Below are 144,179 nucleotides of genomic sequence, written 5' to 3'. Positions count from 1 at the left end.
ATAATTCAGCAAACAGACTCCCAGACCAAAGCTTATGGTTTCTGTCTTTAACCTATGGGGTATCATTATAGCAGAACATGTGCAATTCTTACTAGGTTAAAAAATATATATTTGAAGGAATGTAGATAGCACCTACATAGTTGCCTGTGGATCTCAAGTTGGGAATTATTACATGGATTGGTAGACAGGCTAAGCTGGGATTCATTTACCTCTCACCCTTCTTCCCCACAGACTTAAATATCTCAAATGGCTTTCAACTCACCCAGGAAAGGCTGTAATTACTGCTTTCCGATTTATCTACAGTTGATCTTTCTGTTTATTTTTTCAATCAGTCTTATGAAAACTGCTTTTTCCTTTGATTCAGAAATTATAAAATCTTGCTGTCAATCTGTCCTGACTGATGATTCAAGAGAAGTAAGTGATAATTCTTCAAGTGAGGAGCTTTAGGACAGCTGACATAAGTAGTCCAGTGGAGAGTAAATGAGGCAGAGTTCTCTTCTGGAATGCAAGTATCCTGACCTCGCAGGGAGAGTGGTTTAGAGGCCACTGAGAAAGATTTTGTTCAAATAAAATTTCAAACAGAATGCAGAGAACTGCTCAGGAGTCCTGGTTACAACAATGAGGACCTCTCACCCTGGGACCTATGAGCTCTAGATTTCTGGGGGAATTTTTAAGACTGGCAGCCACATTTGCTTGGAAAAATATACGAAAATTATGTTGGTTTTTACAGCATTCCCCACACTTAAGCAGTATCTTCTAGGCACCAGTCTAACTCAGACTGAAAACATTCTTAAAGGTTTTATAATTTTTCAAATTAAAACAATTTTTAAGTTATTTGTAGCTAATATAATCCCCTTCTTAAAACCATAGCATATTAACAGATATAGTTGGGAAGAGGAATGAAGAGCCAAGGGATGATGAAGCAGAGCTATGGATCATTATGGTAACGTTGCCCTTTTCCTAAGAGGCTTTATCTCACCCTTTTAAATTCAAACTAGGGTATAACCAGAATTCTTGGCAGCTTGTGCTAACCATCAAAAATCCAAAATTACATTTTTGTTTTCCAAATTGGAAAGAGAGGTTCCTCACCTTTCTACCTCTAATTTTGTTTGTAGAATGTTGTGGTGAGGACCAAAGCGTAGAAGCATATTTGTTTAACAGCTGTAATCTAACTCGATTAGCTATGAAGGAGAGGAGCCAAGGACAGTCACTGCTCAACAATGTGATCATTTAGTGATGTTCTGCGTAAAGATGAAAATTTCCATTCTCTTCTCAGTTCACTAATAACGCTATCATTAGGCTTCAATATGCTTGATTATAACTCAACATTATTCTATTCCAAAGTAGTAGCAGCCATTACAAAAAAAAAGAGTACAGAGGTGGATGGCTCAGAGAGGGTATTAATTAGGCTTTAATTTAGAAATAATAATCGTGTTAACAATGGCCTTATTCTGTTTTTTCCTGTTTGATCTCTCTTCCTCCACAACATTGCTTGCACGCATGCTAAGTCACTTTAGTCATGTCCAACTCTTTTTGACCCTATGGATCATAGCCCACAGGATCCTCTGTCCGTGGGATTCTCCAGGTAAGAATACTGCAGTGGGTTGCCAAACCTCCTCCAGGGGATCTTCCCATCCCAGGGATCAAACCTGTGTCTCTTACATCTCCTGCATTGGGAGGCAGTTTTTACTGCTAATGCCACCTGAGTGAGTGAGGCAAACAAGCCTCAACCAGCCCGTACAGTAGGATGAATGCATACATGGGAAAGTAGTTCATCTTTTCTAAAGATAAGAGACATTGCCTTTAGAACTCTAGAAGAAAAGAGAATATTTCTGGAAAACCAAATCTTTCATTTTATCCTATATTGTCTAAGTGAGGAAAAATCATAAAAGATTTGATTTTTTGACAAATGCTAATCAGATCAGATCAGTCGCTCAGTCATGTCCAACTCTTTGAGACCCCATGAATCGCAGCACACCAGGCCTCCCTGTCCCTCACCAACTCTCAGAGTTCACTCAGACTCACGTCCATTGAGTCAGTTATGCCATCCAGCCATCTCATCCTCTGGCGTCCCCTTCTCCTCCTGCTCCCAGTCCCTTCCAGCATCAGAGTATTTTCCAATGAGTCAACTCTTCGCATGAGGCGGCCAAAGTACTGGAGTTTCAGCTTTAGCATCATTCCTTCCAAAGAAATCCCAGGGCTGGTCTCCTTCAGAATGGACTGGTTGGATCTCCTTGCAGTCCAAGGGACTCAAGAGTCTTCTCCAACACCACAGTTCAAAAGCATCAATTCTTCGGCGCTCAGCCTTCTTCACAGTCCAACTCTCACATCCATACATGACAATAGGAAAAGCCATAGCCTTGACTAGACGGACCTTTGTTGGTAAAGTAATGTCTCTGCTTTTGAATATGCTATCTAGGTTGGTCATAACTTTCCTTCCAAGGAGTAAGCGCCTTTTAATTTCATGGCTGCAGTCACCATCTGCAGTGATTTTGGAGCCCAGAAAAATAAAGTCTGACACTGTTTCCACTGTTTCCCCATCTATTTCCCATGAAGTGGTGGGACCGGATGCCATGATCTTCGTTTTCTGAATGTTGAGCTTTAAGCCAACTTTTTCACTCTCCACTTTCACTTTCATCAAGAGGCTTTTGAGTTCCTCTTCACTTTCTGCCATAAGGGTGGTGTCATCTGCATATCTGAGGTTATTATATTTCTCCCGGCAATCTTGATTCCAGCTTGTGTTTCTTCCAGTCCAGCATTTCTCATAATGTAAGTCAACATGAGGAAAAAGTGAAAATATACGGGAGAAACCATCCCTGAAGTTGGCTCTATTATTATCTCATTTCTCTCTACAAACCTATAACAGAGGATCCTGAGCCAGTGTTTCATAGCACTCTGCCATGCCTCCAGTGGACTGAGGGTCTGCCCACATAACCCATCCCCACAAGCCTTCTTCAAGGCCAGGTGTGGCCTGGGGAAGCCAGAACTGTTTATCTTTTATACAACCAGATCTATTCAATATCCCCGATGTGCCTTCAAGTACTATCATTTTTTACATATGCCATAATAGGATAATATTTAAAAAGTATTTGCTGGTAACAATTCTGCATAAGACTTCTCCATGGGATAGATCATACTAAGTTAGCCACTTCTGTGTGTCTGTGTGTGTGTGTGTGTATGCACACACATTCTTTCAGAACTAGCCTCAACATCCCTAATACTCTGAGGACAGCAAATCAATAGTACAAAATTTTGCAGCACCTCAGAACACAATGCTCTATACATAGCTAGATTTTTTTTTATAATAAAATGCTGCTGCTGCTGCTACTAAGTTGCTTCAGTTGTGTCCGACTCTGTGTGACCCCATTGATGGAAGCCCACCAGGCTCCCCAGTCCCTGGGATTCTCCAGGCAAGAACACTGGAGTGGGTTGCCATTTCCTTCTCCAATGCATGAAAGTGAAAAGGGAAAGGGAAGTCACTCAGTCGTGTCCAACTCTTAGCGACCCCATGGACTACAGCCTACCAGGCTCCTCCATCCATGGGATTTTCCAGGCAAGAGTACTGGAGTGGGGAGCCATTGCCTTCTCCGAATAAAATGCTAGTTGATATCAATCCGTTAGTGTCAAAATGAATAAGACTAGAGACACATCACCCACTCTCTCAACTGAGGAAGCACTTAGACAAATTCAGATTTGTTGCAACTCTTTGCAACCCCATGAACTGTAGCATGCCAGGCTTCCCTGTCCTTCACCATCTCCCGGAGTTTGCTCAAACTCATGTCCATTGAGTCGGTGATGCCATCCAACCATCTCATCCTCTGTCGTCCCCTTCTCCTCCTACTTTTAATCTTTCCCAGCATCAGGGTCTTTTCCAGTGAGTTGGCTTTTTGCATTAGGTGCCAAAGTATTGGAGCTTCAGCATCAGTCCAGATGAAGAAATGATTATTACTTTCGGCATTTAAGCCACATTTCATGTGTTGACCAAAGTTCAGAAAAGATTTTGCTTCAATGTTTCCAATTATGTAAATGATGATTTACATAATAACATTTAAACAACGGGTGGTATATAAGATAAAACTCAAACTGGAGGCCAGAAAGCTGGAGGATGGTCCCCAAAATTGCTTTAAAAGTTGTTCTATTGTATCAGTTCAGTTCAGTCGCTCAGTCATGTCTGACTCTTTGCAACCCCATGAATCTCAGCACACCAGGCCTCCCTGTCCATCACCAATTTTTAAAAATCTCTTCCTTTCGTTTTTTAAGTCATACAGTCTGTGGGTTCCCCCTGCTGGCTCTTTTAACTGTTAGAATTAGAAGCTAAAACACTTCTGATCCCTGCACACTGAAAACCAACTCCAGAGAGAGGAAAGGCACCTGAATGGTGCCTGCTCCTGGAGGAGTCTAGTTTGAAAGGGAAGCCAGATTCGAAGATAGAACTAAGCCTAAGCCAAGAACCAGTGAGATTCAGTCCATTATCACTGACATGCTCATCCACTTAATGTCTTCGTGAGACGGTTTCCAGTACTTAAAATCTAGATTTAGTTTCAGTTGAAAGACAGCCAACTGTGAGTCAATATTCCCCAGATGAAGTGTACCCATCGGTACACTTCATCCGGTACCAACCGGAGTTTTCCACAGTTATCAGGACTCCACACTGACCTGCTGTCTGTTGTTTATTATCATCAGGCACAAGCATCTAGTTTTTAGATATTTGGCCAGTGTCATTCATTATTGCTTTGTGTTCCAATTCTACCAGGTATGTGAGTCTTGGACCTCTGCTTTGACACGTAATTTAAAAATCACTTTCTCTAAAAACTGCCACTGACTGTTTCACATCCTCAAACCCCAAACCCTTTCCAAGCTATGTATCTTGTTATTTTGACATAAAAAGAGATAACATGCTTGGGGAAAGTATGCTTAAGAAAAGTGTAATTCACAACTTAATTGCTTATAATGAGACAGCTCCTATCACTTGAGGCTTTAAACATGAGGATAGTACACGCAGAGAGTTTTCTTAATGAAGAAAAATCATCAAAAGAATACAGTTTAGAGTTACTCTGTCATTTCTGAATCCACTGCCACAGCTGCACAAGAGAGCAAGCAGTATCCAGAAAACCGAATCAGTGAAATGGAAGAAGAAAAATGACTATGAGTGACTAAGAAAGGGATGAAAGGAATATTTGAGGTCTTTCAAGAGAAGACCATATAATCTTATCAAGACCTGCCGAAAGCAGGCTAGAATTTAGGAAATTTAAACCTCCTTTTAAACTGCATTTGGATTTTTTTTTTATATAGTAAAGCTTTATTTGGTCTGTTATGATGTGCCCCCAAGAAATTTGAACTTGCTGTCTGGGCTCACAGCTCTTTGATAACAGTGGCCTTGGGCACTGACGGTTCACCAAAGCTGTTGTTAAGTTTACTTTGCTATATATTTGGCGTAAAATATGTCCTTTGGCTTGTTGGGTTTAGTTTATTTTTCTCTCTCTCTCTTCTTTTTTTTTTTAAGCACTTGAACAATTAAAAAGGGCTTTCTGAGAACTTTCCCTCCAATTCAAGCTCAATTTCTTTCCTCCATCCACCTCTTACTGTCCATTGCAATTACTTCTCTTCCCCCATCTCAGTAGCTCTTTTATTTAGAGATAACAAAATAGAGCAGCATAAAGATTATGGCTGGGAGTGAGGACTCCAGGCTCCAATCATATCTCTGCCACTGATCACTGTCTGAGCTGGTTTCTTCCATCAGTGAGATACAGAGTTTGAAATACAGAAAAATGCATTTTTTTTTCCTTTGACTAATACAAAATTAGATGTCTACGCACATGTGCTTACCTAGTTTAATATTTTTAATTAAAAACATAGGTGAGTTAAAGGGTCCACAGTTGGTATATGAGACTTTATCTATGGCCCAAACACAAGTAAAGTGCATAGGGAGGTTGTATCACATCTGTTTTCCTTTTGGCAGCAAATATTCCATCCCTCTCATTTTGCAATGAAATGTTAGTGGAATGAGACCTGAACAGCTCAAATTGCGTAATAGCTTCTATCAGCATCAAATAAAATAAAAGCTAGCTAGCCTGACACCTGGGGAGTTGGTCTCACAGACAAACAGATGGTTAGGTCCCAAAGGCTCAAAATATCATGATTGGTAATTACATTCAAAACAAAAATTTTAGGGAACTCCTTGGTGGTCCAGTGGTTAGGACTTGGAGCTTTCACTGAGGTGGCCACGGTTCAATTCCTGGTGGGGGAACTAAGATCCCACAAGCTGTGTGGCAAACTGGTCATATTTAGTTCATATTTAGGGGTGAATAGCAGCTGCCAGGTATTAGATGATAGCACTCTCATGGCAGAAAGTGAAGAGGAACTAAATAACCTCTTGATGAGGGTAAAAGAGGAGAGTGAAAAACCTGGTTCAAAACTCAACGTTATAAAAACTTAGATCATGGCATCTGTTCCCATCACTTCATAGCAAATAGATGGGGAAAAAGTGGAAGCAGATTTTCTTTTCCTGGGTTCCAAAATTACTGTGGACGGTGACTGCAGCCATGAAATTAAAAGATGCGTGCTCCTTGGAAGAAAAGCTATGACAAACCTAAACAGCATATTAAAAAGCAGATATCACTTTACTGACCAAAGTTGATATAGCCAAAGCTATGGTTTTTCTAGTAGTCATGTATGGATATGAAAGTTGGACCATGAAGAAAGCTGAGCGCTTTTGAATTGTGGTGCTGGAGAGGACTCTTGAGAGTCTCTTGGACTGCAAGGAGATCCAACAGGTCAATACAAAAGGAAATCAACCCTGAATATTCATTGAAAGGACTGATGCTGAAGCTGAAGCTTTAATACTTTGGCCACCTCATGCGAAGAGCCGACTCATTGGAAAAGACCCTGATGCTGGGAAAGGCTGAAGGTAAAAGGCGAAGGCAGTGCAGAAGATGAGATAGTGAGAGAGCATCTAGCATCGCTGACTCAATGGACATGAATTTGAGCAAACTCAGGGAGAAAGTGAAGGACAGGGGAGCCTTCAGTCCATGGGGTCACAGAGAGTCAGACACAATTTAGGAACTGAACAACAACAACAGATATTAGCTGATCATTAATATCTCTTCACTTGTAATATTCCTGTCCTGGTCCTTCTTGCTAAAGCAGTATTTTTCAAAAGGCATTTCATGGAATTTCACTTCGTGTTCTAAAAAAAGAAAACACAAAGGGTGGGGGTGGGGAGTAAAAGAGAAAAGAGGGGAAACTATATTTGGGATACGCTGAATTAAATGAAAACTATTTTTAAAAGGAATTCTTCCCAGAATCTTTAATATACCAAAAAAAAAAAAAAAAAGCTCTGTGAATTTGCATAAGGTGAGAGCTACGTTTGTTCTACGTGATATTTGGTACCCTCCATCAAGGGTCAGTTTTTTCATTTAATTTCATAGCTGCAGTCACCATCTGTAGTGATTTTGGAGCACAGAAAAATAAAGTCTGACACTGTTTCCACTGTTTCCCCATCTATTTCCCATTATGACCAACCTAGATAGCATATTCAAAAGCAGAGACATTACTTTGCCAACAAAGGTCCGGCTAGTCAAGGCTATGGTTTTTCCTGTGGTCATGTATGGATGTGAGAGTTGGACTGTGAAGAAGGCTGAGCGCCGAAGAATTGATGCTTTTGAACTGTGGTGTTGGAGAAGACTCTTGAGAGTCCCTTGGACTGCAAGGAGATCCAACCAGTTCATTCTGAAGGATATCAGCCCTGGGATTTCTTTGGAAGGAATAATGCTAAAGCTGAAACTCCAGTACTTTGGCCACCTCATGCGAAGAGTTGACTCATTGGAAAAGACCCTGATGCTGGGAGGGATTGGGGGCAGGAGGAGAAGGGGATGACAGAGGATGAGATGGCTGGATGGCATCACTGACTCGATGGATGTGAGTCTGAGTGAACTCTGGGAGTTGGTGATGGACAGGGAGGCCTGGCGTGCTGCAATTCATGGGGTCTCAAAGAGTCGGACACGACCGAGTGACTGATCTGATCTGATCTGATCAAGGGTCATTTAGAAATGTTTTAGGGCAAATTTTGATCATCATGACAGCTGAGGATGCTCCTTGCACTTGAAGGCCAGATAGTGTGGATGCTGAATGCCCTGCAGCACTTGGGACAATACCACACAACAAAGAATTGTTTGCCCCCAAATGCTAGTAACCTCTCATTGACGCTGGCAGAAAATGTAACATCCCCAAAGGAATCTGACCACAGAGCCTTTAATTTGGAGAGCAACTTGTGAAACTAGTACTTCCTGGGATTTATTTTGGGAATGTTCACTTAAGGTTTATATTTCAAGGCTTAGATTCTAGCACTAACCAACATTTTGCCTGCCTCCCACTTCTAAATTTCTCTCCTTTTAAAAACTGAGTTATAATTGACACATAACATTCTATTAGTTTCAGGTGTACAACATAATGATTTGATATTTGTAGATATCACAAAATGATCACCAAAAAAGTCTGGTTAACAAGCATCACACACATAGTTACGGTATTTTTTTTTCTTGTAATGAGAACTTTTAAGATATATACTTTTAGCAACTTGCAAATATGCAATACTGAATTTCTCTTTTTAACTAGGACTTAGTGAAGAGTAAAATTATTTCCAGCCCTTTAATCAATGTGAAGTGAAGGCAGTGGAAGGGAGATTGGTATTTGTGAGAAAAAATTCTGCTTTGAGTCCACAGAGTCAGAAAGCCAACTTTGTCTCTTTAGAATATTGTCTCACTCCTCTTTCCTCAAGTGTTGCTGCTACTGCTAAGCCGCTTCAGTCGTGTCCTACTCTGTGGGACCCCATAGACGGCAGCCCACCAGGCTCCCCCGTCCCTGGGATTCTCCAGGCAAGAACAGTGGAGTGGGTTGCCATTTCCTTCTCCAATGCATGAAAGTGAAAAGTGAAAGTGAAGTCGCTCAGTTGTGTCCGACTCTTAGCGACCCCATGGACTGCAGGCTACCAGGCCCCTCTGTCCATAGGATTTTCCAGGCAAGAGTACTGGAGTGGGGTGCCACTGCCTTCTCCCCTCAAGTGTTAGGATGACTTTATAATCAAAACCTTTCCACACTGTAGGAAAAATTGCTCAAGTGGAAGAGAACCATTGTCTGGCCACTGGGATTGATGTCAGGATTTTGACCAAAGATGAAAAGATACAGATTTAGAAATGTATGGGGGAAAAAGTCTAAGTCTTACATGTGCCTACATAATCGGCTGTGGCATTTCGCCACCCCTACATCAAGAAGTCTGCTCCTTTCCACTTTCACAGAAACCTTCTCAAATCGTTACCCTTTTGGGACTTTCCCCACCTCAGGTGTTGCTTGCATACAGTTCATCATGTGATTTCATTTCCAAATGCAATCATAAAAAGAGAGTAGAAGTGGGGATAGACGAGGGATATGAGGGCCATTTTATTTATATTTCCACCCAAAATGATAGATTCTTTATTTATTGCAAAAACCCCTGGATCAACTTGGGAAAATAATTTATATTTTTGGTATCTCAGCTTCCCTGTCACTAAACCATTTGAGTGACAAAAAAATACATACTTTACAGAACTTAAAGTCCTAATGAAATGAGCTCAGGTAGCAAAAGTCCTTGATCCTAGCATATAGTTAAATACTGATTACATAGTAAAACTGTTTTTTTTTTTTTTTTTTTTTAATAATAATGAAGCAAATCTTTTGACTCTTCTCATCTAGTATGACTATATACCATACTCAAAAGGAGCCCTCCTGCTTCCAGGTGTAGCTAAGACGATATCTTTTACATAACAAGCTCAGACAATCCTGGTGCAAGCAGGCAGCAGCTGTACCCCATTGGCCTGACTTCTCCTACCTCCCTGGCTTGCTTTGCTCATTCCTTTTTCCATCACTCAAAACCTCAATCAAGAAGGCACAGCAGCTGGGAGAATGCTGCTGCTGCTAAGTCGCTTCAGTCGTGTCCGACTCTGTGCGACCCCATAGACAGCAGCCCACCAGGCTCCCCCGTCCCTGGGATTCTCCAGGCAAGAACACGAGTGGGTTTCCATTTCCTTCTCCAATGCATGAAAGTGAAAGTGAAGTCACTCAGTCGTGTCCGACTCTTAGCGACCCCATGGACTGCAGCCTATCAGGCTCCTCCGTCCATGGGATTTTCCAGGCAAGAGTACTGGAGTGGGGTGCCATTGCCTTCTCCAGCAGGGAGAATGGATACATGTATATATATGACTGAGTGAGTCCCTTTGCTGTTCCCCTGAAACCACTGCCACATCGTTAATTGGCTATACTCCAATATAAAATTAAAAGTTAAAAAAAAAAAAAGAGCACAGCAGCAGAGGCCAGCAAATTAACAACTTCTCTAATATTCAGTTCTATTAGATTTACTACTCTCTTGTTGATCTGAACTGATCCCCAGGGTAATTATAAATGCCATTATATTCTGTTCGTCTTTATTAGCTGGCCCATTTGGCAGCTTGCGGGTAATAGTTGCATAACTGACTCTGTATGGAAGAATCAAAGGATCCAAATTGACTGCAGCTGTATCCAGCAACCAGCCCATGCTCCACGTTTTTACTAAGAGAGAATCTGAGGCCTAGAGGGGGCTGCCATTTGTCTTGGCCTCACTGTGGGTAAACTGCAGAACTCGAATCGGGTTCCCTTGTTTCCTTCAGGACACAGAGTATACTATTTTAGTATACTTAGTGCTTCTTGCAGTCATAAGCCAAAAAAGCAGGAAAATTCAGTTATAAGGATATTAATATACTAGCAATATATTTTGCTTAAATTCAAAATGTAGTTATGTTACATTAGGAATCCTTACGAGTATTGGACTAAATAATACTGAAACGGAGCAAGATCTATGGTCCTTGCCAGTGTTCTCTGCCTGCCATTTATCTGTGCAAAAACTTTAGCCAAAGAATAAGTTTAATCAGAGAAGTGAGAAAATGCAGAAACAAAGGAAAACAGTGAAAGGAGACCAAATAATGTAGTCATTAGGCATAGCCAAGAACCTTTAGTTCTTCTCAAGGGCTGTAAATATTTTGAGCCATATCCTATGAGTTGTCTTATCGATACTGAAACCCCCACCAGGTAGAAAAGTTAACTACATGACAACCAGATTGTAGCCATGACACAAACTGCCACAATTCCAATAAGTGGCCTCAACGAAATGGAAATAAATTGACCCTGGAACTGAAGACCAACTGCAGCTAAAACAGTCAAGATGACACTGATGATCAGACCACTGATAACCAATTTCAAGATGACTGTCAGAACTGATTGTGCTTTTTCTGCCTGTAGCCCCTTCCCTCTGTCTATAAAAGCTATTGTCCCCTGATTTTCGGGGGAGTGAGAGTCTACCTTTGGACAGGCGTTGCCCTCCCCAACTCAGCATCCTAAATAAAGCAAACTTTCCTTTCCACCAATTGGGCCTCTTTATTGGATTTTGAGAGGCGAGCAGCAGAACCTCACTTTCAGTTACAGTAGCACCTCAAAAAAATAGAACAGAGGGAGAGGGTGGGAAGATTTGGGAGAATGGCATTGAAACATGTAAAATATCATGTATGAAACGAGATGCCAGTCCAGGTTCGATGCCTGATACCGGATGCTTGTGGCTAGTGCACTGGGACGACCCAGAGGGATGGTATGGGGAGGGAGGCAGGAGGAGGGTTCAGGATGGGGAACACATGTATACCTGTGGTAGATTCATTTTGATATTTGGCAAAACTAATACAATTATGTAAAGTTTAAAAATAAAATAAAATTAGATTTTAAAAAAAAAAAAAAAATAGAACAGAGACCCACCCATTCAGGTCATGAGATAAAAACATCCAGAAAGGGAACATGGTCAGGCAGTCCAGAGGCTGACCTTCCCTGGGGTGGGATGGGACAGCGAGATCCTCTTAATCCAATTCTCACAGGCACCTTGCCATTATTAATAGCTCTGCCCCTTATATTACCTCCATGAACACTTTGGCTCAAGGAAGACAAAAGCTACCACTTGCTAGACTTAACATAATGAAGATAAAGGGAAGAATCTTCACCATCTTCACCTACTTAGCCAAGGGAAGCAAAGGGGCAGTGAACCTGCCCTCTCTGGACTCTTCCCACAGCCCTTCTCCTCAGAACTTCTGTAGTGTCTCCAGGGCAGTACCAGGAGTCCGGGGCTGGATCTCCACAGCCTAGGCTCCAACCCCTCCCTCACTTTCTAAGCAATTATCTGAGGGAAGCCTTTCTCTGCCTTCTGTTTCTCCCATTCTTTCAGCCTTTTTCAAGAAACTCTACGCTTCCTTTTCACTTTTTTCAGTTGACTTGCAGTACAATTCAGTTGCTCAGTTATCTCTAACTCTTTGCAACCCCATGGACTGCAGCACGTCAGGCTTCCCTGTCCATCACCAACTTCCAGAGCTTGCTCAAACACATATCCATCCAATGGGTGATGCCATCCAACCATCTCATCCCCTGTCGTCCCCTTTTCCTCCCACTTTCAATCTTTCCCAGCATCAGGGTCTTTTCCAATAAGTCAGTTCTTTGTATCAGGTGGCCAAAGTATTGGAGCTTCAGCATCAGTCCTTCCAATAAATATTCAGGACTGATTTCATTTAGGATGGACTGGTTGGATCTCCTTGCTGTCCAAGGGACTCTCATAAGAGTCTTCTCCAAAACCACAGTTCAAAAGCATCAAGTCTTCAGCACTCACCCTTCTTTATAGTCCAACTCTCACATCCACAGATGACTCTGGAAAAACCATAGCTTTGACTAGACAGACCTTGGTTGGTAAAGGAATGTCTCTACTTCTTAATATGCTGTCTAGGTTGTTCATAGCTTTTCTTCCAAGGGGCAAGCAACTTTTAATTTCATGGCTACAGTCACCATCTGCAGTGATTTTGGAGCCTCCAAAAATAAAATCTCATTGTTTTCATTTTTCCCCATCTGTTTGCCATGAAGTGATGGGTCCAGATGCCATGATCTTAGTTTTCTGAATGTTAAGTTTTAAGCCAACTTTTTCACTCTCCTCTTTCACTTTCATCACAAGGCTCTTCAGTTCTTCTTCACCTTCTGCCATAAGGGTGGTGTTACCTGCATATCTGAGGTTATTGATATTTCTCCCAGCAATCTTGATTCCAGCTTGTGCTTCCTCCAGCCCAGTGCTTCTCATCATGTACTCTGCATATAAGTTAAATAAGCAGAGAGACAATATACAGCCTTGATGTACTCCTTTTCCTATTTGGAACCAGTCTGTTGTTCCATGTCCAGTTCTAACTGTTGCTTCCTGACCTGCATACAGATTTCTCAGGAGGTGGGTAAGGTGGTCTGGTATTCCCATCTCCTGAAGAATTTTCCACCATTTTTTGTAATCTACACAGTCAAAGGCTTTGGCATAGTCAATAAAGCAGAAATAGATGTTTTTCTGGAACTCTCTTGCTTTTTTGATGATCCAATGGATGTTGGCAATTTGACCTCTGGTTCCTCTGCATTTTCTAAAACCAGCTTGAACATCTAGAATTTCATGTTTCACCTACTGTTGAAGCCTGGCTTGGAGGATTTTGAGCATTGCTTTGCTAGTATGTGAGATGAGTGCAATTGTTCAGTAGTTTGAGCATTCTTTGGCACTGCCTTTCTTTGGGATTGGAATGAAAACTGACCTTTTCCAATCCTGCTGCCACTGCTGAGTTTTCCAAATTCGCTGGCATATTGAGTGCAACACTTTCACAGCATCATCTTTTAGGATTTGAAATAGCTCAACTGGAATTTCATCACCCCCACTAGCTTTGTTTGAAGTTATGCTTCCTAAAGGCCACCTGGCTTTGCATTCCAGGATGTCTGGCTCTAGGTGAGTGATCACACCATCGTGATTATCTGAGTCATGAACATCTTTTTTGTATCATTCTTCTGTGTACACTTGACACCTCTTCTTAATACCTTCTGCTTCTGTTAGGTCCATACCATTTCTGTCCTTTATTGTGCCCATCTTTGTATGAAATGTTCCCTTGGTATTTCTAATTTTCTTGAAGCGATCTCTAGCCTTTCCCATTCTATTGTTTTTCTCTATTTCTTTGCATTGATCACTGAGGAAGGCTTAACTCTCCTTGCTATTCTTTGGAACTCTGCATTCAGATGCTTATATCTTTTGTTTTCTTGTCTTTAACTTCTCTTCTTTTCTCAGCTATTTGTAAGGCCTCTTCAGACAACCATTTTGCCTTTTTGCATCTCTTTTTCTTCGGCATGGTATTGATCCCTGCCTCCTATATAAAGTCATGAACCTTCGACCATAGTTCTTCAGGCACTCCATCTATCAAATCTAATCCCTTGAATCTATTTTTCACTTTTGCTATATAATCATATGGGATTTGATTTAGGTCATACCTGAATGGTCTACTGGTTTTCCCTACTTTCTTCAATTTAAGTCTGAATTTTGTAATAAGGAGTTCATGATCTGAGCCACAGTCAACTCCCAGTCTTGTTTTTGCTGACTCCATCTTTGACTACAAAGAATATACTCAATCTGATTTTGGTATTCACCATCTGGTGATGTCCTTGTGTAGAGCCATTTCTTGTGTTGTTGGAAGAGGGTGTTTGCTATGACCAGTGCATTCTCTTGGCAAAACTCTGTTAGTAGCCTTTGACCTGCTTCTTTTTGTACTCCAAGGCCAAATTTGCCTGTTATTCTATGTGTTTCTTGACTTCCTACTTTTGCATTCCAGTCCTCCTTAACAAAAAGGACATCTTTTGGGGGTGTTCAAAAACGTCTTGTAGGTCTTCATAGAAACATTCAGCTTCAGATTCTTCAGCATTACAGGTTGGGGCACAGACTTGAATTACTGTAATATTGAATGGTTTGCCTTGTAAACAAACAGAGATCATTCTGTCATTTTTGAGCCTGCATCCAAGTACTGCATTTCGGATTCTTTGTTGACTGTGATGGCTACTCCATTTCTTCTAAGGGATTCTTGCCCATAATAGTAGATATAATGGTCATCTGAGTTAAATTCACCCATTCCAGTCCATTTTAGTTCACTGATTCCTAACAGGTCACACTTGCCATCTCCTGTTTGACCAGTTCCTAGTTGCCTTGATTCATGGATCTAACATTCCAGGTCCCTATGCAATATTGCTCTTTACAGCATTGGACTTTACTTCTGTTGACCTTAGTGGCTCATTAAACTCAGACTCTAATTTATCCCTCTTTCTTTGAGGGAAAAGAAGACATAATATTCAAGCCATCCAGGGGATGAGGAGAAACACATTCAATTCTTGCACGTTAACAAAGAAAGGCAAGAAAAGCCAACCATTTAAGTTTCCATCCTAACCTCACCTGAAAATTTATCCTCTCTCCTAATTGTAAATGTGAGGCACATGGCGGGAGGCACATAATTCTAATCCAAGTTCCTCACTCTCAGTAAAGTAGCTCTCTGCTCTGTTTCTGATCTCTTCAACAGCGTTTCTGCCTGGTGAAACCTCTCACCTAGTTTAATCTTTAGTCACTTCCTTCTTGTGTTTCCTTTAGACTTACCAACTCCAACTCTTGAGAGCTGACAGTAAGGGGAAATGGGGCAGTGGGATGGCCCATGACCATCACATAGGACAAGACAATAACCAGAGTATCTATCGCCAGCAAAGCCCCTTAATAGTTCCTGAGAAATAAAAATAGAAACTGAATAATAAAATACAGTCTAACCTTTTTTTCCCTCTGCTTCATCCAGTTTCACTTGCTCCTAGGGAACTGCAATGTGGAGGCGTTGCACTGGACACTTCAGGCCAGGGTTCCAAGTGGAAACGTCTGCACCCAACTCGGACAGCTCAGTTCAAGATGGTGGCGGACCTGGGCAGAGGCACTAGCCCAGGACTTGGCAGGATCTGAGCAGCACTCCCATGGAGCCCTGCGAGAACTCCGCCCCTCTGCCCCGTCCCTCCGCCCTGCCCCAAACCCTATAAAGCAGTCCCTCCCACGGCCTCTCAAAAATCCTGTGCTCAAGAGCAGCAGTTCCCAACTTTTTGGCACCAGGGACTGGTTTCCTGGAAGACAAATTTTCCATGGACCAGGGGGCTGATTTGAGGATGATTCAATCGTGTTACATTTATTGTGCACTTTATTTCCGTTATTATTATATCAGCTCCACCTCAGATGAGCAGGCATTGGATCCTGGAGATTGGGGGCTCCTGCTCCAGAGCACGAACTCATCCTCTTCATTTGCTGATCAGCGTGCAAAGCTTTTCTTTGCTTCTGAATCTAATGATCTTGGTCTCGTTGTATTGGCTCCAATGACACCAGGCAGGAGGACCCTTGTTGGGGTCCAACTCAAAAGGGTGGGTAATGCATGTTACCCTCTGTGCCATGGCAGTTCTGAGGTCAATCATAAAAGGCTAAAAAGTGGGGGGTAGCCAAGTTCCTAGAAATCCCCACCCACTTCTTAACCTGTGAAATTACCCAGCCCATAAAAACTAACGACCTCATGTTTGAAGGCCTCTAGCCTTGTGAAGTGGCCCACACTCCTTGTGCAGTGCGTTTCTCCCAGAGCCACTCTTGCCTTTTGAAACTGATTTCATTCTGTCTAGTAGAATGTGTGTCTATCTAAACAAATCCACTTGTTAATCCATTATCACTTTGTCTCTTGCTGAATTCCTTCTGTGCTGAGACCTAAAGAATCTGAACTTCATTAAGTCCCGGGACCAGGTGTACAAGATTTCAATTAAAAGACAGTGGGTTGGAGTCGCAGCCCGTGAGTTCAAGATCCAATCTGGATTGTGTCTGGGTTCAAGTCCCATCTGAGTTGTGCAGTTTCAGAAAGAGCAAAAACACAGAAAGTAGAGACTGTGTTTGGAATCTCAAAAAAAAAAAAAAAGTTTTAAATGATTAGTGCTTACATCTAAAAACTCAGTTTCTCCCATCTTCTGACTTTTGATGTTCATTCAGTAAATGATTACCTGCTGCCTAGTATGTCCAGACACTCTTCTGTATCTTTTACTTTCTCATGGTGCTTACATTTCTTGGGAGGATACAGACAAAAAAAAAAAGTATGTAAATATATATCAGATGGGTATAAATGCTAAAAATAAATAACATAATATAGTTTAAGGGAGAAGGACAAAGGTAGGAGTGATGGGGAGAGGGCAAATCTCCCCGAGGCTCCTTCTCCAGCTCTCCCAAGTTGGACATTTCATGCTGCTTTCATCACAAAGAGCTCATCTTATATTCTGTTTGTTCTCTCTGACAAATTTTTCTGTGATAATAGAAGGTGCACTAAGCATAACAGATCATTGATAACATAATTTAAAAGAGACCCATAGTCTGCAATTACTAAAACAGATGAAATTTTAGTACATTTCAAAACAGAGCAGAGACTTTTCACTACTGCAATGCTGATTCCTATCAATTTACAACATAAACTTTGTTATAAATTTGCTTTAAATGCTGGCTGTTTTTGTTACCAAAAGGAGTGTGGGGTCCGGCTTCCTGCCACTCATTAAACAGGCTGGTTTGGTGGAAAGGAAAGTTTGCTTCATTTCAGATGCCACAACTGGAGGGGAGGAAAGACGTCTGTCCAAAGGCTGACACCCCCACTGGCAAGCAGTGGGGCAAGAACTTTTATAGACAGAAAAAGGGGGGGTACATGCAGAAATAGGACAGTCAGTTGTAACAGTCACCTTCTAATTGGTCATCTTGATTGTTTTAGGTACAGTTAATCTTCAGTTCCAGGGTTGATTTGTTACCATTTCTTTACGGTCAGTTCTCGGAATTGTGGCAGCTCATTTCCTGGGTACAGTCTGGTCATCAGGTAGGTAACTTCTCTACTTGGGGTTTCAGTCACAGGATGTGACTCAGAATATTATCTATAGCCCTTGAGAAAGAACTAAAGGTCCTTGCTATGCTTAATGAGTACATTATTGTTATTTGGTCTCTGACTTTTTTCCTTTGCTTTTGCATATTTTCACTTCACTACTCTGATTAAACTTATTCTTTAACTAAAGCTTCCACAGACTAAAGGCAGGCAGAGGACATGGGGTCAGGGTTTGGGGAGCTCGGGTAAGGACCATAAGGGTCCTGCTCTGCTTCATTTTCTTTGAAGTCAGCTCTTCTAAAAATTGAGCTTCCTTCCTTGAAAGTAAGAGCTCTACATAGTGATTAAATTTATCTGGGTGTTTTTCTTTGAATAATGAAAAACAACAATATGTATATTACTTTTATATATTAGTATATTGTGTACTCATATTTACTTATATGAATAGATAGTATTTCACATTTTAAAAACTACTTTTCTAACTATTCATTTATTTCATCCTCACAAAAATCCTATAAAGAATTATCATCCCAATTTTACAAAAGAAATTAGTGAAGCTCACTGATGGTGGGGCCTTAAGTCCTGCACCTGGCAAGCGTCAACGCTACTAACAGACAAACAGAAACAATCATGGTTTTGCTGAAAAGGGCCTCCATCTCAACAGTGCTCTCTTTCCCAATTTAGAAATGAGAAATTGAGACAAGGTGTGGTTTAGGTCCCTTTTAGCTCTAAGTTTGTGGATTTGATTTGGTGTTTTTTGTAATTACAACTTCAGCTCTAGATCTACATGGTACATCTTGCATTATTGAAGGGACTGCAAGGAGATCCAACCAGTCAATCCTAAAGGAAATCAGTCCTGAAAATTCACTGGAAAGACTGATGCTGAAGCTGAAACTCCAATACTTTGGCCACCTGATGTGAAGAACCAACTCATTGGAAAACACCCTGATGCTGTGGGAAAGTTTGAAGGCGGGAGGAGAAGGGGATGACAGAGGATGAGATGGTTGGATGGCATCACCGACATGATGGACATGAGTTTGAGTAGGCTCTGGGAGTTGGTGATGGACAGGGAAGACTGGCGTGCTGCCGTCCACGGGGTCACAAAGAGTCAGACACGACTGACCGACTGAACTGAACTGAACTGAAGGTCATGTACACACTGCTACATTCAAAATGAATAAGCAACAAGCATCTATTGTATAGCACGTGAAACTCTTGCTCAGTGTTATATGCCAGCCTGGACGGAAGAGGGCTTTAGGGGAGAATTGGTGCATGAATACGTGTGGCTGAGTCCCTCTGCTGTTCACCTGAAACTACCCCAGCATTGCTTATCAGCTGTGTGTGTATGCTGTCACTTCAGTCGTGTCTGATTCTTTGCGACCCTATGGACTGTAACCCCCCAGAGCCCCTCTGACCACAGGGATTCTCAGGCAAGAACCCTGGAGTTGGTCACTGTGTCCTCTTCCAAGGGATCTTTCTGACCCAGGGATCAAACCCATGTCTCTTACTTCTCCTGCAATGGCAAGTAGGTTCTTTACCACTAGCATGACCTGGAAAGCCCATTAATCAACTGTACGTCAACACAAAATAAAAAGTTTAAAGTTTGGAAAAAAATCTTTTTAAAAAAAGACCCTCTGAAGGCATAATTATCTATTGAAAGAAAAGGTCAACTTCTATGACATTAAGAGGCTGGATGAGAATATATCTAAGATATTTCCCAGTTCTATTAGTCTTCAAAATGCTTTGTAGAACTCTAATTTCTATAGAATTCTGTATTTTTTATTGTATGAAACAGTTTTTCTCTTTCTATTGTAAATATGGTTACCAATATTTATGCATTTTTTTTTCTGTAAATTCGCAAGAAAATCTCTCTGCATTCCCTGAGCAAACACGCACAAAGAAATTCAGAGGCTCAGAAGCAGCCAATCTGAGTCTGCCAATCAGTACTGAACTGGAGATCTGCCTTTACTGGACTGATTGATTTAAACATAGCTGATTCAAGAATATTTAAGGGTTCCTTTCCCAACCTCAAGTGATATTTCATTCATCACACTAAAAATTTATTCTCTATCCAAGGACTCAAAAGAAACCACATTTGAGTGGTTATGCTCTATGAAAAAGGTTATATCTACATTGCATGTATTCAGAACAACTTGGGAAAATTTCCAGGTCCTTCTGCACTAAAAGATGTGATTAGTGGTGGCATTATAAAACCACAGTCGTTGCTCAAGATCCATACCCTTCTCTTCATTTAAATGATGTAGCTACCCACTTCCAAATATAAAAATATAATTTATAGTATACAGCTAAAAGAGCAAGCCAAAAAAGCAGAGAAGAAACTCTACAATTCAGCAAAATTTGTATCCTATTCATTAGCATCTGTGTTTGTGAGGCCCGAAATAGAGGAGGAGAATGCCAAGTTTCCCTCCCTCCCTCCACTGTGTGCGGTAAATCTTGTCTGCTCTCGGGCTTTCAGCTTCTCATCTGTAAAATGAGGGGCTGGGCTAACTTGGTGGCTCCTGAACCCCAGAAGGTAGAAGCAGGAGAAAGGAATACTGACACCCACGTGTACACACACACATTCTATCAACTTAGCACAAGATCAGCACAGGGGAAGGGAGTAAGCAGAAAGCTGTATTTTTAACCAGCTGTGAAAGAAGCATTGATGATCTGTAAAGACTTCCTGCCCCCTGCAGTCCTAGCCCAATATCCCAGCTGCCCATTGCCTTCTAGTTTCTTCCCAGCTTTCAGAAAAACATTATTTCCTCCACTGATACCTGTCAACAACCCCTCCACCTCAGACTGTGCTTGTGCTAAGTCGCTTCAATTGTGTCAGACTGTTTGCAACTCTCTGGACTGTAGCCCATCAGGCTCCTCTGTCCATGGGACTTCCTAGGGAAGAATACAGGAGTGGGTTGCCATTTCCTTCTCCAAGGGATCTTCCAGACCCAGGAATCAAACCAGCCTCTCCTGCAATTCCTGCATTGGCAGGCAGGTTCTTTACCACTAAAACCTGGGAAGCCACACCTCAGATTCCCAACCCTGAATATGCAAGTAGGCACTCCAAATATGCTGGTGTACTTTTCACTTTATAGATGGCTCTTCCTTCCGGTAATTGCTCTATAATTATCTCCTCTCCCCTAATCCTAGGAGCAATCCCATTCCACTTAAGTTAGAATTTCTTGACTGTAATGAAGAAAACATTTGACTCAACTAGCATAAAGGTTAGAAGTCAGGCTTGGGACTCAGAAAACAACCCTGGCACTTAGCGTCTTACATTAAGCAAATCACGTGACCTCCCTAAGCCTACATTTTTTCATCTGTTAAAATAAGGATAATTTGACCTTTTCACCAGGTTCTGTTGAGTACATAGTTTCTGCCCAGTGCATACAGCCATTATTTTTGTTATTATCACTTTAAAGAGAGAAAAATCCTTTCAGAAGAACATAATTTGAAGGGGAAAAACAGCTTTAAATTGGATGAACTCATGGTGTAATATATATATATTTTACACTGGACTGGGCTTTGGAAGACCTGAGAGGACCTGGTCCCATTTCCTCATTGTGTAAACTTAGGTAAGTCCCTTAACCTCCCAGATAGTAAAATAAACCATCATATAGCTTTATGCTGTTTTTCCGGGTAACAATATATTTATTTTCAGGGCCAAATTCATAATGCATTTCTTGCTATATGAAAATGGAGCTGATCTCTTTAAACATTTTTTTTTCCCTTTGTCAGAGGACACAGTATTAAATTTTATCAGTAGAGGGCGCTGGCGAGACGTTGCAGAAGGAACGTCGTAAAATGCACTCTCGTCCTCGTCCCGGTTACGCTGTGCTGTCTCAGCAGGCTTTTGCTGCCCTCAACTCCGGTAGGGAGTGAGTGTGGCTTTCCCAGAGCCTGGCTTCGGCAGTGATCGGTGAACAGAAGCTTCCCCCAGAATTCCCATGCTGAGGCAGTTTTTCTACTTTAGATAAAGACAGCTTTGTAAATAACTTTCCCCAGCCCCTAGAAAGTGGGTTTCCTCCAAGTTTACATTTGTTCATATTCAATTACATCAGGAGTGGCTCCAGGGAATTTCAAAATGTTATTATATACAGTGAATGGGCAGAAATGATGCAGACTGTGAATAGACACAAAATGTTATTTCCTTCGTTGACTTCTTATTACATTTCAGCTAAACACTTTGATAAAACGCAAAACAAAATAAAGGTGTGTCAGTCAAGGAAAGCAGATTGGATACCCAAAAATTCATGGTAACCAACCGTGATACATGCTCAACAATGTCAAAACACGCTTCTGCATTTGTCTGGTCAGTTCAGTCTTCTTCCTTTAGTTTGACCTGCTAATCTAACCTCAAATCTTAACATGCCCTTCTTAAAATTTAGCAGTGTGTATAGTTGCCATTCTGTTCTCCAGAGGATCTTCCCCACCTGGGATCGAACCTGGGTCTCCTGCATTGCAGGCAGATTCTTTACTGAGCAGACATTATCACCATTTAAGAGAAAGCACAAGAATTATGTATATTTATATATAAATATATGTATATATATACATACGCGTGCACAAGTGCTCCTGTCACTTCCCACCAAATAATCACATTTGCCGTATATACTGAACTAAACTAATAGTGCCTCTCCTTGGTTGAAGTAGACGTGCAGCCGCTTGCCTGAGGTCAGTACCTCTGTCTATGCTTTCAATCTCATCATCATCACTCTTCTCTGGAAAATGGCATGACTGAATTATCCCCCTGAATCTTTTTCTTTTTTATATATTGCAACATCTCTCTGATTCTTCTATTAGTGTTTAAATATCCTCAAGTCTCTCTGAAATTCCCTGGTTAGGATTCTGTGCTTTCACTGCTGAGGGTGCAGATTTGAACACTGGTCAGGGAATTAATCATTAACCTATGAGCCAGGTGACACAGCCAAAAAATAAAAATAGAAATTCTCTTCATTCTACATCCTGTACCAGTTAACAGTGTATCTTTTGTCTCATCTTTAAGGTCAAACTTCTATAATGAAATGTTTCAACTCACCTCCAACTCACTCCTCTAACTACAGCAGTCTAGATTTTTGCCTCTATCATTCTGCTGAAACAGGTCTCCTAAAATGCACTCAGGACCTCCTATTGCTAAATCCTATGGGTATTTACAGGCCTATCTTCTTTAACTTCTCGGCATTGTTTGATTCTTCTGTGCACTCCTTGAGATACTTTCTTCCTCAGGATCCCAGGACTCGATATTATCTTGATTTGGTTGTAGCTACAGCTGTTACCTTTGAACTCTTTTTGTCTCTTTTCCTTAGCTGTATAATGTTTAAGCTCTCGGAAGTTCTATTAGAGACACTATTATATTGTCATTTTTCATGCTGTCTCTTGGAAGCATCATCCATGCCCATATGTCTATTCCTCCCTAACCATAGATGACTCCCATATCTTATCTCCAGCTCAGATTGGTTCCTTGTATTTCAAGTATGAATTTTCAATAGTCAACTTGGCAAACTGTCTCAAAATCTCTTCAAACACAATACATCCAAATCACAATCACGAGTCGCCTACCTTCTCCAAAAGCCTTATCCTTCTTTCAATGATACATGTCTCATCCATTCAATTGAGTAAGACGGAAATCTGGGATTATCCTTGATTCTTTCCTCTCCCGTCCATCACCTAGTTGAGTCAATTTTTGCCTTAAGAATTTCTTAAATATATCTAGTTTTGCTATCTCCATAGACACATTCCAGTCCAAGGCAACAGAATAATATATTCATTATGCTATAGCCAGAGAGATCCAATGATGTCTTGTCTGGATAAACACTTGACTAGCTTTCTTTTTCTCTTAAGATGTAGATCAAAATCCTTGAGCAGTTTACATGATTCTGTCCGAGCCCCTACTCATACCATCCCTCCTCTGGCCTTGTTCTCTCTGTTTTGGCCACACTAACCATCTTTAGTCAATCAGTGTGTCACACTCCTTCACACCCTGTGTATCTGCATGAGATACTCCAATTTCTTTGTTTTACTCAGATAACTCCCAGCTTGTCTTTAGCTCCCACTACACTCATCTCCCCTAGAAAGCCTGCCTGATAGTTCTGTCCAGATCAAATCTTCCAATCATATGTTCTCCTGGTAACATTGACCTTTCCTTCATTAAATGTATCACCTTCATAATGTTATATTTTTTATATTGAAATTGAAAGTCACTCACTTGTTTCCAACTCTTTGCAACCCCATGGACTATACAGTCCGTGAAATTCTCTAGGCCAGATTACAGGAGTAGGTAGCCTTTCCCTTCTCCAGGAGATCTTCCCAACCCAGGGACCGAAAATGGGTCTTCCGCATTGCAGGTGATTCTTTACCAGCTGAGCCACAAGGGAAGCCCAAGAATATTGGAGTGAGTAGCCTATCCCTCCTCCAGCAGATCTTCCAGCCCAGGAATCGAACCAGGTCTCCTACATTGCCAGGTGGATTCTTTACCAACCAAGCTATCAGGGAAGCCCCTGATATAAATGATTTTTTATATTATCATTTCATTAATCTTTATCTTCCCTACAGGACTATGTACTTGCAAGGACAAGGAACATACAAATTTATTCTGTCCCCAGAACCTACCATAAGGTCTAAGTTCAGTCACTCAGTCATGTCCAATTCTTTGTGACCCCATGGACCACAGCACCCCAGGCCTCCCTGTCCATCACCAACTCCTGAAACTTGCTCAAACTCATGTCCATTGAGTTAGTGATGTCATCCAACCATCTCATCCTCTGTCATCCCCTTCTCCTCCTCCTTCAATCTTTCCCAGCATCAGGATCTTTTCCAGTGAGTCAGTTCTTCGCATCAGGTAGCCAAAATATGGGAGCTTCAGCTTCAGAATCAGTCCTTGCAATCAATATTCAGGACTGATTTCCTTTAGGATCGACTGGTTTGATCTCCTTGCAAGCCAAAGGGTTCTTAAGAGTCTTCCCCAACACCACAGTTCAAAAGCATCAATTCAAAAGCACCATAAGGTAAGGTTATCATTAACTATTTGTTAAGTACATAAATAAATGAAAGAAATATCACTAGTTTCTGAAACACAAAATCAGTACAGAGAACAGACTTACTGCATTTGAGGGAAACGTTTAACCACATATGAAGAGGAGGCATTTTGTGAATTTTCCTTTTGCTGCCCTTACTGGTCAAAATGTGTTCCTCATGAACTTGGAAAGCCTTAGAGGTGATCCAGAGGTCAACTAGGAGGTGAATTAGAAGTCAACTGGCAGGGAACCAAACACTTCCTAAGTTCTGTGTTCCATTTGAACTAGATTAACTTTGACTTTCCCTGTGTTTTACACTAGACTTCCATGTGTTTTATAAGTGCCTAGTCTTCATCTTCCCTCTCAAAATGTTTCAAAATTACTGAACTGGGTAAATTTCAGTGTGAAGATAAAAACTGAAGCCCACATTAAATTAATGAAATAACCCAAAGCTGCAAAGGTGATGAGTGCAGACTCCCTACATTAGATGGAAAAACGAGGCAAATCCCCTAGGAATGGTATGGTAGCGGCTTCCCTGGTAGCACTAGAAGTAAAGAACCTGCCTGCCAATGTTGGAGACACAGATGACACGGGTTCGATCCCTGGGTTGGGAAGCTCACCTAGAAGAAGAAATGGCAACCCATTCCAGTAGTCTTGCCTGGAAAATTCAGTGGAAAGAGGAGCCTGGTGGGCTACAATCTGTGCAGTCACAGAGAGTCGGACATGACTCAAGCAACTTAGCTTAGCTCTGACAACAAATAGAAATTGTTATTTTCCTTCTCCTTCTTTCTTCTCCCTGGTAGTTCCCTTTCCCTCTTGATGCTTTCATTCTTACATTATTGCCACATTATTAAGAAAAAGACTTTTAGAGACTGAATGTGAATATTTCAACTGATGACTTTGTAAAGGAGAGCCATTCCGGTAACTAAGTTTCCCAGGCAATTTTCATTCTGTCATTTGCCAGATGAAAATGCCAGATGCTTTTTAATGCCAGAACGCTCCCAAAATAACTGGCTATCACTCATTTTTATTTCTGAAGTTAATATGAAAATATTCAAACATTAGCTCAATCTGTATTGACACAATTCATCTGTACCAAGAAATTCCTAATAAGCAGGAAACAAATTGGAGGTAAAATATATTGTTATTCCTTCTTTTCAAACACCAGAGGGCACTAAATACTGAAAAAGAAGCCAGAAATTTTTACAAAGCATACATAAATAGATTTTCTCACTAGAGGGAGCAAGAAAAAGTTAAATTAAAATAATATAGTATATGTACTCTTAAAAAATTCTTTCTCTATAGAACACATATGCTACTTTAAGAGAACAAGTATTTACGTTAACCTAGAGAATCATATTATTATCAGAAGAATTATAATAAAAGTCAAACAGAAAAGATGGTCTCTTTCTCAGGAATCTTAAAATGAAGGGAAATTTATATTTACATCATATATTTCATTGCTATCCTCTCTGTGTCTCTCTCCTTCCCTTCCTCTTTCCCTCCCTCTAAACTTGTGCCTCTATTTCTATTTACATCTCCATTTACAGGTCCAGCTTTATACCTTTAGTATGATATATTGATGTGTATCTCTAACTCTCTCACTTTGTCTGCTCTTTTTTATATATATATATATATATAAAATATGTATATAACAGAACCAAAACTGAAGTATTAATGCTAGTAAGTGCATAGTAAAACAGACGCTGTCATACACCACTGGCAAGGGTATTATAATGGTCAAACAAAACAGACAAATACCAAAAAACAAATTCCGTAAAACAATATGAAGATGCATGTGTTTAGACAGAGAGATTTTTTAAGCTGAAAATTCATTTTAATTATACTTTAAGAAAATGAGAGATATGTAAAATATGAATGTACAGACATTTGCTAGAGAAACACAATAGTAGCAAAGTAGAAACAAGCCTTATACCTTATAGTAAAGAAAATGGTATAATAAACTGCTATTTCAGCCATAGACTGAATATTACGCTGTCATTAAAATTTATTCAGAAATTATTAAGTGACATGTGACATTATGACATAATGTTAAATTTTTTAAATAGGAAATAAAACTATATAAAAATATGTTCTCAATATAATTTTAAAATGTTCTTTTATTAATGGTTGTTAGATTTCTATAGTAGGGTTACAGATAGATGGTAATTTCTTTTTAAATTTTTCATCTTTTCTAAATTTTCTTGAGTGGGCACAAACCAATCTTCTTCTTTTTTTTTCTTTAAAAAAATTAATTTATTTTTTATTGAAGGATAATTGCTTTTCAGAATTTTGTTGTTTTCTGTCAAACCTCAACGTGAATCAGCCATAGGTATACATATATCCCCTCCCCCTTGACCCTCCTCCCATCTCACTCCCCACCCCAACCCTCTAGGTTGATACAGAGCCCCTGTTTGAGTTTCCTGTGGTCTCAGGCAATCTTCTTGATGAGCTTCTCTGGTTCTTTTAGTCTGGCCTCGGGGGGTCTTCTCTGGTATGAAGAATGCTGACATCTTCCATTTGTTGAGCTTTCGTTACACAAAGAGCTTAAAGACATTGTTCTGTGTTTCCCTTGAGAAGGAGTCAGGACCCTGCTCCACGGCTGCACTACTGTTTCTTCGCTGCTTCTCCCTTGACTCTGCACGCCTTTCATTCCTGGATTAGCAACTGTTCAAATCTGCCCTTAGAGAAAAGAAATTCAAAACTGCCCTTAGAGAAAAGGAATAGTTGTACATTTTATCTTAGAAAAAAAAATCAAAGTTTCTAAAAAGATACAAGAAAAGTAAAAACAGCTCTTATTAGGATACATTTAAGAAATGAAAGTATTCAGGTTAGATGATATTTTGCTGTTTACCTGTCTTTCAATTCATCCATCCAGCCAATCATCCATCAAGACATACACATCATTGGTGTATCAGAGTACTTATTTTCTTAAGTACTTAACCAGCATTGAATAATATAATGTGTTTATGTTTTATGTGACAGCTGCTCCATCGTGTCCGACTCTTTGCAACCTCATGGACTGTAGCCTGCCAGGCTCCTTTATCAGTGGAATTCTCCAGGCAAGAATTCTGGAGGGGGTAGCCACTTCCTTCTTCAGGGGATCTTCCAAACCCAGGGATTGAACCCAGGTCTCCCACATTGCAGGCAGATCCTTTACCGTCTGAACCACCAGGGAAGCCCTTAGTCTCCTTTAATCTAGAACAGTTTATTAGGCTTTCTTTGTCTCTGGCAACACTGATTTCTTGAAAGACCATAAGTTAATTACTTAAGTATAATGTCTCGCAACAATTTGTATTCTTTTTTTTCTTCTTATAATTCAATTCAAGGTACAATTTTGTCTGGGATACTAATGAAGTAATGTTTTCTCCTCAGTGAATCACATCAGATGCCCCATTTTTGGTGACTAGTAAGTAATTTCTGGTAAAATACTTTGAGATATGTACATATCCTATTTCCCTTTAAACTTTATGTTATGGTTCTATCATTCTTTGATGGATGGTTCATGTCTAAATCAATTATTGCTATCATAATCACAAAACAGTGACTTTCTAATATCATCATCCCTTCTACTTTTAGTAGTTGGCATTCTTCTACTATTAAAAGATTTCCTTTCTCTCTCATTTACTTATCAATGGGTTACAATTCATTACTATAATTTTTTATTTTGAAATTTCAATTGTGCCAGCTTTGGCCGCTGAAAGCCCCTTCAGGCTTGCCCTTTGTCCTTTGGACACAATCCCACCTTTTTTTTTTTTTTTTTTTTTGAGCACTGTCTTACTTTAAGTCAGTTCAGTCGCTCAGTTGTGTCCGACTCTTTGCGACCCCATGAATCGCAGCACGCCAGGCCTCCCTGTCCATCACCAACTCCCAGAGTTCACTCAGACTCACGTCCATCGAGTCAGTGATGCCATCCAGACATCTCATCCTCTGTCATCCCCTTCTTCTCTCGCCCCCAATCCCTCCCAGCATCAGAGTCTTTTCCGATGAGTCAACTCTTCACATGAGGTGGCCAAAGTACTGGAGTTTCAGCTTTAGGGCACCATAAGATGGTCCAAGTTCATTTGTACTTTTCCTGTTTCAACCCTGGAAAATTCTAATCTGATACTATGAAGTTCTTTGTAGCCTTTCTCTATTCCATACTGGTATCTCCCTTCTTCAAGATCTACAACTCTGGTCATCAGTGTCTTTACTCATTAGCTTAACACTGCAATACACAAAAAAGTAGTTTCTAAATTGCGACCCTCTTGCTACTATGAAATGTAAACTTACCAAGTAGAGCTCAAAATTAGTTTATAGTTCTTTTTGTCTTTAGAATAAGGGTATGGTTCAAAAGTTACTAAAATATTATTTAAAGTTATTTGATTAGTTCTTTTTGTCCCTCTAAGTTGTACTATTTGAAAAAATATGTTTACAAAGCTAATTATACTTGGTTGGTTTTAGAAAAGGCAGAGGAACCAGAGATCAAATTGCCAACATCCGCTGGATCATAGAAAAAGCAAGAGAGTTCCAGAAAAACATCTATTTCTGCTTTATTGACTATGCCAAAGCCTTTGACTGTGTGGATCACAATAAACTGTGGACAATTCTTCAAGAGATGGGAATACCAGACCACCTGATCTGCCTCTTGAGAAATTTGTATGCAGGCAGGAAGCAACACTTAGAACTGGACATGGAACAACAGACTGGTTCCAAATAGGAAAAGGAGTTCGTCAAGGCCGCATATTGTCACCCTGTTTATTTAACTTCTATGCAGAGTACATCATGAGAAACGCTGGACTGGAAGAAACACAAGCTGGAATCAATATTTCCGGGAGAAATCTCAATAACCTCAGATATGCAGATGACACCACCCTTATGGCAGAAAGTGAAGAGGAACTCAAAAGCCTCTTGATGAAAGTGAAAGTGGAGAGTGAAAAAGTTGGCTTAAAGCTCAACATTCAGAAAACGAAGAACATGGCATCCGGTCCCACCACTTCATGGGAAATAGATGGGGAAACAGTGGAAACAGTGTCAGACTTCATTTTTCTGGGCTCCGAAATCACTACAGATGGTGACTGCAGCCATGAAATTAAAAGACGCTTACTCCTTGGAAGGAAAGTTATGACCAACCTAGATAGCATATTCAAAAGCAGAGACATTACTTTGCCAACAAAGGTTCGTCTAGTCAAGGCTATGGTTTTTCCTATGGTCATGTATGGATGTGACAGTTGGACTGTGAAGAAGGCTGAGCACCGAAGAATTGATGCTTTTGAACTGTGGTGTTGAAGACTCTTGAGATTCCCTTGGACTGCAAGGACATCCAACCAGTCCATTCTGAAGGAGATCAGCCCTGGGATTTCTTTGGAAGGAATGATGTTAAAGCTGAAACTCCAGTACTTTGGCCAACTCATGTGAAGAGTTGACTCATTGGAAAAGACTCTGATGCTGGGAGGGATTGGGGGCAGGAGGAAAAGGGGATGACAGACGATGAGATGACTGGATGGCATCACTGACTCAATGGACATGAGTCTGAGTGAACTCTGGGAGTTGGTGATGGACAGGGAGGCCTGGCATGTTGTGATTCATGGGGTCGCAAAGAGTCGGACATGACTGAGCGACTGAACTGAACTGAACTGAACTGAAGGAGCCAATAACATTTGCTAGCAACTAAGATCATAAAGCCATCCAGCCTAGCCAGGATGCCTCTGCCTATTATGGGCTGAATATTTGTGTTCCCCAAAGTTCCTATGCTGAAACACAAGCCCCTAGTGTGGCTATATTTTGAGGCAGGACCTTGGGGATATAATTAGATTTAGACTAGGTCAGCAGGATGGAAACTTCATGATGGGATTAGTGCCCCTATAAGAAGAGGAGGAGAGATCTCTCTCTGTCCTCCCACATACTTTGAAGAAAGGCCGTACGGGAACAAAGTGAGAAGGTGGTTGTCTACAAGCCACGAAGAAAGCGCTCACCGAGAACTGAACTGGCCAGCGCCCTAATCTGGGACTCCCTGTCTCCAGAATTGTGAGAAATAGATAGATGTTCAAGATACCCAGTCTGTGGTGTTTGTAACAGTAGCACAAGTTGACTAAAACAGGGTCTTTTCTCACTTCTACTAGTTTTCTTCTCCTCAGCTTTGCCCCCGGAAACCAGAAACATCAGTTGGCAAGTGAATTAGGGGAAGGGCAGAGGGATGAAGAGGTCAATCATACAAGCTCTTTCCTAAGGGCAGGCAACTGCCATCTACAGACTTTAGCATGGAGGGAGGTAAGAAGTCTTATCTTTTAAAAAAATGTTTATTTATATTTTTGGCTGCACCGGGTCTTCGTTGCTATCTGCAGGTTTTCTCTAGCTGCAATCCACTGGCTTCTCCCTGCAATGGCTTCTCTTGTTGCAGAGCATGGGCTGTAGAGCGCACAGGCTTCTGTGGTTGCAGCCTACAGGCTTAGCTGCCCTGCAGTACATGGAATCTTCCCCAGCCAGGGACTGAACCCATGTCCCCTGCCTTGGCATTCATCTTAACCCCTGGACAACCAGACAAGTCCAAGAAGTCTTGTCTTTCAATAACAATTGAATCACTTGATGGATATCTGAAAATGCGAAATTCTAACTACTGAACTAATATTTTGTAAACATGAATGTAATAAGGTTTTAAAAGCTGAAAAGTATTGACTCATTCCAAACACCATCCAGGGCTAGGCACTATTTACTTCTACCAAACAAGTATTTAAGAGACAGTGATAGATTAACATGAATTAGTGCTTCAACGGTACATGAAATCATGCTTGCTCATTATCCTGAATATACATCTGTCATGACCTGAATTGTGTTTGCTCCAGATTTTATATGTTGGAGCTCTAAAGCCCCAGTACTTCAGGATGTGACTGTATTTGGAGATAAGGCCTTTAAAAAGTTAAAATGTTAAGATAAGGCTGAAAGGGTGGAATTTAATCCAATATGACCGGTATCCTTGTAAGAAGAGGGAACCTGGATACACAGAGAGACACCAGGGGCATGTGTGCGCTGAGCGACAGCCATGTGGGAACACAGAGAAAAGATGGCCATCTGCAAGGCAGAGAGAAGGGCCTCAAGAGAAACTGAACCAAACCGAACCTACTAGCACCTTATCTTAGACTTCTAACCTCTAGAACTGTAAGAAGTAAATTTCTGTTAAGCTACCCCATGAAATAAATATGTATGTAAATATATATATTTGAATATATTTGTGTATATATTTGACATGTCACAGTTATTTCCCCAACACCTTCTAGTTCTCTGTTTCTAACCCTAAACACATTCCTCAAACTAATTCATCCTCCTTTTCCTCTGTTATTGTCCTTGGCTTTCTTCCTAAGCTGCAGTTGGAATCCATTCTCCTGTACTAAGCCTTCTTTTAGCCTCTATAGGGACAAAATGAGCAGATACAAATGGAGGCTGGCATTTTTCCTGAAGCCTCTTTTACAGGGCTCCTGCAATCACCAGATGCTAGTTGTTTTTTTTTTTTTCCATCCTCAACCCAAATCCTGTGGTTGAACCAAGCCAAAGTCTGCCAGCTATACCTTATAAATATCTCATCAACTAATACCCCACCAAGACTAGGAGACATGAACTTCCCCTAGGCACTGGAAATATGTTAGCAAGTCACATATAAGCTGAACTACCAGTTCAAAATCTTTGATGGCTCGTTAGCACAATAGGATCAACCTCAGGAGAGGAGGTGTGATATCTGACAGCTGCAAATATGCTCTACACCAATCATCCTCTTTTTTCCCTTCTACTTTTCTCCTTATGAGATCTGTGTATTGCCTGGAGTAGAGGTGTGTGTGGCTAGATGACAGTCCTCTCTCACAGAAAAGTTCTCTGTGGCTGGAAGAATAGTATTTTTTTCTTTTTCTTTTTTTCAAGAATGAGGTGTCAAGTCAATAAAAACGATGGAAAGAATAGAGGCACCGGGACCATGCTTGCTGCCCATCACACCTCTTGGGTCATATGAGAGCTCCTGGGCAAGAGAGGAGTTAGGACCAGAGTATGAAGGAGGCCCTACCATGAGGGACCTAGTGAGAGTTGAGGAATTGGCACTGCCCCTATGGGACTCAGTTGCTAGAAAATTGAGCAGAGGATCATTCCCCTCCCTTGCTTAAAATACCCAGTGTTGGCAACTACCTTGGAGAAGGAATACCATTCTGGTATTCTTGCCTGGGAAATCCCATGGACATAGGGGCCTGGTGGGCTATGGTCCATGGGGTTCCAAAGAGTTAGACATGACTTAGCAATTAAATTGGAGAAGGAAATGGCAACCCACTCCAGTATTCTTGCCTGCAGAATCCCATGGACAGAGGAGCCTGGTGGGCTGCTGTCCATAGGGTTGCACAGTCAGACACGACTGAAGCGACTTAGCATGCATGCATGCATTGGAGAAGGAAATGGCAACCCCCTCCAGTATTCTTGCCTGGAGAATCCCGTGGACAGAGGAGCCTGGTGGGCTGCCATCTATGGGGTCACACAGAGTGGGACAGGACTGAAGTGACTTAGCAGCAGCAGCAGGGGACTGCCTTGGTGGTCCAGTGGTAAGGCTCTGAGCTTCCAATGGAGGGGGTCTGGGTTCAATCCCTGGGCAGGGAACTAGATCCCACATACAGCAACTAAAAAAAGATCCCCACATGCCAGAGTGGAAAGATCCTGCTTGCCACATCTAAAAGCTAGCACAACCAAATAAACAGATTTTAAAACTCCTGCTTTGACCTCCAGGGACCTCCGCACCTTTATTTTAGCTACATGCATGTATAATCACAGGTGCACTGAGATTCCCTCAAGCGACTGTGAAACGTTGGGTTTGACAAGGGAGACTTGAGTGAGATACAGCAGGCGCTACCTGTTGTTTGTGGCTGAACAGAGACAGCGGATGGATTTTGAGCATGTTTGACAGGTGCTCTTTGAGGATCCCTGAAAATGAGAAGGCAAGATACCTTGTTGACAGAGGGGACATGGGAGTACACTGGAAGTACTGACCGAGGATAAAATTAACATAGAAATCTACTTCCTTTCTGCTTTATCTTTCCATGTAGCTCTTGCTTGTGCTCAGTCGTGTCTGACTCTTTGTGACCCCATGGACTATAACCCACCAGGTTCCTCTCTCTATGGAATTTTTCAGGGCAGAATACTGAAGTGAATTTCCATTTCCTTCTCTAGGAGATCTTCCCAACCCAGGTATTGAACCTGTGTCTTCTGCACTACAGGCAGATTCTTTACTACTTCCCAGATTCTTCTGGGAAGCCCCATGTGAAATAACTTCTAAAGCCACAACAATCTCATCCCAGGATACACAATTTTGTTACATCTACAAAGAGTCTTATTTCCAAATAAGGTCTCATTCACAAGTATCAGGGGTTAGGACTTAAATATACCTATTGGTGAGGACACTGTTCAACCAATGACCTGTCCTATGGAAGTGTTCCTTCAGCTGAGAATCCTTCCTTTTTCGTTAATCCCAGTTGGGCAAGGCAATTTTTGTAGTCTGTATTACCAAAATTTTAGTGTTTTTTCATTTTCTAGAAAAAATTACATTTAGTTGAACTTTGGTTTTCAAAATATGTTTGGTCTTTATCCACCTTTCATAGGTAGGACGGGCTTCCCAGGTGGCTCAGTGGGTAAAGAATCCACCTGCAATGCAGGAGACTGGGTTTCGATCCCTGGGTCAGGACGATCTCCTGGAGGAGGGCATGGCAACTCACTCCAGTATTTTTGTTTAGAGAATGCCATGGACAGAGGAGCCTGGAGGGCTGTAATCCATAGGCTCACAAAGAGGCAGACACGACTAAAGCGACTTAGTGCACAGCACACACACAGCATAGGTAGGAAGCCTTAAAACAGCTGCCAGTTACACTGTGCTCAGCTACTTACCAAGAAAGACAGCCTCAGACAATTCACTGCACTGATCAAGGTTGATTGAACTGTTTCCTTTATTCCTGGGCACCGTGCAGGCAGCATTTCCCACTTCCCTTTGCAGTTTGGTGTGGTCATATAGCTAGTTGTGAGCAGAAATGCTGCACATCGCTTCCAGCTGGCCCATAAACCCTCTCAAGAGGTCACCCATTCACCTCTCTCTCCCAACTCCCTAACATATTCCAGTCTGGATATCTAGATTCAGGGCAAAGTTGAAAGATACAGGATGATGATGGTGAATCATCTATCAGTCTGAGTTCCTGAATGATTAAGTAAAATAGAGCTCCCTAACAGTGATCAGGAACACCATTTTGGAATTTCATGGAGTAAGAAATGTACTTCCATTTCACTCAGGACTAAGTGACCAAGATTTTGAGGGTTATCTATCAGATGAGTAAACATTTTCTTAATACAAATAACAAAGGTGATGAGTAATCGATTCAATTGGGTTCTTCCTTACTGGGAAGTTTGAAGGCCAAAGACACAAAATAGAGAGGATAATCTACAAAAAGTGAAAGGGTAAAATTCACACATTTCAAAGTGACCCCTTAGAGTCTAACAAAAACACACCTACTTGCCCCTTCTACCTCCTCTCCTGCCATTCAAACTGAGCGGCTTCACTTTCACTTTTCACTTTCATGCATTGGAGAAGGAAATGGCAACCCACTCCAGTGTTGTTGCCTGGAGAATCCCACAGACTATCAGGCTACAGTCCATGGGGTCGTAAGAGTCAGACATAACTTAGCGACTAAACCACCACCATAGTACGTTGTACAACACAGGCAATCGACACAGTGAGTAGAGCAGAATATAAGGGATAAAAAGTTGATATGAATTCATAAAAGAATAGGAAAAAACAGTTGAAGAACAGGTCACCCTTAGAAACTTAAAAAGAGGTTTTTCTCCAAACTCTTCTATTTCACCTTTTAAGTCCCTAGATACACCACTTCCCCCGTTTCTCCTCTTCCTTAGAAGGGTGTTGGAGGAAATAGCACTTGAACATGGGCTTAGTTAGACACAATTTCCAATCCACGCTGTGCTACTTACCAGCTTTGTGACCATGGGCAAGTCCTTAACCTCTCTGATGTTCAGTTTTCTTGTTCACAAATAGGGCCTTATGGGGATGACAATTTACCTAACAGGGAAGTTCCTTTCCGTCCCCTCTGTCTTTCTCGTACTGAGGCACCAAATCTAGTCATGCCCTCTGAGTAGATCTCCAATGCTCTTGGGCTTCGTTTCTCTCCTTCCTGGCCCCAGTCCAACCTTCATACATCTTAAAGGAGGTAACTTGTGATACAAATAAATGAAACTTTATTGAAGCAATGACAGGCAGGCAGAGAGTTATTTTTGTCAGGGCATCCTCCATGGTCATTTACATAATACGAATTGGTAATCACTTTTGCTGTAACACATTAGCTAGGCAGTAAGGCTTTTCAGCTGTAATATATGAAGTTAGTAAACCATTAGGCAGCCAAAAAGTGCAGAGAGGAAGAGCATAATCTCTCGAGCTTACCTACCTCCATGTAAATCCTGGCTTTAGCCCTTACCTGTTGTGTAACGGTGGGCAAGTTACTGAAACCCTTTGCACCCCAGTTTCCTCGTGAGAAGAGGGACAAGAGTGCATATTGTACGAGGTATTAGATTAAATGATATATAAAGTCCTTAGACCAGAGTCAGAACTAAAATTAGTTGAATAAAATGACTGAAAGATCCCTAAATATGAAGAAAATGATACATGTTCTTTTACTATTAACCTTCTTTTGTTCAAAACAGCTAACCCTATAGTTTGAGCAGATATGTGAGCTCTGACTCAGAGATAAACACCTGAGGCTTAACTAAATGAAGGTTAGGCACACAAAGCTTTATGAAGGGTGACATGTAATAGCCACTCATTCATACACTGAGAAGAAAAAAACAGGTGAGCCAAGCCCAGACACAGAAAACTTTTCCTTCTATTTCTCTCTCAGACACACACACACACATCACACACATATCCTTTTTTTCTACGTCCTATATAAGTGCCATATAATATTGTATGAAAGACTGTTGATTTTTAAATGAGCTGAGTTTAAAGCCATTATAAAAACTAATTAGGAACTAACTTAAAATTATAATATAGTGTTTATGATCATGAACCCCTCTTTATCTGTTTCGCCTGTTTTTCAGATAAGCAGATTAAGTTACAGAGATGTTACAATACTTGCACAAAATGACTGGGGAGAGGAGATACATTTATTGGTCTGTAATAGGTTTTTGTTTTTAATAAAAAATAGGTTAGAGTCTTAAATTCTCCACTCACCTAATCTCCACAACAACCCTCCAAAAAAAGACATAGACCCATTTCACAACTGAGGGAACTGAAATCCAACAAGAATTGGAAGTTCGTGCAAGATTATAAAACTGGTAAGTAATAGAGCTATACTTTAGACTTCAGTTTGCCTACCCAAATGCCTCGAGTTTTTCCCTTGGTTTCTCAGTTTTTCTCACTTTCCAGTAGCTGGGTGAAGCCATATGAAATTAATATAGAGTTTACAGACCAAATTTGGGATTTGCACGTAATTCAATGTATACTCAGAGATGTGCCGTGCATGCTGCTGCTGCTAAGTCACTTCAGTCGTGTCCAACTCTGTGCGACCCCATAGACGGCAGCCCACCAGGCTCCCCCGTCCCTGGGATTCTCCAGGCAATAACACTGGAGTGGGTTGCCATTTCATCACAACTGTTCACTCTCATTCTTGCTTCCTTACGTTTCCTTTACTTTCTCAAGTTCACAGCTTAACATCCTACAGGTATGGACACTGATTTGAATGGAATACCATTGGAAAGATCTTGGAGAAATATGAGATACGATCTTTGCTCTCAGATGACTATGGTCTAGTTAGAAAAGAAAAAATCCTCATGAAGGAAAGGATCAGAGAGGAAAACAATGAAGGAGAGATTCACTGGGATATCAATTCATCTGAATATTCATATGTCGAGCCCTATGCTTGCCTCTGGTGGATGCAGTAATGAGTAAGAGACACAGTTCGAGTCCTTGTGGAACAAGAGGTGAGATCAATGAACAAATAATGGAATAATCACAGATAAAAAATCTGTTCAGAGTACCTCTCTGCTCTCTGCCTCTCTGTCCATCTCCAGGAACTTCTCTGACCTCAGTAGAACAGATATTGATCAGTTAACTTTTGAAGCAGCCTGTTTTTCTTTTACAGACTCCCATTTCTTTGTCTTTGAAGATGACTTTTCTGGCAATTTGGGGATAGAGTCCTCCCCTGAATGTACAGCAGGTATGTAATCAAGCAGGGTGGGAGTGACTGCTTGCAACTACAAATAAGTATCTAGCTTGGGGGAACTAAATAAAGAATGTGATTAAGAACTTTCTTCTTAAAACATGAAATTACAAACCACAGCAGGCTCAGTTACAAGCTTGCTCGTGATTTGGGGACAGTCAAATATATTCTTGATGCTTCTTATGCTTCTGGTTATAACCACGTAGCCATTGGGTGGAGTACTAGAAAGAGGATTTAATTAGGTACATAAAATGCCAGATGTAACCATTGAGAGAGGGACACACTTTAATTACATTTTCTTTGTACTTATGGTTGAAATTGTAACCAAATTAGGTACTTTGAAAATAGACAAAGTTTGCACAAACATTTTATAAAAGGCTTGACAAATGTCATTGTACAAAATTGTATGCTCTCACTAACTAGACGCTTCTGTATTTCAGTCAAGTTTGGTTTTCTATTTAACCCAAGTTTTAAGGACTCCTTTAAAATTTCAATCGGGGTTGTCATTTATTTTAAGGAATATGAATTGGATGACAGCATATTTAAATCCAAGCATATCATCTTTTAATGGGAAATTACTATTTCTTGGAAGCTTTTATTTCATTGCCACAGCACAGAAGATCATCTGAATGCTACAAAATGGACCATTTTAATCAATAATGTGAGTCTGCTGGGTCTTCAGAATTCCTTCCATTACTTCAAGCAATATTTGTATTGACATCTTTATGCATGACATACATGATTTCAAAATTCAGAAATTTTTGTTTGCTTCATATATTGTAAAAATATTAGACTAATAAAAATAAATTCCTTCATAGAAATTAAAGGCATGAATATATATATATATATATATAATTTTTTTTTACTTTTTAAAAATTTTTGACGGTGCTGTGTGGCACGTGGTATCTTAGTTCCCCAACTACTTCAAGCCAGTGCCCCCAGCAGTGGAAGCACTGAGTCTTAACCACTGAACTGCCAGGGAAATCCCGGAATGAATACATATTTAACAATAAAAGGCTCCAGCTTCTCAAAACTTTACCACTTAAAATCAGCTCAACAACACCAATAATAACAAATGCAATGAAGTGAAGACGGCACCCCATGGTTTAATATTTGAACAAGTGAAAACATACGCATTACTATATTTATTGAACCTAAACAATCTTGTGAGTTAGGAGTTATTTTATCCATTTTATAAATAAAGAAACTGTGGCTCAGAGAGGTTAAGAATCTCATCAAATATCACTTGGTTAAGGACTGAGACAGCTAAGATTTGAGATCAGTTTCATCAGGCCTCAGAGCCAACACACTTAACCATGAACAATATAGCCTGATGAGAAGAAAGAAAATCAACTATCAGGCTGCCATAGTAAGCAAAAAGGGAGGCTATGAAGTGAAAGCAGTAGGAAATTACCCAGTGCGACTTCCAGCTGGGTGAAGTCATTTTCAGTAACTGAAGAGTGAGACATTTCAAAAGAATAAATATCAGAATGCTGGCAATTTAGATGTACACTATGAAAATACTGCACAGAATCAAAGTTGATTTTAGTTTCCACCTTGAAAAGCTATGTGGTGATTAAGAACACAAATTTTGGAATCAGACTATTCTGGGTCCAAGCTCTTGCTCTTTTAATAGCTATGCAATTGTGGACTGATAACCTTTTTAAGCCTTAGTTTACAAAATATTTTTTAAATGGGGATAAAAATAATAATTCTGTCTTAGCTTGGGTTTCCCCTAAGAGGAGAGCCCAAGGTAAGACTTCTAGACAGGAAGGTTTTTCTGGGAAATGATCTTAAGGAAGGCTGGGAAGAGTCAAACATGAACAAACATGAAAGGAAGACAAGGCAATCCAAGGGCGAATGGAGGTAGATCCCTCTGCAGAACCCTTGAAGCGTTAAGTTAAATGCACCTCAGAATTGCCTCTCCAAGGGACAATGGAAAAGGGGTGTATTTATCCTTCATTCCCAGTTGGTCAGAGTTGCCTTATGTTGTGTTAACATTCTCCTGCTTAAAGGCTTGCACGTGTGTCAGAATAGTGTGGGGTGGAGGAAACCTACTTCATGGTGGTGGAGAAAAACCAGGGCAGAAAGGATGAGATACTCTGTAGAGTCAAAGTAAGCTTCTTTCAAACTACACATACACATAACTAATTGCTATAGTAAAAACTGGAATAAAAAGGTGAGCTGTAAAATTGTGAGAGAATATCAGTAATTGCCAGAGGCTAGTGGATTAGATAAAGGAATTGACTTCAAATGTGTGGAATAGTTTTGGCAAATGTTCCAGTTTGTGAATGTGGTGATTGTTACATAACTATTTATGTCATAAAGTTATTTAATTGCACACTTAACATTAATGATTTTAATTATTAATATAATTACTAATAAATATTATACCTCAATACAGTAAATTTTAAAAGAAAAGGTGAGCCAGGCTGTGCAATACACACAGAGATGTCTGATGATAAGTTGCTTACCTCACATCATCATGAGGAATCAGTGTAGTAATATATCCAAAGCACAGTAATTAATACTTACATGAATAACAGTGGCTATTATAATTACTAATCACCTGCTTGAGATAATCCTGATGACTTTGAAATAAGTGGTAGAATTGGGAAGTTGAATTAGTTTGGAGGAAGACTGATTTAGCCTTGCATTTATTCAAATTAGATGACTAATATTAAAACATACAAGTGACTTAAGACTTTAGAACTTTCCAATGAGCACTTAGTGTGGAGCTGGATATTTGAGTGGGAGCCTCAAAGAAGAGATAGTTAATGAAAAAAAAAAAAAAAAGAGTAAACGAGAATAACAAGGGAGAATTTGCTGAAAGAAGTTCATCTTCCAATTTCAAGGAAATCGTTGAAAGTACAAAGGAAAGATGAAAACTGACATCCTTTTAATGAATACTTTGTGCCAAGGACTTAGCACTATTATTTTCCATAACCACACTGTTGGGTGGATACGATTGTTTCTATTATAGAGATGAGGAAATTAAGGATTAGAGAAGTTAACCCACTAGCTAAGGGCTACGCAGTCACTTCATACTTGGACAGGTCTGCCTGATCCAGAATGTCTGACTGTAACGTGCCTGCTCTTTCTCACATATCATGTTTCCAGAAGAGTAAGAGAGTCAGAATTATGTCAGAATTATGGATGGAGACTCAGAGTGGCACAGGTCCATTGTGAAGATCTGGAGAGACATGCTGGATATAATGGCTAATAGAAGGCAATGAAGGATAACCTTTAAGGAAACAGTTTCTTCCATTGGCATGATGAGGTTCTAAAGGGATATGATGGTAAAGAAAATGCAGAGCCAGTGGGTGTAGGTTTCCTGATGGAAAACTTTATCTGTGAAAGAGGAAAGGGAAATATAGTAATATAGGTATCCCCATTCAAGGTCCAAGATCCAGATTTTTATTTGATGCAGCCAGTGTAGACCATATGGGTTCATTTGATTTTTCATCTCCTGTGTATGTATATGCCAAAGACAAATTACAATCCTAAGCATCTGGCATTTAAACAAGAAGATGTGATTGCTTTACACCAAACGATACTTGTTAATACAGGAACACAGCAGCACTAGAGCACAGATGGGTCTTTGCTCTCTTCTTGAACTTCCCTGATGGCTCAGTTGGTAAAGAATGTGCCTGCAATGCAAGAAACTGCTATTTGATTCCTGTATTGGGTAGATCTGCTGGAGAAGGAATAGGCTACCCACTCCAGTATTCTTGGGCTTCCCTTGTGGCTGCCACCACTGCTTGCTAAAGGTCTATTCTATTTTCAAAGAGCAGCCAAGAGATTGGTGCTCAGATAGTGAGGCAAAGTCCTGACTATTGTCTCTATCTCTGCTGATTCTAGTTGTTTCTTTATGTAAATTTTAGAGCTTTTTTTTTTTCAAAATTAGAAAATTATTTATTAGAATGGCATTGAGCCACAAGCCACTGCAAGTGTGTAATCCAATTATTCTCCCAGATGCAGGAAAGTGAGGGGCAATGAAGAAGACAGCTAGTGACTCAGGGAATAGGAAATGTGATGATAAACCTTTGACAAATCATTCATTCAACAAATATTTGTGAGAACCTTTCTATGCCATTCTAAGTGCCATTGATATATGAGAAAAGAAAACTGAGAAAACCTCAGCCTCCAGGGAGCTTATACAAAAATAAATATGCACAAACAATTAAATATACAAAGTCAGAAAGAATGGCTCTAAAGGAAAACTTTGGGCTAAGAGGATAGTAATGTGAGGTTATTGACTCAGGGTGGTCAGCAAAATTCTTCATTCGGATAGAAAAATGATGGAAGAGAGTGAACCATCAAATATCTGTGTAAAGATCTTTATGGAGAAGAAAACAGTGAGTACAAAGTGCTTGGGAAATGATGGGAAAAGTCTTACTCAGTTTGCGGAACAGCAACGAGACAGCATGGCTACAATACGATAGCAGAGGTGGGAACTAGGCCTGGATCATGTAAGGATAGTGCTACAAGCCTACTGGTAAGAAAGATGGTTAGATGTCCCCTTACATGTGATAGAAAGTCACTGGCAGAGCTAAGCTTGGTGCTCTGTGATGACCTAGAGAAGCTGGATGGTGGCAAGGGGCGGTGAGTAGGAGGGAGGCTCAAGGGGGAGAAGATCTAGGAGAATACTCACAGCTGATGCATGCTGTTAGTACAGCAGAGATTAATACAACATTGTAAAGCAATCATCCTCTGATTTAAAAAAAAAATCATTGCAGACAGCAGAAGAAGCACATCATTTATGATCTCAGGGGCTGTTGCAAGCTGTCATGAGAGAGATGAAAACATTCTTGTTTCTCATCTTTTGCTGAGACAGTTCCCCATCTCTCTAGACTGGGAACCAACTGCATCTTTCTAGTTACAGGGCACAGTAGACATGCCACCCTGAGTCTTTACATTGGCAAATGGTAAGGTTGCATGTGAGTACTCAAAATTGTACTGGTGTTTCTGATGATCATAATAGCCCCAGAGGCCAGCCTGTAAAGTGAGTTTTTCTAGGAGAAGGAAGAATGCCAGATGGTAGGCAGTCCTAGTAGATAGGGCTAGGGCTCACTGAAAAAGTCTAGGACCTAAATAATCAGGATTCAAAGAAACAAATATTGCAGTATTTAAATATTACAAATAAGGAGATTTGGCCCCCTCCACTGACACCAGTATTAGTGGTGAGGAATCTGTGTAGGGTCAGAAAATGCCTGCAAATCTCAGAGAAATGGTTGAAATGGCATTTTTGTTGGGTGGAGGAAACAACACCCCACAACTAGTATCCCTACCTACTGTCAAATCTATAACTACCTCTGCCAGTCAATAAAACTTTCTCATGTTTGTTACATTTTTACTGTTTCCAAAATCCTTTCATGCATACGATTTGTTTGACTTTCACAACTTTGGGAGATGGGTGTAACAGGTTAAGAGCCTTAATAGTCACAGGCAAGGAAGGAGGGATGCAGAATCATCTGTTCAAGGTCATCATGCCCTTTAGCTCATTAAGGGACAGAGACATGCAGCTCTTTCGACTCCTGATTCAAAGATTCATACCTGAGAGCAGGCCATTTTATGTGGATTGTAATGATGCTGAAAATATATGGACTAAGTAAAATTTTTGTGTGCTGTGTGCCAAGTCGCCTCAGTTATACCTAATTCTTTTGTGACTCTATGGACTGCCAGGCTCCTCTGGCCACGGGATTCTCCAGACAAGAATACTGGAGTGGGTTGCCATGCCCTCCTCCAGGGGATCTTCCCGACCCAGGGATCAAACTCATGTCTCTTATGTCTCCTGCATTGGTAGTCTGGTTCTTTACCACTAGCGTCACTTAAAATTTTAGGAGTTAAAAAATAAATGAATGCCAAGTAGCCCAAAAGGAGAACACTTACTGTAGGAGTTGAAGCCTTGGCACAGAAATACCAAGAAAGCAGACTGATCCAGACCACAGCCTGCAGGCACCATATCTTTGCTTTAAATACCAGCAGGGAGAAGGATTCATTGCATGACTTTCCAAGATCCTTCCTGGCTTCCATAGTGTAGCTCATGAACTTGTCCTCTTTAGCCTTAAACCCATCTATTTAACGAGGCTGCTAGAATAAAAAAAAATACTCACATGCAGTTGTTGCTCATTTTTATACATTTAACTTTCACACAGCCCAGGCTTGCATGTATTATATACTGACACTCATAAAGAGTTTTTTCTACAGAGAATCTACACTTTTACTTACTAGTTATTGTCGTTTAGCTACTAAGTCGTGTCAGGCACTTTCACAGACCCCATGGAGCCCACCAGGTCTATGAGATTTCCCAGAATACTGGAGTAGATTCCCATTTCCTTCTCCAGGGGATCTTCCTAACCCATAGATCAAACCCATGTCTCCTGCATTGGCATGCAGATTCTTTACCACCAAGTCACCAGGGAAGCCTACTTACCAGTTGGCAAACAAATATTTTAAGCAATCATTTGACAGTTTAGGACCCAAAGTATGACAATTTTTGTATTTACAGCTGTGTTTCTATTGTCATTTAAACACTTGCAGACCTCCCTTAGGATAGGACACAAAAGGCAAATTAAAATAAAAAGGCACTACCAAATGATGCAATAACACTGAAACGAAGGGTGAATAATCTGGAAACAAAGGCTGAAATAATTTGGAGGGCTAAAAAAGATAACTTTCTGCTCTCAATACAACACTTAACTGTGTATTCAATTACATTAAAATAATATGTATTCATTATTCATAACATAATTCTGGAAATTGATGGTTGAAGATTGAGTTTAAAGAGGTGGGGTGTAGCAATGGAAGAAACTGACAGATCCTAAAATTATGAATGGATAAGCAAGATAAAGAATTTCAGTGATACAAATACAGAGAAAATGTCTCAAGATCTCAGGCATTATGGAAAAAATACGTACCTTTATCGAAAGAACACAAGAAAGATCCAACTTTTTTGTAAACAAAGATTAGAGAAGATGAATATCAGCAAAATCTGCATCAAAATATTCAATTTTGCACAAAATCATCATCAAATGTCTTTTTCATATGTCACTTCAAATACGGTGCAGAATCAAGAAATATTAAATATACAAGTCTATAAAATTATAGGAAAATTATTTTGTTGTTATTTTCATTTAATCTACATAAAGCAAAATCTGTACCGTGTGTTAAATCACAATATCCACAGCACCCAGCAGAGTAGCTGGTATATGGGAAGAACACAAATCACATGGTAAACATTTTATTAGACTTAAACAAAGATTAGTCAAGAGGTAAATACCAACACTTGTCAGGTAACTACCAATTTATTATAATTACATGTAAGTCTACGGCTTAACTTATGAATACTGTTAGGTAGTTAGAATAGGGAAAAGGAGTCCAGAATGGCGGTGTCTAAAAGATAAGGAAGAGAAAAGCCTGCGAATATAGAACAAAGGAAGGTCTGAGGACTGGAGTGAGGACCTCAGGTAAAACAAACAACACTCCTGGCTGGCCCAATTTACATAGGACAGGTCCAGGGGGAAAGAAAACATATAAAAAGAGGAGCCAAAGCTAGCTCTCTCTCTCTCTCTCCCATGTGCTTGGGCGCTCTTCTCTGCACATCTTTGGGTTGACATGCCCTCACGCCTCGAGGATGGATTTTCCTGTTATTATCTAAATAAAATAGAGCTGTAATACGGAGCTGTAACACTGATTTGTCTAAGAGGTATAACATAGTCCGTTCGAGACCTGAGAGCTATAACACGGTCTAAGACCCAAGAGCTGTGACATGCTGAGGGCTTTAATGTCCGTCACTCCAAATCTTTGTTGTGTTGAGACAGAACCGAGGAGTATATACTCCTCGGTTGCCTGACAAATACCAACATTTCAAACACCATTCCAAAACACATCAAGTAAGCAATTGCCTATAGTCTGAAAGAGAACAGACAGCAAGGCATAGGAAAAAAAGAGATGATTTCCAGTTCCACAGTTAACCATTGACTTCACCAAAACACTTCTCGCAGGCCTATTTTCTCATCTGTAAAAGATACTTCTAGGCTCAAAAATGTCAATAGAAGGGGGAAAAATAGAGTAACATGAAAATTCAAAAAGGTCAAGTCTTCCTTGGTTATGTTCTTATTCTTAAATGTGCCCATACCTGCCCCAAACTCAGTCACTCCCTCCTTAGCACTCTCAAGACCCTCAGCTCAGACCTCTACCTCACCCTTAGTTCATCACCACTTATCTATTTTCCTCTTTTAGACAGTAATTTTTATCTCCCAATTATTGGGGAGCTGGTATTGTTAAGGTCTCAAAGACATAAATCAATTCAGAGGAGCCTGTGAAGAGTGTGACCATTCACTCTGCTTGAGGTCGAAATGCTCAAGCTACTAAGAAACTCTGAGATGGAGCAGGGCTCAGTGCAAAATGGCTTCGTCTTGAGAGCATCTGAATTCTTAACTCATTACAACTACAACGGCACTGTACAATGTGCCCCTCACAAATCCCCGAGGTGGGTCCTAATAATGGTTCTCTTGAAGAAACAAGCCAATGTCTCCTGAAGAAACTTGACCAATGCCATCTAACTTCCAAGGGGCAGAGGCTGAATTCGAATTTAGGACAAACTTGACTTTCCACCAACTGTGTGAGATGAGATTCCCTCTGAAATGCAGGAAACCTGGGGTTTGATTCCTGGATCGGGAAAGTCCCCTGGAGAAGGGCATGGCAACCTACTCCAGTAATCTTGCCTGGGAAATCCCATGGACGGAGAAGCCTATGGGGTAGCAAGAGTAGGACACGACTTAGATACTAAACCACCACCAACCGTGTTGCGGCTACCTGCGCAGGATTCCGGAAGGAGGGGCTGCTAGAATCTCGCAGAACGGGCCACGCGCCGGCCTTTTAAGGGGTGGGGGCCCCTTTAGGAAGGCAGGTTTTTTCTCACCCGACAAAAAATAACTCCTCAACCGGGAAGGGGGCTCTCTCCGAGTGCCGCCCATTCTAGGCGGAGGACCGGGCAGATAGATGGACGAGGACCTGACCGACAGGCTGAGGGCGCAGTTCGCCCGTCGGCTGGCAACAGAGAGTGGTTCGGAGAGAGGGGAGGCGGCAGCCCAGGAGAACCGGGAGCCCGGGACGGGCGCCAACACGGTGGGATGGGACCAGCAAGACCAGTTGAGAAGCGAACTGCCGGACCAAGAGGGCCGGGAGGCGGCCGCGGGCCTGGAAGGAGAATGGGACGCGGAGGAGCCCGGGCCGAGTAAGGCAGGGGGCGGGAGCGAGAGGGAGCCTGGTAGCCCGCAGCCCAGCGGGTCGAGGGGCGGAGAGCTGGCGGGGAGGAGAGAGAGGCGGGGAGAGCCGCGGGAGGGCCAGAACCGACAGCACTGGTGGAAGCCGGGAAGCTTTCATCCCGGCACGATCCAGGAGATGTACTGGGAGCGGTCCAAGAGGCGCTACCGGGAGAGGGCGCTGAAGCTGAGCATCAAGAACCCGAACAAGTGGAAGTACCGGCAGGATAAGAAGCCTCACGGGCTGACGCCCCCGAGACCGGAGGAACCCAAGGAGATCCACGTTTACAAAGAGGACCTCTTGATCCCGTCCCAAGCACGGCGGCCCACCGTAAGATTCAGCTTCCAGACCGCATTTCAAAAGTCGTCGCAGTGGTCGACCGTCTCCCCCTCGGGCAGCGTCATCAACGAGCTGGCGAAGATGGGCGACCCAGACGTCCTGGAGATGGTGCAGCAAGGTGGGAGCCGGCTCGCGTGGCGCGGGGACCCCGGGGGGACGTTGGCGGCCCGGCCGCCCGGATCCCAGGGACGTTCGTGGATGCGCTGCACCCCGCGCGAGACAGCGCCCGCCAGGCGCATGGTCCCTGCCCGGGTGGGTGAGCGTGGGCGGGTGAACCGAGGTTCCCCGGCCTCTGAACTTGGGCAGAGGAAAGAAAGAGCCTCCTACCAAGGGGAGAGCCCAAGCTTAGCGCGCATGACAGCAGTTCCCGGTGTGGGCCCTGGAGTCCTGTTGCCTGTTTCTATTTGCCAATTACTGCTCAAGCTTTGAGATCATTGTTAATTATGGGAGGAGCAGACCGAACCCTAAGGTCCATCAGTTTGCGATTCCCATGCACGTGGGGAGGCTGCTGTTTCACAAGGTTTCGTTGAATTTTTAGTTTCTTTGGGGAAATACTTGTTCATCCTTTGCTCCGGGGTTTCCCATCTCCCCCTACCCGTGATACTTGGGCTTTCCTCCTGAGCCATGCCAGAGGCCCCAGGAACCAGCCAGAAGCTAAACAGGTGTGGGTCCAGGAAAATACCAAGCCCTCTGGGACAGGATGGGACAGAGACAGGGCCAGCCTCTGGAAACTCCCCTTGTGGCCGTCCCGAACCCGTATTCTGTGGGTCTGTTTTAGTACACATTTCTTGAAAATGCACATATTTTCGTAGGTCTGTCTCCAGGGCCTTCGATGATATTCAGTTGTCTCAATGACACTTTACTTTCATGTCTTGTTAAGTGTTAGATCTGAACATGGAAGCAGTGGGTTTTTTTTTTTTGTAAAGTGATAAATGATCTAAGAAGTCATACTATTTAGTCTTCAAAGACACCAAAGAAATAAAATGCCTTATTTTATTATGCATCCTCCTCCTCCCCTTAACAGCTTGAGATATAATTTAAATACAATAAGAATCACCCACTTTAAAGGTACAGTTCCAATTTTAGTATATTTACAATTTTGCCATCATCACCATAATCTGATTTTGGAACATTTTCATTACCCCAAATAGAAACCTCTTAGCTGTCACTCCCCCTTCACCCTCTCCCCACCTCAGGTACCCCCAGCTCTAGGCAGCCTTTAATCTATTTACTGTCTCTAGGTTTACCAATTCTGAACACTTCTGGTAAACAGACTCATACAATATGTGATCTTCTGTAACTGGTTTTGCATGTTATAACTTGTATCATTGCATTATTCCTTTTTATTGTCAAGTAATATTCCATTGTAGATATATTCATACTTAATCTGTTTATTGATTGGTGGACATTTGAATTGTTTCCACTTCCTTGGCTACTGTGAATGATGCTGCTATGAACATCTATTGCAAGATTCTGTATGAAAATACGTTTATATTTTTCTTGGGTATACACCTAGTATTGGAATTACTGAATAATATGGTGGCTGTATATTGAGCATTTTGAGAAATTGCTGAACTGTTTTCTGCCTCATTTTCGTATTTTCACAAGTAGTATATAGTGACCCCAATTACTTCACGTCTTCACTAACATTTGTGATTGTCTGTCTTTTTTATTTATAGCAACCCTAGTGGTTGTGAAGTGCTGTCTCAATGTGATTTTGATTTACATTTTCTCAGTGACCAGAAGTGTTGAGTATCTATTTCAGTGCTTATTAACTATTCATGTATCTTCATTGGAAAAAATGTCTATTCAAATCCTTTTCTCTTTTAAAAAAATTAGTTAGTTGCCTTTTAATTATTGTGGTGTAAGAAGTCTTTATATGTTCAGTGTATATGGCTTGCAAATATTTTCCTCCGTTTGTGGGTTCTCTTTCCATTTTATTGATGGTATCACTTGAAGCAACTCCTCCCTTTTTAAACAAAAATAATTAAATACAGAGGGAAATACAACTACCACCAGGGAAGTCCTCCACAGCATGAATTTTTAAGAGCTACTTTTATTCTTGTGTTTTAATATAAAATGGATTTCTTAGAGTAAATTCCCCAATATAGGTAAGCCTGAATCTGTGTATTATATATTTTCTAAATCACCTTTGAAGAGAAACCTGAATCTGTGTATTACACATTTTCTAAATCATCTTTGAAGAGAAAGTTAAACAGTTGATTTACATGTGATAAAATTTCTCCCTGGAGAGAGAATATTTACACTGTGCCTTTCAGACATAATAGATTTTTCTAGGATTTGTTATATTTTCTATTTATTTTCTTTACAGTTGAACACAGGAACAATCAGTGATCTCCAATTAACTGTTTTCCCACAATATAATAATTTTTAAAGTGAAATTATAAGGGCAATGTGTAATAGAACATTAAATTATTATATAAAGATATGCTGCTGGCAAAATGTCAGTGTTGCTGAAATTGACTTATTGACTGATCGACATTGTTAGCAAGTTCTGATTTGAAATATTCATTTATTTTTTGTCTGTGGCCGTATTTATGTTTATGTTATTTTATACTCCTGGAAGAAATGTAAACTGAGAAGACCACTTGGTAAATCCAAGGGCTATTTTTGGGTTCTGGGTTCACTGAGTGTGTATTACTAACGTGCTTTCAGTGAAACTCAAAGCTGTCTTTGGGCTGGCATAAATTTTGACTCATATTTTATGATTCTCCATAGTGATCGATAGGGCTTCCCTCATAGCTCAGTCAGTAAAGAATGTGCCTGCAATGCAGGAGACCTGGGTTCGATTCCTAGGTTGGGAAGATCCCCTGGAGAAAGAGATGGCAACCCACTCCAGTATTCTTGCCTGGAAAATCCCATGGACAGAGGAGCCTGGCAGGCTACAGTACCTGGGGTCGCAAGAGTCGGACATGACTTAGCGACTAGAGAGAGAGAGAGAAAGAGAGATAGTGATCTATACTGAACCTTTCGTAGTTCTGGTTTCTAGGCCACAGGAATAGTGGCCTAATCAATTCTATTGACTTGAGGGGAAGTTGCAGGAATAGCAAGAAACTGATCTAGAGTTGTTGGCTTCAAATCTTGCCTCTTCGGATACGCCTCTGTGTTGACAGAGGTTTGTAGATTATGCAGTTTCTTCAACCTTATATTCTCTGGGTGTGAAATGTATCTGGGTCTCTGACATGTGCAAACATCTGATTGTGTGTGTGAGAGAGAGAGCGCAAATAAGTGAGTGCTGTATGAGAGAGGGAGCATGGTGTGTGAGGAAATACATCTATCTTCTTTAATGTTTCTGCTTTTCTGAAAGGGATGCTGTTTACAAAGTGCACTCCACCTGCTTCTCAGGGAGTTTGCAATCTTATAGAGGGTGGTGGGCTGCAGTCCACAGGGTGGCTAAGAGTCTGACACGACAGAGACTTCCCTTTCACTTTTCACTTCCATGCATTGGAGAAGGAAATGGCAACCCACTCCAGTGTTCTTGCCTGGAGAATCCCAGGGATGGGGTACCCTGGTGGTCTGCCGTCTATGGGGTCACCCAGAGTTAGACACAACTGAAGCAACGCAGCAGCAGCAGCAGCAACAGAGGGTGGTAGAACAGGGCTTACTTAGATCTCTTACTCTGATGCTGGGAGGGATTGGGTGCGGAGGAGAAGGGGATGACAGAGGATGAGATGGCTGGATGGCATCACCGACTCGATGGACATGAGTTTGAGTAAACTCCGGGAGTTGGTGATAGACAGGGAGGCCTGGCATGTTGTGATTCATGGGGTCGCAAAGAGTCAGACATTACTGAGTGACTGAACTGAACTGACTGAGAACAGGGCTGTGCTGTGCTTAGTCTCTCATTCGTGTCCGACTCCTTGCGACCCCATGGACTTTAGCCCACCAGGCTTCTCGGCCCATGGGGATTCTCCAGACAAGAATACTGGAGTGGATTGCTATGCCCTCCTCCAGGGGATCTTCCTGACCCAGGGATCAAACCCAGGTCTCCTGCACTGCAGGCGGATTCTTTATCATCTGAGCCACCAGGGAAGCCCAAGAATACTGGAGTGGGTAGCCTATCTCTTCTCCAGGGGATCTTCCCAACCCAGGAATCAAACTGGGTCTCCTGCTTTGGAGGCAGATTCTTTACCAGCTGAGCTACCAGGGAAGCCCAGAATGGGGCTACATTTCCCAGAGAACTAAGGCCAGGGTGCTCTGGGAGCAGGGAGGAGGCTGACCAGGGGCCAGATGAGGAGGTTTACTGGTGAGGCTTGAAAGGAAGATGTCGAAACTGTTGTAAAGTGGAAAAATAAGCAAAAATTAGCTAAAAAAAGAAACAGTTGTTAGATCCAGGGTGAGGAATCAGCAAATTGAAAGGCAAAAGCATGAGAGAACTATTATAGATTGGAGATAATCTGAAGGAACTATATCATCAGCTGGTAAAGAATCTGCCTGCAGTGTGGGAGACCTGGCTTCGAGCCCTGGAGAAGTGAACAGCTACCCACTCCAGTATCCTGGCCTAGAGAATTCCACGGACTGTATATAGTCCATGGGATCACAGAGTCGGACACAACTGAGCGACTTTCACTTCACTTCAATTCCACATTCTGAAATAAACACTTTGCATCCAGTCCTGATAACAATTTGAAAATATTTTTTAAACTATTTGTTTTATGTTAAGTACAGCAAAAATAATTAGAGGAAGTAAAAGTTAGTGTTTCCAGTTTTTCTACTTTCTTTTCTAAAATATGGAATTATAAAATATTCTATAACTCAAGCTTAAGGTGTACATTTTTTTCTCTGTGCTTGGAACTGTGTTTAATTCTATGCATAACAGTGACTGTTTTTGTCCTCAAGAAAATAAAAGCCTCCTTACGCCAGTGTGCAAGTACAATACATTGAGAGACAAGGCATGTATTTTCTTAGACTTCTATTCTTTATCTACTTATTCTAAGAGTTTGCTAGATTAGTTTCCTTTTTTTTTTTTTTTTGTGGAAAGTCCAAAGAGAGGTAGTCAAGACATTGTGGAATTTTTAGCTGTACATCTAGGCAGTATTCATGAGTAAAACCCTTTGATAATGATACTGTGTGATATTTTATATATATCAGATAATTTTTACTTATATTTTAAATCTTTTAGACGAGAAAACCTGTACACAGAAAAGTTAAATGCTATGGCTATATCTACAGCATGTTAGTTTTGGACTTTGCTTATACTAGCCATTAACTGTTTAATAGATCCTGCAATAAAAAGACCTGAATACAAAATATATTGTTTTATCTTTATTCTGACACTCTAAAACTTATCCAAAGACTTTGAAATAGTTTTGAAAATTAATAAAAGTATAGAATATATCCTAATAATAATAACAATATCAACAAGAATAACATTCATGATCTCTATGCCAGCAACTGGCTGCATGAGGCAATTTACATGCATTTTCATTTAATGCTTATGCACATCTTAGAATATAATATAGACATAAAAGCCATTTATGTGATATTTGGTAGCTTTGAATTTGGGCTTCCCAGATGGCACTAGTGGTAAAGAACTCACCTGCCAATGAAGAAGTAAGAGATGAGGGTTCAATCCCTGGGTCGGGGAGATCCTCTGGAGAAGGGCAAAGCAATCCACTCCAGTGTTCTTGCCTGGAGAATCCCATGGACAGAGGAGCCTGGTGGGCTATGGTCCACAGGGTTGCAAAGAGTTGAAGGCGACTGAAGTGACTTAGCATGGCAGAGCACACAGCTTTAAGTTTATGTCATATTCTTAGATTGCAAGGAAGGCTAGGAAATGTGTTCTTTTGTTCTTTTTTTGTGAGAGCTCATTGCTGCACCGTATAATTAGTATTTTGTTAGTAAAGAACAAGGAAGAGAAAGGATATATGTGGGGAGCCAGCAGCATCTGCTGTATTAATTGCCTACCATTAATAATCTTCCCTATTTCAGTAAATGGATTCACAAATTGCTCAAGTCTAATAATCTTTCATCTTCTTTGTCTCTCCGCCTGCACAGCTGCAATATGATAGCAGTTTGTTTTCCATTTTTACTGAGGTATCTACAGTCCACTTAGGTGCCTTCATTTGCAGTGTTTCCAACTGCAGGCTGGACCCCCAACATCTCTTGTGATTTATTGCAGCAACCTCTCATGATTTATTTCTTTTCTCAGTTCTCACTATCTTTTAACACATCCTCCAGTCAGTAACTAGTGCTTTTCATAAAATTTAAATGTAAATACTATTTAAAGACTATTTCATGGCTTACTATTTCACCAAAGAAGAAATCTAGTCATACAAGGACCTCCACAAATAGTCCCCCACTCTATGCCTTTCTAGCACCTTCTTATACCTGTCTGCCATTTACCTACTCATCTTTAGCTTGGCCTTTGTTTCTTTCAACACCTAAAACACTGTTCCTGTCTTGCAGCCTTTGCGTGTTCTCATGTTTCTTGTATCCTCTCAACTTTCACATCTCAGTATAATTATTACCCCCTCAGACAGATTTTCTGAGTTCCTTACGTCTAAACCGCATCCCTCCTTGTTTTTCTCACTTTCTCTGTTTGCTCTTTTAGTCTCTTGTATAGCATTTATCACAGTTTTGGGTCTGTCTCCTCTCATTTCAGTCACTAAGTCATGTCTAATTCTTTGAGACCCCATGGACTGCAGCATGCCAGGCCTCCCTGTCCATCACGTGTCCATTGAGTTGGTGGTGCCATTCAACCATCTCATCCTCTGTCTTCCACTTCTCTTCCTGTCTTGAGTCTTTCCCAGTGTCAGTCCTTCCAGTAAATATTCAGGACTGATTTCCTTTAGGATTCACTCTTTTGACTCCTTGCAGTCCAAGGGATTCTCCAGAATCTTCTCCAATACCGCAGTTCAAAAGCATCAACTCTTCAGCACTCAGCTTTCTTTATAGTCCAACTCTCACAGCCATACATAACCACTGGAAATTTGACTGGATGGACCTTTGTTGGCAAAGTAATGTTTCTGCTTTTTAATATGTTGTCTAGGTTGGTCATAGCTTTTCTTCCAAGGAGCCAGAGTCCTTTAATTTCATGGGTGCGGTCACCATCTGCAGTGATTTTGAAGCCCCCCAAAATAAAGTCTCTCACTGTTTCCATTGTTTACCCATCTATTTGCCAGGAAGTGAAGGGACTCAATGCCATGATCTTAGTTTTCTGAATACTGAGTTTTAAGCCAACTTTTTCACTCTCCTCTTTCAGTTTTATCAAGAGGCTCTTTGGTTCTTCTTCACTTTCTGCCGTAAGGGTGGTGGTATCTGCATATCTGAGGTGACTGATATATCTCCCAGCAATCTTGATTCCAACTTGTGCTTCATCAAGCCCGGCATATCACATGATGTACTCTGCATACAAGTTAAATAAACAGGGTGACAGTATACCTTTATGTCAAGGTATACTGCTTTCCCGATTTGGAGTCAATCTGTTGTCCCATATCCATTTCTAACGATTGTGTCTTGACCTGCATACAGATTTCTTAGGAGGCAAGAAGGTGGTCTGGTATTCCCATCTCTTTAAGAATTTTTCAGTTTATGTGATCCACACAGTCAAAGGCTTTCACATAGTCAATAAAGCAGAAGTAGCTGTTTTTCTGGAACTCTCTTGCTTTTTCGATGATCCAACGGATGTTGGCAATTTGATCTCTGGTTTCTCTGCTTTTTCTAAATCCAGTTTGGACATCTTGAAGTTCACGGTTCACATACTATTGAAGTCTGGCTTTAAGAATTTTGAGCATTACTTGGCTAGCATGTGAGATGAGTGCAATTGTGCAGTATTTTGAACATTCTTTGGCATTGCCTTTCTTTGGGATTGGGATGAAAACTGACCTTTTCCAGTCCTGTGGCCACTGCTGAGTTTTCCAAATTTGCTGGCATATTGAGTGCAGCACTTTCACAGCATCATCTTTCAGGATTTGGAATAGCTCAACTGGAGTTCCATCACCTCCACTAGCTTTGTTCGTAGAGATGCTTTCTAAGGCCCACTTGACTTCACATTCCAGGATGTCTGGCTCTAGGTCAGTGATCACACCATTGTGATTATCTGGGTCGTGAAGATCTTTTGTGTACAGTTCTTCTGTGTATTCTTGCCATCTCTTCTTAATATCTTCTGCTTCTGTTAGGTCTCTACCATTTCTGTCCTTTATTTTACCCCTTTTGCATGAAATGTTTCCTTGGTATCTCTAATTTTCTTGAAGAGATCTCTAGCCTTTCCCATTCTATTGTTTTCCTGTATTTCTTTGCATTGATCAGTGAGAAAGGCTTTCTTACTCTCCTTGCTGTTCTTTGGAACTCTGCATTCAAATGGGTATATCTTTCCTTTTCTCCTTTGCCTTTTCTTCTCTTCTTTTCTCAGCTATTTGTAAGGCCTCCTCAACCATTTTGCCTTTTTTGCATTTCTTTCTGTCTCCTCTGCTGTACTGTAAATTTAACAATAGAGAATGAATGCACGTTAGCGATTATCACCACCATTATTATCATTGTTGTACTGACAATCAATGGCAAGAACTGTGAAAAGTCTGAGACTTGACTGCATTTGAAAGTTGACAAAGTAGCCTGTTACAATTTTATGGTTACTGGTAGAAGATTATGAGACACCTGGATGGGAGACAAAGAACAGTTTACTATTCACAGCATTAGCAGTAGCCAGAGTAACAGCATATGTCAATTTCCTGAGCCCAGGTTGTCACAGGTCAGTGCAGAGAGGGCCTAAATATTTGGTGTGTGGTTTGCAATACAGGACAGCAGTCTGAGCTTAGGGAACTGGAGTGTTTTTTTGGTGAGTAATTGTATTAATTGTATCCCAACATTTACCTACCCTTAAGTATTCATCCGTAAGTAACATACTTTGGTTTTGCATAGTTAAACTTTACGTAATTGAAATATTGCTAATTATTTCCGCCTTTTTGCTAACTGTTTCTGGGAGATTTATGCTTTTGCATCTTATTAAAACTAATTCAATTTTATTGCTAAACACCATACATGGTGTGATTATACTACATTGTATTGATCCACTGTATTGTTTGTGAATATTTGGGGTGATGCTGGTTTTCTGAGTGTTGTATGCTCAGTCATGCCCAACTCTTTGCAACCCCATGGAGTGTAGCCCACTAGGCTCCTCTGTCCATGGGATTTTATCCAGGCAAAAATACTGGAGTGGGTTGCCTTTTCCTTCTCCAGGGTATCTTTCCAGCCCCAAAAATCGAACACGTTGGCAGGCGTTTTTTTTTTTTTTAACCACTGAGGCACCTGGGAAGGCTTGGTTTTCTGGTTATTACCAGTAATACTGTTATGAGCGTTCTTGTACCATTCCCATAGCGCATGCATTTCTACTGAATTTATAGCTAAGATAGCATTTGTCAACTTTTTTTTTTTTAATCTCAAGACCCGTTTATACTTTTAATACTTATTAGGAACTTCTAGGAGCTTTTGTTTATGCGTTAACTTTATTGGTCAGCCAAGGATATTCGCTTTTGTCACTTCTGTTCAGCATAGTACTAGAAGTTCTAGCCAGACGAGTTAGGCAGGAAAAGGAATAAAAGACATCTAAATTGGAAAGGAAGAATTAAAATTGTTTCTGTTCACAGATAATATGATCTTTTACATTTTGAATTCTCCCTATTCAGAGTTTTAACATATTGTGATCAGTTGGCCATTTTAACATGACTTTTTTTTATTGTTTAATTTAGACAGACGATTCAGTAAAGAAGAACGTTATTTCAAAGCAAATGAGGTAAGTTAAATATATGTGTTAGCTTCTTATAAGTCAGAACAAAAATTGAGGCAAGGTTAGATATGTACTTCATATGAATACTTGGGTCTTTGTACTTCGGTTATTTATTCATAGTACATTCTTCATGTTTTGTCCTCCACCTTATTAATTCTTAAGTAAAGCAAATTCCATGTTTCACATAACCTTAATATTGAATCTTTCTGGGTGTTATAGGAGAGAAAACATAAGTTTGGATTTGTTTTGAGGCTTTCTGTGATGTAAACTCAGATATGCTGAGACTTGATATGCAAGATAATAGTATTTAGCTTAACACTCTGCTTGACTATAATGCAAGGAATAATATTTGATGGCTATTTTTGGTAGAGTTAGCAGTATCTGATTAGTGCCTTTTTACTGAGGTATAATTGACATATAATCTGATATTAATTTCTGGTGTGCAACATAATGATTCATATTTGTTCTTACTGCTAAATGTCATCACAATAAGTCTAATTACCATCCATCATCATACAGAGTCACAGATGTTTTTTCTTGTGATGATAGCGTTTAAGATTTATTCTCTCTTAGCAAATGTTTATTCTCTCTTAGCAAATGTGCAGTACAATACCATTGACTGCAGTCACTGTATCATATATTATATCCCCATGACTTATTTGTAACTGACTCTTTATGCCTCCTGACACCTTTCAAGCTTTTGCCTGTCTCCAACCACCTCTTTTCTGGCAACCACCCATCTGTTCTGTATGTCTGTAAGTTGTGTTCCATTTTGTTTGTTTTATTTTCTAGACTCCTCATGTAAGTGAAATCATACAGTATTTGTCTTTCTCGGTCTGATTTACTTCACTTAGCATAATACCCTCAAGTTCCGTTGATGTAGCATGTGGCAAAATTTTATTCTTTTTCTTATGGCTAAGAAATATTCCATTATGTGTGTGTGTGTCCATATTATTTATTAACTTATCCATTCACAGGTACTTCAGGTAGTTTCCATATGTTGGCTATTATAAATAATGTTGCAGTGAACTTAGGGGTTCATGTATCTTTTCAAATTAGTATTTTCTTTTTTGTTGGATAAATAACCAAAAGTGGGATTGCCAGACCCTGTGGTAGTTCTGTTTTTAATTTTTTGAAGAATCTCCATACTGTTTCCCATAGTATCTGTACCAATTTATATTCCCATCAGCAGTACATAGGGGTTCCCTTTTCTCCATATTCTTGCCAACACTGTTATCCTTATCTTTTTGATAGTAGCCATTCTTACAAGAGTAAGGTGATATCTCACGGTGATTTTGATATGCATTTCTGTGATGATTAGTGATGTTGAACATCTTTTCATGTGCCTGTTGGCCATCTGTATTTCTTTGGGAAAATGCTTATTCAGATCCTCTGCCCATTTTTTCAATTGGATTGTTTGGCTTTTTTGCTATTGAGTTGTATGGCTTTTTTTTTATATATATGTATATATATTTTGGTGTTGACCTCTTATCAGGTGTATGATTTGCAAATATTTTCTCCCATTTGGTAGGTTGCCTTCTCACTTTGTTAATGATTTCCTTTGCTATGCAGAAACTTTTTAATTTGGTGTAATCTCACCGGTTTATTTTTGTTTTTACTGCCTTTGGTTTTAGAGTCAGATGCAAAAAATTATCTCTGAGACTGATGTCAAGGAGCTTACCACCTAAATTTTTTTCCTGGGTTTTATGATTTAAGATCTTACACTCAATTCTTTAATGCATTTTAAATTAATTTTTGTGTATGGTGTGAGATAGTGGTCTAGTTTCATTATTTTGCATGTGACTATCCAGTGTCCCTAACACCCCTTATTGAAGAAGACATTATCCTTTACCCATTGTATTTTATTGGCTCCTTTGTTATAAATTAATTGATCATATATAATGGGTTTATTTTTGGGCTCTCTGTTCTGTTCATCTATATTTCTGTGTTTATATCAATACTATTATGTTTTGATTACTATGTATTTATAATATAGTTGGAAATCGGAAGGTATGATACCTGCACATTTGTTCTTCTTTCTTAAGATTGGTTGGGTTGTTCAGGGTCTTTTGTGGGTTTAGGCAAATTTTAGGATTATTAATTCAGTTCTGTGAAAAATGCCATTGAAATTATGGTTGGTCGAATTAATCTATAGATTGCTTTGTGTGATGTGGACACTTCAACACCGTTAAGCTTTCAGCCCATGAGCACAGGCAGCTTTCTGCTTACGTGTCTTCAGTGTCTTTCAGCAGTGTGTTCCGGGTCTTTCACTTCCTTGGTTAAATTTATTCTTAAGTATTTTATTCTTTTTGATGCAATTGTAAATGGGATTGTTTTCTTAATTTCTCTTTATGATAACTCTTTACTAGTGTGTGTGGAAGTGCAACTGACTTTTGTGTATTTTTGTACCCTGCAGCTTTACTAAATTTAATATTTAATTCTAACAGTTTTAGGGGGACAGTCTTCAGGTTTTTGGTTATATTAACACATGCCATCTGCAAATAGTGACAGTTTTGCTTTTCCTTTTAAATGTAGTAGGTCTTTTATTTATTCTTCTTGCCTAATTGATCAGGCTAGGACTTGAAATATTATGTTAACTAAAAGTGTCAGGAATGAGCATCATATTATTATTCCTGATCTTATAGAAAAAGGTGAAAGCTTTTCTTTTGAGCATGATGTTTGCTGTGGGCGTGTCATATATAGCCTTTCTTATGGTGATATATAACTTAATAATTAATCAAAAACTTCTCAACAAACAAAATTCCAGGACCAGATGGCTTCACTGGAGAACTCTACCAAAAATTCAAAGAAAATTTAGTATCAATCATTCTCAAGTTCTTCCAAAATATTGAGGAAAAGGAAACACTTCCAAATTCATTTTATGAGGCCAGAACTATGCTGATACAAAAACCAGACAAGGACACCACAAAAAAAGAAAATTACAGGCTAATATACCTCTTGAACACATATAAAAATATCCTTAACAAAATATTGTAGCAAAAAGAATTCAAAAATGCATTAAAAGGATCATATGCCATGGTCAAGTGAAAATTTATTCTAGGGATGCAAAGATGGTTCAATACATGCAAATCAGTCAGCATAATACATCACATTGACAAAATGAAAGACAAAAATCATATGATCACATCAAAGATAAAAAGAATATGATACTGAAAACCATTTGACAAAATTCAACATCCATTTATGATAAAAGCTCTTCATAAAAGTAAAGATCAGAACAGAAATAAATGACATAGAGACTAAAAAGACAATAGAAAAGAACAATGAAATTAAGAGCTGATATTTGAAAAGATAAAATAAAATTTACAAGCTTTCAGTTTCAACTAAGGAAACAAAAGAACCTAAATAAAATCAGAATTAAAAGAAAAAAAGTTATATCCATGCTGTGCTTAGTTGCTCTTCTGCTGCTGCTAAATCGCTTCAGTCATGTCCGACTCTGTGCAACCCCACAGACGGCAGCCCACCAGGCTCCCCTGTCCTTGGGATTCTCCAGGCAAGAATACTGGAGTGGGTAGCCATGCCCTCCTCCAGTGGAGCTTTCCCAACCCAGGAATCGAACCCACATCTCTTATGTATCCTGCATTGTCAGGTGGGTTCTTTACCATTAGCGCCACCTGGGAAACCCCATGTTTATACAGAATTTTGCATACAATTTCATGTGTTTCATAGCTCCCCTGAGTTGTAGGTTTAGATTTTGCGTAGAGAATCTAGAGTTTTTGTTGTTGACAGTTGTATGCTCTCCATTGCCTTATTATTAACAGTGCTGTGTCTTCTCCATGGTGCTATTAGGACCTGAGAAGTGGAGAGTCCAGTTTTCTCATCTGTCAAGAACCACGGGTAAGCAGCCATCAGTAGTGCACTTTCTTGCATGGACATGATGGGTTATCTTTGTATAATCAGTATTTATGACTCTTATTTAGTTCACAGTTATTTTTCAAGTTCTTATACATGATATTTGATGCTTTATTTGCAAACAATCCATTGCTTGTGGGGAAAAAGGTGTCATCAGGCACATTAGTTAGAATGGTGCATAAAGCATAGCACTTTGCTTGCATTTTACTTTCCCAGTTTTAGAGATGAGAAAATGAAGGGTGTGAGACGTTTAATGATTTGACCAAAATTAAACATATGTTTAGGGGGCATATCCTGGACTAGATTAGAACTCAGGTTTCCGAGGTCTAATTTAGTATTCTTTCTCCATACATCTCTCGTTCTACCTGTAGCTGCACACCTAAGAATAATCATGAAGAAGTACAATTTATTTAGCAAATTTGAATGTCAATTAAGAGGTAAATAAAGGCATTCAAAATTTTATATTAGTTGCTTACTGACTAAAAGATACCATTTGGGAAGATATGGAAACAGAGTTATTTTCTTACTGACAATTTTGATACAAATGTTTTCCTTTTCACTAGCATACTGATCTTTATGTTCCAGAATGAAGATTGTGGGGTTGATCAAAATAAAATACCGGAAATTCTATTTAAAAAAATTTTTTTAACTTATTTTAATCTATGTTTATTTTTTGACCATGTTAAACACTTATCTGATTCCCAAGTTGAAAACCATAGATCAAATAAGGTTAAGTGGAGCCTAAAGCATATGCTATTTTGGCGTCACTTTTTAAGAAGAATAATAGGACAATAATTTACTTTAAAACCCTTACAAAAATGTTTGACTGTGAGAACAAGCACATTGCTAGAATTCTTCCTAAATGCTTGAAGGGACTGATGTAAGAGGCACTGAAACTTTGACTTCATTATTTGCTGGTAAATCCATCTCTGTTTGAAACTATGAATCAAAGCATTTCAAGGAAAAGTTTCTTCTTTCTTTTCTCCTCTCAAGTCTTCTGTAGTGAGCATTTTTAGTTAGTCCTTCCAGTGCATCGTGCATCCTTTACTTTTCTGTGTGTCCATGTCTAAATACATATGTGTATTTACATTTCCCCCGCTTCTTACACTAAAGATAGCATACTCTATGTATTGATCTGTTCCTTGGTTTTCACTTAAAAACATCCTGGAGTTCCGTCTGTATTGAGTATCGATTTCACTCTCATTTGCTAGTGTGTGACATAGTATTCAATTGTGTGGATAATGTATTCATCCAGTCTTTTACTGATGGACCTTTGGGTTGTTTTTAATCTTGGAAATCTTTTCTTTTTTTTAGTTTTTAACCCTTGGGAATCAGGCTTATAATATTTTGGCCAAGTGTATCTTTCTAAATAGTATTTAACCATCAAAAATAAAGGCATATGTAATTTTACCATATATTACCAAATTTCCTTCTGTTTTGCATTGCTAAGAAATATACAAGTGCTCTCTTTCTCCAGAGCCTTACTAACAGTGTTTACTGAGTTTAGATGTTTGCCTGTCTGTTAGAGAGATATAGATAGTGGAGCTTTTTCATTTACTACTGTATCCTAGGATAATTTAAACTTTCATACCTCTCAATATGAGTGAGACACTTATCTTTTTTCTACATTTATGGTCATGTTCATTTATTTTGCTGGATCATCTGTTTATATATCTTGTCTATTTTTCTGTTAAGCTGTTAGGTTTTCTTTTTTTTTTCTCCTTGATTATTTTGTGGGAACCGTTTACATATTTATTATCACCCCCTTGCCCATGAGGGAAATTGATAGGGGACATTCTCGTTTCCCTGATGAATGATAATGTTACACATCTTTTCATGGGCTTATTGACCAATCATACATCTTCTGTTAACTGTATGTTCAAATCTTTTCTGTATTTTAGAAACTGGATTATCTTTTACTAGCTTTTAAAAAGTTTGAAGGCAAGACCTTTGTCAATTTTGTGTATTCCAAACATCTTCTCCCAATCTATGACTTTCCCCTTTTTTTTTAACTTAACACTGTTTTTTAAAAAAAATTTTTTTCAAAATGTCAAAGTTCAGATTCTCATTATTTTTTTTTTTTTTAAAATGAACCATGCTTTTGGTGCTGTAAAAAATATTTGTCTGTACCAAAGTAGAGGAGATTTTCTCAGATTTTCTACAGTTTTATATTTTTAACTCTTACCTTTGGTCTGGGGTTCATTTTGAGTTCACTTTTGTAGATGATTTGTGGTGAGAATTAAATTTATTTGCTTTTTACTATGCATATGTAGCACGTGCTATCATTTCCTCATAGAACCTTTGTGGAAACTGACCATGTAGGTGTGAGTTTATTTCTAACTCTGCTTTGCCCCATCATATGTCTGTTCTTCTGACAGTATTACACTGTCCTGATTACTCTCAGTTCAGTTCAGTCACTCAGTCGTATCCGACTCTTTGCAACACCATGAACCGCAGCACGCCAGGACCCTTGTCCAATACTAACTTCTGGAGTTTACCCAAACCCATGTCCATTGAGTGTGTGATGCCGTCCAACCATCTCATCTTCTGTCATCCGCTTCTCCTCCTGCCCTCAATCTTTCCCAGCATCACGGTCTTTTCAAATGAGTCAGCTCTTCGCATCAGGTGGCCAAAGAATTGGAGCTTCAGCTTCAACATTAGTCCTTCCAATGAACACCCAGGACTGACCTCCTTTAGGATGGATTGGTTGGATCTCCTTGCAGTCCAAGGGAGGCTCAAGAGTCTTCTCTAACACCATAGTTCAGAAGCATCAATTCTTTGGTGCCAAGCCAATATCCACTGGATCATGGAAAAAGCAAGAGAGTTCCAGAAAAGCATCTATTTCTGCTTTATTGACTACCAAAGCCTTTGACTGTGTGGATCACAATAAGTTGTGGAAAATTCTTCAAGAGATGGGAATACCAGACCACCTGACCTGCCTCTTGAGAAACCTATATGCAGGTCAGGAAGCAACAGTTAGAACTGGACATGGAATAACAGACTGATTCCAAATAGGAAAAGGAGTACGTCAAGGCTGTATATTGTCACTCTGTTTATTTAACTTGTATGCAGAGTACATCATGAGAAACGCTGGGCTGGAAGAAACACAAGCTGGAATCAAGATTGCCGGGAGAAATGTCAATAACCTCAGATATGCAGATGACACCACCCTTATGGCAGAAAGTGAAGAGGAACTCAAAAGCCTCTTGATGAAAGTGAAAGAGGAGAGTGAAAAAGTTGGCTTAAAGCTCAACATTCAGAAAACGAAGATCATGGCATCCGGTCCCATCACTTCATGGGAAATAGATGGGGAAACAGTGGAAACAGTGTCAGACTTTATTTTTTTTGGCTCCAAAATCACTGCAGATGGTGACTGCAGCCATGAAATTAAAAGATGCTTACTCCTTGGAAGGAAAGTTACGACCAACCTAGATAGCATATTCAAAAGCAGAGACATTACTTTGCCAACAAAGGTCCATCTAGTCAAGGCTATGGTTTTTCCAATGGTCACGTATGGATATGAAAGTTGGACTGTGAAGAAAGCTGAGTGCCGAAGAACTGATGCTTTTGAACTGTGGTGTTGGAGAAGAGTCTTGAGAGTCCCTTGGACTGCAAGGAGATCCACCTGGTCCATTCTGAAGGAGATCAGCCCTGGGTGTTCTTTGGAAGGAATGATGCTAAAGCTGAAACTCCAATACTTTGGCTACCTCATGCGAAGAATTGACTCATTGGAAAAGACTCTGATGCTGGGAGGGATTGGGGGCAGGAGGAGAAGGGGACGCCAGACGATGAGATGGCTGGATGGCATCACCGACTCGATGGACAAGAGTTTGAGTGAACTCCGGGAGTTGGTGATGGACAGGGAGGCCTGGCGTGCTGCAATTCATGGGGTCGCAAAGAGTCAGACACGACTGAGCAACTGAACTGAACTGAACTGAAGCTTTCTTTATAGTCCAGCTCTCACATGCATACATGACTACTGGAAAAACCATAGCCTTGGCTAGAAGAAACTTTGTTGACAAAGTAATGTCTCTGCTTTCACTTTGTAGTAAACGTATGAAAATCAGATTATTTCCAATTTATTCTTCTTTATCAAAATTGTTTGGCTACTCTAAAATCTACATTTTTCATATAAATTTTACAATCAGCTTGACAAGTCTAAAAAAATTATTTTTGGTGTTTTGATTGGTATTGCCTAGAATCTATAGATTAATTTCAGGAGAATTTACATCTTAACAATATTGACCCTTTTCAAAAATACATGAACATAAAATATATCTCTGTTTTGATATGTTTTAGTATATATCAGCAGTATTTTCATTTTTAATGTGCAAGTATTATACATATATGTTAAATCTGCCCATAGATGCTTCATATTTTTGATCCTCATGTAAATATATATATTTTTTCATTTCCAATTGGACATTACTCTTTCTCTCTCTCTCTTATCTCTATCTTGGATTTTAAAAATATACAGATTTAAAACACCTGGCATAACAATTCAAAAGTTAGGCCTTAAGGTGTTCAAGTTATGTGTAATGAAAGAAAGATGTTATTGCCGACTCCTGTGTAGCACCAGTAATAAAAGTTTTCAAAGCTATTTATAGAGAAGAGGCTCTGACATATCTTTTTACAAATAAATTAGATTAAATTTAATGAATTGAAAAGACACAGACAAGTTGTGCTTATGGTAAGTTTATAATAATATGAAAACTAAATATCATGGTAATATTATTAAAAAGGCAAGAAAAATGTGTGGATTACATGTAGCCATTTATTATATTAAAAAATTCAGTGCTTAGATAAAACTAGAAGTAAATACGCCAAATGGTTACAAAGTGCAAGGAAATAGGAATGATTTTAAAAATACATTTTTAGTAGGTTTAGTGTTACTATTTTGTAATGAAAAGTGAACATATTCGGCACATGATGGCAATGTATAATAAAGTTATTAATTCTAAATTTTTAGTCTATGGAATGTTAGTTGTATCATTTTGTAATCAAGTCCTTTGGTGATCTTCATTTAATATATTTAAAATTAATTTTTAGAAATGTTAAGTCAGTACTTTTTCAGGACCAGCTGTTGATACTGAGCTCACTGATTTTTATATTGTGAGGATATCGTGTATTGGAAAGGCTGCAAAGTAACTTGACATTAGATGTATTTATCACAGAAGGCTTTTTACCAGTCATTTAGGTAAATTTTTATACCTTGCATACTCAACATTCTTAATGTGGTGGTACTAGTTAAACCATGACTCCAGGGCCAACTTATTGTCCAGGCATGGGAGCCACAAAATACTTTTTGGAGCCCGTGGAAATGTTTTAATTTTAATATATTTTAAAATCAGTAAAAAAAGTATAATCATATTATTATTTTTTATTAAAAATTTTAATAGAAAAAGGGACCCGTGAAAGTCATAATATGGTCCTATGTGGCTTCTTAGAGTATGAGTGTTTCATTTCCCTTAACAATTTTGTGATGACTTCTGGTAAAACATCTGAGAAAAGCAGTAACTTGTGCATCTCATGAAAGATGCCAAGAAAATTAAAGTGCTAAGTTGAAATATTTCAGCCCAACACAAAATAATATGCTTTATACAGTGACCAACATCCATCATGTATCTGTCTTTTTTTTTTTAAATAATGGCAGTATTAAGTCATCTGTACATAGTAGGCTGTTCAGTTTACAGAGCTGAGACTTTCCCAGCTTAGTCACCAGTTGCTGGGTCTCTTTAGCATTTTCCAGAAAGACAACAGTTTAAACAAAACTTTGTATGGCAAGAACTGAAATTCTTTATTGATAATTTAATTAGATAATTTATAATTTCATTTTACTGTGAAATATAGTACTTGCCTTTTTGTGCCATAGGTTGTTTTCCTTCCAAATATCATTGATTATCCCAGATGTTTTGTAGTGAATTGCTTTGGTATTCTAAAGATAATGGTAACTGAAGATTGAAGACAACTCAGCATTTAAGTAATTAAGTTACTTTTTCCCCCCTGTATTCTGATAGTGAAATATTTTAATTGTAATGAAAGATCGTTAATCTTTTAGATCTGATTAAAGCGTGGAACCTCTTTCTAAAAAAAAAGCAATTACACACACACTTATATGGTAATGGTAATTTCAGTATTTTTTTTCAGTAATGAAATATTTTACATTATTGGGTGAGCTTTTCATACCATACATGGTCCCAGAATAACTGTAATAATTTTGCTTTCTTTGCCTGATGTATATAGGCATACATAACAGAATTTCTACTACATCTATTCTACTTTACATTTCCATTCTCATGTTTTCCTTCATTATTTTTTCTGTTGTTTCTTTCTTAATCCAGGCCCACAAATGTATATTATTTAAAGTTACTGTAAAAGGATTTAGGGAAATTTACTCCAAAGTCCCCTATTTTTCTTTCATTTATTGTCTTCTTCCTATTTTTGTTCTTCTTTTCTTCTTACTGTCTTCTCCCACCTTCCAAATCTCAAGTATTACACACACACATGCATATTCACTTGAGCGATCATACTGGGGTTTGTTTGTTTGCATGTCTGTTTTGGGGGAACTCTTCTTTAATTCTGGGCAGGATTTGCTAACATTCTATTGATTGCTTCACAGTCTGCCAAGCGATTCAATTTGTTCCTGAGGCGTCGTCTTCTGGTAACCAGCGTGGAATGATAACTGCCTGTGCTTTGGATGGCTACATTGCTAGCCTGAGTCATTTTTGTTGTAATGAATGCTATTAATTTGAGGGTGTTTGTCATTGGTTCCTATTCCCCAGACAACTGAGATTTTAGAATGGTGATTCATAATCTTTTTGGGGTCTGATTTAAGCTTTGGAACCTCTTCCTTAAAAAATTGTAATTGCAAACACACAAATACGCGCACTTGCACTTACACACTTTCAATTTACATACAGTTTCAGAAGTTTATGAATTCCCATGAAGAATTCTGAGGTTTATGAACCTCAGAATAACTACCTCATTCAATAGCCACACAGATGTTTGCCTCACTATAAACAGGCATTTCCAAGAACAAATACAAATACAATCAAATATACATAAAAAGATACACACACACTGCAAAAAACAATGATCTTAATGTCATGTTTTCTGCAAAAGAATGAGAAGTTTTCATAGTTTTCAGTTACGTGTAACAAAATTATCATGTTTTTTTGCCCCAGTTGACTTCAGCCAGTTTCTGTGAACAGTGCTAAGGACGTCTGCTGCTGCTGCTAAGTCACTTCAGTCATGTCCGACTCTGTGCGACCCCATAGACGGCAGCCCACCAGGCTCCCCCGTCCCTGGGATTCTCCAGGCAAGAACACTGGAGTGGGTTGCCATTTCCTTCTCCAATGCCTGAAAATGAAAAGTGAAAGTGAAGCCGCTCAGTCATGTCCAACTCTTCGCGACCCCATGGACTGCAGCCCACCAGGCTCCTCCATCCGTGGGATTCTCCTCATAGTGTTTACAGGGCTACCGGTGATTTCTCTGTATTTAAAAAAATTTTTACAGTGTATAGTTAGGGAATGACATAATGATAGAAATGTGGGTTTTTCTAGGTAGCCTTTGGTTTTTGAGAGAAGGGAATTACATATGCTCATGGACAGAGGAGCCTGGCAGACTACAGCCCGTGGGGTTGCAAAGAGTTGGACATAACTGAGCAACTAAGCACAGCACATTTCAACTGAATGTTCAGGAAATAACTGGATTAAATAGTCTAGCTACTTTGTTTCCTAATGGAAAAAAACTCTGAGTGTGATTTTTGTTGATTTCTATATGCACATCTTCTGTCACCAGAACTTCTCTTTGTGGACCTAAATTTAGCTGTTCAAATATGAATTCTTACCAATGTATGTCATTAAAAAAAAAAAAAAAACTCTACCAGACAAAATATGACTGACCCAGACTTAGAGCAAAAAGATTATTATTTTTCCCTCTAATTTTTTGCTTTGATTGCATTTAATCTAATTAGTATTATTTTCCCTTCCCCAGTTTGGGAACTTCATAAAATATGCTAATCCTGTGACAACTTACAAGAGCTCAAATAATTTTTCATTTTGTTCACTTTTTTTTAGTGATTTATAATCAAGATCTATAACATGACAGTTTGAATTTTTCATTTTTTTTTTTTTTTACTTTTATGAGAAGAGAGATGACTATGTATCCTTTGGGGTGCAAAAAACTGAGACATAACATTTAAATAACTAAATCTTGATATGTAATCTCTACACTCCTTGAGTATTTTTTGTTTCTTCATTCTTTTTTCACTCATTTCCTCCTGTGCATTGGGAGCTAGTTCTTTCTGAGACATACCAGTTATGCATTCATATAACTAAAATACAGTTATTCTGTTCATAAACCACAGATCAAACATGAGATTTTTTTCTTATTCTTACTTGACTGATCTATATCCAGTCCTTTTTATGGGTGATTTGCCTGGCCTGACTTGAATGAAAAACAGCATAGAATACCATAAAAGAAACTCATACACTGAAATAAATACAGTTATGAAAATTAAACACCCAGTTCCCCATTCACTAGTTAGCTCAAGCAGTTGGAAAGTTGTCTATATTATGAATTTGCATCACAGGGTTAGAGAGATCGCTGATATGCACTGTATCATCTATTTACATCATTCTAGGTATTATATGTGGACTGTTCCAAATATTAACTATTACATATTACATGTAAACTCCCAAGAGGACCAAATCAGTCAAACTTAAAATCTCTTCTTTTTGAAGCTCTGATGTTTTTGTAGTTTTGAAAGGGAAGGAATTAATGAACTATACATGTGATGGGTAAATTTGCAAGTTTGATCATTTTACTGAGAGAATTGATAACACAGATTTAAACAATGGATTGATTTTGGCTCACTTAAATAATTGATGTTGAAAAGGAGATTTGTGTGCAAGTGTATTTGAATTGAAGCCAGATAGCAAGCTAACTTGCTTTCTAATTTTCAGCTGCATCTTGATTTTATTTTAACCCTTCAAAAAGTTAATTAAAAAGTAGCAATTTTATGAAAACATAGCATGAGCATTAATTATGTTTTTGTTCTTGCAGTGTTCTTGCACTAATTCATGAATTAGTCTGTAATTAATTATACCCCTAAAATAGTATGTGACCATGAATTATTTGTTGGACTAATTGATATTTTGCTTAATGAAGTAACAAGTCTCTCTCTGAATATGCTTTTGGGATCAATGTATACATGTATTCATTTTGTATTTTGGTATAATTGTAACATTTTTATTATAGTGCATGTAGTCAATATGGTTCGTTTCATCTTGAGTCTTCATTGTTTAATATGTAACTTCTTTATGAATGTGACTTTCTAAAATAAGCATGATCTTCCATTGATGAAAGCTCTGTCTTCATCTGTCATTTTCTGAAAATGAAATTAGATGGTGACCAAATTTTAATTTCTTTCATTTTTTTTTTTTTTGCCATCTGAAAATAAAACTGTAACTTAAAGCTGTGCCATTCATGTCTCCTGCAGTTTAAAAAAGATGAACAAAGCAAAGATTCTATCTTCTTCAGAGATGGGATTAGGAAAATTGATTTTGTGCTTTCCTATGTTGATGACATAAAGAAAGAAGCAGAATTAAAGGCGGTAAGTACTTACGAGAGATAGAGATGGGAATAATAAAAAGAAGCACATTCCATAATTTGATAGGGATGTTTCCACTGAAATTATTTTGTAAAAGTTAGCAGCCCCAGAGTATTTCTGGAAGCAGAAACTGAGTGGAAAGACTACAAAATATGCAACCCAAAAATGCATATGTAATTTCAATTTTTTTTTAACATTTTGGACAGTGGCTTCTCTTTGTAGCTCACCTTTGTTCTTAAATGTGACCACCAGAATCTGAGGTGTATGTATGAATATAATATTTATCTTTTGTATTCAATTTCATTTCAGCTTTCAGTAATCCATTCTATCTGAAATAGCCTTGACATTATGTTCTTTCTGAACTTACATTATCACTTTCTAAACTTACATTATTTGTGTTTTTTTTCCACTTGTTTACTATCTCCAACACCATAAAGTAAGTTCACAAAACCAAAGACTTTGTCTTGTTTGTTACTGTATACTCAAATGCCTAGAGGAGTAGTTGGAGAATAATGGATGCTTAATAAATATTGGTTGGTTGGTTTAGTCCCTAAGTTGTGTCCAACTCTTTTGCGACCCCATGGACTGTGTAGCCCACTGGGCTCCTCTGTCCATGGGATTTTCCAGACAAGAATGCTGGAGTGGGTTGCCATTTCCTTCTCCAGGGGATTTTCCTGACCCAGGGATTGAACCTGGGTCGCCTGCTTTGCAGGCAGATTCTTTGCTGATTGAGCCATTAAATATTTGAGGTGTCCTGCAGTCCATGGGCAGAGGGAAATGGCACCCCACTCCAGTACTCTTGCCTGGAAAATCCCATTGTCAGAGGAGCCTGGTGGGCTGCAGTCCATGGGGTCGCAAAGAGTTGGACACGACTGAGCGACTTCACTTTCACTTTTCACTTTCGTGCATTGGAGAAGGAAATGGCAACCTACTCCAGTATTCTTGCCTGGAGAATCCCAGGGACGGGGGAGCCTGGTGGGCTGCTGTCTATGGGGTCACACAGAGTCAGACACGACTGAAGCGACTTAGCAGCAGCAGCAGCAGCAGTACATGGGGCCTCAAAGAGTTGGATATGACGTAGTGACTGAACAACAGCAATGGGTAAGCATATAAACACACATTTACTAACATGCTTAACATCAGAAATAAATGTCCCATAAAGGAAAAAACTAGAGATATTATGTAAGTTCCTGTACATATCCCTCCCTGTCCTTTTCTTCTACTCTTTCCCTGGAAACTCTTTCACTAGGGCACTAAAATTCATTCACTGTCACCACTTTCAGCTCTTGTCTGAATGTTCTTCAAGCCTAGCTCCTCTTGGGGATTTGATGCCTTCCCCAGCAGCCCTCTTAAGTGGTGGCGGTTTTTCCCCTGCAGACTGTTTTTCCGGAGATGGATGAATGCCTGCTCTCCTTGTATCTTGTTGATTCCAGTCCGTCCTCCCTTGCTTAGCCCTAAAACTCCTGAGCTTTAAATCTCATCAGAGTTATCACTACCCAGCATTGTTGCTGCCCTTATTCCGTCCCTGATCTTCCAACAGGGAAGATTTTGTTAACAAAAAGTTTCTCAACAATTTTAGCTCCTGGTTCACTATTACTCTACACCCAAGCTCCTTTTTTAAGTATTTATAATCTCAGTGCATATATAGATGATTATTTTGGCATCCTGGCCTCTGTGTTCCTTGAACTCCCTTTTCCAGTTATCTTAGTCTCTAACTCAGCCTTTCATTCCCCTAGAACTTGCCATTACTAATGGCTACAACTCTTTACAATCTCATACCAAGTATCCACCTGTCTGACTAATACCCTTCTTCCTTCAACTCACCAGGACCAGATTAAATATAATTATGTTAATCTTCTTACTGCTGCTCCTTATCTTTATGCTCTTTTTTATGCTTGTTCAGTTTAAATCTCATATCAAATTATACTTTATGGCATATGCCATCGAACCCCTTGCTCCTCTCTCAGTCATACTTAACTTTGCAAAACAACTTCGTTAAACCCAGCTGTCTACCTACTACATGCTAGAACCATCAGAAAGAAAGAGATATATCTCACTTACTGACTTTATCTCGTGTTTGTGCCAATGGACCTCAACTAGGTCCTTAATGCTATCTGGCAGTCACACTTTACTTCTTTAAATTATTCGATTTCCCAATCTGCTGGATGACTGTTTTATAACCTTTTCTCTCTCTTATCTTGGATGTATCCTCCTTATTTTCAAGCTTGGCTGACCACTTTTCTAAGTCACTGAGAAAACTGAAGCAAGTAGAAGAGAAATTATTAATTTTCATTATCATGTCTGTCCCTCTACCAGTATCTTCATCTGTGTAATCTGCATTTCTTTCTGTTACCACAGATGAGCTGTCTGTCCTTCTGTCTAAAGCCAAGAACTCTGCTTGTGTCCTGAATCCATTTTTAGGGATCAGAAAGACTACCCCAGGTTTGCTGATTCAGTAAAAGACCTCACAGAACACAGCATGCAGCCACACTCAATGGCTATGATATATTGCAATGAAATAAGTAAAGCAAAATCAGCAAAAGGAAAAGAATGTATGGGACAAAATCCAGAGAAAATCAGATACAAGCTTGTAAGAGTTCTCGCCAGGTGGAGGGGACTCATGGGATGCACTTGATTTTTCTAGCGACAATGTGTGACATTGCACTGGAAGTGTTGACTGCTGCTGCTACTGCTGCTAAGTCACTTCAGTCGTGTCCAACTCTGTGCCACCCCATGGACTGCAGCCTACTAGGCTTCTCCATCCATGGGATTCTCCAGGCAAGAACACTGGAGTGGGTTGCCATTTCCTTCTCCAATGCATGAAAGTGGAAAGTGAAAGTGAAGTTGCTCAGTCGTGTCTGACTCTTAGCGACCCCATGGACTGCAGCCTACCAGGCTCCTCCATCCATGGGATTTTCCGGGCAACAGTACTGGAGTGGGGTGCCATTGCCTTCTCCCGTTGACTGCTAGGGAAGCTCATTAATGATGCAGCGCTGTAGGATTTTACTTGTCACCTTCTGCTGAGCTCATACCGATATTTCATAGTCCTAAAGGGAAGCAGGTGTTCAGTATAAATGACATAGTTTTGTACAAACTATGTCATTTGTGACAAAACTGTGTACAAAACTGTGTCATAGGTGAAGTGAAGTCAGCCACTCTCAGTAGTTCTGAGAGTGGTGGGAACACTCCCCAAAACCAGTTTCCAAACACCAGAACCAACCTTGCAGGCAGGCTTCTCTAAGAATACGTTTTAAGCCTGTTATAGTATGCCTACTTAGGGATGTTGCTTTTATAATTCTTTCTCCCTTAAACTGCATTTTGTGTCATTCTTTACTGAATCATTTCTTTCAACAAGTGAATGTGCTGTTAATTGTTCCTTATTTAAAAAATAAAAATTAAAAAAGCAAGAACAAAAAACCTTCTCTTGATCCTAGTTTCCCTGCCAGCTACTGTCAATTTCTCGATTTTCTTTTGGCTCAGTTTTCTCTTAAACCCATTCCTATCAGGCCTTAACCTCACCCACTCTGCTTATCTTTATATAAATGAATCTAGTGTTCAAGTCTCAACCCTCATTTTGCTTGACCTGTTAGCAGCATCTGCCACCACTTAGCTTTCCTTTCTCTATGATGCACATTCTTGACGTGGCTTCCAAGTCTCCAGATTCTTTCAGTTTTCTTCTTATTTCACTAGCCACCCCTTTTCAATCTTTTCTTCTGCCTGATCCCTTGTTAGCATAGTGCCGTAGGCTCTGTCCTTGATCCTCTTCTTGTCTCAATCTACATTGATTTCTTTGATGATACATCCAGTCTCACAGTTTTAAAATTTAAGACCATGTTGGTGCTAATTCTGTTTACTTTTCCACTTCATTCTTCTTTCCTATATGGCTGTTCTGTATCTCTACTCGGAAGTCTTACAGAATCTCAGACTCAACAGGTCTAAATTGAACTCCTGGACTTCTCCCCAAAGCCTGATTCATCTACAAGTCTTCCTCATCTACAGTTATTTATCATATATTCAGTAGTTATAATTTATAGTGTACTGTAAATGGTCCAGTTAAATCACTTTTTAATTTATATCCCTAGAAGGTAAATGTCATGGCAATTTGGCACCCATCATCATTTATTTTTAAAAAATGAATTATATGAAGAAATTCTTTTTTAACACTTCAAATTTTACATAATTTACTTTTTTCCACCTAAAATTTTCCTTCCACTTTTTTCTGTGTAATTTTTTCCTAATTTAAATGTGTTTTATATTTAAAGAGGCTTCTATTGTTTGTTCAGTCAAGTTTGCTATAACAAATGTGTATATACATTGAAGGGTTTTTATTTCTTTATCAGAACGGTCTAAGCCTTAAGCTTTTTCATTTGTTTTTTGAGGGTTTTTTTTTTTTTTAATACAGTTGTACAAGTGCATAATTGGTAAACCTTGAAATACTACAATATTTGACAAGTAATTATCAAACATCAAAAGTAAACTCATCCTAAATGCATCAGTTAACGAAATGAATGCAGGGGCTTTAAACAATATCTTCTTTTTCTTTTAATAATTTTGTTGATTTATTCATATGTGACTGTGCTTGGTCTTCATTGCTGCTGCACAGATTTTCCTCTAGCTGCGGCTCTCAGCAGCTGTTCACTCGTGTGGTTTTCAGGCTTCTCGTTGCGGTGGCTTCTCTTGTTGAGGAGCATGAGTGCCAGGGTGCTTGGACTTCAGTAGCTGCAGCACGTGGGCTTCAGTAGTTGCTACTCCCAGACTCGAGAGCACAGGCTCAGTAGCTGAGGCACACAAGCGCAGTTGCTCTGTGGCGTGCGGGATCCTCCGGGATTAGGTGCTGAACTCATGTCATCTGCCCTGGCAGGCAACTCCTCAGCACTGAGCCACCAGGGAAGCCCAACCAAATTTTCTTTATTTGTAGATGAATGAGAATTATTCCTAGAATGAGATGCTTCTCCTTCAAGTATATTCTTTTTTTCATGTTAGTATAAATTAGGCTTGTTCAGATAAATAAGTAGATTGGAATAGAAATGGTACTGCTTTAGCAGCTTTAATCTTTTTTGGGTGAACTCCTGAATTACAGCTGCAAATTACAAAGTGATTTGTCATAAAAGTAATATTTAATGGTCTATCACCTAACAATATTTAGCTCAGCTTTCAATTTTACTGAAGTCAGAGAACTGGTGTCTACATGTCTCACAAAAGCATTTGTTACTGTAATGAGAGGAGGTATTCCCTTTTTTTGGAAGAAAAGCTATGAGCAACATAGACAGCATATTAAAAAGGAGAGACATTACTTTGCCGACAAAAGTCCATCTAGTCAAAGCTATGGTTTTTCCAGTAGTCATGTGTGGATGTGAGAGTTGGAGTGTAAAGAAAGCTGAGCACCAAAGAGTTAATGCTATTGAACTGTGGTGTTAGAGAAGACTCTTGACAGTCCCTTGGACTGCAAGGAGATCAAACCAGTCAATCTTAAAGGAAATCAGTGCTAAAGCTGAATGCTAAAGCTGAAACTCCCAATACTTTGGCCACTTGATGGAAATGTCTTTTCCACACATTGGAAAAGACCCTGATGCTGGGAAAGATGGAAGGCAGGATGAGATGGTTGGATGGTATCACTGACTCCATCGACATGAGTTTGAGTAAGCTCCAGGAGTTGGTTATGGACAGGGAAGCCTGGCGTGCTGCAGTTCATGGGGTTGCAAAAAGTTGGACATGACTGGGTGACTGAACTAAACTTACTCACTTTTTTAATACTGATAATGTACTTTGAATGTCCTTCTCGCCCTTTATTTTTTTGTTCTGTTTTGCTTTCCTGGAGGATTGCAGCCTACTTTTTCTTTTGGTAACATAGGAGAAGGGCAATTGTGAAAAAGTATCAGATAGGGGAGAATTGTTCATAAACATATTCTCACATGTTGTAAATGTTAGATGTTGGAGAAAAAGAGCACATTAAAATTATATTCCTTGTAAAGTTTGAAGATCTCTCAAGGTGGACATATCCACTTGAAGATATGTCCTGTGATATCCTAGTAAAACCTTTTAAAAATTCATTTACTATTTTTCATAGTTATGTCATAATTTTTTACATTTAAGTCACAGTTGCAATTTTTCACACTTGCATAAGGGTTAACTCATACTTGAATTATACTTAAATCACAGTTACAATTTTTCACACTTACAGTTAAAGCCAAAAGCATTTTGAACAGTTAATTATTGTTTTAAAGCTCACAAGTAATGATTATTTGCACTTAATTGAATTAAATTTAATTTTACTTTTTCTGAGTGAAACTATTCTTCATGATTAAAAAGTCATGATGATATTTTGCCTGAAAATTGCATTAAATATGTCATTTGTTTAAAATATCTGATATCTTTGTAGGATTGAGTCTTCCCAACTATAAGTGTAATATATCTCTGTTTATCAAAATGTTTTATGTTAATTTAGTAAAGTTTTCTGTATTTCTTTTTCAGAGAGTAGTCCTGCATATTTCCTGGAGATTATTCCTAGATATATTGATTTTTATAGTTATAGTATGAATTATAATACAGGTGAAAAGCCATTCATGGCACTCAGATGGGGGTAATATATAGAATGCTTTTATGTACAACCAAGAAATGTCTGAAGGCCCAGTCATTGTGTAACAAGTCTGTTTATCACTGGGCAAATAAAAGTATTTTACAGAATTCTACTGATTTGTTTTTCCATAGGAAAGAAGAAGACAATTTGAACAAAATCTCAGAAAAACTGGTCTTGAGTTGGAAATTGAAGATAAAATGGTAAGTGTAGTTATTAGTCTATACCAGAGTCTTGGTTTTTTAAGTTTTGTTTCCTTGTACTCTGACCTTTGACTGACTAGATTGTGTTTGGGAGCAAAATAAGTTTTTCTGCCTACAGACATTTACACTGGGGTTGATAGGGCCTGTGATATTTCAGGTAAATAACTAGGTCAGTGCTCTGAAATTGAGATGATGAGTAATGAGTGGAACACTTTAAAAATAGGCATGCATAGTTCTCGTCAGGATCCAGAGAAAGGAAAGACATGGCTTTTGTTTCATATCTGTCTCATTTTGAAGGCGGCCTATAATCTAACACCTTAACTAGTTAACCTGGCTGTCTTGCAACACAAACTTTTAGTTAAGGCCTAGACATATTTTTCTGTTCATTAATATGACATTTTTTTCCCCTAACCTACCATTTACTTGTTGTATTGAATTTCTTTCCAAATTGCTTTTAAAGACCTATTTCAGATCCAACCCTGTCCATGAAACTCTTAATACTCTAGTTCTAAATTACTATTCTCTACTTCGTATTTATTGCTGAGTTTTTTTCTTACTAAACTCTAATAAATATGAATTATACCACGTATTCTATCTGTAACTTAACTATTTTCCTTTGTAATGAACTGTTGTTACCTAAAGTTCTTCTGGGTATAGGCAATACATTGAAACTGGGTAAGAAGAGCAAGTACATCTTATGCTTTGCGTGTATTTCTCATATACCCTAAGTACAGTTCTGAGCTAATAGCTAGTTGTTAAAAACTTAAGAGATTGTCCAGAATCGCATGTGTTTCTATGGATATCAGGCTAGTGTACATTGACCCTGAAATATATTTTTAAAAAGACTCTCGCTTTGTTTTTCTATGTCTCTTTCTTTCTCACACACATGCATGTGCGTGTATATACATGTGTATGTGTGTGTGTGTTGTTATTTTTAGCTGCCAAGTGGTATCTGACTCTTTTGCAACCCAGTGAACTGTAGCCCACCAGGCTCCTCCATCCATGGGATTTCCCAGGCAAGAATACTGGAATGGGTTGCCATTTCCTTCTCCAGGGGATCTTCCCAACCCATGGATTGAACCTGTACCCCTCCTGCATTGCAGGCAGATTCTTTACCACTGAGCCACCAGGAAAACCCACATATTATTATATATATATATATATATATATATATATATATATATATCTCACATATATATATGAGAAAGAAATGGCAATCCACTCCAGTATTCTTGCCTGGGAAATCCCGTGAACTGAGGAGCCTGGTGGGCTACAGTCCATGGGGTTACAAAGAGCCAGATACAACTGAGCAACTAAACAAGAAGAAGGTATGTACCACTGTTTTAAGCATTACTCTTCTAGAAATTTTGCTGAAATTTTTCAAAAAATTGAAAATGCTGTTACATCTTTAATTTGGGGTTTTATAAAAATTTTCTTTCTTTAATCAATTTAGTAATCTTTCCACTATTTTGCCTCCATTTTATACAGAACTCCGAAGATGGAAGGACTTATTTTGTCAAGATCCATGCCCCTTGGGAGGTGTTAGTTACTTATGCCGAAGTGTTGGGAATCAAAATGCCTGTTAAGGAGAGTGATATTCCCTCAGCTGACAGACTCCCTTTTAGTTGTATGCTTGAGCCTCTGAAGCTCCCAAGGGATGTGAAGCATCCTACTCCGGATTATTTCACTGTCCAGTTCAGCAGACATCGGCAAGAGCTCTTCCTCATTAAAGATGAGTCAAGCTTCTTTCCATCCTCATCAAGAAACAGAATTGTAGGTAGAGAAGACCTTTGGGTACATCTCTTTTTTTTTTTTTTTTTTTTTTTTTTTTATTAAGTTTATTAAATATTTTAAAAAAATCACATGCTCCCCATCCTGAACCCTCCTCCCTCCCAACCTCCCCATACCATCCCCTGGGCCTTCCCAGCGCACCAGCCCCAAGCATCCAGCATCGTGCACTGAACCTGGACTGGCATCTCGTTTCATACATGACATTTCACATGTTTCAATGACATTCTCCCAAATCTTCCCACCCTCTCCCACAGAGTCCATAAGACTGTTCTATACATCAGTGTCTCTTTTGCTGTCTCGCACAGGGTTATCGTTACCATCTTTCTAAATTCCATATACATGCGTTAGTATACTGTATTTATGTTTTTCCTTCTGGCTTACTTCACTCTGTATAATAGTCTCCAGTTTCATCCACCTCATTAGAACTGATTCAAATGTATTCTTTTTAATGGCTGAGTAATACTCCATTGTGTATATTACCACAGCTTTCTTATCCATTCATCTGCTGATGGACATCTAGGTTGCTTCCATGTCCTGGCTATTATAAACAGTGCTGCGATGAACATGGGTACACGTGTCTCTTTCCCTTCTGGTTTCCTCAGTGTGTATGCCCAGCAGTGGGATTGCTGGATCATAAGGCAGTTCTATTTCCAGTTTTTAAGGAATCTCCACACTGTTCTCCATAGTGGCTGCACTAATTTGCATTCCCACCAACAGTGTAAGAGGTTCCCTTTTCTCCACACCCTCTCCAGCATTTATTATTTGTAGACTTTTGGAAGCCATTCTGACTGGTGTGAAATGGTACCTCATAGTGGTTTTGATTTGCATTTCTCTGATAAAGAGTGATGTTGAACATCTTTTCAAGTGTTTGTTAGCCATCTGTATGTCTTCTTTGGAGAAATGTCTATTTAGATCTTTGGCCCATTTTTTGATTGGGTCATTTTATTTTTCTGGAGTTGAGCTGTAGGAGTTGCTTGTATATTTTTGAGATTAGTTGTTTGTCGGTTGCTTCATTTGCTATTATTTTCTCCCATTCTGAAGGCTGTCTTTTCACCTTGCTAATAGTTTCCTTTGATGTGCAGAAGCTTTTAAGTTTAATTAGGTCCCATTTGTTTATTTTTGCTTTTATTTCCAATATTCTGGGAGGTGGGTCATAGAGGATCCTGCTGTGATGTATATCAGAGAGTGTTTTGCCTATGTTCTCCTCTAGGAGTTTTATAGTTTCTGGTCTTATGTTAAGATCTTTAATCCATTTTGAGTTTATTTTTGTATATGGTGTTAGAAAGTGTTCTAGTTTCATTCTTTTACAAGTGGTTGACCAGATTTCCCAGCACCACTTGTTAAAGAGATTGTCTTTAATCCACTGTATATTCTTGCCTCCTTTGTCAAAGATAAGGTGTCCATATGTGCGTGGATTTATCTCTGGGCTTTCTATTTTGTTCCATTGATCTATATTTCTGTCTTTGTGCCAGTACCATACTGTCTTGATAACTGTGGCTTTGTAGTAGAGCCTGAAGTCAGGTAGGTTGATTCTTCCAGTTCCATTTTTTCTTTCTCAAGATCGCTTTGGCTATTCGAGGTTTTTTGTATTTCCATACAAATTGTGAAATTATTTGTTCTAGCTCTGTGAAGAATACTGTTGGTAGCTTGATAGGGATTGCATTGAATCTATAAATTGCTTTGGGTAGTATACTCATTTTCACTATATTGATTCTTCCAATCCATGAACATGGTATATTTCTCCATCTATTAGTGTCCTCTTTGATTTCTTTCACCAGTGTTTTATAGTTTTCTATATATAGGTCTTTAGTTTCTTTAGGTAGATATATTCCTAAGTATTTTATTCTCTTCGTTGCAATGGTGAATGGAATTGTTTCCTTAATTTCTCTTTCTGTTTTCTCATTATTAGTGTATAGGAATGCAAGGGATTTCTGTGTGTTGATTTTATATCCTGCAACTTTACTATAATCATTGATTAGTTCTAGTAATTTTCTGGTGGAGTCTTTAGGGTTTTCTATGTAGAGGATCATGTCATCTGCAAATAGTGAGAGTTTTACTTCTTCTTTTCCAATTTGATTCCTTTTATTTCTTTTTCTGCTCTGATTGCTGTAGCCAAAACTTCCAAAACTATGTTGAATAGTAATGGTGAAAGTGGGCACCCTTGTCTTGTTCCTGACTTTAGAGGAAATGCTTTCAATTTTTCACCATTGAGGATAATGTTTGCTGTGGTTTTTTGTCATATATAGCTTTTATTATTTTGAGGTATGTTCCTTCTATTCCTGCTTTCTGGAGAGTTTTTATCATAAATGGGTGTTGAATTTTGTCAAAGGCTTTCTCTGCATCTATTGAGATAATCATATGGTTTTGTTTTTCAATTTGTTAATGTGGTGTATTACATTGATTGATTTGCGGATATTGAAGAATCCTTGCATCCCTGGGATAAAGCCCACTTGGTCATGGTGTATGATCTTTTTAATGTGTTGTTGGATTCTGATTGCTAGAATTTTGTTTAGGATTTTTGCATCTGTGTTCATCAGTGATATTGGCCTGTAGTTTTTTTTTTTGTGGCATCTTTGTCAGGTTTTGGTATTAGGGTGATGGTGGCCTCATAGAATGAGTTTGGAAGTTTACCTTCCTCTGCAATTTTCTGGAAGAGTTTGAGCAGGATAGGTGTTAGCTCTTCTCTAAATTTTTAGTAGAATTCAGCTGTGAAGCCGTCTGGACCTGGGCTTTTGTTTGCTGGAAGATTTTTGATTACAGTTTCAATTTCCATGCTTGTGATGGGTCTGTTAAGGTTTTCTATTTCTTCCTGGTCGAGTTTTGGAAAGTTGTACTTTTCTAAGAATTTGTCCATTTCTTCCTCGTTGTCCATTTTATTGGCATATAATTGTTGATAATAGTCTCTTATGATCCTTTGTATTTCTATATTGTCTGTTGTGATCTCTCCACTGTCATTTCTAATTTTATTGATTTGATTTTTCTCCTTTGTTTCTTGATGAGTCTGGCTAATGGTTTGTCAATTTTATTTATCCTTTCAAAGAACCAGCTTTTGGCTTTGTTGATTTTGCTATGGTCTCTTTTGTTTCTTTTGCATTTATTTCTGCTCTAATTTTTAAGATTTCTTTCCTTCTACTAACCTGGGGTTCTTCATTTCTTCCTTTTCTAGTTGTTTGAGGTGTAGAGTTAGGTTATTTATTTGACTTTTTCTTGTTTCTTGAGGTGTGCCTGTATTGCTATGACTTTCCCCTTAGGACTGCTTTTACTGTGTCCCACAGGTTTTGGGTTGTTGTGTTTTCATTTTCATTCGTTTCTATACAAATTTTGATTTCTTTTTGATTTCTTCTGTGATTTGTTGGTTATTCAGCAGCGTGTTGTTCAGCCTCCATATGTTGGAATTTTTAATAGTTTTTTCTCCTGTAATTGAGATCTAATCTTACTGCATTGTGGTCAGAAAAGATGCTTGGAATGATTTCTATTTTTTGAATTTACCAAGGCTAGCTTTTATGGCCCAGGATGTGATCTATCCTGGAGAAGGTTCCATGTGCGCTTGAGAAAAAGGTGAAATTCATTGTTTTGGGATGAAATGTCCTATAGATATCAATTAGGTCTAACTGGTCTATTGTATCGTTTAAAGTTTGTGTTTCCTTATTAATTTTCTGTTTAGTTGATCTATCCATAGGTGTGAGTGGGGTATTAAAGTCTCCCACTATTATTGTGTTATTGTTAATTTCTCCTTTCATACTTGTTAGCATTTGTCTTACATACTGAGATGCTCCTGTGTTGGGTGCATATATATTTATAATTGTTATATCTTCTTCTTGGATTGATCCTTTGATCATTATGTAGTGACCTTCTTTGTCTCTTTTCACAGCCTTTGTTTTAAAGTCTATTTTATCTGATATGAGTATTGCTACTCCTGCTTTCTTTTGGTCCCTATTTGCATGGAAAATCTTTTTCCAGCCCTTCACTTTCAGTCTGTATGTGTCCCCTGTTTTGAGGTGGGTCTCCTGTAGACAACATATGTAGGGTCTTGTTTTTGTATCCATTCAACCAGTCTTTGTCTTGTTTGGGGCATTCAACCCATTTACGTTTAAGGTAATTACTGATAAGTATGATCCGTTGCCATTTACTTTATTGTTTGGGGTTGAATTTATACACCATTTTTGTGTTTCCTGTCTAGAGAATATCCTTTAGTATTTGTTGTAGAGCTGGTTTAGTGGTGCAGAATTCTCTCAGCTTTTGCTTATCTGAGAAGCTTTTTGATTTCTCCTTCATACTTGAATGAAATCCTTGCTGGGTACAATAATCTGGGCTGTAGGTTATTTTCTTTCATCATTTTAAGTATGTCTTGCCATTCCTCCTGGCTTGAAGAGTTTCTATTGAAAGATCAGCTGTTATCCTTATGGGAATTCCCTTGTGTGTTATTTGTTGTTTTTCCCTTGCTGCTTTTAATATTTGTTCTTTGTGTTTGATCTTTGTTAATTTGAGTAATATGTGTCTTGGGGTGTTTTTTGCCTTGGGTTTATCCTGTTTGGGATTCTCTGGGTTTCTTGGACTTGGGTGATTATTTCCTTCCCCAGTTTAGGAAGTTTTCAACTATTATCTCCTCAAGTATTTTCTCATGGTCTTTCTTTTGTCTTCTTCTTCTGGAACCCCTATGATTGAATGTTGTAGCGTTTAATATTGTCCTGGAGGTCTCTGAGATTGTCCTCATTTCTTTTAATCTTTTTTTTTTATTCTCTCTGATTCATTTATTTTTACCATTCTATCTTCTAATTCACTAATCCTATCTTCTGCCTCTGTTATTCTACTATTTGTTGCCTCCAGAGTGTTTTTAATTTCATTTATTACATTATTCATTGTATATTGACTCTTTTTATTTCTTCTAGGTCCTTGTTAAACCTTTCTTGCATCTTCTCAATCCTTGTCTCCAAGCTATTTATCTGTGATTCCATTTTAATTTCTAGATTTTGGATCAATTTCACTATCATTATTCGGAATTCTTTATCAGGTAGATTCCCTATCTCTTTCTCTTTTGTTTGGTTTGGTGGGCATTTATCCTGTTCCTTTATCTGCTGGCTATTCCTCTGTCTCTTCATCTTGTTTAAATTGCTGAGTATGGGGTGTCCTTTCTGTATTCTGGCAGTTTGTGGAGTTCTCTTTATTGTGGCTATTCCTCACTGTGTGTGGGTTTGTACAGGTGGCTTGTCAAGGTTTCCTGGTTAGGGAAGCTTGTGTCAGTGTTCTGATGGGTGGGACTGTATTTCTTCTCTTTGTTCAGTCGCTGTGGGGAGGGAGGAGGGATGCTGCAAGCAAATAACACTGGCGCGGCGCCGCAGTGCCTCAGCCACACTGGGTCTGCCCCGCCACCGCGCTGTGTAGCCTCCCTCCCTGCCCACTGCCGGGCTCTAGGTTGTTCCGCTGGGAACAATCCGAGGCTGGCCCTGGGTTGCATGTACCTCCCAGGTCCAAGCCGCTCAGGTTCAGGCACTCGGATAGTCCTCAGAGGCGCAGACTCAGTTGGGCCTGAGTATTGTGCTCTTCCCAGGTCCGAGCAGCTCAAGTGATGAGGTGTTTGGCACAGCGCCAATGCTGACTTATTTCGGTTATCTGGAGCAAAACCGCGCACCTTCTTAGGCAGATGTTAACCGTCCAGACCCCAAGAAGTTTTAGTTAGCAAAGAAGCCTGCTTACAGTTTTATAGATAATGTCTCTCTAAGTTGCCCCCTTCGGCTCTGGCTGCCTATCACCGGGGGAAGGTCTGCCGCCGCTATCTCTGTTCAATTCTTTGTTCCAGTGCGGGCCTGGCGGTCTTAGGTTGGGGCTGGCTTTTCCGTAGTAGATATCCCACAGTCTGGTTTGTTAACCCAAATTATTTCGCTCAGATAGTGCTCAGGGTATTCAGGCCAGATTCTTAAGCGATGCAGGCGCTGCGCCTCCCTGCCCAGCCCCGCTTGTTAATGGCGCCTGCAGGCGTCTGCGCTGCTTTCTCCACTGGGGAGTTACCGTAGGAAATCTTCGAGTTTTAATTGTTTATTTATTTTTTTCTTCCTGTTATGTTGCCCTCTGTGCTTCCAAAGCTCGGCACAGATTCGGCAGTGAGAAGGTTTCCTGGTGTTTGGAAACTTCTCTCTTTTAAGACTCCCTTCCGGGACGGAGCTCCGTCCCTCCTCTTTTGTCTCTTTTTTTGTCTTTTATATTTTTTCCTACCTCCTTTCGAAGAGTTGGATTGCTTTTCTGGGTGCCTGATGTCCTCTGCCGGCATTCAGAAGTTGTTTTGTGGAATTTACTCGACGTTTAAATGCTCTTTTGATGAATTTGTGGGGGAGAAAGTGTTCTCTCTGTCCTACTCCTCCGCCATCTTCTGAAGCTCCTCCAGGGTACATCTCTTCAAGTGTGCTTTTATGTGTGTACATGTGCAATACTATGACTTACAAGGTGTTTCTGGGTAAACTCTGATGTGTTCCATGATACTGGGCAGGTTTGAATGTCCATCTTGGACCACTTAACCCTGTCAACCTCCCTACTTCTCAAATTGTTTAAAAGTGAGTAGTTGACAGTGTGAATATAGCAAAGAGAGGCCTCATGCAATATTGGGGGAATCACTTAATTGAGACCTAGAGGACTTTGATGTTGTAAGATTTCTGTAAAATCATTAGGAGAAATATTGGTCATTCCAAATGGAAATGAAATGTTTTAATTTCTTTACATATGGTGTTGACTGTAAAAAAAGCACAACCTAAATATTGAGAATTATGTTTTTTTCAGGGACATTGTCATAGACTATAGCCTCTGAGGAACTGTTACAAAAAGGTCATGGAGAACCCAGGATAAAAAGAAATTTTTGCTAGGAAAAAAACCAAAAAACATGTAATGGAGCATAAAAGATTACTGCTAATCACAAAACACAGATATCTCAAGTTAATAATTTTAGTGCTCTTCTGGGTATAGGAAGATTCTGGAGTCTGGGATCGTTGAAATTATTCCTTTGATATACCTCTTAACTATGTAGGACCCTATCCTGCTTTTCTCTGTCCTGAATTGCCCATTGTGGGATGGCTGCAGTGGTTAATGGCTTGTTGCCAGGCAACATTCCTTGTATATTGAAATGGCAGGCATTATTTTATTTTGTCCACAATAGACAGCATTTGAGAAACATCAGAGCTTTTTCCTTTCATTTAAAACCATTTTCAGTCTTTTTTATAATAGTATTTCCTCTCCGGTTGTAGTCCTAGAATCTTTAAATTTCTCATTAAAAATCTCTCACCGTTTCTTTACCCCTGTTTGTTTTTGTTAAAAGAACAGTAATGCCCACCTCATAGGTTACCCTGAGAATTAAATGAGTTAAGGTGTGAATGACTTTGAGTAGTTTTGGGAATGCATGAGGGATTTGCTAAGTGTGAGATCCTATTATTATTGATCTGACTTTAGAGGAAAAAAATTCAGGTTCTTTGTTACTCTTTCCCCATGTATCTGTTACCTACTAATGAAATCACCAGGGTTCTAACAAAGACAAGAGTCTTCTTGAGATTACTTACTCTTTCCTTGAGGAATGAGTGACTTCATTCACTTAGATTCACCACTCCTAAGTGTCTAAGAAGGATTTTGAAATAATCATTCTTCTAGTCCCTAGATCTGGTTTTTGAAAAATTCACTGACAGGAACATTAAACAAAATGTAGTACCTAGAATTTAAATAAAAATGCAAATCAACAAACTAAAAGTTCTCTCCCTTGTCTTACCTGGATTAAAAAGCACCAGCAGCAGGAACAGCAGATCTAAGAGGCAATATTTAAGGGGATGTTGAGCACATGGCATGAAATCAGAAAGCCAGGTTTCAATTCACAAGTCTGCTTTATAAACAAGATAATCTGTCTTGAGCAGATTATGTCTTGAGCCTCACGATGTGTATTTCACAGATGACCCCTCTATTAGGCTTGGCTGTACTATTTGCCACATAATTTATTCTAAGTTCATGTACTAATTGAAGTGTTCATAATAATAAAGCTTCTCATATATCTATGTGAAGCAGGTAGCTACAACTTGGAACCAGATGCCTAGACTACACTCCCATATAGAGACAAGGAAACAGCAATGCTGCCTTCCTTGATGTTTTCATTTGAAAGAGATGGTTCCTAGAAAACTTAAGAAAAACACTCCTGAGTTAGAGAACTGGCAAGAAGTTTATTTAGCTTTTAAAAGGATTTGCATACATCTCTGAGAGAAGAGAAAAAGAGTTTATAAGTCTCTGAAGGAAATGCTTTAAGATTTGGCACCAGGGAAATGTCTGTTCATTCGTTCCTTCCTACATCCATCCATCCTTCTTTACTCTCTTTTTTCCTTCCTTCCTCTCTTTCTTTCTTACTATTTTGACATATACCAAATGCATGTATCCAAACTTGTATTCTTCTTAGTCATATTTGCAAGTATATGCTTAAAACAGTGACACCTCAAATGTGCAAAATAGTTTTGAGTTTCCTTAAAATACTAGTATTGTTAATAATAACAAATATTTAAATCAGTGCAGTTCAGTTGCTCACTCATGTCTGACTCCTTGCAACCCCATGAATCGCAGCACGCCAGGCCTCCCTGTCCATCACCAACTCCCAGAGTTCACTCAAACGCATGTCCATCGAGTCGGTGAAGCCATCCAGCCATCTCATCCTCTGTCGTCCCCTTCTCCTCCTGTCCCCAATCCCTCCCAGCATCAGAGTCTTTTCCAATGAGTCAACTCTTCACATGAGGTGGCCAAAGTATTGGAGTTTCAACTTTAGAATCAGTCCTTCCAAAGAAATCCCAGGATTGATCTCCTTTAGAATGGACTGATTGGATCTCCTTGCAGTCCAAGGGACTCTCAAGAGTCTTTTCCAACACCACAGTTCAAAAGCATCAATTCTTCGGCACTCAGCTTTCTTCACAGTCCAACTTTCACATCCATACATGACCACTGGAAAAACCATAGCCTTGATTAGATGGACCTTTGTTGGCAAAGTAATATCTCTGCTTTTGAATATGCTATCTAGGTTGGTCATAACTTTCCTTCCAAGGAGTAAGCGTCTTTTAAATTCCTGTCTGCAATCACCATCTGTGGTGATTTCGGAGCCCAGGAAAATAAAGTCTGACACTGTTTCCACTGTTTCCCCATCTATCTGCCATGAAATGATGGGACCACATGCCATGATCTTAGTTTTCTGAATGTTGAGCTTTAAGCCAACATTTTCTCTCTCCTCTTTCACTTTCATCAAGAGGCTTTTTAGTTCCTCTTCACTTTCTGGCATAAGGGTGGTGTCATAGGCATATCTGAGGTTACTGATATTTCTCCCGGCAATCTTGATTCCAGCTGGTGTTTCTTCGAGCCCAGTGTTTCTCATGATGTACTCTGCATATAAGTTAAATAAGCAGGCTGACAATATACAGCCTTGACATACTCCTTTTCCTATTTGGAACCAGTCTGTTGTTCCATGTCCAGTTCTAACTGTTGCTTCCTGACCTGCATATAGGTTTCTTAAGAGGCAGGTCAGGTGGTCTGGTATTCCCATCTCTTTCAGAATTTCCCACAGTTTATTGTGATCCACACAGTCAAAGGCTTTGGCATAGTCAATAAAGCAGAAATAGATGTTTTTCTGGAACTCTCTTGCTTTTTCGATGATCCAGTGGATGTTGGCAATTTGATCTCTGGTTCCTCTGCCTTTTCTAAACCAGCTTGAACAACTGGAAGGTCACAGTTCACGTATTGCTGAAGCCTGGCTTGGAGAATTTTGAGCATTACTTTACTAGCATGTGAGATGAGTGCAATTGTGCGGTAGTTTGAGCATTCTTTGGCATTGGCTTTCTTTAGGATTGGAATGAAAACTGACCTTTTCCAGTCTTGTGGGCACTGCTGAGTTTTCCAAATTTGCTGGCATATTGAGTGCAGCACTTTCACAGCATCATCTTCCAGGATTTGAAATAGCTCAGCTGGAATTCCATCACCTCCACTAGCTTTGTTCTTGTTCGTAGTGATGCTTTCTAAGGCCCACTTGACTTCACATTCCAGGATGTCTGGCTCTAGGTGTGTGATCACACCATCGTGATTATCTTGGTCATGAAGATCTTTTTTGAACAGTTCTTCTGTGCATTCTTGCCACCTCTTCTTAATATCTTCTTCTTCTGTTAGGTCCATACCATTTCTGTCCTTTATCGAGCCCATCTTTGCATGAAATGTTCCCTTGGTATCTCTGATTTTCTTGAAGACATCTCTAGCCTTTCCCATTCTGTTGTTTTCCTCTATTTCTTTGCATTGATTGCTAAGAAAGGCTTTCTTATCTCTCCTTGCTATTCTTTGAAACTATGCATTCAGATGCTTATATCTTTCCTTTTCTCCTTGGCTTTTCGCTTGTCTTCTTTTCACAGCTATTTGTAAGGCCTCCCTCGATGGCCATTTTTCTTTTTTGCATTTCTTTTCCATGGGGATGGTCTTGATCCCTATCTCCTGTACAATGTCACGAACCTCAGCCATAGTTCATCAGGCACTCTATCAGATCTAGTCTGAATTTAAATAGCACTAATATTTAAATAGCACTTACTATATCCTAGACACTGTTTTTTGTACAACATAGTGATTCAGTAGTTTTGCTGGTTATATTCCATTTAAATGATAAAATACTGGTTATATTCCCTGTGCTCTATAATATATCCATGTATCCTATTTATTTTGCATATAATAGTTTGTATCTCCTATTTCTTCTCCTTATCTCACACCTCCCACATCCTTCTCCCTTCTGATGACCACTAGTTTGTTCTCTCTGAATGTTTCTGTTTTGTTATATTTATTCATTTCATTTTATTTTTTTTAGATTCTACATATCATATTCTACATATTTGTCTTTCTCTGACTTATTTCACTTAGTGTATTACCCTTCAGGTTCATCAGTGTTATAGCGAATGGCAAAATTGAATTCTTTATTGTGGCTGAGATCTATACTCTCAGATCTATACTTACCCTTACAGTTTTCCCTTTTGTTATTACTTTATGATAATAAAGTTTAAACACAGGCCTTCCATGGTCCTCTTCTGTTTCATAAATTGTTACCTGAACTATTTATCCTCATCAATCCCGTGAAACAAAGTACTTGCCAAGTGAATTAACCAAACTTCAATTGGACTTCTTTCTTCCCCTAAAGTCCCTAAACTTTGATGTACCCATAACCTGAGCCAACGTTGGCATGTAGACTAGCCCTTCCTTAACACAAAGAAAGATACTTCGTGAACCTGGCTTACTTCTCCAGGTTCCCATATCTCTCTTGCAGTAGTCTGCCTCATCCTCTCCCTATAATCCTTCAAAGTCTTTCCTAAGTCTAAATTTGTTTTTATTTGACAATATCATGCTGTATTTATTAACATAGCTTTATCATAAGTCTTAATATCTGGAAGAATAAAGTTTTCCACTTTGTTAGCTCCCCAATATGGAGTTCTTTTTGGTGAATCTTTCCTTGGGAAATAATCCAAAGTATGTAAAATAGCTAATATTTATCACATTATTTATAAAATTAAAACTACCTCACATAAATTATCATTTATTTACCAGACATAAGTATTGAACAGACCTTAAAATGAATAACCAGATTAGATAAAGATTCAAGATTGTAATCAGCAATTCCTTCGATAATAAAATGTTTAAAAGGTGAGGAGAAGAGAAATAGACCTATACAGTGCAAAAAAGCCCAAAATCAGAAAAGCTGATTGTTCAAGTTCAAAAGTTCAAAAAACTTTTGAAAAGTTTCTGAAAGACAAAAAACAGATGAGATTGAATTGACAAATATACAAGAACACAGCCCAAGGAAAATATAGAGTTTTATAAAGGATAAGACTGATAAAAATATATAAATGATCCCATAGTAGTTATATAGAGAGGTATGATCTTCTTGAGTTAATAAATTCATCATCTTGTGTTAATATTAGGAAAAGGCCCTGTATAAAACATCAGAGTAATGAATTAGAAAGCATTCAAGACAACTTGGCCAAGTGTCAATTCTACTCCCTATTACCCTAACTCAACTGTTAGGAGCAGTGATATTAGACTCCAACTTAAAACCCCAATTATAGTATCAATTCTGGTACAAAGTACTCCCAGAGGAGCTTGGGACGTGAGAAGAAAAAATAAGTTATAAGCCATTCTCCCTCTCCCTGAGGGAATAAGGAGCTCTCATACCCAGGAGGTGAAGTACCTGTAACTACACAATCCTACCTTCTGCATCTTCCCCCAAACAGCAAGGGGAAGATTCCTTCCATTACCAGAGCCTGTATCTGCATTGAGAAAAAGTGTGTGTGTGTGTGTGTGTGTTTAGTCGCTCAGTCATGTCTGACTCTTGCAACCCAATGGACTGTAGCCTGCCGGGCTCCTTTGTCCGTGGGGATTCTCCAGGCAAGAATACTAGAGTGGGCTGCCATGCCCTTCTCCTGAGAAAAAGTAGACATTGTTAAACGGTGATTTTGAAAAATGTGGAAAGCATAAGTTTCTGAAAGGTGTGTCTATGCTTACCTCATAGGTTTATTATATTCTCTCACGGTGTCCTTTTGGCGTGGAGGATGGGAAGAAAAGGTTTGGCATTGAAAGACTGCTAAATTCTCACACTTACTCGTCTGCCTTTCCACTCCATGATGTAAGTATATGCTTGGTTTAGAAATACTGAGCCTGTTTTTGCTTTCCCGCATTCAGAGACTTACTTGTTGGGAGACAGAATCTTCCATCTGTTTCCTCTTTCATGACAGGTTGCTTAATCTCGCTTATGTTGGGGAAAATCCCTTGCATTCCCTAGGTCCAAGCCGAGAACTATGCTGAAACACATAGTTAAAACCTCTCCACATTGAGGTTTCAATGGAAATTTATTAAAACATCTTTACATTTGCACATGAGTTTTCTTTAGAACCCATATTGAAAACGGAAGTTATATTATTAGTAAAAGAATATTTTAGAATATAGCTTTTGAAAATTTGTATTCAGATTCATCAAATCTTTTCTTACTTGTAAAGTTTTGAAGTTGTAAAGGACTTAAATTGTATGCATTCTTGTATTCATTCATCAAATGTACAATTGGTTTTAGTTATAATGTAAAAATTCCATGGACAGAGGAGTCTGGTGGGCTACAGTTCATGGAGTTGCAAAGAGACAGACATGACTGAGCAACAGAGCATGCATCTTTGCAGAGCATTCTGCTAAGTATTATTGGAACACGCCATGAATCCAGGCTCACAGGCTAGGAATTTCTGGGAAGTAAAGCATTAATACAAATGCAAAACAAGCTAAAGACTTCTGTCCATAAGAAAGATTCAAATAACTGAGATTGTGCAGAAGGATTCCTTGGGCCTGGCAGATCATGTTGAGTTCAACAAAGAAGTGACATTCATATCATGCATCCATTCAACCAAACCTACAGCTTGACTTGTCAACCAAGACAGCCTAGTTTCTGGGGCTATCTGAGAGAAATCTTTCCTTTTGGATATTTAGTGTTTAAATTTCATCACCTGTTATCAGCAGGCATTATTTGGCTAAATTCATGTGAACTACTTAGGATCATTTCCTGGAGCTTTGCTTTCCTTTGTTCCTGTTTAACTCTTCCACACTTATAAAGGCTTTTTGATGATGATCTCTTTTTGAGAAACACATACCTTTAGAACATAGAAGAATTAGGTATTTCTGTTTAAATAAGTGGCATCTAAATCATTGCCCATGTTTTTGAAAATTATGTTGCTCTCATGGTTTCCAAAAGCCCAACAGGCAACCTCTCTCTTTTCAGCTATCCTCTGTCAATATTTATTCAAGTGTTAGCTGTTGACTCTAAGTCTGTTTAACATTGGTTAGTTGATTATCTTTCCTATGTTAGCTACAAGGGTATAGAGGAATTTTCCACAATGAGTGGCAATTCGCAATACAAGTATCAATTGAGGTGAATTTAACTTGTTTTAGAGAAACTCCCCCCATGCCCGCCCCCCACACACACACTTTTTTTTTCCACTGGGCCCAAGAACTTCTAGGGGATTATGTATTTTAAACAATGCCAAGATATTTGATCAAGTAGAAAGATCTATAGCAGTTTAATAAACACTTTGCAATGCAGTCTTTGTATGTCTTTCTTCACCAATGGGTTCATTCTTTTTTTTTTTTTTTTGAAGATTTTAAAAAATCTTTTCATTTCCTAGCAAGCAGAAAAACCAGAGTTTCATTGACTTTCATCTTTTAAAAAAATATTATCTATATTTATTTGTGGTTGCGCTGGGTCATTCTTGCTGCAAACAGGCTTTCTCTGGCTGTGGCAAGCGGGGGCTACCCTTGGCTAGCTACCCTTTGTTGCGGTGTGCAGGCTTCTCATTGCGGTAGCTTCTCTTGTTTCAGAGCAGAGGCTCGAGGCGCCCAGGCTGCAGTAGCTGCAACACGTGGGGTCAGTAGCTGCAGAGTGCAGGCTCTTGGTCACGCAGGCTTCAGTAGTTGCTGCACACAGGCTCGGTGGCTGTGGCTTGTGGGCGCCATAGCACACGGGCTTCAGTAGTTGCTGCACACAGGCTCGGTGGCTGTGGCTTGTGGGCGCTGTAGCACACGGGCTTCAGTAGTTGTTGCACACAGGCTCGGTGGCTATGGCTCGTGGTTGCTGCACACAGGCTTCAGTAGTTGCTGCACACAGGCTAGGTGGCTGTGGCTCGTGGGCGCTGTAGCACACGGGCTTCAGTAGTTGCTGCACACAGGCTCGGTGGCTGTGGCTTGTGGGCGCCATAGCACACGGGCTTCAGTAGTTGCTGCACACAGGCTCGGTGGCTGTGGCTTGTGGGCGCTGTAGCATATGGGCTTCAGTAGTTGCTGCACACGGACTCAGGAGTTGTGCCATGTGGGCCTAGTTGCTCCATGACACGGATCAAAGGGCTGTCCCCTTCTTTGGCAGGCAGATCCTTATCCACTGTGCCACCAGGAAGTTGCTTTTTTTTTTTCCTTAAATGTTTTGAGGATTGTTTGTTTTCAGGGCATTGATTCTTTTCTAACTACCAGACTGTCTTCAGTAACCAGCAATTTTAACCCATACATCTAACCTTTTTGTAGAGTCCTCCATGCTCACTAGAAAATCAGTCTTACTAGGCTGTTGCTAGAGAGAGCTATCATTTACTGTTAATTTTTAACTCTTTTTCTTTATTCTCTCCTCAATACAGGTTTAGGTACTAGACTTTTCCCTTACGTGCTTTAAAGAAACTTTTTTTTTTTTTTTTTAAGATATCCAAATAGGCTACTTTTTTCTTTGTCGTTTCTCAAGATTCAGTAGGACTAGCTACAGGAGATGAAAGTTGGAATCTGGATGATATAAAATTTTATACCTTGTCATACAGAGATTTTTCATATGTGTTTAATTTTAAATTAGGTGTTTGCTCCATGTTGTCTTCAGCACTTTGTTTTTCTAGGCAAATGGTTAAAGAAACAATATTGAACAAATATATATAGATAGTGCTCTGCATGCGTACTCAGTCGCTCAGTCAGGTCCTACTCTCTGCAACCCCAAGGACTGTAGCCCACCAGGCTCCTCTGTCCTTGGAATTTTTCAGGCAAGAATACTAGAGTGGGTTGCCTTTTCCTACTCCAGGAAATCTTCCCAACACAGGGATCAAGCATCTCCTGCATCTTCTGCACTGGACAGCAGATTCTTCACCACTGCACCATCTGAGAAGCCCTAGACAGAGCTCTGCTAAAACCTAATTAACTTTATATAAATAAGGCTACTTGGAGCTTACCTAGTGGTCAGTGGTAGATAACCCACCTGCCAATGCAGGAGACATGGGTTCAGTCCCTTGGTCAGGAAGTTCCCCTGGAGAAGGAAATGGCAACCTACTCCAGTATCCTTGCCTGAGAAATCCCAGGGGAGAAGAGCCGGGCAGGCTACAGTCCATGGGGTTGCACAACTTAGCATATAAACAACAGTATTAAGGCTATTTGGTACCTAAAAATGGGGGAGGAACTTATGCATGAAATAATATTGAGGCTCTGAAGTGCCTTTGACTGTGTGGATCACAACAAACTGTGGAAAATTCCTAAAGAGATGGGAATACCAGACCACCTTGCCTGCCTCCTGAGAAATCTGTATGCAGGTCAAGAAGCAACAGAACCAGACATGCAGCAGCAGACTGGTTCCAAATTGGGAAAGATATACATCAAAGCTGTGTATTGTCACCATGATTATTTAACTTATACGCAGAGTACATCATGTGCAATCCCAGGCTGGATGAAGCACAAGCTGGAATCAAGATTGCTGGGAGAAATATCAATAATCTCAGATATGCAAATGACACCACTGTTATGGCAGAAAGAGGAGAGAAACTAAAGAGCCTCATGATGAAAGGAAAAGAGGAGAATGCAAAAGCTGGCTAAAACTAAACATTCAAAAAACTAAGATAATGGCATCCAGTCCCATCACTTCTTGGCAAATAGATGGCGAAACAGTAGAAACAGTGACAGACTATTTCCTTGGGCTCCAAAATCACTGCAGATGGTGATTGCAGCCGTGAAATTCAAAGATACTTGCTCCTTGAAAGAAAAGCTATGACCAACCTAGACAGAATATTAAAAAGTACAGACATTATATTGCCAACAAAGGTCTGTCTAGTCAAAGCTATGGTTTTTCCAGTAGTCATGTATGGATGTGGGAGTTGAACCATAAAGAATGCTGAGAGCTGAAGAATTGATGCTTTTGGACTGTGGTGCTGGAGAAGACTCTTGAGAGTCCCTTGGACTGCACAGAGATCAAACCAGTCAGTCCTAAACTAAATGAGTCCTGAATACTCATTGGAGGGACTGATGGTGAAACTGAAGCTCCAGTATGCTTATGTTCTCCAGTATGCTTCAGTATGTTCTTATGCGAAGAACTGACTCATTGGAAAAGACCCTGATGCTGGGAAAGATTGAAGGCAGGAGGAGAAGGGGATGGCAGAGGATGAGATGGTTGGATGGCATCACCAACTCAATGGACATGAGCAAGCTCTGGGAGATGGTGATGGACAGGGAAGCCTGGCGTGCTGCAGTCCATGGGTTCCCAAAGAGTCTGGTACAACTGAGCGACTAAACTGAACTGAGAAGTGCTAAAAGTCTGTTTTATATATTTTAATTAAGTTTTTTGGGGAAATGGGTGTCAGTAATAGCCAGTGACTTTGGATCATTCACTTAACTTTGCTTGAGGTTGTTTTTTTCGTCAATAAAATTAAAAAGTCAGCCTATTTTCAAACAGTCAGCCTATTTTCAAAGTCCCAGCCAGTTATAGTTGTAGGAATCCCTGAGCTATGACTATTGGAACTTGAGTAGGAATGAAAGGAGCATTCCACATCAAAGGAGCAGCTTGAGTTAAACCAGTCTCAGGCTTCCACTTGTGGTTTTAGATAACCAGGTGTGAGAATTTAATAAATAGAGCACTGTTATTTTCATTTGTTACAGAGTGTAGCAAATATACTACATACACTCCATAATACACTAAAGTGAAAGTGAAAGTCGCTCAGTCGTGTCCGATTCTTTGCGATCCCATGGACTGTACCCTCCATGGAATTCTCCAGGCCAGAATACTGGAGTGGGTAGCCTTTCCCTTCTCCAGGGGATCTTCCCAACCCAGGGATCAAAGCCAGGTCTCCCGCATTGTAGGCAGATTCTTTCCAACTGAACTATCAGGTGAGCCCATAATATACTAAATGGTACAGTAATTTACATCGATGGAATATGAAAATCCAAATTGAAAAATGAAAAAGAACATTTGCCTCATCCACTCGCCTTCTTATAAAAGCAGTGCTCCTTCATTATCCTGTGTCTTTTGTTTTGCTGTTCAGTAATTTCTTCTTGCCTACTGTAGGGTCAATATTGGAAGGCATCAGAACCTCCTAATCCTGTCAATCAAAGGAACATACTCTACCGGAACTGGGCTCGGTTTTCTTATTTTTACAAGGAGCAGCCTTTTAATTTGATTAGGTAAGTTTCTTACACAAAATCAAACTGATTAAAACTTGATTATGTCCTTTTTATTCACAATGGCATCACATTCCATTCTTTTTACTCTTTTCACCCACTGTATTTCCTATCTGCCCAGTTTTGTATCTAAACTATCATTTAGTCATTCATTTGTGAGAAAAATGCTGTTGTGAATGAGAATGGTCTTAACCACTATGCAGAGATAGCTCCATGGTTCAGAGGTTAGGCCTTAGTATTTAGGTAGATTAGGTTCAAATCCAAGTTCTTTCTCTTAGAAACATATAAACATGTTCAAGTTATTTAACCTCTAGGAGACTCACCTGTAAAATAGGAATCACAATAGTACTTTCCTTTTGGGGTTATTTGATAATTAAATGATATATATATATTTTCTAGAATGGGGTTAGCGCTTAGTGTTTAATATATTTATTTTGTGTTTGTTTGTTTTTCTCTGGGTCCAGGAATTTAGAAGATAACAGAAAAGTTGTATATAGTGTGTATATATCGATCTCAGCTGTGAAGGCAGTTGTTCTATTATTTCAATTCCTAGTTTCATTCGCTGTGCAAGAAGAGTCTGGTTGCAGGTTCTTGCTTTGAACCATACAACGCTACATACATACGGGGTGTTAGGAGACTCCCGCTATGGTTTCACTAAAGAAACAATCAGATGACAGAACCCCTGATTGCTGTATTTTTACTCAATGGTTTATGTTTTAACTGCTCTGCTTGCATAGCATCACAGCCTCTTTTTTATAAGACCGATTTGGATGTGTATATGCAGGTCAACTAAAATGTTATTCCAGCAGTCTCATTAAAGGCAAATAAGAAGGGAAATTTTTAAGAATAAATAAAAGACAGCTAGCATATAAACAACGGTTTCTATAAATCATTATATGAACTCTTCATTGGATGGATATTTTAGTTGTTCTGATTTGTAGTCATTTAATTTTTTATGTTATAAAAGTAACACATGTATCTGAAAAAATTCTAAGCAATAAGGATGTGTGCAAAGTTTTAAGTGAAATTCTACCTCCCTTAAACTCCACCAAAGTAACTATGCTTGATTTGGTGATAGTCATTCAGCTTTATTTTTATATGCATGCATAACAATATACATACACAATTTTTTTTTTCCTGGAGCAAGGGAATCTTTACTTACTTTTTTGCTAAGATTTTATTTTATCACTAAATAATATATTGTTCATATACTTCCCTGTGAATGCACCCAGATCTAGCTTCTGCTTTTTAGCAGAACACAGAGTACCATATTATAAATTTTGCATAACTCTTTTATCTATTTTTCTTTTGAAAAAGATTAGGCTGTTTCAAAAATTTCACTGTTACAGTCAGTGCTGTTAAGAACCTTTGCAGATATTGTGCCCTCAGAGAGTGTTTCCATAGTATACTTTCAAATCAGCAAGGTTGTCAGAATGAGGCTTACATATTTTACATTGCTGAAAATATATTGAGAGTACTTAGCTGTCTACAGATATTTCTGCTATAAATATTCCCCAAAGGTTTATACTTATAACCTTTGATATAGACAAACACATTACATCTCAGATCAGTACCTTGTTAGCACTTTCTGATTTTCTTTTAGAACAAAGCGGAAGCTCAGATATTTCATCAGATAGCAATATCTAACTTAAATTTAATAAATTTTTAAAGTTTTTCATCATATTATAGCTTTTCATTTATAGCAAATTGTACTGCTTTTCCATTTCAGTAATAATCTTTAAAATAAAGTTAAAATTTTAACAAAATTTATATAAAGAATTAATGAGTAGGTGTGAAGTTTTTAACCAGGTAAATCAAAAAGACAGGAAAGAAAACACCATGTTATCACAGAGAAAAGAATTACAGAAAGCAGTTATTATCCTTAAGGTTGCTTCTCAGTGATTATGTAGGACAGTATCCTTATTCTTACTAATAGACAATGAAGTATTTAAGGTAAAGGACCATGAAGTACATATTCAAACAACTTATTTGTAAGTAACTCAAATATATACATACATACAGCTACCCACTCTAGTACTCTTAGGCTTACCTGGTGACTCAGACGGTAAAGAATCCACCTGCAATGTGGAAAACCTGGGTTTGATCCCTGGGTTGAGAAGATTCCCTGGAGTAGGGCATGGCAACCCACTCTAGTATTCTTGCCTGGAGAATCCCCATGGACAGTGTGTATATACACACACACACACACACACACACACGTGCGTTAGTTACTTAGTCGTGTCCGACTCTTTGTGACCCCATGGACTGTAGCCTGCCAGGCTCCTCTGTCCATGGCATTCTCCAGGCAAAAATACTAGAGTGAATTGCCATTTTCTTCTCCATTTGATTCCTGACCCAGGGATCAAACCCTGGTCTCCTGCCTTGCAGGAAGATTCTTTACCATCTGAGCTGTAGGGAAGTTCATATATATATGGGGCACATATATATGGGGCAATATATGAAGTGAGATAAAATGCAATGGCATTGAAACATGTATAATATCATGTATGAAACGAGTTGCCAGTCCAGGTTCGATGCATGATACTGGATGCTTGGGGCTAGTGCACTGGGACGACCCAGAGGGATGGTATGGGGAGGGAGGAGGGAGGAGGGTTCAGGATGGGGAACACATGTATACCTGTCGCAGATTCATTTTGATATTTGGCAAAACTAATACAATTTGTAAAGTTTAAAAAATAAAATTAAATTTAAAAAAAATGCAATGGAACAATATTTTACTTATAATAAAAGAATTAAAGGGTACATAGGTATTATTTGAATTATTCTTACAACTTTACCTCTATATTTGAAATTATTTCCAAAGAAAAATATTTAATAAAAGGAGAGTCCTGAAATAGATCCAATAGATCCATATATATATATATAGAGAGAGAGAGAGATTTTCAATAAAAGTGCCTGTTGTTCATTGGGGGAAGCATAGTCCTTTCAAAATATGATACTAAAACAAGTGGCTATCTACATGAAAAACATGAATCTTGACTCTTTCCTGTATAAAAATTTAAACTAACTTGAAATAGATAAGAGAACTAATTATAAGGACTACAATTACAAAACTTCTAGAACATATAGGAGAAAACTGTGGTCTGGAGTTAGGCATGGACTTTTCAGATAAAATGCAAAAAGCACAGTTTTAAAAACATAAATTTAATTTCAAATATTAGATTGTATGCTCTTTAAAAAACACTGTTACAGAAATAAAGAGCAAACCATAGGCTGGAGAAAATGCTTGCACAACACACATATCAGTAAAGGACTTTTATCCAAAATATTTAAGGAACTTTTATGACTCAATGATAAGAATAAAATGGAAAAAAAGATTATAAAGGATTTCTCAGCAAAGAAATATGTTTATGGATTGCCAGTAAGTATGTCAAAAGATGTTGTTGCTAAGTTGTGACTCTCTGCAACCCCATGACTGCAGCACTCCAGGCTTCTCTGTCCTCCACGATCTTCTGCAGTTTGCTACAGTTCATGTCCATTGAGTCAGTCAAGCTATCTCACCATCTCATCCTCTGCCGCCCCCTTCTCCTTTTGCCTTCAGTTTTCCCCAGTATCAGGGTCTTTTCCAATGAGTCGGCTCATTGCATCAGGTGGCCAAAGTATTGGTGCTTCAGCAACCGTCCTTCCAGTGAATACTCAGGGTTGATTTCCTTTAGACTGACTGGTTTGATCTCCTTGCAGTCAAAGGAACTCTCCAGAGATGTATACTATCTTTATTCACTAAGGGTATAAAAATTAAAATGGCACTGAAATACCACTGCACACCCACTAGAACAGCTAACATTGAAAAGATTGGCATCAATAAGGGCTGTTAGGGATGTGGGACAACTTGAAATCTCAAAGGTTGGTGATGGTGATACAAAATGGTATAGCAGCTTTGAAACAATAATTTTGACGGTTTCTTATAGAGTTAAATATGCACTTTCTATTCAAAGGATAGATCTACTTTTATCTGCTTGTCCCCAAAATATTAATATTATCAAAACGTTTATCATTGCCTCAGTGATTTGTGGTACCACCTGTATCACACATGCTTAGTCACTCAGTGGTGTCTGACTCCTTGCAACCCCATGGACTGTAGCCTGCCAGGTTCCTCTGTCCATGGCCTTCTCCAAGCAAAAATACTGGAGTAGGTTGTCATTTACTCCTCCAGGGGATCTTCCCAACCCAGGGATCGACCCTGTGTCTCCTGCATCTCCTGCACTGGCAGGCGGGTTCTTTATCACTGTGCCACCTGGGAAACCCTTTACCATGTGCTAGACTTCTATATGTACTCTAGCTGATTTCTGGATGTTCTGTCTATTCGGTTGATCTTGCTAACTATCCATGCACCAGCAGCAGGCTGTTTTTTTTAATTTAATTTTTATTTTATATTATGGTTGATTTGCTGTATGTTGTGTTAGTTTCAAGTGTATAGTGAAGTGATTTGAAGGCTGTTTTAATTGTAATGGTTTAGCTCTAGTGTATTTTAATATCTAGTTGGGCTAATAACTCGTCATAGTCAGTGTTTCTTTGTACATTCTACAAGTTTATCCTTCCATATAAACTTGAATCTCAACTTGTCTGTCTTGTTACTAAAAAAGATGGTTGGTATTTTTATGGAAATTACATTAAGTTTATAAATTAACTTAGGTAGGCTGGTAGTCTCATCTTGAGACATTCTAGTCAAGGGAAAGATGTGTCTTTGTTTAAGCCTACTTTGGGTTTTTTCAAGGGTATTGTAGAGTTATAAAACCTTCTTAAGTTTAATCCTCAGTAGTTTATATTTTTGTTGCTGTTATAAATTATATATTATACATATTCAAATTATAGAATCAGTAATTTTAAGGTAAAAGATCAATCTTACTACTATGCACCTAACCAGAAAATTACTAGGGAACTCATAAACCGATATTCAGATATTTTTATTCTTTTTATTTTGATGTTATGCAGTATCATAAAATTGCTATATTCTTCAGCAAAAAAAAAAAGGGAGAAAAAGCAAGTTTACTCATCTTCTGTGAGTGAACCTAAGGAAGTTGTAAGTAAATTAACAAGGGAATACAATGGAATCATAGTTTAATTTCAGGTTTATAGTAATTTGAAAAGCAGAACAAGGAAAAACAACCATGGAAAAATGTTTATTATCACTGAGAAGAATAGAAGGTGGTACAAGCAGAAAGATCCCTTTTTTGTTAGAAAAGATGAGAAATTTTGAAAACTGAAGGATGGGAGGCTCAATAAAATTAATATTGAGTGAGAAAAATATTTTAAAAGCTTCTCATTGGGAAATTAAGTTTATGTTAAGTTTGTATTATGTAAAAGTTAAACCCTTTATGTTTAGATTTGTGGTTTTTTGAGTGTGGAAATTACAAGTTAATCATAAATGGTATAATAGATTTATGTATACCATGCTATTAGTGTCCAAGTAGAATCACATTTCTCTGACTAGGAAGCTGTGGAAAGACTTCACGTGTTTGGTGAGCTGAACTCTATATGAATAAGGGGAAAGATTAACCTGTTTTGTGTTTTTTAAATTTTTTTTTAAAGAAGTCTAGTTTTCTGAGGCAGAAAAAACCTTGTTCTCTGGGTCTTTGAGAGATTCCTTAAGGGAAGAGTTAGTTTAAAAAACAATAGCAGAAAAAAGATAACAACTTGATTATAAAATTTGAACATTTGTGCTAACTAATGCTGTCATTTTTTAACTTGTAAAGCAAAAGCTGAGCCCGTATATTCTTTGGAATGTTATTGCATACTCATTTTTTATCCCTTGGTTTGTACCCCATCTTACTGTTGTGTACGATCCATCAGAGGTCCAGATTTAGAGGAAGATAAAAGTTCATACGTAAAACTACCCTCGTCCATTGTAGTCCGAGTACTTTCTTCAATCTTAGAGATAAAGCAGAAGTCTTGGCACATATTGTGAATGTGATTTTGATTTGTTAATTGCTAGAAGCATGTTCTGTACTTTATTTCAAAACATTTGAACTCTCTTTAAAATTGCAAAGTTTTTCAAATAACCTGATTATTTAAAAATAAATCTTAACTTCCACTCAGTTGGCTTCTTATTTATATGTGTTGTCTCTTTCAAGCCTTACGCCAAGTCTATAGATAAGCATCATCCTGCGTTTTCTGATGTGGAAACTAAAGTTTAGAACATTTAGTAACTTTATCAAAATTACAGGGCTAGAAGGCAATGGGGCCAAAGCTAGAATACAAATGTGTCTGAGTGGAAAACTAAGACTCTCTGAAGTGCATTATTCTTGCAGCCTCTGATTTTATTTTTACCTTCTTTCACAGGGATTATTATGGAGAAAAAATTGGCATCTATTTCGTCTTTCTCGGATTTTACACAGAAATGCTGTTTTTTGCAGCTGTGATTGGCTTAGCTTGTTTTATTTATGGTTTATTGACGATTCCTAAGACCTCAGGCAGGTAAGTGCACCTGAGCTGCCCAAACAGAATCTTATGTTAACCAAGATTGTATTTTTCTGAAATTTGTGTCAGAGTGTTTTTTATTACAGCAGGTAATTGATATTTCTGAAAAAGACCCAAACACAACAGCTACCTCTCACTTGATACTTTATGGAAAGTCTGTTTAAGAATGGGCTCTAAAGATTCTGTTCCTTAAGCATGATTTGATCTACAAAAATTGCTGCTATATTGCCCTGGTCCCATATGTGAAAAATTGTATAAAGATGTTTCAACAAGAATAGCTTTGTACTTTCACCCAAACACATCACTTTTTTTTTTTTTTTGCTTGGAATGTTTTATTTATCTATTTATTTATTGTTAATTAATGTTTATTGCAGTGTAGTTAGTTTGCAATGTTGTGCTAGCTTCTACTGCATCACAAAATGAATCAGCCATATGTATATTTACATATACCCCCTCCCTTTTGGATTTCCCTTCTAGTTAGGATACCACAGTGTGTTAAGTAGAGTTCCTTGTGCTATATAGTATGTTCTTATCTGTTGTCTATTTTATACATAGTATCAATAGTGTCTATGAGTCATTCCAACCTCCCAATTCCTCCCACCCCCACTTTTCAGGGCTTCCCCAGTAGCACAGCAGTAAAGAATCCACCTGCAATGCAGGAGCCTTAGGAGACGCTGTAGGAAGATGCCCTGGAGGAGAGCATGCAACCCACTCTAGTATTCTTGCCTGGAGAATCCCCATGGACAGAGGAGCCTGTCAGGCTAAAGTCCATGGGGTCGCATCGAGTTGGAAGCAACTCAGGCGACTTCGCACACATGCATACCCCTTTCCCCCTTGAAAACAAATGTGTGGATACCAAACACATCTTTTAAAATAGCATTGCTCTTGGGAATTCCCCGGCAGTCCAGTGGTTAGGACTGTGCACTACCACTATACAAGACACGGTTTCTGTCCTGGTTGAGGAACTAAGATTCTTTATGCCATGAGGCATGGAGAAGGAAATGGCAACCCACTCCAGTGTTCTTCCCTGGGAAATCCCATGGACAGAGGAACCTGGCAGGCTACAGTCCATGAAGTCGCAAATGAGTTGAACACTTAGCAACTAAGCAACAAATGCCACAAGGCATGGCCAAAACAAAACAAAACAAAACAAAAAATAAAACCAAACAACTTTGCTCTTCCCTCAGCAGCTCTGAGATCTGTGATCCCAAGATTGGGGGTCAGATTATCATGTGCCCACTCTGTGATGAACTGTGTGACTATTGGAGACTAAATTCAACCTGTTTGGCTTCAAAGGTATGTCTGTATTGTGGTATGCTTGAAGACTTGCAGTTTACTTCCTTTTGTATTGCATTTGATACTAAGTAGTCTTTCTGATATTGTTGTTTTGCAGATCTCCCATTTATTTGACAACGAGTCAACAGTGTTCTTTGCCATTTTCATGGGAATTTGGGGTAAGTAAATAGTTACATAAAAACAGCTTTCTCTGTGTTATGTGTTACATGGCTATTCATATAACATATACAGTTGGCATACCTTATAAACCAAAAGTAATTTTACATATTTACGTCTCTGCTAGCATCACTACCTTAATGGAGTCTACATCCGTGGTTGTTAGACCTTGGTCCAGAAAGGTCCCTATTAATCATCTACTCATTTCTCTGAAAAACACTTTAATTTTTGAAACTTCGTGTGTATTCAGATCACATTCTCTCTTAGCACTGTGTAAAAATAAGCTCAATAATTGCTTAATTCAGGAGAATAAATGTTAAGTATTTGGTGGCTGGAGGATATTGAGTCATGGACACAAACTTGAACAAGACTCAAAAATTTCTGAGGGCTCATATATCAACATTTGAATTTAAGTTCCCTGTGTCAAATTCTATTTGGTTAAAAGCTCCCATATAAAGTGGAATTCCCCTTAATTTTGGAAATAATCCCAGTATCTCTTCTCTTTTGTATCCCATGGGAAGTAGAAGTGTCATGAAGTTTCTCCCATTGTCAGTGAGTAAAGTATTTTCTGTAAGAGTAACTTGTCAAGAAGAGGCCTAAAGACTTCTACGACATTGGGGGACTCTGGAAAAGGTAGACTTTTTTCTCCCCAGTTTAACAAACAGTCTTTAACAAAGCACAAGTATGTGCATTTAAAAACTGGCCAAAGGAGCAGGGTAACTTGATTCAGTCAAAAGGACACCTACATTTGTGAGGGCGTGTGTGTCTCAGAGAGGGTTATGGGTTTCTGTCACTTCTGCTTGACTGCTTGTCTGAAGAGAAAAGTGCAGATTCAAAGAGAAAACGGGACAGTGAGGTCTCCCCCACAATTCTCCACCCTCCTTTGGTTAAGTTAGTGAGTGGACATCTCTTCATCATGTGCCAGACAGATCCTGCCTCTGTCATTCTTTTAGAATCAGAAATGCATGACAGGTATATATACAAATTACAACAGATGTAATACTTTTCAATTCTTTCCACTGAGAGAACTTGTACACCAACACTGACCTTACATGTCATAACAAACAGATGAGCAACCATACGTGGAACACCCAGCAGCTGCGGTGAATGTGGGGGTGAAGATAGCTTCACAATACTGATTTTGTTTTCTTTGGATATATGCCTAACAGTGGAATTGCTTCATCACATTATAGTTACATTTTTAATGTTTAAGTCACGTTCATACTGTTTTCCATAATGGCTCTATGCCAATTTATGTTCCTGCACAATGGTTCCCTTTTCTTCAGTTTTGTCCTGCAAACAAATATCCAATTTTCCCAAAACCATTTATAGAAGAAACTATTCTTTCCTCATTGAATATTCTCGGGCCCTATGCCAAATATTAATTGACCATAATACATGGAATTATTTTTGAGCTCTTGATTGTGTTCTCTAGGTCTGTGTGTTTCTTTTTATGACATGCCAATTGTACCATACTATTTTGATTAGCTTTGTAATATTGAGATCAGGAATATATTGCCTAGAGCTTTGTTCTTTCTCAAGATTGCTTTGTCCATTTGAAGTCTTTTGTGGCCTTATACAAATTTTAGCATTGTTTTCTCTATTTCTGTTAAAAATAGCATTGGAATTTTGGTAGGAATTGCATTAAATCTGGAGATCACTTGGGCAGTATGGACATTTTTATATTAATTCCTCCAATCTATGAGCATGGACTATCTTTCCATTTGTTTCTATCTTCAATTTCTTTCATCAATGTCTTATATTATATAGTGTACATATCTTTCACTTCCTTGGTTCCATTTCTCCCTGGCTATTATGTTCTTTTTGATGTTATTACAAATGGTATTGTTTTCTTAATTCCTCTTTCTGATAGTAGTGTATAGAAACACAACTGTTTTTAATATATTTATTTATTTCCTGGAACATGGCTAAATTTATTTATTCTAACAGTTTTTTGGTGGAGACACTAGGATTTTTTTGTAACTTAATGTTGTACGAAAATAGAGACAGTTTTACTTCTTTCCTTTTTTCTTTCTAATTTATGTGTTTGTTTGTTTGTTTTTCTTGAGTAATTGCTCTGGCTAGACTTCCAGTGCTCAGTTGAATAGAAGTGGCACGAATGGGAGTTTTTGTATTATCCTTGATGATAAAGGAAGTTTTCAGCTTTTCACCATTGACTATGATGGTAACTGTGGACCTGTCATGTATAGCCTTATATTGAAATAGATTGTATTTATACCCATATTTTGAGAGTTTTTATCATAATGGATGTTGAATTCTGTTAAATTCTGTTTCTTCATTTGTTGAGATGGGTTTTTTTCAAAATCATTTATTTTGTTAATATGATATACCGTGTTGATCGATTTATGGGTACTGAACTATCCTTATATCCCTGGAATAAATCTTATTTGATCATGGTGTATGATTCTTTTAATATATTGCTGAATTTGATTTGCTACTGTTTTGTTAAGGCTCTTTGTATCTACATTCATCGAGTGTAATTTTCTTTACTTGTATTGTCTTTGTTTGACTTTGGTGTAAGGGTAATGATGCCTCATAAAACGAGTTTGGAAGGTTTCTTTCCCCTTCTAGATTCTGGAAGAATTTGAGAAGGATTATTTCCTCTTTACCTGCATTATAGAATTCACCTTTAAAGCTTTGAGGCCTGGACTTCCATTTGTGGGGAAGTTTTTGATTACTGATTTGATATCCTTAATATTTTCTGTTTGTTCATGATTCGGTTTCAGTAGGTTGTATGTTTCTAGGACTTTATCCATTTCTTCTAGGATATCCACTTTGTTGCCATATAATTGTTCATAGTAGTCTGTTACGATCCTTAGTATTTCTGTCATACCAGGTGCATCAGTTCAGTTCAGTCGCTCAGTCTTGTCTGACTCTTTGAGACCCCATGCACTGCAGGACGCCAGGCTTCCCTGTCTGTCACCAACTCCCGGAGCTTGCTCAGGCTCATGTCCATCAAGCCGGTGAGGCATCACCAACTGCCTCAGGGGCATGTCCCCTATTTAATTTCTAATTTTATTTATTTGAACCTTATCTTTCTTTTTTCTTGGTAATTATGGCTAAAGGTTTTTATTTTATTTATCTTTTTATTGATCTTTCCTGTTGTCTTTTGTCCCTATTTTATTTACACTCTAGTGGTCTTTGTTATTTCCTTACTTCAACTACCTTTGCTTGTTCTTCTTTTTCTAGTTCCTTAAGGTCTAAAGTTGGCTTGTTTATTTTAGCTTTTTCTTGTTTCTTAATGAAGACATTTATGCCTCTGAACTTCTCTCCTAGAACTGCCTCTGGTGTATCCCATAAGTTTTTGTATATTGTATGTCTAGTTTAATTTGTCTCAAGATATTTGTTGATTTCTCTTTTCATTTTCCTAAGGCCCATTGTTTGTTCAGTAGCATGCCCTTTATTCTCCATATATTTGTGAATTTTCCAGTTTTTATTTTTCATATAATTCTAGTTTTAGACCACTATGGTCAGAAAAGATACTTGATATTATTTCAAACTTTTGAAATTTATTGACTTGTTTTGTGATGGCAATATATGACCTTTTCTGGAGAACATTCCATGTGCACTTGCGGCTAAGTTGCTTCAGTCGTGTCCGACATAGATGGCAGCCCACCAGGCTCCCCCGTCCCTGGGATTCTCCAGGCAAGAACACTGGAGTGGGTTGCCATTTCCTTCTCCAATGCATGAAAGTGAAAAGTGAAAGTGAAGTCGCTCAGTTGTGTCCAGCTCTTAGCGACCCCATGGACTGCAGCCCACCAGGCTCCTCCGTCCATGGGATTTTCCAGGCAAGAGTATTGGAGTGGGGTGCCATTGCCTTCTTAGAAGAATATTTATCCCGCTACTGTTGGATGGAATGCACTGTAAGTGCCTGTTCAGTCCTTTTAGCTTAACAGTAAAAGTAATTTAGTGAAAAAGTAATGGCAATTTTGGACAGTGAATTTTAAATCATTATAACTAGGTTCAAACACATCTTTATTAATCAAATAGGAACCATTACAATCAACACATTTTGCCAACAAGAAATAAGACTGTTTATTCCTGTAGTGTAAAAATTCATGCTTCAGATTTTGATGAACTCTTGGAAAGCATTTTCTACTGCCTGCTGGTTATGGAAGCATTTTGCCTGCAAAAAGTTGTTGAGATGCTTGAAGAAGTGGTAGTCGGTTGGCGAGAGGTCAGGTGAATATGGCAGATGAGACTTCATAGCCCTATGTGTTCAACTTTTGAAGTGTTAATTGTGTCACATTCAGTCAAGCATTGTCATAGAGAAGAATTGGCCTTTTTCTGTTGACCAATACTGGCTGCAAGTGTAGTTTTTGGTGCGTCTCATCGATGTGCTGAGCATAATTCTCAGATACAATGGTTTCTCTGGGATTCAGAAAGCTGTAGTGGATCAGATGGGCAGCAGACCACCAAACAGTGACCGTGACCTTTTTTTTGGTGCAGGCTTGGCTTCGGGAAATGCTTTGGCACTTCTTCTCAGACCAGTCACTGAATTGTACAAAATTCACTTTTTTTCACATGTCACCATCTGATCAAGAAATGGTTCATTATTGTTGCATAGGACAAGAGAAGATGACACTTCAAAATGGCAATTTTTTTGATTTGTGGTCAGCTCATGAGGCACCCACTTATAGAACTTTTTCACCTTTCCAGTTTGCTTCAAATGCCAAATAACTGGAGAATGGTGGAGTTGAGTTCTGCAGCAACAGTTTTGTTAATTGTTTTGTAATTGCTTTGTTCCTTTCTTCCTCTGTTGCCTCCTTCTTTGGGGGTGTGATAATTGTCTGTAATGTTATGCTCAGATTCCTTTATCTTTTGCATGTCTTTTATGGGTTTTTGCTGTGTGATTACAAAGGGGTAAAACATCTTGTAATTATATCATTCTATTGCAAGCTAAGACAAATTAATTTTAAATACATATAAAGCTCTATAATTTTACTTTCTGCCCTGTTTTATGTTTTGATGTTGCAGTTTACATCTTCTTAGTGTATCCTTTACCAATTATTATATTGTATATAACCAATTATTATAGTTACACAATTTTGTTGTAGAGTTATTTTTACTACTTTTGCTTTTTAACCTTCATAATAGATTTCCAAGTGATTTATCCACCACCATTATAACATTAGAGTATTTTAAATTTAACTGGATATCTACCTTTACCAGTGACATTTATACTTTCATACGTTTTCATTTTAAAGAGGTCCCTTTAACATTTCTTCAAAAGCCACTCTAGTCGTGATAAACTTTCCACTTTTACTTGTCTGGAAAACTTTCTAGGTAGAGTATTCTTGATCCTCAGGTTTTGTTTTGTTTTTTCCCAGTATTTCAACTATGTGCTGCTCCCTTCTGGCCTGCTAAAAGTCTTGTAAGTGTTGCCTTGTACATAACTTGGTTTTCTCTTCCTGCTTATAAAATTCTCTCTTTGTCTTTAACTTGTGACGTTTTAATTATAATGTGTCTCAGTGTGTTTCTCTTTGTTTCCATCTTTTTTTGGAACTCAGTGGGTTTCCTAGATCTGATATTTGGTTTTTTCCCCCTATGTTAAGAGAAGTTTTTACCCATTATTTGAATATGTTCTCTCTCTCGCTCTTCTCTTTCTGGGACCTCCTCTAATGCAAATGCTTATCTGCCTGACATTGTCCCATAAATCCTTTAAGCTAACTTCACTTTTTAAAAATCATTTTCCATTTTTATTTAATTCATTTTTGCTCCTCTGACTGGATGACTTCTACTTCCCTTTCTTGGAGTTGGCTGATTCTTTCTCAGTTTGATCTAGTAAGCTGCCAAACACTCCTGTTGAGTTTTGCCATAAAAGTCTTGTGTTCTTCAGCTCTGTTTAATGCTCTTGATAATACTCTTGATTTCTCTTTATTACTTTCTTATATTTTCTGTCTCTGTTCACAGTCTCACTTTATTCATGCATTGTCCTCTGTACCTCAGTAAGCATGTTTATGACCCTTATTTCGAACTCTTTGTCAAGTAAATCACTTGTCTTCATTTCATTAAAGTCTTTTTTTGAAGTTTGTTTGTCTTGTTCTTTTTCTTGGAACCTCTTCCTCTGTTTTTTTCATTTAGCTTGCCTCTTTGTGTTGATTTCTGTGCATTACGTAAAATAACTACCTCTCCTAGCCTTAAAAGTGGGGCCTGTGATTGGCCAAGCTGCCTCCTTCGTTCTCAGTGGCTCCCAGTCTTTGGGGCTGTGACAAGACCCATCAGGGTCCCAAATGGGAAGATCTTAGTCAGCACCTGGATGCAGGCTGTTTAGAAGTTGGACCCTAAGGCATCAGCTTTTAAAGTTTGCAAGTTAATCTCTTTCAAGGAAATATTGGAAGATGGGTGTTTGTGTCTGCTGCTTCTGCATTTAGCTCTGGGCAGAAAACCAGTTAGAAACTGTTTGTTTGCTACAGCAGTCAAAACCGTATGGTACTGACATAAAGATGGACATACAGACCAATGAAACAGAATGGAGTTCAGAAATAAAGCCCTTTGTATATGGTTAACTAATTGTCAACAGGATTTCCAAGAAAGCAAAATGAAGAAAGTATAGTCTTCCAGTGGTGCTGGGAAAACAGGATATTGACATGCAAAAGAATGACATTAGATCCTCATCTTTGTCAGCTGAAAAAAATTCACAACCTAAAAGTTGAGAATTATTTTTCATTTAGCCGACTTTCTGAGGACTTCAAGCCTGGGAGGCAGACTCTCAGATAGCTCTGAGGGACTGCTCCAAAGAGATAAGGGAGGAACCAGGTGAAAAGGAGTTTTGCAAGAAAGACCAGGTAGTCGGTACATCAATAGATTACTGTTAATTAAAGAAAGCAATATATATCAAATTAGTGAATTTAGTACTTTTCTATATATAGGAAGATGCAAGAGTTTGTATTCACTGAAATCATTCCTTTGACATGCACCTTGGCTCTCTTGTCTGGTGACTCAGCTGGTAAAGAACCCACCTACCAATGCAGAAAAAAATAAGAGAAGTGGGTTCAATTTCTGGGTTGGGGAGATCCACTGGAGAAGGAAATGGCAACATACTCCAGTATTCTTACCTGGAAAATTCCATGGACAGAGGACCTGGTGGGCTACATACAGTCCATGGGGTGGCAAAGAGTCAGACAACTGAGTTGTGCATGCACACTCATTGCTTCGGTTCACTTCTTAACTCTATAGTAGTCAGTATTCTGTTCTTTCCTATTCTGAGTTTGCTCAAGGCTTATCATCTGGATGGTTATGGTGGCTTGACGGCAGAAATGTGCTTTGTTTACTGATGTGACAGACAACATTTTTCATTTGCGTTTTGTGTGCGTGCGTGCCAAGTCACTTCAGTCATGTCAGACTCTTTGTGACCTCATGGACTGTAGCCCGCCAGGCTCCTCTGTCCATGGGATTCTCCAGGCAAGAATACTGGAGCAGGTTGCCATGACCTCCTCCAGTGGATCTTCCTGACCCAGGCACTGAACCCATGTTGCTTACATCTTCTGCATTGGCAGGCAGGTTCTTTACCACTAACACCACCTGGAAAGCCCCTCATTCACATCTTATACCACCACAAAAGTCAATTCAAAATGGATTAGACTTAAACGTAAGACCTGAAAGTGTAAAACTCCTAGAAGAAAACATAAGGAAAATCTTTATCACATTGGACTTGGAAACGATTTCATGCAGATGACACCAAAGTCCAGGCAACAGAAACAAACAAAATAAGCCAGAGTACATCAAACTAAAACACTTCTGAACAGCAGAGATAACAATCAACAAATTTCAAAGGCAACCCAGGGAAAGGCAGAAAATATTTGCAAACCATGTTTCTGATAGGGGGTTAATCTCTAATATATATGAGGAACTCTTGTAGCTCAATGGTAGGAACTCTTATAGCTTAATAGTAAGAAAGAAAAAAAAAGAATAACCTGATTTAAAAATGGACAAAGAACTTGAATAGGCATTTCTCCAAAGAAGTTATACAAATGGCCAACAGATAACATGAAGGAAAAAAAAAAACAAAACTTAATGTCTAGTTCTCAGGGAAATGCAAATCAAACCACAATGAGATGGTATCTCATACCTGTCAGGATGACTGTTACCAAAATTAAAAAAAAGGCATGTTAATGAGATGTTGAGAATTATAATGAAGTCCTATATACTATGGATGGGAGTGCTAAATGGTACAACTGGAAAACAGTGTGGAAAATTAAAAGTAGGACTGCCATGTGATGCAGCAATCCCAGTTCTGGGTATTTACCCAAAATAATTGAAATCAGGATGTCAAAGAGATGTTAGCATTCCTATATTCACTGCAACACTCTCTATTAATACATTAACCAAGGTGTGGAGTGGAAAGAGCCTAAATGTCCATTGATAGACAAATGGTTAAAGAAACTGCTGTGTTTGTGTGTGTTTTACCAGTTACATCTATGCCTTAGGGTGCTAAGGGAGAGTTTCTGGGGGTGCTGATCATGTTTGTGTGCTTTTCTGTAAATATATTATTCTTTAAGTGATAGTTTATTTAAAAAACTATATATATTGTATATTATACTATATATAATACTATATATTATACATATATAGTATGTAGTATATGTACATATAGTATATACATATATACATATATAGTATATATAATATAGATATATACAGATATAGTATATATGTATAATATATACATTATATACCAGGTGCTTCCCTGGTAGCTCAGACAGTAAAGTGTCTGCCTGCAATGCCGGAGACCCGGGTTCGATCACTGGGTCAAGAAGATCCCCTGGAGAAGGAAATGGCAATCCACTCCATTACACTTGCCTGGAAAATTCCATGGACAGAGGAGCCTGGTGACCTACAGTCCATGGGGTCGCAAAGAGTCGGACACGACTGAGCGACTTCACTTTCATATACAGAGAGAGACAGACCAACAGGTGTAGACAGAGGAGAGGCACAAAGAAAGATATTGTGCTGTGAAATGGCTCTTATATCTTTCTTAAATTTCCCTAAACCTGAGAAAGTGGTACTGTTGCTTGAATGATTTCAGTAAAACACATGTAAACAAAATCAAGGTGATAGTAAAATGTCACATTCAAATATTATTTCAAGTTATCTGAATGCAGAAAGAGAATAGTGTGCCTAAAAAAGTTTTTCTGTGTTTGTCTAAGAAACTAATTTGTATTTATATATAGGGTTATTTTAATACTATTTTGTAGTATTATACTAAAATTCATAGTATTATAATTTTATCATCAAACATAATAGTAACAGAATAACCATCATACAACCAAAATGTTTTTTCTAAAGGAAAGAAAACCCGGGTACTGACTTCTTATTCATTTATTGTGCCATCTCCTTATTACATTTGTTTTATATATTTCTTTGCCCATAGTCACATTGTTTTTGGAGTTTTGGAAGCGACGACAAGCCAGACTGGAATATGAGTGGGACCTGGTAGACTTTGAAGAGGAGCAGCAGCAGCTCCAGCTAAGACCTGAATTTGAAGCTATGTGTACCAAAAGGAAACTGAATGCAGTGACTCAGGTATATTAGGAAACTGACATAGGCAGTGTATTTCAGTGGACACACTGTGGGTGGCCTCTCAATGATGTGTATTTTAATCTGCCGTTAAATATGAATATTCTCCAACATATAAATCACATAAACTTATTTACTTGATTCTAATATGCATTTTGAACACATGAAAAAGTAGGTAGAAAAGAGTAATGAGTCCCAGGACGGAGTCATCACCCAGCTTCAATGATTATTAATTCATGGGCACTTTTTTCTTTTACACACCCACCCCCCCGCCACTAGAGTGAGCATGCGTGAGTGTGTGCTAAATCACTTCAGTCACGTCCAACTCTGTGTGATCCTGTGGACTGTAGCCCACCAGGCTCCTCTGTCCGTGAGATTTTCCAGGCAAGAATACTGGAGTGGGTTGCCATGCCCTCCACCAGACGATCTTCCCGACTCAGGGACTGAACCTGTGTCTCCTGTGTCTCCTGCGTTGGCAGGCGGGCTCTTTACCGCTTTTGCTGCCTGCAATTATTTTGAAGCAGATCCAAGCCATCATACATAAAATACCTGGTGTTAGTGCTAAGTGAAATAAAATGAAATGGAAAATAATGTGTTGTGGACTTTATATATAAATTTGTATATATGTATATATATATATATATATGAAACACACACACATATATGGAAATGATACTAAGTTAATGTGTGAAAATTAAAATGGTATTGTATTAAGGTAATGAGCTTATGATTGATTGCTTTATTAGACCAAAGTTTATCCATCTGTTCCATACTAATTGACTGTAATGGGAAGATAATTGCACCGGTGTCTAGAAAGGAAAGTCTAGATTTGGGGATAACTGGCAAACTGGCTGTATGTTGTTAATTGAGTTTTTTGACTTCTTGTTATCTCATTTTTGTTTCATGTGAAAATGAAAGGTACTTTGTAACTCTTGGCTGCATATTCTTAGAGTTCTTACCTTGCCATACTCTATAATCACCATGTTACCTGATGATATTAAAGGGAGACTAGAAAGCCTCTAAAATCTCTTCAGTACAGTTCCCTACTCTGTTCAGGACACTATGCTTATGTATAACACTCAAAATCCTCACAGTTCAGGCATTCACTAAAGATTTATTAAATCGCTTTGAAACAATACAAAAAATTCAGTAAATGAATGAAGAGAAAAATCACCTCAGAAAATATATTAATAATTTGAAATTAATTGAAATATATTAAAAGAAATATTATCCTAATAATGATTTGATGTATATCTGTTCATACTTCATGGGATAGGAAAAGAATATAAAAGCAGTTCAGTTGGCTTTGCCAAAAACTATTGACCTAAAACCAAGATGTATTGAAACCAAGATGTATTCAAATGTTTACATTTGAAACCAGTTAGAAAAACATATGTATTAGTTCACTGTGAATCATCTACTTCACTTAGCTTTAATGGTTTTGGAAATGAGGTTTTTGTTTTTAACTTCATTGCAGTGCTTCTTCAATCGTAAAGCACAACCTAACCTCTTACATTTGAGTCTGTTAGGAACATGCACATGCATGCGTGAAAACCCACACAAGTGTACACACAAATATGCACACACATACAAACACACAAACATTGGATACACACATGTACATCATCAGATGTATGCACACACATCCTGAAGTTCAGTAGAGCTCTTGGGCAGCCTGCCCAATTCAGTTTAACTCAGTTAGAAAATGTTAGCGTCATTAAAGCATATCCACTTGAGCAGCAGCCTTCAGGTTTGGCTTTGTTTTTCCTGTCTGTGTTGCCCTGAATACCACTAGAATTCAACACTCAGGAAATAATGTATATCTTATAAGTCTTATCATTTGTAGAACATTCCATCTAGGAGCCTTAAAGGTTTCTACCTAAACATAAGGACCCACTACTAGAATACAGCTTCCCACGAGCTACGGTGAATCCACTGATTCCGAGCGCCTTGAACTGGGCTTTGTGGTTTTGACTACGGCTTGGAAGCCCGACTCTGACGGTAGATTTTTAATTTTGCTGTGATTTCTTCAAAATTACAGGAGATGGAACCTTACTTGCCTCTGTGTAGCCGTCTTCCATGGTACATTTTATCGGGAGTCACAGTGACATTATGGGTGAGCATTCTTTAAAACCGTTGTCATCTATTTGATTTCAGATCATATTGGGGTCACTTCAACAGTTTCATCTGCAATGGCCCGCGTCCCTCTCTTCCCTCCCCCTCCAGGGTATTTTGTTTTTATCTTGAATGGAGCACTTACATAAAATAAACTGTAATTTACATGGATGTGTCATAATTAAACCTTGGAAAAAGAGTTGTGGGGAGAGAAAGGTGCTTTATATTAAAGCCTATTCCTCCTCCTCCCCCAGTTCTTCGTTAATTTGGTGATAACTTGAAATCAGAACAGTATAATAAACAATTTGAGCTATTTGGTAATTTTTTTAAAAATTATTAATTTGTCTTTATACCCATCTCGAGTATCTATACAATACCATTAAGGTTCATTCTCTTGCCAAAATAATGGAAGAAAATGTTACATCTTCTACTTAAAGAATTTAATTTAGTATATCCCATTGTTAGGGAGTCAGATTTTCTCCATGCCTTTTACCTAATAGCTTCCTCCATCTTCATAATCTATTTCCTGCCTTCCCTTTCCAAATCTATGCCCTCTTACAGTTAACCTTTAATTTTAGGAAACAGACAAAGTTACCCTCTGAGATGTTAGCCTGTTGAAGTATAAATAATTGGCAATTGTAGACTATTGATTAACCTCTCTACTCCATTTTGTCCCATAATTTTTTTAATCTTTAACCTTTTTTATTAAAGGCTTGGTTTTTCTATTTAAATGTGTATTTTCCTAGATGATATAACAATCATTTTAGGAAAGATGATAGAATTAAAAGGGGTTATAATCAATTGGGGACACTAAATGAAAAATATTCTAGAGTGTGGTAAGATCACTGTCATTTATTTCTAGTACTCATTTAATTTTATTCAGTTCCTCAACTTTCACAATAAAATTCTCCAATCATTGTTATAAAGATCTTTGTGATTTTGCAGTATGGGAAGGTATAAAATTTATACTGGATCTATACAAATATCTGAACTACCAGGCATATCAGATTGCTAATGGCAATATTGTAAGGGGAAATAAAATTGAATTTTTAAACATATTTTTCTTGAGGAAGTATGTAATCTTCACAATACATATTTAACTAAAGCAGAGGTTGCCAAACATTTGCTGTAAAGGATATATTATAGGTTTTGTGGGCCACAAATAGTCTCTTACGCATAATTGTCTTCTTCTTTATAATCTTTTAAAAATGCAAAAAAAGGAAAAATCTTAGAGGGCTACCCAGAAACAGGTAAGGCCACAGTCAGATGCTGGCTTGCTGGCTAATTTTCCAACTTGTTCAAGAGGGTGGACTTAGAGGATAAGCAATGAGTACTTTTCTATTTTCTACTTACTCAGCTGCTACCATATGCCTTATCTCTAACCTTTTTACTTTCCTAGTTTTCATTTCCTGCCATTTATACCATCTACAGTGAGAGGGGCTTCCTTGGTGGCTCAGCGGTAAAGAATCCGCCTGCCAAGCAGGAGATGTGGGTTTGATCCCTGGGTCAGGAAGATCCCCTGGAGAAGGAAATGGCAACCCAGTATTCTTGCCTGGGAAATCCTATGGACAGAGGAGCCTGGTGGGCTACAATCTATGAGATCGCAAGAGCTGAACATGACTGAGCAACTAAACAACAACAGTAGTGAGAGGAACTGGTTGGCTTGCTCTCCACGTCAGATCTGCTAAACTTAATATATGAGCTGAAGAGAAGAGTGTGTTTCAGCTATGTATGCGTCACACAGATACAGAGACCAGAGTGACCGGTTTTTGTTTCCCTCCCCCAGATGGCTCTGGTTGTCGCGTGTATGGTAGCTGTGATTGTATACCGCCTGTCAGTCTTTGCTACATTTGCTAGCTTCATGGAAAGTGAAGCATCCTTAAAGCATGTCAAAAGTTTCCTCACTCCCCAGATAACCACATCTCTCTCTGGATCGTGCTTGAACTTTATTGTCATCTTGATCTTGAATTTCTTTTATGAAAAAATATCTGCCTGGATTACAAAAATGGGTAAGCTGGCCAAATCATTAGTATGACTCTAAAAAAGAATTCCTACCAATGTTACACCTTCATTCTGGATCAGCCCCCAGAGAGTTCATTTTTCAAAGCACATTTCAAGACAGTTTTGCTCTACAGGTAGACACATAGCCTGGTACTTCAGGATTCCCTAACAGCTATATTCAGGCCTATTATAATGGAAGCAGGAAGAACTAAAAGGAATTAGGCCTCTGTAGATCTTCTTTGCGTATTCTTGCCTTAATCCTTCCTTGATGGGATTAATTGAAGCCTAAATAAAATCCTCACACATTTCTCAAGACACAGATAATTTTTATTTCTTGTATATGGCTTTTGGAAGGTGTTGAATTTTGAAAGCCTGTGTCAGAAAGGCAGATCAATCAAGTCCTCCTGAATAAATCTAAAAGTTAGTGCTTTTCTTTTCAGTTGCCATTTCTTAAGACCTGGATTATGTTCTTGTGAAAATTTCTCCTAAAGCCATGAGGGAAGGTGAAGAGGTCCCAGGTGGAATGGGAGGGTCAGTTGGGGAGAGTAGCACAGGGTTTTCCTGCCCTTGCCCCCAGCAAGCCGGAGATGAGATCAGAGACTTAGCTCCTGCCTCAGCTTCTCCTGTGACTGCACTCTCCAAGAGCTTCTGCCTCTCCTCCAAATCTGTGCACTGTCCTTGGACCAATGGTAACAAAAAAGGCAGCACAGTATTTACTCAGCAGTAGGGTAAACACTGGAGAAGGAAATAGCAGCCCACTCCAGTGTTCTTGCCTGGAGAACCCCAGGGACATAGGAGCCTGGTGGGCTGCTGTCTACGGGGTCGCACAGAGTTGGACACGACTGAAGTGACTTAGCAGCAGCAGCAGGGTAAACACTGGGAAGTCACTGCCATTAAATATTCTTTTCAAATTTGGAGTTCACAACAGTGTGTGTGTGTGTATGTGTGTATACATATATGTGTGTATACATATGTGTGTATACATATATGTGTGTATACATGTGTGTGTGTGTGTGTGTATAAGCACCTAAAACCCAAGCACCTAAAATTACCTTAGCTTTCACCACCTGTACTCACATTAGAGATTTTGTAGGAATGCAACTAAATTTTAGTAAAGTGGAGGAGTTATCTGTGTCTTTAGAATATGTGTTACCATTTCCATGTTGCTGAACATGTCATGGTTTTGGCTGGATCAGCTCATACCCTTGGAAGATACCATCTCAGAAAAACATGGTCCCTTACTCTTTCACGGCTCATGCTGTTCTCCTGTGGTGTGAAGAGACTCTTAACATTTTCTTATCTTTGGAGTTCATTAAGTGATAGATCATGATCATCCACTTTAAATGAAGGAGAGGGGAAATGTGTACTACCGCTGCCACTGTTTGCATGACATTATTTTAAAAATTGATAAACCCATTTAATTCATGAGAGGGAAGCACAATTCAATGTGGAAATCACCCTCTGCCCTTTATATGATTTACTTTGTTTAAACTGGATTGGAAACAGACAAGAGAGATCTGAAATATTTATAGGATATCATGTAGTGATATGTAGACAGAAATGGCAACCCACTCCAGTACTCTTGCCTGGAGAATCCCTTGGACAAAGGAGCCTGGTGGGCTACAGTCCATGGGGTTGCAGAGTCGGACATGACTGAGCGACACACACACACACACAGATATCCTGGGAATCACAGAGATGAGCAGGAGGTGCTTCAGTTTGATAAGGGTTTGAATTCTGTATTCTGACTGTGTGTCCCTAGGCAAGTATTTCACCCCTCTAAACATACTAATGATGGCTTCCCAGGCTTCTCTGGTGATGAGATTAATGCAATGCTGGTCCTAGAAAGCTTAGTATACATCTATGGCTACTTAATATTGGTCAGTTATGAACTGAGTGGGGAGCATTTCGGTAGACTCTGAGTAATGTGACTAGCTATCCACTTGTCCCAGGGAGTAAAACACTTTAAGAAGAAACAGGAAGGTGTGTTATTAAACCTTGTTTTTGTTGTTTGTTTTTTTTTTAAATCAGAAATTCCTCGGACTCACCAGGAGTATGAGAGCAGTCTTACCTTGAAAATGTTCCTGTTTCAGTTTGTAAATTATTATTCATCCTGCTTCTACGTAGCTTTCTTTAAAGGGAAATTTGTGGGATATCCTGGAAAATACACATATTTGTTTGGTGTGTGGAGAAGTGAAGAGGTAAGAATTCTCTAGACAGGTAATATTTATAGCTTCAGTAGGTCACTGTTACGAAGAGGGCAATGGCACCCCACTCCAGTACTCTTGCCTGGAGGATCCCATGGACGGAGGAGCCTGGTGGGCTGCCGTCTACAGGGTTGCAGAGTCAGACACGACTGAGCGACTTCACATTCCCTTTTCACTTTCATGCACTGGACAAGGAAATGGCAACCCACTCCAGTGTTCTTGCCTGGAGAATCCCAGGGACGGGGGAGCCTGGTGGGCTGCCATCTCTGGGGTCGCACAGAGTCGGACACGACTGAAGCGACTTAGCAGCAGCAGCGGCAGCTCACTGTTAATCCAGTACCTTTTGGTGTGCCCCACACTTACTCAAATTTTATCAAGTTTCAAGAAAAGTGTGAGATACTGACTCTGTCCATGGAGCATATTGGTCTTAGAATCCTGCTATCTGATAGACTCTCCAGTTTATTTGGGGAAAGACAGTTGTATTGTACCCATTGTTTGATATAAAATATGAGCTATGAACTGGAGTAGGTAAGTTCTATATTCCTGAAGGCTCCCAGCGAAGGATGGATGGTAACTTCCTGGAGGTACAGCAGAAAGGGCTCCCCGCACGGGTGTAGGATTAGACCCGCTCAGTGATTTCCAGATCTGGCTTGCAACCAGATCACATGAGGAAAATAACAACTGCCAGCCCTAACACAGATAGGAAGATTCGGAATTTTCTAAGAATAAGGCTCAGAAACGTGTGTGTGTGTGTGTGTGTGTGTTTTAATGTATTTCACAGCTGAATCTACCAGCTTCCCTTAGTAGCTCTGTCGGTAAAGAATCTGCCTGCAATGCAGGAGACCTGGGTTTGATTCCTGGGTGGGGCAGATCCCCTGGAGAAGGAAATGGCAACCCACTTCGGTATTCTTGCCCAGAGAATCCCCATGGACAGAGGAACCTGGCAGGCACAGTCCATGGGGTCTCAAGAGTCGGACACGACTTAGCGACTAAATTACCACCACCACCACTGTGATCATGCTTGAAACTTGGACCTAAATATCCCTTTGTATCATTTAATATCTGTTCCAGTGCAAATCTTCAGATTCTCACCTTCTGGTTTGAGATTTCTTTTGTTGCAGAAGTCCATCTTTCATCATTCACTTAATTTTTCTCCTTTTTCTTCCTGCTAGTGTGATCCTGCAGGCTGCCTAGTAGAACTGACAACCCAGTTGACCATCATAATGACTGGGAAACAAATCTTTGGAAACATTAAAGAGGCCATTTATCCGTATGTATGATTTACAAGTTTTGTCTTGATTTAAGTAACCATGAGAGATTTCCTCTGAAAGAAGGTGGAATTCTTTGATTATCATGGTGCCTTTGTTAGCTAATGTCTAAGTCAACAGCAACAACAAAAAATTCACTTTAACAAAATATTTATTTAATTGGAGGATATTTATAATATTGTGGTGGGTTTTGCCATACATCGACATGAATCAGCCATGGGTGCACATGTTTCCCCCTATCCTGAAATCCCCTTCCACCTCCCTCCCCACCCGATCCCTCTGGATTGTCCCGGAGCGTTGGCTTTGAGTGCCCTGCTTCTTGCATTGAATTTGCACTGGTCATCTATTTTACATGGGGTAATATACATGTTCAGTGCTATTCCACTTTTAATCAACAGTCAAATGTATATTAAGGTAATACAGACTTTTAAATATGCATCTCTGTTTGCTTGAGTGAAGTTTAGGGAAAGATAATTATCCCTGTCTCCTGTGAATATTTCACTGGGGAATCTAAATGTTATATGCCCTGTAAATTATTCTATGGTTGCATTTTATTTCTCAAAATTACTGGAAGTCAAACTCTTTGAAGATATCTGTGTGTCGTGGACACATCTGTTACTGAACCAAACTCGGGTCCAATTGCCTGCCCACAGTAAAGTCAATCTACCGACACCCGATTGTGGTAAAGGAAAGTATAGTGTCTATTGTTCAGTTCACTTCAGTCGCTCAGTCATGTCCGACTCTTGCAATCCCATGAACCGCAGCATGCCAGGCCTCCCTGTCCATCACCAACTCCCAGAGTTCACTAAAACTCACGTCCATCAAGTCAGCAAGTCAGAGATGCCATCCAGCCATCTCATCCTTTGTCGTCCCCTTCTCCTCCTGCCCCCAATCCCTCCCAGCATCAGGGTCTTTTCCAATGAGTCAACTCTTCGCATGAGGTGGCCAAAGTATTGGAGTTTCAGCTTCAGCATCAGTCCTTCCAATGAACACCCAGGGCTGATCTCCTTTAGGATGGACTGTTTGGATCTCCTTGCAGTCCAAGGGACTCTCAAGAGTCTTCTCCAACACCACAGTTCAAAGGCATCAATTCTTCAGCGCTCAGCTTTCTTCACAGTCCAACTCTCACATTCATACATGACCACAGAAAAACCATAGCCTTGACTAGACGGACCTTTGTTGGCAAAGTAATGTCTCTGCTTTTCAATATATCTCTTGCTTTTCAACCTATATCTAGGTTGATCATAACTTTCCTTCCAAGGAGTAAGCGTCTTTTAATTTCATGGCTGCAATCACCATCTGCAGTGATTTTGGAGCCCAAAAAAATAAAGTCTGCCACTGTTTCCCCGTCTATCTGCCATGAAATCATGGGACCACATGCCATGATCTTAGTTTTCTGTATGTTGAGCTTGAAGCCAACTTTTTCACTCTCCTCTTTCACTTTCATCAAGAGACTTTTTAGTTCCTCTTCACTTTCTGCCATAAGGGTGGTGTCATCTGCATATCTGAGGTTATTGAGATTTCTCCCAGCAATCTTGATTCCAGCTTGTGCTTCTTCCAGCCCAGCATTTCTCATGATGTACTCTACGTATAAGTTAAATAAACAGGGTGACAATATACAGCCTTGATGTACTCCTTTTCCTATTTGGAACCAGTCTGTTGTTCCATGTCCAATTCTAACTGTTGCTTCCTGACCTATATATAGGTTTCTCAAGAGGCTGGTCAGGTGGTCTGGTATTCCCATCTCTTTCAGAATTTTCCACAGTTTATTGTGATCCACACAGTCAAAGGCTTTGACATAGTCAATAAAGCAGAAATAGATGTTTTTCTGGAACTCTCTTGCTTTTTTGATGATCCAGCAGATGTTGGCAATTTGATCTCTGGTTCCTCTGCCTTCTCTAAAACCAGCTTGAACATCAGGAAGTTCATGGTTCATGTATTGCTGAAGCCTGGCTTGGAGAATTTTGAGCATTACTTTACTAGTGTGTGAGATGAGTGCAATTGTGCAGTAGTTTGAGCATTCTTTGGCATTGCCTTTCTTTGGGATTAATGAAAACTGACCTTTTCCAGTTCTGTGGCCACTGCTGAGTTTTCCAAATTTGCTGGCATATTGAGTGCGGCACTTTCACAGCATCATCTTCCAGGATTTGAAATAGCTCAGCTGGAATTCCATCACCTCCACTAGCTTTGTTCATAGTGATGCTTTCTCAGGCCCACTTGACTTCACATTCTAGGATGTCTAGCTATAGTTGAATGATCACACCATGGTGATTATCTGGGTCATGAAGCTCTTTTTTGTACAGTTCTTCTGTGTATTCTCACCACCTCTTCTTAATATCTTCTGCTTCTGTTAGGTCCATACCATTTCTGTCCTTTATCGAGCCCATCTTTGCATGAAATGTTCCCTTGGTATCTCTAGTGTTCTTGAAGACATCTCTAGCCTTTCCCATTTTGTTGTTTTCCTCTATTTCTTTGCATTGATCACTGAGGATGTATATAGGAATGCCATATATTGATAAACTCTTATTATTTGTAATAATTTTTGTCTATCTTCATTTGAGTTTTTTAGGCAAGCAGTCCATTCACATTACTATTTGTAATCATAGATTTCTCTTTCATTTCCCGTTCTTTTGACTTTTTCTTTTTCATTTTATTGTTTGGCTAAGATCTCCAATAAAGTGTTGAATGTTATCATATACACTCTTATTTTGATCTTAATTCTAATGGGAATTCTGCTAATTTTTCCCTGTTAAGAATTATGTTTAGCCCACGATTTTGGCAGATGCTTTTGATCAGACTGAGGCAATTTTCTTCTTTTCCTTCTCTTCTATCATAAGTAGGTTTTAATAGGTTGTTGAAATACATCAAATGCATTTTTCTGCATTAGTCACTATGATTTTATACTTTTCTCCTTAAATGTGTTAATATGATGTGTTACATGGATTGAGTTTTTAATTTTTGAAAAGTCTTTTCTTAATTGTATCATGATATATTAAATTATATATATATATAATGTATATATTGATTTAGGTAATATCTTGTGTAGGATCATTATATTTATTGTCATGTGTTAGATAAACTTCTGTATTCCCTTGTCATACATTTTCTATTGTAACCCATTTCTCATTCCCCCAAGTGGCCTTAGTATCACAACATCGTTAAGGTTAGTGAATTAAATATATAAAAACAGTCCTGTGGTGACCTCTCCTCCATGTGCTCTTTAAAGAGCTGTCTCTGAGTAAATACATTACCGTGCAGAGGCAGGGTTGTCTTAGTTTCTTTATCATCCAAATAAAGATCTTTCATCCTTAGCAAGTAGATGTGAACAGAACACTAGATTTTGACTTGGACTTTAGTTGCAGTCATGTCTCTCTCTACTTGTTCTGTAATCTAAACTTACTTGCCCTCCCTCACCTCCATTTTTTAGATCTAATACTGTGATTCTCTGACCCCTTTCTCTTAAGTCCTATTTCATGTTTACTTTTACCACTTCCAACAGCTTAGTTCTGAATTGGTGGAGACGCCGAAAAGCCCGAACCAACTCTGAAAAGCTATACAGTCGATGGGAGCAGGATCATGACCTTGAAACTTTTGGTTCTCTTGAGTTATTCTATGAGTATTTGGAAACAGGTAATTTTCAACCTCTGCCTTGAAACTTGAAAGAAGCTGAGTAAAATAAGTGTTTTTCGTCTCTTAATATTTCTTCCTACCTTGCACATAGTAGGTGTTCAATAAATCATTGGACAGTGAATGAAAAATATTGGCTCAGTATATCTGTTTTCCCCAAATATAATGCAGGATGAAATTTAGTTTCAAAACAGCAATCTCAGAGATATTTTTCCTATCAACTTAATGTTAATATTGTTGAACAAAATTAAGTAAGGATCACTTTTTAATACTTGTCTCAAAATAGTTTAGCTTTCTGCTTTTTTTTTTTTTTGCCATGGTGATTGCTCATAGAGGGAATGCAATGAAAAACATTACTAGAGTCTGACATACATTTAGTGTATATCCTTTTTTCAGGCTGAAAAGAATGAAGCTAAAAGTAGATATGCAAGGGAAACCCAAAGCGGACATAAGAAACGCATAAAATATTCTAAGGATTGAAGAGAGTTTGGGGTGAAATTTTAAGAGAGAGAACCCCAGGACTGATTGTGGAATCTACTCAGAGTGTTTCCTCTCAAATGACCTTCTCTGCTGTTTTGGTGAAATTAAAGAGGACAGTTTTCCCAGCTTATTTTCGTGGCCCATAAAAGTCATGGTAGAATAAATGAGATGACCTGAATTTGTTACCAATTCTCCACTGAAATATGTACATATGATACCTAAATTAAAATAGGTATATTTGGGCAAATAGGAAGATGTCTACAGTTATAAAACTAGGCAGTCCTTGATTTGTGGAGTCATAAGGCTGTAATTTTTAAATAATTGTGTATGTTTCAAGTGAATTTTTGCATAAATGTGTCAGAGGTTATAACTGAAAGTAAAAGATGAAATCATTGTTTCATAACAAGATTAATTACTGAGACACAACTAAGAGTTAATTTATTCTGGTTGTTTTACATACTGTATCTCTAATCTTAAAGCATTCTACAGAATAGTCATTATTCACTGCATTTTATTTGAAAGAATACTGAAGCTTGGAGAAGTTATTTGCCATGGGCCACAGAGATTATAAGTAAAGATCTGAGATTTGAACCTAGAAATTCAAGCTGTTTCTGCATAATACTTCACCTTCATTTTCTGTTTCTCGGTTCAGTAGAGAAGTTAGGAAGGAGGCAGTTTGTTCTCTTGGATTAGTAGATGAAAAGACTGATGCTAATCAGAAAGTATTATGAGAAATGCTGAAATCCAGAAACACTCAAGATCTGTCTAAAAATAGAGGACTAGTGGAAGATTCCTTTTTCTTTTTTCCTACAATGGAAAGTCATCTTTGTCTTATTGTTTTTGGTTCTCTCCGGTGGGAAGTACAGTCTGCCAGCCACGTGGATTCTTTTACCCCAAGCACTGATGGAAACAAAAGAAGAAACATAGAGAAATAAGCCAGCTTACATAGGTGTTAAGCCTTAGTGAGGAAAGAGAGTAAAACATACTTAGAAAGATGTCAAGTTAGTACAGAGGATTGGGACCTTAAAAAATACCTCATTCTAGGATATCTGTATTTCCTTTGACCACATGCAACTTATATATATATTTCTGATGTTTATGTGGTTCATTTTCTGATTTATTCTCAAATATCTTGTTTATACTACCTTCTCCTCTATTAACATTTTCAAATCTTAAATAATGCATTCATTCATAAGGCTTATAGTTGAGTACTTTTATATACTCAGAACATACAAATGAGTCAGTGATTATTTCTGATCTTAAAAAGTACATAGGTTAGCAAAATAGAAAGCTTGATTACCCCACAGATGTGCCAATACCAATATAAATACTAGACTAGCAGACCTAAGCATAGGCAATAATAATAAAAGACTGTGTTTTATGAATAAGAAGACTATCTTATCTTATCTAATAAGAATAGATGCTTTCTTCAGACAAGCAGATCTTAAAAGAAGCAGCAGGGATAGAACTGAGCTGTGCATGACTAATTTCTCCGTCCTATTCTAGCAAGCAATCTAGGAAAGGGGAAGAAGGCAGCTGGAAGGAGGCCTGGAGTGTTTTGCTGGTGTAGATCCCTTCAAAATGAAGGAAGTGGTGGGAGTTAGGCCGACTGTTCCCCCTTTTCCCCTCCACAATGATGAGTTTGTGAATTTCTCTTTTTCTCCCCACAGTTATCCAGTTTGGATTTGTTACGTTATTTGTGGCCTCTTTTCCTTTGGCCCCTCTTCTCGCGCTCTTGAATAACATAATAGAGATTCGAGTGGATGCCTGGAAGCTTACGACTCAGTACAGGAGACCTGTAGCTGCTAAGGCTCATAGCATAGGTGTTTGGCAAGATATTCTTTACGGAATGGCTGTCCTTTCTGTTGCAACTAATGTAAGTAGACCTATTTAAGTGGAAACTCTACTTGATGATTTTTTTTCTTGGAGATGGGGAGATTATGAATAATGTTTAACTCAGTATGTACGTTGATTTCATCATGGTGACCTTCCTAAAGACAAAACATCCCTAATCTTTTATGTGCTAAACAACACAGATAAATCTGTGACATGCAAACTCTTAGAAATAAAAGGAAAACTGTAAAACATGCTTATTAAAATGCCATGATACCCATACCATGTGACCAAGTAGACAGAAAATAAGTAGTGGTGTAAAGAACCTAAGTAATACAATTAAAGCCTGATTATACATCAAGTTATGTAGTACAAATAGAATATATAACATTTACCTGTTATTTTTATGGAGCACTTATTAAAAATGATAATAAAACTGAATTCCCAAAAGCAGAAATTTTACAATGCATATTCACGTACAATAATAGTATAAAAAATGAATTTGATAATAAGATAGCCAAAAATTCAGCCACTTAATATTCATGCTTCCAAGAAAGCTTATTGCACAAAGAAGAAGTAAAATTGAAATTACAAGGAGAACTTAATTAAAATGAAAACTCATACAAATCAGCTAAAACCACATTTATAAAAAGTGTATACCAATAAATGCTTTTATTATTGAAAAGAAGGAAAGTATGAACTGAGCCTGTTATATGAAACTAAGAAAAAATGTAAAACTAATCAACAGAAAGTGGTAAGAAAGAAAGAATAAAGGTATATGCAGAAATAATCACATTATAAAATAAATAAAAGGTAACATAATTGCTAAATAAACTAAGAGTTGGTTCATTGAAAAGATAAACAAAATTCTGACAGTCTCAAGAATGAGGTGAGAAAGTTATAAAAATGCTATATATATATATTTATTCTAATACATTTTAAAAGAGACACTGATGTATAGAACAGTCTTATGGACTCTGTGGGAGAGGGAGAGGGTGGGAAGATTTGGGAGAATGGCATTGAAACATGTGAAACGTCATGTATGAAACGAGGTGCCAGTCAAGGTTCAATGCACGATGCTGGATGCTTGGGGCTGGTGCACTGGGACGACCCAAAGGGATGGTGTGGGGAGGGAGGAGGGAGGAGGGTTCAGGATGGGGAACACATGTATACTAATTAAATAATTTTCTATTAAAGAAAAAAAAAAAAGAAAAATAAATAAATAAACTGATGAGAGAAAAAATAAATAAATAAAATCTGTTTGAAATTGTCACTTTTTTAGAAAAGAAAACTGCCAAAATGTGCTCAGTAAGTGATATAAAACAGAGAATGTACCAGTAGCTACAGGAGCAATATTAAAATATTTTTAAAATCTATCACTAAAAGGCAGAGCAAAATGATTTTAAATTGACTCATCTTACCCAAAGGAAACATGAGATTTACACTATTCCAGAGCTTAGGAAAAGATGGGAAAATAGCATTCCTACGGAATCAAATACTGAAATTAATTGCACTGAACTCTGGGAAATCTACCAGTACATGGTCTTCTGTTTCTCCATTCCTCATTCCCTATACACCCCCTGACACACTCACACAGAGTCAGTCCTGTCTTATGAAATTGATCCAGGCAAGTTAAATTTGGTTAAAGAGAGTAGAACTGTATTATGAAATAGTAAGAAATGTAAGAAATAGCAAGGCAAGATGGAAAGAGACAGATACAGGTATGGTGTTTTTGGAAACAAACAGTGAGGTTAAATTTTCAGTGTAACTCTTTCTAGCTGTGAAATCTTGTAACACTGATCATACACCAGAAATGAACTATTTTACGTTTTAGGTCAAAGACTCATATGTTAACATGATTAGTAATAGCATACTAGTAATTTTGCGTCCTTAAGGCACAAAGATCTGAACGATATACAAATCAGACTTTCATAAAACTGCTTTATTAGCTCATGATTTTCTTCTTGCTTTGTCCTTTAGGCTGTTATTGTTGCATTTACGTCGGATATGGTTCCCCGTTTAGTTTACCACTACGCCTACTCAGTAAACGAAAGTTGGCCTATGAGTGGGTATATCAATAACAGCCTATCAGTATTCCTCATAGCCGATTTTCCAAACAACACTGTACCTTCGGAAAAACGAGACTACAACACTTGCAGGTTTTCTCTTGTTTTCATTTTGCTTTTTAAATGTATTTCTTAAGTTCTCTGTTTTCTTCATGTCTTAACAAAAATTTACTTGGGGCAGTAAAAATCTTGGATAAAGTACATCAGTTCTAAAATTCATACATTGTATGGTTCTGATTTGAAAAAAGTAGAATACTCAAAAGTAAGAGAATACTATCAGTAAAGATAATGTCACTTTTGAATTGCTTATTATCTTCTAAATTTATTGGAAAAATTTTCTCCAGCAAATGTCCCCTTGATTCAAGCTTTCATGTCTATAGATCACACAGCATGGTCATATTATATGTGCATTCAACCTACTTGAATTTAACTCTGTGTCCTCAAACAGAGAGAGAGGAAGAGAGAAAGAACAATATAGTTGGTTCATTAGCCATCCCATTTGAAAGGTTTCTTCGATGCAGGGAGCGTGAAATTGGATTTGTAAACCTGCTCTTTTCACACTCTGTGTCTCATGAACTGTGTGGATCTTTTTACTTTAGGATTTAAAGATCATTTATACATATATACACACATATGTGTGTGTGTGTATATATATATGCATGTGTGTATATACATGTGTGTGTATAATATATGTGTGTGTGTGTATATATATGTGTACACACACACACACACACACACACACACATATATGGTACATCAACTTAAACCTTAAACCAACTGCTTCATCTGGGATTCCAATAAAAATAGCAATATCTGTTTTTGTCTACCTGCAATATAGGTAGACAAAAACCTTTTTATATTCCATATTTTGTATTTATTGTTGGCTGCCCGCAGGCTTTCTCCAGTTGTGGCAGGTGGGGCTTAGTGGCTAGCTTTGGCGGCTTCTCACTGCAGTGGCTTCTCTTGTCGCAGAGCACGGGCCCTAGGCGGCCAGCTCAGTGGTTGGGCACACAGGCTTAGCCTCCGTGAGGCACGTGGTATCCTCCCACACCAGGGACAGAATCTGTATCCCCATGGATGAGGTAGACTCCCAACCACTGGGCCACTAGGGAAGTCCTGTTCCATATTTACATAGAGAAGAATCGTAACGAGTGTCAGGTTTCTTGATGCCATCACTTCCTAGCTGGACTGAATCTTTGAAGAACATCAATATCTAGACACATTATAGAAAAAAAAATGAATTCACAAATTGAACACCAGGGAAACCCCCGAAGGATAATAAGTAACACGAAAACAATGCAGTGTCCTGTAAACCAAAAGAAAACAGAGTTTCAAGAAAATGAGAATGATCAACAGTGTCAAGTTCTGTTCTTCACAGACATAAAATAAGATGTGAATTAAAATTTTCCTTCAATTTAATGACCAGAGACAGTTGGTGTCAGTGGAGTGATGGTAGAACTGAGTTGTTAAGGAATAGGAAGAAAGGGAATGAAAAGAGCAAATTTAGCTAACTCCTGAGAAACTTGTCTTCATGGCAAGAGAGAAGTTTCACTTGTGTCTCCTGCTACGTCTATACTATACATTAGAAGCATATGGCTATGATTGTTATCTGTATAGGGAAAATAAATGTTTGGTAATAGCAGTTATTTTCCTTTGACTTGACTTTTGTGGTCAACTAAAAGGGTCTCTTACAAGAAACAATATGAATTTATACTAAGTGTCTTTGTTTGTAGTTGTAGCTTATTTTTTGCATTGACTTCCATTTTTTCAGATACAGAGATTACAGAAATCCTCCTGACAGTGAGGACAAATATGCTCATAATATTCAGTTCTGGCACGTCCTTGCTGCCAAGATGACCTTCATCATAATCATGGAGGTAAGCCTTTCTTAACTTTCATGCCAGTAAGTCTCTTTTCACCCTTCAGGCATATATTTCTAAGAGTATCTGTTGAGCAGAAAATTAGCATTATCTCACTAGAGTGTTTTGAAGGAAGTATTTGTTGTCATAAAAAGTAAGTTAGGAATAGTTTAAGTACAGCAATTGCCTGTTATTCCTTGCTATTGTTGAAGATACCAAGGTCACAGAAAAGAAAAATTAAGATCTCTTCCCTTGAGGTCAGAGGATCCACCAATTTTACCAAACACCTGTTATGTACCAGTTCCAGAAGCTATAATAATAACTTTCTACGTTCAGCTGTATTATTCACCCTTGACAAATAAATCTGACAGTCAGCAAAATTAAGTAGTTGGTTTAAAGATAATCAGCTAATATTAAAGCTGAGTTTCAGTGCCAGATATCTCACTGCCAAACCTCCATTCTTCCCACTGCATTACATTTCCTTTCTTGTAGAATAGCTAGTATGATTATGGATATAAGACAAGAGAACCAATACAGAGAGGGTGTTTGACCAAGGTTTAAACCGAGGACCACAAATCATGAGACATTAAGGCCTATAAGGCAGAGATAAATAAATGTAGGGCTTCCATGGTGGCTCAGTGGTAAAGAACCTGCCTGAAAATGCAGGAGATGCAGGTTCGATCCATGGGTTGGGAAGATCCTCGGGAGAAGTAAGTAACAACCCATCGAGTAGAAGTAGTGGCAACCCATGGAGTGAGGAGTCTGGCAGGCTGCAGCCCATGAGGTCACAAAAGAGTTGGACACGACTTAGCGACTAAACAACTAAGAAATATAAGGCACTTATTCACTTGATTGTTGGTGGTGGTGTTCAGTTGCTAAGTTGTGTCTGACTCTTTGCGACTCTGCCATCCCCATGGATGGCAGCACAACAGGCTTCCCTGTCTTTCACTATCTTCCGGAGTTTGCTCAAACACATGTCCATCAAGTCGGTGATGCCAGGCAACCATTTCATCCTCTGTTGCCCCTTCTCCTCCTGCCTTCAATCTTTCCCAGCATCGGGGTCTTTTCAAATGAGTCAGCTCTTCGCATTAGGTGGTGAAAGTATTGGAGCTTCAGTTTCGGTGTCAGTCCTTCCAATTAATATTCAGGATTGATTTCCTTTAGGATTGACTGGTTTGATCTCCTTGCACTCCAGTGGACTCTCAAGAGCCTTCTCCCAACACCACAATTCGAAGGCATCATTCTACGATGCTCAGCCTTCTTAATGGTCCAACTCTCATATCAGTACATGACTACTGGAAGTATCATAGCTTTGACTAATGGGACTTTTGTTGGCAAAGTGATGTCTCTTCTTTTTAATATGCTGTCTAGGTTTGTCACAGCTTTTCTTCCAAGGAGCGAGTGTCTTTTAATTTCCTGGCTGGAATCACCGTCTGCAGTTTTTGAAGCCCAGTCTGTCACTGTTTCCACTGTTCCCCACCCCCACCCCCATCTATTTGCCATGAAGTAATAGGACTGGATGCCATTATCTTAGTGTTTTTTGAATGTTGAGTTTTAAGCCAGCTTTTTCACTCTCCTCTTGCACCTTAATCAAGAGGTTCTTTAGTTCCTCTTTGCTTTCTGTCATTAGGGTGGTGTCATCTGCATATCTAAGGTTATTGATATATCTCCTGGCTCTTGATTCCAGCTTGTGAGTCATCCAGCCTAGCATTTTCCATGATATACCCAGCATAGAAATTAAATAAGCAGGGTGACAATATATATACAGCCTTGATGTATTCCTTTTCCAATTTTGAACCAGTCCATTGTCCCATTTCTGGTTCTAACAGTTGCTATTTGACCTGCATACAGGTTTCTCAGGAGGCAGGTGAGGTGGTCTGCTATTCCCATCTCTTTAAGAATTGTTCACAGTTCGTTGTGATCCACACAGTAAAAGGCTTTAACATAGTCAATGAAACAGAAGTAGATGTTTTTCCGGAATTCTTTTGCATATGGATGTTGGCAATTTGATCTTGGTTCCCCTGCCTTTTCTAAATCCAACTTGAACATCTGGAAGTTTTTGGTTAACATCCTGTTGAAGCCTAGCTTAAAGGATTTTGAGTATTACTTTACTAACGTGTAAAATGAGTGCAATTGTGTGGTAGTTTGAACAGTCTTTGGCGTTGCCCTTCTTTGGAATTGGAGTGAAACTGAGCTTTTCCAGTCTTGTGGCCACTGCTGAGTTTTCCAAATTTGCTGGCATATTGACTGCAGCACTTTAACAGCATCATCTTTTAGGATTTGAAATAGCTCAGCTAGAATTCCATCACCTCCACTAGCTTTGTTCATAGTAATGCTTCCTAAGTCCAGCTTGATTTCACACTCCATCTGGTTCCAGGTGTTCTCAGTTCACATACTGCTGAAGCCTAGCTTGAAGGATTTTGAGCATTCAGTTCAGTTCAGTTCAGTCGCTCAGTTGTGTCCGACTCTTTGCAACCCCATGAATCACAGCACGCCAGGCCTCCCTGTCCATCACCAACTCCTGGAGTTCACCCAGACTCACGTCCATCGAGTCAGTGATGCCATCAAGCCATCTCATCCTCTGTTGTCCCCTTCTCCTCCTGCCCCCAATCCCTCCCAGCATCAGAGTCTTTTCCAATGAGTCAATTCTTCGCATGAGGTGGCCAAAGTACTGGAGTTTCAGCTTTAGCATCATTCCTTCCAAAGAAATCCCAGGGCCGATCTCCTTCAGAATGGACTGCTTGGATCTCCTTGTAGTCCAAGGGACTCTCAAGAGTCTTCTCCAACACCACAGTTCAAAAGCATCAATTCTTCGGTGCTCAGCCTTCTTCACAGTCCAACTCTCACATCCATACATGACCACAGGAAAAACCATAGCCTTGACTAGACGGACCTTTGTTGGCCAAGTAATGTCTCTGCTTTTGAATATGCTATCTAGGTTGGTTAAAACTTTCCTTCCAAGGAGTAAGCGTCTTTTAATTTCATGGCTGCAGTCACCATCTGCAGTGATTTTGGAGCCCAGAAAAAGAAAGTCTGACACTGTTTCCACTGTTTCCCCATCTATTTCCCATGAAGTGACGGGGCCGGATGCCATGATCTTTGTTTTCTGAATGTTGAGCTTTAAGCCAACATTTTCACTCTCCTCTTTCACTTTCATCAAGAGGTTTTGAGTTCCTCTTCACTTTCTGCCATAAGGGTGGTGTCATCTGCATATCTGAGGTTATTGATATTTCTCCCAGCAATCTTGATTCCAGCTTGTGTTTCTTCCAGTCCAGCGTTTCTCATGATGTACTCTGCATATGTTAAATAAGCAGGGTGACAATATACAGCCTTGACGTACTCCTTTTCCTATTTGTAACCAGTCTGTTGTTCCATGTCCAGTTCTAACTGTTGCTTCCTGACCTGCATACAGGTTTCTCAAGAGGCAGGTCAGGTGGTCTGGTATTCCCGTCTCTTTCAGAACTTTCCACAGTTTATTGTGATCCACACAGTCAAAGGCTTTGGCGTAGTCAATAAAGCAGAAATAGATGTTTTTCTGGAACTCTCTTGCTTTTGGCAATTTGTTGGCAATTTGATTTCTGGTTCCTCTGCCTTTTCTAAAACCAGTTTGAACATCTGGAAGTTCACGGTTCACATATTGCTGAAGCCTGGCTTGGAGAATTTTGAGCATTACTTTACTAGCGTGTGAGATGAGTGCAATTGTGCGGTAGTTTGAGCATTCTTTGGCATTGCCTTTCTTTGGGATTGGAATGAAAACTGACCTTTTCCAGTCCTGTTAGTAAAGGCCAATAATAGGCTAGGTAAGTCTAAGGCAAGAAAATGCAAATTCCAATCAGTTTTTGTTTGATTTTATTTTTATTGAGGTTATGTATATAATTTAAATCTCTACCCCTCTCAGTTCTTTACGAATTTGTCACCCTCATCCCACATTTTCCATCAGTGTTTTAGATCACCTTTCAGCCTGGTAAATTACAAAAAGAATTCTTTTGAATTTTTGTTTTTGTTTATTTATGATTTTCATTACAGGTTCTGACTCACCATCATTCTGGGAGTTTAACTTTTCTTATATTAAATACAGTATTTTCTTCAATCTATGTTTTTCCCATTCTTGGATTACTAGTTTATTTAGATTAAGCACATCTTTTATTAGTTTTCTGAGGAAAATGGGCAATTTTTGAGAACTTGAATATTAAAATTTCTTCTTTTTCTCATAGATAGTTAATTGGTATAGTATTCAAGAGGAGAAGTCATTTTCCCTGAAAAATTTTGAATCAACTTTATTTAAATATTCCTGAAACTTTAAGACATTGGTCTGTTTTTTGTCAGCTTCCAGTGTTGCTATAAAGATACAATACCATTCTAATTTTCCAGTCTTCGTTTATGATCCGTTTATATGTCAGTAAACTTTGAGGATTCTCTCACTAGACCTTCTTTCATGAAACTTCACCAGAAAGTCATGTGATATTGCCCAATATTCATTGTTTTGGACACTCACTAAAGTCCTTGGATCTGCAAATGTTATTAGCCTTTAAGTTGAGACAATTTGCTTGTATTATTTCTTTGATAATTTCCTTCTTTTCTCTGTCCTATCTTTTTGAGACTTTTCTTATTCAGATGTTAACAACTGTTTTGAAATTCTAATTATCATTTATTTTCTCTCTTATCAATAGTCCAGTTTGTGTCTTTGTCTTGTTATGCTACTGTCCGTCATTCCCATGATTCTCTCTATGTCCTCTTAGATATCCTAAATGGATAATAGATCCTGTTTGTCCATTTCCATCTTACTCTTCCGTGTTAGTCTTCCTTATGTATTTGATTGTTCTTGGAAATCTGCTCGTATTTAAGAGTGAAACAGTGATACCTGGTCATGAGCTTTGTGTGTATACAAGAGGAAGATCATTTTGGGTGGGTTTCACTATAGGCTGAAAAAGGGGCCTTTTCATTTGAGACCTATAAAATTTTGATATCTATAATTCTAATTTCTCTGATTAGGTATATTTTCTGGAGGAAAAATAAATCATTCCACCTCCTGCTTGTTGAGCTATTTCGTGGTTGTGTTGAAAGCCAAGAAGGGAAGGAGGGATTCGAGATCTCGTGATTTAGAATGCTGAACTTCACTGAGTTGTCCTATTTTCAGTATGATGCTGCATCTTCATCTTCTGCCATCTCTGCTGCCTCTGAGTGCACAGCTTTCTGTTTTAATTTCTGCAGAAAATAAAGCACTCAGTTGCGGCCGGGTGGGGGTTGGAAAGAAGTAATACTCAAATGTAGATGAGAGAGAGGTTCTGAAAATTCATCTGCCCCTTTACAGATTTTTAAATAATCCTCTTATTTTTAACTCCACCCACACTATGAATTCACAGTCCTTAGCACCATCTTTCCTGACTTTTTTGATTCAAGACAAAATTAGCTTTTGTCTTGGTTTCTACCATCACGGTATCATCAATTGCAAATTTAAGTGCCAGCTTTCTTCACTCTCCAGTCTGTTTTCACTGTTTGCTCCTTTTTTTTTTGTTTCTTTGTGAACAATACAATTTATTAATTTCTTTACAAATACTTGATTAGGTTTTCAGGAGGAAGCATAGATGAAGAGTATATTCAGTAACCAAGTTCAACTGGAATCTCTGTAATTACATATTTTAGTATATATTTCAGAGAAGGCAATGGCACCCTACACCAGTACTCTTGCCTGAAAAGTCCCATGGATGGAGGAGCCTGGTGGGCTGCAGTCCATGGGGCCGCTAAGAGTCAGACACGACTGAGTGACTTCACTTTCACTTTTCACTTTCATGCCTTGGAGAAGAAAATGGCAACTCACTCCAGTGTTCTTGCCTGGAGAATCCCAGTGACGGGGGAGCCTGGTGGGCTGCCGTCTATGGGGTCGCACAGAGTCGGACACGACTGAAGCGACTAAGCAGCAGCAGCAGCAGTATATATTTATTTATTTGCTTAATGTGGGATTTATAGGAAAGTTCCAAGACCAAGGACTAAATCTTCTTGCTTTACCTTCTATCTACTGTGTCAAGCACAGTTTATTGAATGAATGAAATGATTTGTAAGGACATTTTGCTGAACATTTGATAGCTAAACAGTGTCTCTGATTTTCTTTTATGTTTCCTCTAGCATGTTGTGTTTTTAATTAAATTTTTCTTGGCCTGGATGATCCCTGATGTTCCAAAAGATGTTCTGGAAAGAGTCAAGCGAGAAAAGTTAATGACTGTCAAGATTCTCCATGACTTTGAACTTAACAAACTAAAAGAGAACTTGAGGTTGAATTCTGCTTCTTCTACTGATTTTGCCAAGCATTTCACTATTAAGGAAAACCAAGCAAATCTGGCTGAATCAACACCCTAATTAACACAATGAGCAAGTGGTTGGTTGCCTGTCTGGGTTCACAGTTTATCTGGATTTGGAGTCAGAAGCCAGAAGCCGTGTGTCTTTTACCCTTTCTTCTTCTTCTTTTTTTTTTTTTTAAACTCAGATTTTTGTACACTTTTATGGAGGCCTTTGTACAGCTTCATGGAAGTTGGAAGAACACCCTCCAACTTCACTGGCTGGACCCTCCCTAGATATTGTTTCTGGGATTCTATAAATAATTGTTAAATGTATGTGTGAAATCAGAATATTGGAAAATCATGGGATGTTGCAGTTTGGAATTAAACACTGGACGTGGGCTCTCCTATCACCTTCCAGTGAAGGTGCACATTTTCATGGTCTTCTTTCTTTTGGGTTGTTTTATATCTCTACCCTATCAGAGAAAGTATTGGGACAAAAAGAGTAGAAGTGAAGAGGTCTACTGAGCATATATATATATATATATATATATATATATATATATATATCCTGCCATTTTAGACTATGCAGATGAAAAACCAAAATCAGATAAGATAGGAAAACTTACATATTAAAAATACTGGATAGATATCATGGCAGAGCTTTGTTCTGAAATCATCCTGAATAAGGTAAACCTCCATCAAAATTCCAGATAGTACTTCCTGGTGAACACAAAATTGATTTTCAAAGAGACTGAACATTTGGATTTCAGCCAAGGACTAATAACTCAGTTCTTTAAATATAACACTTTGGTAGCAGTGGTTTTAAGACTGAATCGTCTTATCTGGGAAATAGCATTAAGAAGGTGTTAGATTATTTCAGGTCTTTAAGTAAATGAAAGATATAGTGAAGTGATTATGTCTTCTTAATAGTTTAAGAATGCAAGACAATGTATATTGATTAACTTACTGACTTCAGTCTAAAAAATCGCTGAAATATTTTTAAAAACCGTTTTTCATCCACAATGCCTATTTTGCATCATGAAGTGAATCTGAGCATTAACTATTCCTATAAGTTAGGTACAGGTCATTTATGAAACTGTATCTCATTGTTTAAAGCAATCTCAAGTCTTTTAATGGGTTTACAACTTTTTCTATTGATGCACTGCTGTACAATGTTCAGTGCCTTTGACCCACACAATGTGGTTGTGCTGTTGATTTGATGATGTAACATCTCAGATGTGAGCTTCTTTCAGAGAAATTGTTAGTTTAACATCAATCACAGAGTTAACACCAAATGTGGATCAACCAAGTAAGAATGCAGTGATGGATTTGACAGCTAAGTGGAAAAAAAAAAAGTATGTTCGTTGAATTACTTCTCTAATGCTTTAGCCTATGGCACAGGTACTCCAGTTTTTGTTCTTCTTTCTCTTAAAAATACTTACTATGTATTTTAAACACTATAGAGAGATGTTTAATTATGCAACATTTGAACCTCTAATTTCAAATTACATTTCAGTTTCAAAAGAATAGTGTCCTGTAATTGCACACAAAACAAGAAACCATTTAAGATTTTTTTCAAAGTAGCATTTCATGATTTGATTCTAATAGTTTTTATAAAATTTTCAATATTAAGTATATGGAAGGTAATATTAACTAATGATCAGTATTAAGCATTTAAAACTGAAGATTATGAATTTTATAAAACCATGAGATGGTTACCCCACTATGGGCAGTAATTGGTAATAGGTAGATTTTATGAGTAGTTTTGCATAATTTTAAATGTTCTCATTATTGAAGAATGATTTCACTTGTGGAAGAGATGTATTTTCCTGCTTGAGAGAACCAGTTAGTGATTCTATGAAATTAGCCACAGATGCAGTTCTCTGTCAAATCAAACTCTGTTATTGCAGTGGTGTACATTTTGTACAGCTCATATTGCTTCCTTCCTGGGTGCTAATAAAAATAAGGAAGAGCATGGAAATTGGTTTCTTGTATATAAGCTTTAATTATTATGGCTGAAGAGTGTTTGCAGAGCTAGGTTATAAGTAAAGACACATTTAATTCACAAGGTTATCTGTAACACTGCAATCTGAAACCAACTCAAGTGTTGAGTTTCTAGGATGTACAGAGAAACCAACAAGGGAGGAAGTAGTTTTTAAGGTAAGTAAATAGTTCCTATGAGGTAGATATTTTCCTTTTAAAATGCTTTGTACTCACCTTTCAGTTTTCTACCAAGAAATTTCTCACATTTTAAAAGGAAATACAAGTATCGGTCACTTTCCTAAAAAATAAACTAAATCCGAAGCCAAAAAATAAACAGAATCTGATGCCAAATCGGTTCAGATAGATTTGTCTTATCTGTCTCGATTTGCAACAGGGGAGTCGGTCCTCCTCTCGAGTTGTGAGGGAGACATCAGGGTTCCTCTTGTGTTGCAGCAGGGAGTTGGTCCTCCTTGAGCTGTGAGGGGAAACTCAAGGTTCCTCTCGAGTTGCAGCAGGGAAGTCGGGGTTCCTCTCAAGATGCGGCAGGAAATTAGGGGTTCCTCTCGAGTTGTGACGGGGAACTCGGGATTCCACTCACGTCGCTGCAGGGGAATCAGGCCTCATCTAGAGTGGAGGTGGGGAATTCGGGATTCTTCTCCAGTAGCAGCGAGAAACTCGGCTTTCCTCTCAAGTTGCCATGAAGCTCTAGGGGCTCCTTTTAAGGTGCAAAATGGTAGTCAGTCCTCATCTTGAGCTGAGGTGAGGAACTTGGGTTTCCTCTCAGTTTGCCACAGAAGACCCATTAGTTATTGTGAGAGGGCTGAATTGAGCATCTAACTACCAAATGCAGGTTGATATTTATCAGCATGGCAGATGTTTTTATCATTCACTCAAACCCATAGCTGTTTTATTTTTTTCATAAATGTCCCAGAAATCATTTGAGATTTTATTCAAAATAACATTAAGTACAAGATTTAAAAAAAAAATTTTTTTTAAACAACTCTTCAAATGTCATCTCAAATCCTTGCCTTCATCAGTTTTTCTTTGCACAAAAGAAGCAGAATCCACTTCAAAACATTACTTTTACAGGAACCCATCAAGAAGGGGGTGGGAACTTAAGAAATGGAATGCTCTCTTATTTTTGCTATATTTTATGATCCCTTGACTTTAACAGTTTTCTTTTAACTAAGCCATCAAGCAAATTATCAAGGAAAAGAAAAAAGAAGATAAACAGGAGGCTAAGAGGAGGAAGGAGCTAAGAGTTCTTTCTTTATGAAGAGCTCTTTGCTTATGAAACTTTGTGTACTGCGGGCGGGAATCCCTCAGAAGAAATGGAGTGGCCATCATGGTCAACAATAGAGTCCAAAGTGCAGTACTTGGATGCAGTCTCAAAAACAACAGAATGATCTCTGTTTGTTTCCAAGGCAAACCATTCAATATCACAGTAATCCAAGTCTATGCCCCAACCAGTAACTCTGAAGAAGCTGAAGTTGAACGGTTCTATGAAGACCTACAAGAGCTTTTAGAACTAACACCCAAAAAAAAAGATGTCCTTTTCATTATAGGGGACTGGAATGCAAAAGTAGGAAGTCAAGAAACACCTGGAGTAACAGGCAAATTTGGCCTTGGAATACGGAATGAAGCAGGGCAAGACTAATAGAGTTTTGCCAGGAAAATGCACTGGTCATAACAAACACCCCCTTCGAACAACACAAGAGAAGACTTTATACATGGACATCACCAGATGGTCAACACTGAAATCAGATTGATTATATTCTTTGCAGCCAAAGATGGAGAAGCTCTATAGAGTCAACAAAAACAAGACCAGGAGCTGACTGTGGCTCAAACCATGAACTCCTTATTGCCAAATTCAGACTTAAATTGAAGAAAGTAGGGAAAACCACTAGACCATTCAGGTATGACCTAAATCAAATCCCTTATGATTATACAGTGGAAGGGAGAAATAGATTTAAGGGCCTAGATCTGATAGATAGAGTGCCTGATGAACTATGGAATGAGGTTCCTGACATTGTACAGGAGACAGGGATCAAGGCCATTCCCATAGCAAAGAAATGCAAAACAGCAAAATGGCTGTCTGGGGAGGCCTTACAAATAGCTGTGAAGAGAAGCAAAACGCAAGGGAGAAAAGGAAAGATATAAACATCTGAATGCAGAGTTCCAAAGAATAGCAAGAAGAGATAAGAAAGCCTTCTTCAGCGATCAATGCAAAGAAATGGAGGAAAACAACACAATGGGAAAGACTAGGGATCTCTTCAAGAAAATAAGAGATACCAAAGGAACATTTCAGGCAAAGATGAGCTCGATAAAGGACAGAAATGGTATGGCCTAACAGAAGCAGAAGATATTAAGAAGAGATGGCAAGAATACACAGAAGAACTGTACAAAAAAGATCTTCACGACTCAGATAATCACCATGGTGTGATCACTCACCTAGAGCCAGACATCCTGGAATGTGAAGTCAAGTGGGCCTTAGAAAGCATCACTATGAACAAAGCTAGTGGAGGTGATGGAATTCCAGGTGAGCTATTTCAAATCCTTCAAGATGATGCTGTGAAAGTGCTGCACTCAATATGCCAGCAAAAAAAATTTGGAAAACTCAGCAGGGGCCACAGGACTGGAAAAGGTCAGTTTTCATTCCAATCCCAAAGAAAGGCAATGCCAAAGAATGCTCAAACTACCACACAATTGCACTCATCTCACACACTAGTAAAGTAATGCTCAAAATTCTCCAAGCTAGGCTTCAGCAATATGTGAACTGTGAACTTCCTGATGTTCAAGCTGGTTTTAGAAAAGGCAGAGGAACCAGAGATCAAATTGCCAACATCCACTGGATCATGGAAAAAGCAAGAGAGTTCCCGAAAAACATCTATTTCTGCTTTATTGACTATGCCAAAGCCTTTGACTGTATGGATTACAATAAACTGGAAAATTCTGAAAGAGATGGGAATACCAGAACACCTGATCTGCCTCTTGAGAAATTTGTATGCAGGTCAGGAAGCAACAGTTAGAACTGGACATGGAACAACAGACTGGTTACAAATAGGAAAAGGAGTACGTCAAGGCTGTATATTGTCACCCTGTTTATTTAACTTATATGCAGAGTACATCATGAGAAACGCTGGACTGGAAGAAACACAAGCTGGAATCAAGATTGCCGGGAGAAATCTCAATAACCTCAGATATGCAGATGACACCACCCTTATGGCAGAAAGTGAAGAGGAACTAAAAAGCCTCTTGATGAAAGTGAAAGAGGAGAGTGAAAAAGTTGGCTTAAAGCTCAACATTCAGAAAATGAAGATCATGGCATCCGGCCCCGTCACTTCATGGAAAATAGATGGGGGAACAGTGGAAACAGTGTCAGACTTTCTTTTTCTGGGTATCAAAATCACTACAGATGGTGACTGCAGCCATGAAATTAAAAGACGCTTACCCCTTGGAAGGAAAGTTTTAACCAACCTAGATAGCATATTCAAAAGCAGAGACATTACTTTGCCAACAAAGTTTCGTCTAGTCAAGGCTATGGGTTTTCCTGTGGTCATGTATGGATGTGAGAGTTGAACTGTGAAGAAGGCTGACCGCCGAAGAATTGATGCTTTTGAACTGTGGTGTTGGAGAAGACTCTTGAGAGTCCCTTGGACTGCAAG

The 144,179-nt window shown here is 38.9% G+C and overlaps 1 protein-coding gene and 1 long non-coding RNA gene across 4 annotated transcripts; one reads left to right on the top strand and one right to left on the bottom strand.

The window, feature by feature from the left end:
* Positions 1-26,590: 26,590 nt before the first annotated feature.
* LOC138986227 (uncharacterized) lies at positions 26,591-47,747 on the bottom strand. Of its 3 annotated transcripts, none has more exons than XR_011463088.1 (3): positions 47,497-47,637; positions 43,900-44,097; positions 26,591-27,478 (listed from the first exon to the last, which is right to left on the bottom strand). It is a non-coding gene; the product is annotated as an uncharacterized lncRNA (long non-coding RNA). The 3 variants fall into 3 exon arrangements; XR_011463087.1 differs by having other exon boundaries at positions 43,900-44,100; positions 47,497-47,635; XR_011463086.1 differs by having other exon boundaries at positions 26,593-27,478; positions 47,607-47,747.
* Positions 47,363-140,512, top strand: ANO5 (anoctamin 5). The gene is made up of 22 exons (XM_070365069.1): positions 47,363-47,734; positions 57,324-57,367; positions 61,172-61,219; positions 67,854-67,895; positions 70,737-70,850; positions 77,556-77,624; positions 79,113-79,397; positions 91,942-92,055; positions 97,258-97,373; positions 103,671-103,805; positions 104,999-105,104; positions 105,202-105,262; positions 114,655-114,806; positions 116,842-116,916; positions 118,702-118,924; positions 120,948-121,117; positions 122,296-122,393; positions 125,891-126,021; positions 128,169-128,374; positions 130,312-130,490; positions 132,169-132,274; positions 138,380-140,512. Exons 1-22 carry the CDS (start codon positions 47,416-47,418, stop codon positions 138,608-138,610), a joined length of 3,024 nt encoding a protein of 1,007 aa, XP_070221170.1. The 5' UTR covers positions 47,363-47,415; the 3' UTR covers positions 138,611-140,512.
* Positions 140,513-144,179: the final 3,667 nt, after the last annotated feature.

This window comes from Bos mutus, chromosome 29 (assembly GCF_027580195.1).
Source record: "Bos mutus isolate GX-2022 chromosome 29, NWIPB_WYAK_1.1, whole genome shotgun sequence".
Classification (NCBI taxonomy): Eukaryota; Metazoa; Chordata; class Mammalia; order Artiodactyla; family Bovidae; genus Bos; species Bos mutus.
This window is presented reverse-complemented; position numbering and strand designations above follow the sequence as displayed.

What these genes read in the sequence shown, in the direction of transcription:
- ANO5 (XM_070365069.1), top strand. Translation starts at nt 47,416, where the DNA reads ATGTACTGGGAGCGGTCCAAGAGGCGCTACCGGGAGAGGGCGCTGAAG. An exon ending in GAGTCACAGTGACATTATGG is followed by an intron (nt 116,917 to 118,701) that starts GTGAGCATTCTT and finishes TCCCTCCCCCAG; the next exon opens with ATGGCTCTGGTTGTCGCGTG. An exon ending in GTGTGTGGAGAAGTGAAGAG is followed by an intron (nt 121,118 to 122,295) that starts GTAAGAATTCTC and finishes TCTTCCTGCTAG; the next exon opens with TGTGATCCTGCAGGCTGCCT.